General features: G+C 43.8%; 1 protein-coding gene across 7 annotated transcripts; it reads left to right on the top strand.

Annotated features, from left to right (window-relative positions):
• Positions 1-8,858: 8,858 nt before the first annotated feature.
• LOC138416656 (PAK4-inhibitor INKA2-like) lies at positions 8,859-112,242 on the top strand. 7 transcript variants are annotated; one of them, XR_011247796.1, is made up of 5 exons: positions 37,412-37,852; positions 40,792-40,894; positions 47,597-47,747; positions 49,286-49,444; positions 78,452-78,637. XR_011247796.1 is itself a non-coding variant. In XM_069546218.1 (3 exons), the coding sequence occupies exon 1, from the start codon at positions 68,579-68,581 to the stop codon at positions 69,659-69,661; it is 1,083 nt and encodes a 360-aa protein (XP_069402319.1). In that variant the 5' UTR covers positions 68,532-68,578; the 3' UTR covers positions 69,662-69,740; positions 78,452-78,966; positions 110,494-112,242. The 7 variants fall into 7 exon arrangements, 4 of the variants coding, with proteins under 4 accessions (XP_069402319.1, XP_069402318.1, XP_069402316.1 ...); XR_011247797.1 differs by lacking the exon at positions 78,452-78,637 and adding an exon at positions 102,268-106,153 and having other exon boundaries at positions 37,584-37,852; XR_011247798.1 differs by lacking the exons at positions 40,792-40,894; positions 47,597-47,747; positions 49,286-49,444; positions 78,452-78,637 and adding exons at positions 8,859-9,544; positions 35,447-35,615 and having other exon boundaries at positions 37,227-37,506.
• The last annotated feature ends 6,904 nt before the right edge of the window (positions 112,243-119,146 follow it).

Below are 119,146 nucleotides of genomic sequence, written 5' to 3'. Positions count from 1 at the left end.
CCACAGCATTCCCAGGAGAGACCCGTTTGGTTGCATTAATATTTCTGCCTGAATAATCAAGATCTGGGAGCCAGGGACATCTCCCAGGGGATAAGGTTAACATCAGTCACTTCTGGGAGCTTGAAACTATTGATATGGTCCTGCCATTTGTCTACACAACTACTGAGAAACCAATAAATACTTCTAGGGGCTACTAAGCTAGTGTGGATTATGCAGTTTTCAGTAGAAATGCTGACTTATTCCAGAGGTGGTGACAGAGCATGGAAAGAATGGAAGGTTCTCATCTCAGATCTCACATGTATCTAATCACTGAGTCTCTCTTTGCCACCACTCACTCCACCCCCACTGTCCCTGATCTCTGACCTGTCCTTCCTCTGCCTTTAAACAGACTGGAAAGCTCCAAGACCTGACTGAGTTCATCTCAAGAGAGACAGATGTCTGGTGCCCTCAGAACATGTCAGCCCTTTTCTACTTAAGTGAAAGTGAAAGTCCCTCAGTCGCGTCCTACTCTTTGCGACTCCATGGACTCTCCAGGCCAGAATACTGGAGTGGGCAGCCTTTCCCTTCTCCAGGGGATCTTCCCAACCCAGGGATCGAACCCAGGTCTCCCACATTACAAGCAGATTCTTTACCAGCTGAGCCACAAGGGAAGCCCAAGAATACTGGAGTGGGTAGGCTATCCCTTCTCCAGCTGATTTTCCCAACCCAGGAATCGAACCAGGGTCTCCTGCTTTGCAGGTGGATTCTTGCAGGAGACCCCAGGTCGATTTCTGGGTCAGGAAGGTACCGTGGAGAAAGGAAAGACTCCAGTATTCTTGCCTGGAGAATTCCATGGACAGTCTATGGGGTTGCCAAGAGTCGGGCACGACTCAGCGACTTTCACTTCCCTCTCTCTCTAGTGATTTCTGCTTATCCTCCTGGCAGAGTCCAAGAAAGCCCAGAAGCACTGAACATCGGGTGTTTTCCTTCCATCTGAGTTTCACCCAGCGCAGTGTGGCAGGCAGCATGGTTATTTTGCTTTCATGAGCCATATTATGTAACTAAAATTTTGAACAGCAATGCTGAGCTAACTGAGACATCACAACAGAAGGGGAAGGGAAGAGCAATCAAAGACGTGGAGAGATGAGACCTCCCCAGTGGTCCAGTGGTTAAGACTCCACACTCCCAAAGCAGGGTGCAGGCGTTCGACCCCTGGTTGGGGAATTAGGATCCTGCTTGGTGCCAAAGAAAAGAGAAGAAGTGGAGCAAGAATATAGAAAGAGGGTAAGAAGGAAGGAGGGGAAAAGTGGGAGAAAAAATGGAGGGTCAAGTGGAGGTGATGTTGTTTAGTCGCTAAGTCTTGTCTGATGTGGAGATAGGGAGACTATTTATTTCTCTTGCTTGTTCATATATTCTTGGTCTCCAGAGATAAAATATGCTACCTACAAAGTTCTCTTCCCCTGTTTTGAGCTGGGTTGGAGGCTTCCTTCGGGTCACCATTTTTGGAGGAGCCTGCTGAGTGCCAGCTGCCTGCAGGCATCACCCAGAACCCACTGGTGTCCTAGGAGGCTGCAGCTGCGTGGTGTAGCACAGAGTGTTCTCAGTGGCATACAAATTGGCATAACACTGCCCCCATTCACTCGGCCTCCAACACAATTCCACGCTGACTGCATGGGTCAGGGGCTGGTGAGTGGGAAAGCCCCAGAGGGTTCTGGAGACCTGAGGCCTTCTCTTCTGCCATATTTCAGAAGATTAGAGCCCAGTCTTACCTACTTCCTCACCCACTTCTAGGAACTTGAGTAGTCATCAGGGACAAGTGCCAAAGACAGGGGGAAGGGTTCTGAGTTTGTACACACAAAATGTCATTTGGTTTCATTTACTTCAGTGGAATGAAAGCCGAAGCCAAAAGCAGTGGTACTGAAGCAGGGATGACCCACTCTATGTCCCAGGACAGTGTTGCAGGAATGTGAATCCTAGAGTATCTGAACTTGGAAGTCAGCCTAGGACAGTCACCTAAACTTCCTTTTGGGTTATTCCTCTCTTGGACACTCTGGTTAAAACATACAAACAGAAGGAGTTACAGATAGTTATGGATACCCTTCTCAAATATGCTTTATTTATCATTTCAGTGTGTTCAAAGTCTTCCTGAAGCCCAACCAGGGAATCAGGTTTAAAAACTCCTCCCCAAAAGGTCATTTTGTGCAGAATTCCAAGTTCAGGAACTGTTTTTAGAGCATTCATTAAAGGCGATCATGCAATTTATACTTAAGCTCTATACGGCAGGGAGGTCATTCTATCATAAGAAAGCCCTTCCTATTTATGAAATGCTTTATGCTTTTCTTCATGATGAGGTAAAATTTACTTCTCTGCAGTTGTTGTTACCTTTTCTTTTTCTCTTTTCTTTTCATCTTTATCCTCATTCTGCCCTCTGAAATTACACAGGACTCATGTCTACATTGAGTCATTTCTTTTTCACATTGAACATTCCCAGTTATTTTTGTTCTATAATGACTTCTAGATCCTTCCCCAGCCTGTTCTCATTCCTCTAGATATTTTCTGGATCATTGATCCATTTCTAAAAGGTTGATTCTCTAGGACCATTCTAATAGGTGTAATTTTACAGTAGGTGCCTGCTTCTTCCTTCTTCTAGACATTAAATTTCTAATCAATGTAAGAAAAAATTTGCTGACTTTTTGAAAGTCTTATCACAACTGTTGCTTTGCAGTCCTCCCTTGACAGCAGGAATGCATTGCTCTTAAACCAACATATACTGTGCTCTTGATTTTCAGGTTAGGTCTCCATAAGAATATAACATTTATCCTAAGTCATAAAAACATCATATGATATCACTTACATAAAGGAATCTAAAAAGTGATACAAATGAACTTTTACAAAACAAAAACAGACTCTCAGAGGACAAACTTACGGTTAACAAAGGGGAAAGATAGGTGGAGGGAGGATAAATTGGGAGTTTAGGATTCACATGTACACGCTGCTATATTTAAAGTGGATAACCAGCAAGGACCAACTGTATAGCACAGGGACTCTGCTCAGTATTATGTAATGGCCTAAACGGAAGAAAATTCGAAAAAGAATAGATATATGTATATGTATAAATGAATCACTTTGTTTAACACCTGAAACTAGCACAATATTATAAATCAACTATAATCCAATATAAAATTAAAAAAATTTTTAAAGTTTATCCTTGTTACAAATCACCTTACTGATTTTGGTATAAAGTTTTCAAGTCACTGTGACCTTTATGAATTCATCTTGTTTCTCCTTTTTGAGTCACTGGCAAATTATGTAACTGTATTACTATAAATTCTTCAATCAAATAAATGACAAAAAAACTGAATGGAGGAAGATATAAGTAGAATATTTCGCTGCAAAACTATGAAAAATCTTCCTTTCAGGTTGGAATCAATTCATCAATTAACACTCTGAATATTCATTGTTCCACCAGATACCGATCCATCTAACTTTCATTTGTCCAGTTTACATTATTTTCATTTTGTTTAGTTTACTCACAAGAGACTTTTTTCTTACTGGAATCAAGACAAATTTTGCCCTTACCTACTAGTTTAATGACACTATTAAAAAAAAAGAAGAAGAAAATAAAGGAAGGAAGAAAGAAAGAAAAGAAAAGAAAAGCAGCCAGGTTGCCATGACTTGCTCTTAGTCTATTTGTTGTGATCAGACCTTTTGTTTCTAATTACCACATGATAATTTGCTTTCATGACTTTTCTAAAATTTTGTTAGCATTAAAAAGCTTACCAGTCTCAAGAAATTGTTTAATTCTTAGAAAGGTAGTCTCCCAAGACTGAAACAGGAAGAAAGAGAAAATATTAATAGACCAGTCACAAGCACTGAAATTGAAACTGTGATTTAAAAACTCCCAACAAACAAAAGTCCAGGACCTGATGACCTCACAGGCGAATTCTATCAAACATTTAGGGAAGAGTTAACACCTATCCTTCTGAAACTATTACAAAAAAATTGCAGAGGAAGGAAAACTTCCAAACTCAGTCTATAAGACTGTCCTCACTCTGATACCAAAACCAGACAAAGATACCACAAAAAAAGAAAATTACAGGCCAATATCACTAATGAACATAGATGTAAAAATCCTCAACAAAATACTAGCAATTCAAATCTAACAACACATTAAAAAATCATATACCATGATTAAGCCTTTCACTGTATGAATCATAACAAACCATGAAAAATTCTTAAATAGATGGAGTACCAGACCACCTTACCTGTCTCTTGAGAAACCTGTATGTGGGTCAAGAAGCAACATTTAAAATCAGACATGGAACAACGGACTGGCTCCAAATTGAGAAAGGAGTACAACAAGGTTATATATTGCCACCATGCTTATTTAACTTATATGCTGAGTACACCATGTACAATGCCAGACTGGAATCAAGATTGTCAGGAAAAATATCCAGCAATCTCAGATATGCAGATATTACCACTCTAATGGCAGAGAGTGAAGAGGAATTAAAGAGCCTCTTGATGAGGGTGAAAGAGGAGAATTAAAAAGCTGGCTTAAAACTCAACATTCAAAAAACTAAGACCATGGCGTCTGGCTCCATCATTTCTTGGCAAATAGAAGAGGAAAGAGTGGAAGCAGTGACAGATTTTATTTTCTTAGGCTCCAAAATCACTGCAGACAGTGACTGTAGTCATGAAATTAAAAGATGCTTGTTTCTTGGGAAAAAATCTATGATAAACCTAGACAGCATATTAAAAGTCAGAGATATCACTTTGCCTACAAAGGTCTGCATAGCCAAAGCTATGGTTTTTCCAGTAGTTGTATGGATGTGAGAGCTGCACCATAAAGAAGGCTGAGAACTGAAGAACTGATGCTTTTGAATTGTGGTTCTAAAGAAGACTCCTGAGCATCCCTTGACCTGCAAGATCAAACCTGCTAAGTTGCTTCAGTCGTGTCTAACTCTGTGCCACTCCAGAGACAGCAGCCCACCAGGCTCCCCCATTCCTGGGATTCTCCAGGCAAGAACACTGGAGTGGGTTGCCATTTCCTTCTCCAATGCATGAAAGGGAAAAGTGAAAGTGAAGTCGCTCAGTCGTGTCTGACTCCTAACAACCCCATGGACTGCAGCCCACCAGGCTCCTCTGTCCATGGGATTTGCCATGCAAGAGTATTGGAGTGGGGTGCCATTGCCTTCTCTGAAGATAAAACCTAGAGGAAATCAATCCCAAACATTCACTGGAAGGACTGATGCTGAAGCTGAAGCTCCAATAATTTAGCCACCTGAAGCAAAAAGCTGACTCGTTGGAAAAGATCCTGATGCTGGGAAAGACTAAAGGAAAAGGAAGAGATGGTTAGATAGCATCACTGACCCAATGGACATAAATTTTCTCAAACTCCAAGAGATAGCGGAGGACAGAGCAACCTGGTGTGCTGCAGTCCATGAGGCTGCAAAGAGTTGGATCCATCTTAGAGACTGAACAACAACAACATGATCAAGTGGGATTCATCCCAGGGATGCAAGGAGTTTTCAATATCCACTAATCAACAAACATGATATACCACATCAACAAATTGAAAAGTAAAAATGATATGATCATCTCAGTAGATGCAGTAAAAGCTTTTGACACAATTTAGCATCAATTTATGATAAAAACTCTCCAGAAAGTAGGCATAGAGGGAACTTACCTCAATATAATAAAGGCCATATATGACAAACCTACAGCTAACATCCTACTCAATGGTGAAAAGCTGAAAGCACTTCCTCTAAGACCAGGAGCAAGAACAAGATGTCCACTCTTGGCACATTTATTCAGCATAGTTTTGGAAGTCCTAGCTATAGTGATCAGAGAAGAAAAAGAAGTAAAGGGAATCCTTGGAAAAGAAGTTAAACTGTCACTGTTTGTAAATGACATGATACTATATACAGAAGATTCTAAAGATATACCAGAAAAAAAAAAAAAAAGATCTACCAGAAAACTACTAGAGCTCATCAATGAAAATGGTAAAGTTGTAAGTTACAAAGTTAATACACAGAAACTTGTTGCATTTCTCTACACTAACAAAGAAAGATCATAAAGAGAAATTCAAGAAACAATTCCATTTACCATCACATCAAAAGAATAAAATACCTAGGAATAAACTTAACTAGAGAGACAAAAGACCTGTACTCCAAAAACTGTAAGATGCTGATGAAATAAATCAAAGAAGACACAAACAAATGGAAAGATATACCATGTTTGTGGACTGGAAGAATCAATATTATCAAAATGCTATATCATCCAAGGCAATCTACAGATTTAATGCAGTCCCTAAAAATTACCAATGGCATTTTTTCACAGAACTAGAACAAAAAAATCTGAAAATTTTTATGGAGATAACAAAAGACCCTGAATAGCCAAATCAATTTTGAGAAAGCAAAACAGAGCTGGAAGAATCAGGCTCCCTGACTTCAGACCATACTACAAAGTTACAGTCATCAAAACAGTATGGTACTTACTCAAAAATAGAAATATAGATCAATGGAACAGGATAGAAAACCCAGAAATAAACCCATCATACCTATGGTGAATTAAGCTATGAAAAGGAGTCAAAACTACACAATGTTGGAAAGACAGTCTCTTCAACAAATGGTGCTGGGAAAACTAGACAGGTACAAGTGAAAAAAAAAAAAAAGAAACTAGATTATTCTTTAACACAGTACAGAAAAATAAGCTCAAAATGGATTAAAGACCTAAATGTGAAACCAGACACTATAAAACTTCTAAAGGAAAACAAAGGCAGAATATTCTCTGACATAAATCACAGCAATACCTTTTTTAAAAAAAATCTGTGTCCTAGAATAATGGAAATAAAAGTAAAAATAAACAAATGGGACATGCTTAAACTCAAAAACGTTTGCAAACCAAAGGAAACAATATACAAAATGAAAAGACAACCCACAGGTTGGGAGAAAATATTTGCAAATGATGTGATGGACAAGGGATTAGTCTCCAAAATTTATTAATACAAACAGCTCATGCTTTTTGATGCTTAACAGCATCAAAACAAACAACCCACTCAAAAAACGGGCAAAGACCTAAATGGACATTTCTTTGAAGAATACATACAGATGGCCAAGAGGCACATGAAAAGATGTTCACCATGGCTAATTATTAGAGAAATGCAAAATCAAAACTACAATGAGATACTACCTCATACCAGTCAGAATGGCTATTATCAAAAAATCCACAAACAATAAATGCTAAAAAGGATGGGGAGAGAAGGGAACCTTCCTACACCACTGGTGGGAATGTAAATTGGTATAGTTCTATGGAGAACATACGAAGGTTCCTTCAAAAACTAAAAATAGAGCTACCACATGACCCTACAAGCCCACTCATGGGTATATATCTGGAGGAAAACATGATCTGAAAGGATACATGCAGCCCAATGTTCATTGGAGCACTGTTTACAACAGCCCAAACATGGAAGTAACCTAAATGTCCATCAGCAGAGAAACGGATAAAGAAGATGTGATACATACATACAATGGAATATTACTCAGCCGTTAAAAAGAATGAAATAATGCCATTTGCAGCAACATGGATGAAACTAGGGATTGTCATATTGAATGAAATTAGTCAGACAGAGAAGGAGAAATATCATATAACATCCCCTATATGTGGAATCTGCAGCCTACCATGCTCCTCTGTCCATGGATACTCTTGCCTGGAAAATCATGGGGTTACTAAGAGTTGGACACGACTGAGCGACTTCACTTTCACTTTTCCCTTTCATGCATTGGAGAAGGAACTGGCAACCCACTCCAGTGTTCTTGCCTGGAGAATCTCAGGGACGGGGGAGCCTGGTGGGCTGCTGTCTATGGGGTCGCACAGAGTCGGACATGACTGAAGCGACTTAGCAGCAGCAGTAGCAGCAGCATATGTGGAATCTAAAAAGAAATGCTACAATTGAACTTACAAAACAAAAAGAGACTCAGAGTTAGAGAATGAACTTACGGTTGTCTGTACACACTGCTATATCTAAAATGAATAACCCACCAGGACCTACTGTACGGCACATGAAACTCTGCTCAGTGTTATGTGGCAGCCTGGATGGGAAGGGAGTAGGGGAAAATGAATAAATGTGTATGTACGATTGAGTCCCTTCCCTGTTCATCTGAAACTGTCACACAACATTGTTAATCAGCTATACTCCAACATAAAATGAAAAGTTAAAAAAAAAAAAAAAAGGATTTGGGGAAAAAAAAAATGTAGCCCTCCCGGTACAGCCTCCCCACCCCACATTGCTTTATCTTCCCTCTCCACAGAAGTAATCACAGCCTGAATTTCACATTACTCAGTCCTTTGCTTCACTTTACGGCTTGGCACACGTGTAATTCTAAACAATAGAGTGTTTGATTTCTAAATTAACTTATTCAACGCCTCTCTCCCCACTTAACTCTGAGAAGAGGAATTGTGTAGTTTCTGGTCTCTGGTCTGTTCTAGCTTCAAGCATGGCCTTTAGCACATAGCAGGGACTTAGATGTTTACAGATTTTATGTCTATTCTTATTTTAAAAAAAATGCTTACCAGTCTCGTTGCTGTACGGCAGAAACCAACACAGCATTGTAAAGCAATTATCCTCCGACTGAGAATAAATTTAAAAGAAAAAAAGCTTACCAGTCTCACTACCAAAATTTGTGTCTTAAAAACTTAGGGCAGCAATCACCCAGTGTACAGTATCCTGACTTCTATCATGCTAAGGTTACTGACAGAGGTTCCAAGAGCACTTTAGCAGGTAGCCCTCCCCTCCCCCACCCCCAGCTGGCCCCACCGCTTGGCAGGTGGTGAGCTGGGATTTTTGCCTCAGGGGAAGGTTGGGTTGCTGGGTGGAAACTGAAGCTGGGTGGAAATCTGAAGCTGCTGGAAGCCTAGCAGTCCTCAAGTGAAAGCCCAAACACTTTAAATCTTGCAGGGAATGGGCACAGGGGGCTCCCCAAGGAAGGGAACGTCTGAAAAGATTTAAAGGAAGTACTCTTCAAGACAGAAGAGACATGGATATTGTTTTAGGGCCCAGGAAGGAGACAGGATTCACCTGAAGAGGCTGGGCCAGAGCAGTGAGCTGGTCATGTGCTTCCAGGGACTGCAAGCATTGACATCACCTGCATCAGCTGCTTGCAACTTTTTCCTTCTGTTCTGGGCACCAGAGGAGAAGGCAATGGCACCCCACTCCAGTACTCTTGCCTGGATAATCCCATGGACGCAGGAGCCTGGAAGGCTGCAGTCCATGGGGTCGCCGAGGGTTGGGCACGACTGAGCGAATTCACTTTCACTTTTCACTTTCATGCATTGGAGAAGGAAATGACAACCCACTCCAGTGTTCTTGCCTGGAGAATCCCAGGGATGGGGGAGCCTGGTGGGCTGCCGTCTGTGGGGTCGCACAGAGTCAGACACGACTGAAGTGACTTAGCAGCAGCAGCTGGGCACCAGGTAATTCTTCTGAATTTCTTTCCAGCTCTGGGCAGCGCCAGGGACCCAGCAACCCAGGCTTGGATTGCACCAAGGGCACCGCTGAGAGGAGGTGAGTAGGGCAGCTTTTGCGTTGTCAGTGCAGCCAGGCGACTCACCCTGGAGATGTGTCTGCAGAGCAAGGACACCTTTTACTTAGCTTGTAAATCTATTTGGAATGGCTGAGTAGAGATTCTGATGGGGAGTATGAGGTTGCTGGAGGTACCAGGGCATCTCAGTATCACTACTATTGGCTTCAGATTTCATTTAATTAAAACAGATGAAATAAAACAACATTTTATGTGTGTAAATTCAGAGTTCTCTACCCTATCTTTGGCACCTCCTGATATCTATCCAAGTTCCTAGTAGATACTCAATAAGCGTTGAATGAGTTGGTGAATTCTTAATAGAGCTGTTACTCATTTATATTCCTTTATCTTTTAGGCATGTGCTTTAAAAACAGTATAAACAAAAATCTATAATAAAAGGCTACATGTAAAGTTTTTTTAATTTTTTTAAATTCTCCTCCTGGCCTCAGTAATTACTGCAGACTAGGTGCTGTTTTTTGTTTGTTTGGGGGTTTTTTGTTTGTTTTTATTACAATAGTTATTTTACAATGCTGTGTTAGTTTTTGCTGTACAACAACGTGAATCAGCTCTATGTATACATATATCCCCTCCCTCTTGGGCCTCGCTCTGCTAGGTGCTGTTGATCCATTTAACTCCACAAGAATCCTATGAGCTACAGTTACTATTGTTATTTCCATTTTACAGACAAAGCTGAGGCACATAAAGATTAAGCCTCTTGCCAAAGGCCACACATGAGTAAAAGCAGTTAGGATCTGATCCCAGGCAGTCCAGTCCCACAGATTCCTGGAACTCTGCGGTATGTCATCCTTAAAATGGCAATGGCAGTGATAACTGTCCTGAGCCTACCACTACCGCTTCGGGGACATAGTAAATGTGAAAGCGCTTTGTAACCTGAGCAACGTGGCATTGTCGTACATTAATTTCAGTTACTTACAAGTGCAACAGACCCCTTTCTCTCGTTTTAACTTTTTGCGATGTGGCCAGTTTTATTTTGTGTCCTTGGCTCCTCCTCCTTTTGTCTTTATGTTTCAGAAACGGAACGTTTCTAACTCAGGTTAAGTTTGACTGCTCGGTTCCTCGGCGTGTTCCTCTGAAACGTCTCCTAAGTCGAAATGGCGTAAATCAAAGAAGCGATCCTCTCGCTACACATCTTGCTAATGGAGGCACAGAGTAAACTGAGATAAAGCATAAGTGCTCATAGACACAGTTCGAAACCATGGTGGCTTGTGGAGGGAAGGGATGGTTAAGAGAGTTTGGGTTAGACATGTACACATTGTTATATTTAAAATGGATAACCAGGACTTCCCTGGTGGTCCAGTGGTTAAGAATCTGCCTGCCAATGCAGGGGACATGGGTTTGATCCCTGGTAAGGGAAGATTCCGCATGCTGCAGAGTAGCTAAGCCTATGAGCCACAGCTGCTGAAGCCTGCGCACTCTGGAGCCCGTGCTCTGCCACAGGTGAGAAGCCCCAATAGAGTGTAGCCCCGGCAGCAACAGACCCCCAATGCAGCCAAAAATAAATGAATTTAAAAAAATCTAAAAATTTAAATACGTAACCAACAAGGACATACTGTTTAGCACAGGGTAATCTGCTCAATGTTATGTGGTAGCCTAGATGGGAGGGGAATCGGGGGGAGAACGGATTCATGTATATGTATGGCTGGGTCACGGTGCTGTGGACCTGAAACTATCACAGCGTGCTCCAATATAAATTAAAAAGTTTAAACAAAAATAACACAGGCAGAAGGGGTGCAGCGGCTTGATGCTGAGATGAGGAGTGTGGCTCCCTGGGAAGGAGCCTGGCACTGCCACTCAGCTTGGGTCGGGGGAGGGGGTGGGCGGCACCTGCTGTTTCTACAAAGTCTCCTGCAAAACAAACACTGAACGTACTCTCAATTTTTGACTTTTTTTGTAAAAGCAAAAATCCTCTTTGGATTTGTTACCAAAACAAGTACTAGGTCTTTAGGTCTTTCCTGAAATCAAAGGGGCATAAAGGAACCCAGAATAAGGTGAAATTCTGAAAAGCGGGGGATACCTGTATGTCAAATCCATTTGACATAATTTCCTTATCACTTTTCTTTTGTGATATGAGAAGACTAAGTGTAACGATAAGTATTCTATTATATTCTTTAAAAAAATTATATATGTACGTGTGTATGTCTCTGTGCTGAGTCTTCATCGCTGCACACGGGCTTCTCACTGCAGTGGCCTCTCTCGTTGCAGAGCACGGGTTCTAGGTGGGTGGGTTCAGTGGCTGTGACACATGCAATCCTTCTAGACCAGGGATCAAAGCCATGTCCCCTGCACTGGCCAGCATGACTCTCAACACTAGACTCGCCAGGGAAGTCCAGACTCTATCATATTCTGAAAGAACTGCCACAAGGGCTAAAATGACCAGACGAAAGAAGATGAAAAACGACCAACTTGAACTTTCCACTATGATTCTCAGTTTCCTGGGCTCTTCACACCTAAGTACGTACTAGCAACCTAAGAGGCAACCTATTTCGCCTTTGTGCTTAATTGCTCAGTCGTGTCTGACTCTTTGTGTGTCTGATTCTTTGCATGTCTGACTTTTCGCGTGTCTCAGTCGTGTCTGACTCATGGACTGTGGCCCACCAGGCTCCTCTGTCCATGGGGTTCTCCATATACTGGAGTGCATAGCCATTTCCGTCTCCAGGGGATCTTCCCAACCCAGGGATTGAACCTGGCTCTCCTGCACTGCAGGTGGATACTCTACCATCTGAGCTACCAGGGAAGCCATAGAGTTAGTGTATTTCTTGACCATATAATTTTTGCTTTTAAAATGCAATGGACTTATTTGTATGCTGTTTGTTTTTAACTGGTAGGGATATATTAGACTAAACTAGTACTAAGCTTTCACTTCCCCTCTACCTTTTCTTCAAACATCACAATCATGTATATAAAAGATGGTCCTCTACAATTCCAAACGAACCGAAGAGTTCTGTGTTCCCAGCACCATCTTCTTTCTACAACTTCGGTAATGGGGTAAATTAGAAACTTGCAGAATCAGGGATGCCCACCTCCAGAGGAGGGAGAGAATGAGTACATATTTTTAAGAACCATCCCAAGGACTTCCCTGGTGGTCCAGTGGCTAACACACTGCACTCTCAGTGCAGGAAGCCCGGGTTCTATCCCTGGTCAGGGAACTAGATCCCATATGCTGCAACTAAAGATCCCACCTGCCACAACTAAGACTCAGCACAGCAAAAAAAAAAAAAAAAAAAAGAGCCATCCCATATAATTCTGCTCAATCAAATTTAGGAAACACCTCTTAGCTTCAGAGTGTGGGCCAACTCCTGATTCTGGACTCAAAGGATCTAGCTCATTCTCCATCTGGCATCAATTTACTTAAGTTCGTCAAGAGTAAGTCAATATACTTGTAAAGTGGGACTCATAATACCCCAAGCTGCCCAAGGAGCTTGTTGCTACAAAGCCTAGTCTCCTTACTCAGGAATTAGGAATAATAATCTGGACTGCATTTTGAATGGATCACCCAATACTAATTCTATCAAGTCCCCATCCCTATTTTTCCCAATCCAGCCAGAGCTCTAAACCTCAGCCTTTATCACAGGGCCTCTCATATCCCTGCTATTCTACATATCCCCTAACGTGGACCAACTTATTCCTCCCTTCCCCACAATTGACCTCTCCACTGTTCTCTCTAGAACTCCTGGCTTGTAATCAGCAGACTTTCTTTTTTTTTTTTTTTAATTTTTTATTGGAGTATAGCTGCTTTACAATGTTGTGTTAGTTTCTGCTGTTCAGCAAAATGAATCAGTTATATATATATATACACACACACACATATCCATTTCTTTTTTAGATTTCCTTCCCATTTAGGTCACCACAGATCATTGAGCAGACTTTCCTGTGCTATACAGTAGCTTCTGATTAAGTTTATTTAGCCACACTGAGCATGTGGGATCTAGTTCCCTGACCAGGGATTGAACCTATGTCCCCTGCACTGGGAGCATCGTGTCTTAGCCACTGGACCACCAGGGAAGTCCCCTGGACCAAGTGAAAAAGCAAGGTGGGTGCACACAAAAAGCAGACACACACACTTCCAAATACATTTATATGCTTATATTCATAGACTATTCCTGGTAAAATTTACAAGTACTGATAGTGACTTACTTGAGACAGGGATAAGAGAGAATTGTTTGTGGTTGTTTTTCTCTACAGTTTGGAGTTTTTAAAAAAGTATGCGTTTATCATCTTTTCCCGGGGAAAAAAGTGCCTACATTTTTTAAGCACATGGCTCTAAGTCTACAGCACTGAGTCAGTGAAGGAGCAAGGTCTGATCTTCTTGCCTTTGGGCAAGTCATTTAATCCTGCTGAGATTTTCCATCACCTACAACACGGTTACAATGATACACAGCCCTCAGGATTAAGTAAGGTCACTCTGTGGACGTGCCAAATCACACGAGTAGGGAACACAGCCGGTATCAAACGAATGCTCAGTAGCCTCCATTTCTGTTCCTGCAACCATAGGTAGTGCCCTGGGAACATCATCTATTGCGGCTTGGGTTTCCTTTCTTATGCCAGGAAAGCTGCTGTGAATGCCACAGCTATTTAAATCAACTGGCCTTTCCAGTTAAGTTTCCGGACAGCCTCTATCTTAGGCTGGAGATGACTAAAGCTGCTGATGATGGAGGCAACTGGTGGTGTGTTGGGAGGTGTGGCAGGGGTGGGACTGAGCCTTCCTTGGACCCTATGACCTACTGGCTCTCATGCTCTACAAATTTCTCTTGTTAGAGATACCTGCCAGCTGTACACTGTAATCTCCGAGAAGACAGAAATAGCAAGGCTCATGGTTCCAACTCCCATTCTTTGGGAATGGGACTTGGGCCTGAAGTTTTTTTCTATCTTTGCCAGCATTTTAATTCCCTTTATTGCCTTGGCCGCCTCAAGCCTTCTCCTGAGGGTGATGGAGCTTTGTCAAAGCAGCAGGGTTGGGCTGGCAGGCTTTCCAGAGGACACCAACTAGAGTAACACGCAAGAACATTGTCTCCTTAAGAAGCACCATCAGGGTATCACTGTCCCACCTTGTTTGTTCAAGCCACGTGACCTCACTAGCAAAGTCATGTGCTGCAAGCACCTCCTACCCCAATTTCCATCAGCTCCACGTATTCCGGTCTTCATCATATAATCTAAATAAAAGCAATGAGCTTGCTGACTGCAGATAGTAAAATCACTCCACACACACTACCACAGCTGTTATAAAACTCTTCCTGGAATTAAGCTAAACTTGCCCAGGGTTCAACAGCTGCTATGGTTTCCACAAAGTTTTACACAAATACCTTTATAGTATGAGAAGCAGCTTATATAGAGCTTCATTCGACCCTCAGGGCTTTCACTTATAAAAAGGTTTTACAAAGGGTTAATTTTATATGTCAACTAGGCTGGCCCATGGTGCCTACCCATGGTTTCTGTTTCTGCGAAGGCATTTTTGTGTTATATCTTTTTCTTTTTTAAAATCTTGGCTGTGCTGGATCTTCAGTGGGGTGCGTGGGCTTTCTTAGAGGACGGGCTCTAGAGCTCTAGGGCTCAGTAGCCCCGAGGCATGTGGGATCTTAGTTCCTGACCAGGGATAGAACCCACATCCTCTGCATTGCAGGGCTGATTTTTAATCACTGGACCACCAAGGAAGTCCCTCTGTGAAGGTATTTTTGGATGAGGTTAACATTTAAACTGATGGACTTTGGGAATTTCCTGGCAGTTCAGCGATTGGGACTCTGTGTGGCCACTTCAAGGGACACAGATTCGATTCCTGGTTGGGGAACTAAGATCCTACAGGTCTCGGGGCATGGCCAAATAAAATTAAATAAATTGATGGACTTTGAGAAACAATGTGGATGGGCCTCATCTAATCTGTTGAAGAACTTAGTGAAAAAAAGAGTGATTCTCCCTGAGCAAGAAGGGATTCTGTTGCGACTCAAACTGCAACTCTTCTCTGAATCTCTACCTCTTTTGTATGCGCCAAGCCTCTGCAATTGCCTGAGCCAATTCCTTAAAATAAACCTCTCTCCCTCTCTTTCCCTGTCTCTTTCTCTCTCTATCTCACCTCATATATATATTTATTTATAGATAAGCATATATATATTTACAAATTTTGTCCTAGGAGAAAATAGAACCTAATTAGTTTTTACCAGCATCTTTACCACGGTTAAAAAAAAAAAAAAAAAAAAAGCACACATTGAAAAAAACTAGAAAAAATATGTTAAATGTTAAAATTAAATACTAGAACTATGGTTGATTTTCCTACATTTAAAAATGTTTAGTAAGGTGAGAATGTATTACATTATGATGAAAACGTTTAAAATTAATTTCTTAATAGGGAACTTTATGTTATAAAATGATAGAGTTTTTAAGTAAAACAAAACAAAAAGAGTGTGTTTGCTATGCAAATATAGCTTCAAATCAACTAGCCCAGGGCTCTCTTTCAACCAGATGCTGCCACTAAGGCCCTCTAGGAACTCAGCTCAGAGAGTGGGGCTGCCCATCTCCCCAGATTCAGATGTGACCAACAGTCTATGAAGGCCAGCTTCATGCAAAGCTTGATCTGGGTGCACATGCTCTCAGCGGGCATTCATCTGATTCTCACAGCTCCTCTAGGTGTGCTCAGTGGCTTCAGTTGCATCTGACTCTTTGTGACCCCATGGACTGTAGCCTGCCAGGCTCTTCTGTCCATGGGATTATCCTGGCAAGAATTCTGGAGTGGGTGGCCACTTCCTGCTCTAGGTGACAGGTACACTATTCTCACTTAGCAGATGAAGACACTGAGGTTCCAAGAAATGATGTGATTTGCTTAAGAGGCAGTTAAGAGGCAGAGCCAGGATTTGAAACCTAGTTTCCTAACTCCAGTCCCTATCATGGTTACCTTTGCTGAAATCCCAGATGATGTGAGAGAGGGCAATACCCAGAGTCTGGTTTATTCTATATCAGCTTTTGTATTGGAGCAGGTATCACATGTAAAAAAAATGCTTATGATCAAACTTTTGTGTATCAGTTCCAGGAATTGAGCCACTGCCCATTTTTTGGCCTTTTATAGTTGGCCTCAGAACTGTCATGGCACTGGTGGGTGTGCCATTTAGCTTGTTGTTCAGTCGCTAAGGGCTGTCTGACTCTTTGCAGCCCCATGGACTATATCATGCCAGGCTTCCCTGACCTTCACTATCTCCCAGAGTTTGCTCATATTCATGTCCATTGAGTTGGTGATGCTGTCTAACCATCTCATCCTCTGCTGCCCTCTTCTCCTTTTGCCTTCACTACTTCCCAGCATCAGGGTCTTTTCCAAAGAGTTGGCTTTTCAAATCAGGTGGCCAAAGTATTGGAGCTTCAGCTTTAGCATCAGTCCTTCCAGTGAATATTCAGGGTTGATTTCCTTTAGGATTGACTGGTTTGATCACCTTGCAGTTCAAGGGACTCTCAAGAGTCTTCTTCAGCACCACAAGTCAAAAACATCAATTCTTTGGCACTTAGCCTTCTTGATGGTCCAACTCTCACATTTATACATGAAAAAACAATAGCTTTGACTAGGAAGCCCTTTGTTAGCAAAGGGATATCTTTGCTTTTTAATATGCTGTCTAGATTTGCCATAGATTTTCTTTGAAGGAGCAAGCATCTTATAATTTCATGGCTGCAGTCACCATCTGCAGTGATTTTGGAGCCCAAGAATATAAAGTCTGTCACTGCTTCCTCTTTCTCCCCTTCTATTTGCCAGGAAGTGAGGGGACGATCTTGAATGTTGAGTTTTAAGTTTTAGTTTGTAAGTGTATAACAATGAACATATAATGAGCCTCAAGGTCCACTGGAAGTTGAACCTTGTGCCATCTTGGACTCAGTGTTTTATCATGTCCTATGGACACGACTGAGCGGCTTCACTTTCACTTTCCACTTTCATGCACTGGAGAAGGAACTGGCAACCCACGCCAGTGTTCTTGCCTGGAGAATCCCAGGGATGGGGGAGCCTGGTGAGCTGCCATCTCTGGGGTCGCACAGAGTCAGACATGACTGAAGTGACTTAGCAGCAGCAGCAGCAGCAGCATGGTTCTGTCATTCTTTTAAAGGTTGTGCCCTGCCCCCTTCCCTCCTGTTTCACGGAAATCCCATCAGGGGAGATTTGGCCCATCTGAAAGGACAAATATTGCCTTGGGGAACACAATCCATTTCCAGGGTGTGTGCTATTCTTTTCCCTTCTCCTAAATTCTTTTTGGGGACTCCTGAAATGTCCCCATCCCTTGCCTGCTTTTGAAATAAGTGTTCAGAGAGCTGCCCAGGCAGGTTCAAACAAACAGCTGCCAAAGCCCCAGCCCTTCCCCTGCCACCCTTGCTGCTGCTGTGGGTAGAGTGGGATCTATGGCCGTAAACACTGGAGTCAAGTTGCAGACACTCAGCTTTCTGGCAGACTGTCCTGCCCTGTGTGTTTGCTTAGGGGGATTTGAAGCCCTGTGCAAGCCCCCTCCCTCCATTCCATGTTTCTCTGAGTTTTTGAGGGCTGTGGCTCCGTCTGATTCCTGGTGTGTCTGGCACATGCTCTGGGCCTGGTGGTCCCAAGGGACCTTGGAGTGGAGGAGCAATTCTTTACATTTTCAAAGCCAGACTTGGCTAAGGCCTTTCTGGCATCTCTATTCTTTCCCCAAAATGAACCTCTCTAGAGACCTGTGTGATTGTTAGATCACATTTGTCAGGAAGGGACCTGACTGTGGACTTGACCGAAAGAGGTTTATTTTTCTCAGATAAGAAGAAGTCAGTGGTGAGACTTCCATGCTGCTCCAGTGGCTAAGACTCTGCGCCCCCAATGCCAGGAGGCCCAGGTTTGATCCTTGGTCAGGGAACTAGATCCCACATGCCACAACTAAGACCCAACACAGCCAAATAAATAAGTAATTTTTTTTTTCAAACAGAGAGAGAGAGAGAATATTCAACCTAACAAAGAAATATGTCTCTTAAAAAAAAATTTCAAAAGGAAGAAGTCAGAGGTAACTGCCCAGGCTATGCAGCAGTGCTAGGATATAATCAAGGTACCAAACTCCTCAGAAGATGTTTTTGCTCCACGATCCTTAGTATGTGGCTCTTCTCATAGTCTAAAGATGGCTTTTGCATCTCTTAGCATTACTGAGAAAGGATGCTGCCTTCTCTTTTTTGCTTGTAAGTATGGGGGTTCCCAGGTGGTGCTAATGGTAAAGAACCCACCTGCCAATGAAGGAGATGTAAGAGATGCAGTTTCGATCCCTGGATCAGTAAGATCCCCTGGAGTAGGAAAATGGCAACTCATTCCAGTACTCTTGCCTGGAGAATCCCATGGACAGAGGAGCCAGGTGGGCTATGGTCCATAGGGTTGCAAAGAGTCGGACACGACTGAAGCAACTTAGCACACACATGAAAGCAATTATTTTAATTAAATGAATGATCCATAAACTCACTGGCCTTGTAAAAAAAATTAGAACATTACAGAGAAGGCTGAAGGCATCCTTTCACCATTCCTTTTCCCAGTCCCTGGAAGTGAACATTGTTATCACTTTTTTCTTTTCCTTCAGAACTTTTCCTGCATATTTCATACATTTGTATATGCCCATGAAAAATATGAAGCTTTTAAAAAATTTCATTTGTATCATATTGTATGGATGGTCCTTCAACCTTTTTCTTCCCTTTCCAATTCAACTGTATATTTTGGCAATTTATTCTTTTATTACATGTAGCTTTCTCAAGTTGTCTTCTACTTTCTATTTCTAAACTGCTTCCTGATACTTTCTAATATGAATATATTACTCTAGCTTCTTTAGCCAGTCAATCCCCTATTAATTGACACATTGGTCATTTCCAATTTAGGATACTGAAGAAACATCCACAGATCATTCTTATACACATGCCTCTTTTATATATATAGATAGCATAAAATGAAATTTCTGGGTTTTAGGAGGCAGGCAATTTAAATCTTTACAGGTATTACCAGGTAACCCTCCCCTCGCATGCAGACATAACCATATCTAAGAATGTGGTTTGTTCATCTTTAACTCCATTCTACCTTTAGGTCTAGCACAATCTAAGCTCAATAAATGCCTGCTGAATTGCACACTTCACCAAGATTTTATATAGAAATGACCTGGTCAATTTGCTGTTTCTGAGGCCTCCCTTAGACTGGTTTTTGTTCTAAAAGTTCATCCTGTTGAGTCTAATGTTCTCTCTCTGTCTCTCTGTGAGATCTTAGTTCCCCAGCCAGGGATCCAACCCATGCCCTTGCCAGAGAAAGCAGGAAGTCCTAACCGCTGGACCACCAGGGAATTACCCTCTCTCTCTTTACCCTTATACTTTGGTTCTTTTCTATTTTGAAGATCCGGGGAGAACAAACCTAATTCCAGTTTCATGTGATCTGTGCAGCTTATATCAGACTGATGATTGCTGCTCTACCCCCATTTCCATGCCCATTTAAAAATTTTCAGGGTTTTTGTGAAGATAAATGAGATAATCTTTGTGAAAGTAGTCTGAGTTCTTTTCAAGGGTAGAATGTAATATGGCAACAACATGTCCCCAGTTTTTGAGAACAGGATTCATTTCTATCTTATGAACTCTTATTTCATGCCATTTAAAGTTTTAATTATGTAGTATTTTCATAGGGCTCGAAAATTTACAAAAGGTATATACTGAAAAGTCTTGTTCCCATTCTTATTCCCCATCCTTTTAGTTCCTGACTCCTCTTTCCAGTTCCCCACATAACAACTTTAATTCATTTTTGGGTAGCATTCCATAACTTCCTTATTTAAACACTTACAGATACTTAAATAAATTTTTGTGTTTCCTCACTCTGCCCCCCACCCCTACTCCTCACTTCTTTCTATTCACATTATATCTTTCTTTAAATTAATTTTTATTGGAATATAGTTGCTTTACCGTGTTGCATTAGTTTCTGCTATATAGCAAAGTGAACCAGCTATATGTATACATATAGTCCCTCTTTTTTGGATTTCCTTCCCATTTAGGTCCCTGCGCACATTATATCTTGATATTTCTAAATGAAAACACATAGTGCTTCCCAAAGATTACTTTTGACTTTTTCTATTAATAGAAATTTAAAACAGTATATGGAAAATTTAATCTTTCAAATAACCTCCATCAAGCCTCAACAATCAAAATACTACATAATTAAACCCTGGGATTTCTTTGGAAGGAATGATGCTAAAGCTGAAGCTCCAATACTTTGGCCACCTCATGCGAAGAGTTGACTCATTGGAGAGGACTCTGATGCTGGGAGGGATTGGGGGCAGGAGGAGAAGGGGACGACCGAGGGTGAGATGGCTGGATGGCATCACGGACTCAATGGATGTGAGTCTGAGTGAACTCTGGGAGATGGTGATGGACATGGAGGCCTGGCGTGCTGCGATTCATGGGGTTGCAAAGAGTCGGACACGACTGAGCAACTGAACTGAACTGAACTGCCAATTTTTAAACCTATTCTTCTTTTAAAATTTTTGTTGTAGAATCTTAAAGCATATCATATTTCTATATTCATCTTTCTTATTTTTAATGGATATACAAATACTCTGATATAAAGATATGTACCATAATTTATTTTAGTAGTCCTTCATCAGCGGATATATGTTTCCACAGTATAATTCTTTTTACTAAATAGAATTGTATCTATATGTGTACATATGTGTATGTGTGTGTGTGTGCTCAATTGCTCAGTTGTGTCTGACTCTTTGCAACCCTGTGGACTGTAGCCTGCCAGGCTCCTCTGTCTATGGAATTTTCCAGGCAAGAATACTTGAGCGGGTTGCCATTTCCTACTTAGGGGATCTTCTCGACCCAGAGACCAAACCCAAGTCTCCTGCCTCTCTTGCATTGGCAGGCAGATTCTTTACCACTGAGCTACCTGGGAAGCCTGTGTGTGTATGTGTGCAGATAGATACAGATAAACACAAACATACACATGTGGTATACTATTTTTTATTATTTAAAATTTTCACATAAACAAATTCACTACTTAGAAAAGGAAAATATCTACCAAACCATGGTTTCAATTTGGAGTTAATAAAATGGAATCACTGCAGAACCCGAACAGCAACTGTGGAGCTTCTGATCTGCTCTTCTCAAGATGCTGTAGAATCTTTGATATTAAGTACCTGCCCATATTAACACTCTTCTCACAATTTCATCATTAAGAAAGCTATGGACTTCCTGAATTTTATCTGTTCTTTTTTCTCTGCAAGGCCTTTCTCAACTTACCCAGACTTTGTTCAGTTTCTCAACCCCAGCACTACTGACATATCAGACTGGATCCACCCCCACCTTTTTTTTTTTTTTTTGCTTGGGGGGACTGTGCACGGCAGGGTGTTTAGCATCATCCCTGGTCTCTACCCACTAGATGCCAGTGACACTTCCCACCCCTCTCCATTCTGACAATCAAAAATGTTCCCAGACATTGCCAAATGTCCTCTGGGGAGCAATTTCCTATTGCTTCAGACTTACAGCAAAGGGGGGAAAGCTGGACAAGATGGCCAGCAGTAGACATGGAAACACTTCATGCTCTACTAGCTGATGGCCAAGTATGAACAAGCAAACTGAATTATGCTTCTGCTCATTTTCCATTCAGAGCCAATTACTTGTTTATTTAATAAAAAGTTCTAACTTACTAGTTTAAACAAGGCTTGAGAATCTTAGTAGAAGCAGAAGGCTAATAAATGAATTTGGTAATTCCCCTTTCAAGCCAATGACCTTGGTTAATATTTCTTAGCAGTGACAGGTCTTAAGTACTGTTTATTTTTTTTTACCTCTGAAAAGTCATAATTTGTGTATTTATTTTGTGATTTAATGTTGTGTTTTCTATTAAATGTCTCAAAGTGAATTCTGTGGAGTTGAAACATGTTTCATAGGTGACTTGAATTTATATCCAAGTCTTGATTAATTTCCATACCCAAAGTTCTGTGTTTTGGTCTAGGTTGGCTGACAAGGTGTGTTTTCAGTTTTAGAATTGGAAATTGATATCAGGTGAGAAAATGCAAGAGGAGTATAGAGTCTCCTTTATCTTTCTTTCTGAGAAACAACTTGTCTTCTTTACAGAGGGAAGAATGGAACCAAACTTTCCCAACCTAGGCTATAAACATCCTGTCAGGTGCTTAGGAACCTAGCTATCCAGGGTTTGTTCACGTTCCTACTCGTCTATGAGATTCTGCACCTCCTAAGCCAGAATGGTCTATCCATTCTCTTTGCTCTGACAGTGTTGTAAAACTCTGCTGAGGACTTTCCTGGTAGTACAGTGGATAGGAATCCCTCTGCCAACTCAGGGGACATGGGTTCAATCCCTGGTCTGGGAAGATCCCACATGCCACAAAGCAACCAAGCCTGAGAGCCACAACTATGGAAGCCCGAGTGCCTAGAATCTGTACTCTGAAATGAGAAGCTGCCCCAACGGGAAGCCTGCTCACAGCAACTAGAGAAACCCAGTACACACCAACAAGGATCCAGTACAGCCAAAAAAAAAAAAAAAGAACCCTGCCTGACAACATGGTGACGTGTGGACACGTTCCTTTTTTTTTTTTTTTTTTTTAAATGAAACTGTGTGACTTTATTTCTTTACTTATTTAGTGTTTGGCAGTGCTTCAAGCGGAGAAGGCAATGGCACCCCACTCCAGTACTCTTGCCTGGAAAATCCCATGGGCAGAGGAGCCTGGTAGGCTGCAGTCCATGGGGTCGCGAAGTGTCGGACACGACTGAGCGACTTCACTTTCCCTTTTCACTTTCATGCATTGGAGAAGGAAATGGCAACCCACTCCAGTGTTCTTGCCTGGAGAATCCCAGGGACGGGGGAGCCTGGTGGGATGCCGTCTATGGGGTCGCACAGAGTTGGACATGACTGAAGTGACTTAGTAGTAGCAGTAGTAGTGCTTCAAGATTAGTAGTATCTCAGTTCCCCAATCAGAGACTGAACCTGGGTCACAGCAGTGAAAGCACTGAATCCTAATTACTAGATCACCAGGGAATTCTCCACATGGCCGCTCTCTATTTATTTATTTTTAAGAGTTTATGAATTTTATATCAACACACACCTGAAGAATATGAGTGGGAATGGATCTCAAAGATGAAAGCAATTAAAAACTGCAAGAGGCCAGATAGAACAATATGGCACATGGCCCCTCCTCCATTTTACTGTGAGCAGCTTAAGGGCATGAACTCATTAATTTCTATCCCTGAAATCTCCAGTATCCATTATCTTATGTGGCAAGGGACCCTGCCAAGCTTCTCTGTCCAATTTTTCCAGGGAAGAATACTGGAGCAGGTTGCCAGTTCCTATTCCAGGGGCTTTTTCCAACCCAGGGACTGAATTCACGTCTCTTGCATTTCCTGCATTGGCAGGCAGAGTCTTTACCATGGTGCCATTTGGGAAGCATCTGAGTCTCTTATCTGCCATATATTTTATGCATAATCTTATCTGATATTTACTTTGCAAAGTGTATTCTTATATCCATTTTTCAGATGAATTAGAAAGCTGAAGCTCAAAGAGGTTGAGAAACTTACTCAAAGTTACCCAACTCAGAAGCGGGCATGCTCGAATACAAACTCAGAGGTCTGATTTCTACATATGTGCTCTTTCCATGTGTCATTTCACTACGTGATGGAGGAGAATCTCTTGGGAAGCTCCTATGTGGAGTAAAAGCTTTAGTCAAAACATTCTTATTTTTTTCTCTACAGGACATTCAAAACCTTGGTAGTGTCTCAGATTTCTCCTTTACAGGAGAGAGTCTTTTCTGTTAGAGTTGGAAGGTCATGTGTCTCCTGCCTAGAGAAGCAGTTTGTTCATAGTAAGACAGAGATCCATTGGAAGGGTCATCTGGGGTGGTAAGAACCCTCTGGCCTGTTCCAGCCTCATTTCCTCCCTGGCGCTGCACAAGGAGGGTACAAGCGGTTTTGGACAAGTGCCTCTGAGACAAAGCCTGTGGAAAAAGCTGGGGTGGGGAAGATCTTGAGAACATCAAAGCCCTAATGAGGCCTTTCCATGCCTACTGCTCAGTGACTTCTTGAACAATTCTTTTTGTAGTTTTTTCCTACTTCTTTGCTCCTGGTCTATCTTGCATAGGGTAACTAGGTAACATTGTCCAAACTAAGACAATTTTGAAAGGAGAACAATATTAATAATAACTCTAGGATAACAGAATCTCCTGGGGAAACCAGTATGCAGGATTTCTGTCTTTTTTGGCTGTGCTGCATGACTCGTGGGATCTTAGTTTCCCGGACCAGGAACCAACCTGCGTCCCCTGCACTGGAAGGCAGATTTTCAACCAATGGCCCACCAGGGAAGTCCCCCTGGTTTCTCTGTTTTAGAAGTCTTATTTCCGTAACATTTCAGAAAACTTTCAGAGGTCAATGGCCTTGACATCCTTGAACACAGGGAACACATGTGTACAGGTGAGATAGGACATATCATAAGGCAGAAAAAATAATGGGGCCTTTTCCAATCTGCATGACCTTGGATAAGCCACTCAGCCTCACTGAACTCAGTTTCCTCATGTACATAAAAGCAAATGGTATTCATTTCAGGGCAGCTTATATGGAATAAGTAAGAATATCACAGGTACTAAGTCTGCATACTAATCTCTTTCTCAGCTGGGCTGGGGACGCTTGTGGTTGTTGGGGTGGTGGTGGGAACCACTAAATATTTGGTTCCAAGGTCAGAGGATCTCTAGAAACCCTGAGAGATGATCTGAGTTTCAGGTTCCTGTGATCTGAGGATTCTTGGCCCACTATAAGTTAATGAAAGTGGGGCCCATTCATTTTTATTGGTTAAAGAATATCCGTCTACCAGTTGGGAATAAGAAGGGGAAAAAAGAAGAGAGAATAAAGCACTTCAAAACATACTTCCTGTACTGCCCTGCAAAGAGGGCAGAGAAGGGCTTGGGGGAGGATCTGACATGAGCCCACCCATGACAAAGTGGAGAGAAGATGAGAGGTCATCTTGGTTGCTGTGTTCACAGGTTAGGAACCAAATAAATATGAAGTGAAGGAAAGAGCTGAGATGCTAAGCTTAAGGCTGAAAACAACCTCAGTTTTGGCCTTTTACCTGTTTTCTTGGCCCTGGCAATAGGCTTGCAATCTCCTGACTGGACAATGATCCCTTAGGCATCCAAGCTCAGTGAGCATTTCCTAAGGCTAATTAGCATTTAGGAGAGAGTTGCTGTTAAGACAGCCTCTGCCTTAGGCTTCCTTGCTCCGAGAGGAGGTCGGTACCTGCTTGCCTGAGACCTACTAGCTTTGATTAGAAGGTAAGACTGTTGAGCTGATGCTTTCTTGGTCGGTACTGACTTCATTAGTTGTCAGCTATAAGATAGGCCAGTGATAGGCCTTGTCTATACCCTGAGACTAAGTGACAACACCCTGTAAATAACGGTCATGAATTCCATCCAGAGAGACAAGGACACAACTGACTCTAGTTACTGGGTTTCTGAACAGCACACAGCACACAGCTGGGCCTGGACTGGCATGCATTCTCATCTTCCCTACCTTTGAGCTCCTTCTCAAGGCCTGGGGCTGTCTCTGTTTTCAGGAGCCCTCCAGGCTCCTCTGCTCTTTCAGTGCAATGAGCGTCAGATATGCTCAACTGCTAGAAGGCACATGGCTGGGGTGCTGTTTCTGGCTTGGGCTGAACTCAGAAGTCCTAGAAAGAATATTTGTGACACTACTTCTCTTCTGAGAATTCATAATGCTCTGCCTGGCTGTTCCTGATACTCATTCAGACAATAGGCTTGTGGACCATGGCATCCACAGGGGGGCCAGGGCAGAAGGGTGATGGAAGTGGGGACACCAAAGCAGCTCTCTCTAGTGGCTGGTTCAGAGCAAACCACATCCTTGCCTGCTTCATTTATTTATTCATTTGTGCATTTATTTATTTTTTACTTATTTTTGGCCATGCCATGTGGCATGTGAGATCTTAGTTCCCCAACCAGGGATTGAACCCACACACTGTGCAGTGGAAGCACAGATTAAAAAAAAATTTTTTTAAGCAGGAGAAGGAATGATTTATTATTACTAGCAGCAAGTAAGGAAAACATGTTTCCAAAGTAGAGTCTCCTTAACAGCAAAACTGGGCAAATTTTAAGCTAAAGGTACATGCATATTCATGAGGGGGCTTGAACAGAGAAGAATTCAGCAGAGAATTGGGGCAAAGATTGACAGAGTCCAAGCTTTAGTTGACTGAAGTCGGGAGGGTCAACATCATCATTCCATCCTCTACCTGGTAGGGGCCTTAGTTTCTGGTCTCAGGACTTAATGAAGCTCACGTTCTTGATGTCTCATTGCAGAAAGAATTCAGCGAGACACGGTGATAGACAGGAAGTGGAGTTATTTAGAGAGAAACACCCTTCACAGACCGTGGGCCATCTCAGAAGGTGAGAGCGGCCTGAAGGGCAGATTCTTAACCATTGGGCCACTGGGGAAGTCCTGTGAATTCACTAAACAGCTGCACCTAGGAACTTCATGCACATAAGAGAACAAATCCGACTTAACATTCCTGCTTTCATGGATTTTATATTCTAGCAAGGGGGATACAGATAATAAATAATAAGCATATTAAATAAACTGTTTAATGTTAGAAGATGTTAAATGCGATGAAAAAAGAAAAGAGCAGAGCAAAGGAGACCAGGAGTGCCAGCGGGGAGGATACAGTGTTAGGGAGGTCATTTTAGATGTCATTGAGAAAGAGATTTCAAAGACTTGAAGGAAGTGGTTAACTCAGCTCTTTTCTGACGGAAGAGTGATCAAGGTAGAGGTAACTTTTAGAGGAAAGGTGCAAAGATGGCAAGAAGCCTGGCCTGTTCAAGGAGCCGCAAGGAAGCCAGAGTAGCTGAAGGGGAAAGAGCTAAGAAGAAGGCTTCAGGGAAGTGAGGAGTGTGGGGGAGGCGCTGAAACAACAGGGCCTTGTATGCCGCTGTAAAGACCTTAGCTTCCACCTTAAATGAGATTGGAAGTCACTTTCAGAATTTTTAAGAAGTGGCATGATCTGACATTCAACAGGATCATTCTGGAAAGATGGCGGCGGCAGTGGAGGCATACTTTTGGGACATTTCTGAATCTCCCTGTAACAACAGACGGAGAAATGAGAGTGAAAACTAAAAACCCTGGGACAACATTTAGCTCAAAATTAGGTGACAAAGTGTCTTCACAAAAAATAGATGGACAGAAACACATCAGCAAAAGCCATAAGACCTGCATGGTATCAGCTTCTCTGTGTCATGGTATCAGACAGGCAAATTTGGGATCATTTTGCAGGCAGGTGACTATGGGGCCTGAGGTCAGGTCCCAGGGCTGGAGCACACCAGTCCATCTGAACTTTTGAAACTGCCCATTGCAGGCTCCTTTCCTGGACACAGTGCTATAGCACTGGGGGTGGGTTCAAAATACAAAAAAATAGGACAAAAGAGATGCAGAAAGAAGCAAAAAGTAATGAAGATGACAAGGATTTGACAGAACGTGACAAATATTTCAGATTGGCAAAAATTTTATATATATTATATCTTATATAACTTATATATATTAATATATATTGAAAGAAGTGTTAGTTGCTCAGTTGTGCCCAACTCTTTGCAACCCCATGGACTGCAGCCCACCAGGCTCCTCTGTCCATGAGATTTTCCAGGCAAGGACACTGGAGTGGGTTGCTATTTCCTTCTCCAGGGGACCTTCCCAACTCAGGGATCAAACCCAGGTCTCCTGCACTGCAGGCATATTCTTTACCTACTGAGCTACAAGGGAAGCCCTATTAATATATATAATTATATATATAAGTATTAATATTAACATATTAATTATAATTATTAATATTAATATATTAATTAAGGGGAGTCCTGAAGAAGAAAACCAAAGCAAGGAAACAAAAACTAAACACTGTAGCTTAAGGAACTTTGGCTAAATTTCAAAAAGAAAAAGAAAAGAAAGATTTTAAACTATATATTGGAAGAGCATATAAAGTGCTGGAGAACAAACATGTATTAGTAAAACTTTTAGACTGTAAAGGAAGTGAAATGAGCATGTTACTTATAAGAGAAAGAAAATTCGTTTATCATCAGACTTTGTCACAGCAATACTTTATGTCAGGATCAAATGGAGTACCATTTTTAAGTTACTCAAGGAAAGTAAAGATGAACTGAGGGTTTTATTTAATGTTGGGACTTCTTTAAGAAAAAAAAAAGTATTTATTTGGATGCTTTGGGTCTTAGTTGTAGCACATGGGATCTTTACTTGCAGTATCCAGGATCTTTTTTTTTTTTTTTTTTTTAGTTGCAGCAACGTGAACTCTTAGTTGCGGCATGTGGGATAGAACCCCAGCCCACTGCTTTGGGAGGATGGTGTCTTAACTACTGGACTGCCAGGGAAGTCCTGAATTGAGGATTTTAAATCCAGCAAAATTTACCTTTAAAGTAGAAACGGCCCTGACAAATTTATCAACAAGTAAGAGCTCAAGGAATATTGTTCCATGAGCCCTTCGTAATGAATGTTGTGAAAAATGTGCTTCAGACAAGCTGAACAACTTAGGAATAATTAGTATAAAGACTGTTGTGAAAGTTGCTCAGCCATGTCTGACTCTTTGGGACCACATGTACTATATATAGTCCATGAAATTCTCCAGGCCAGAATACTGGAGTGGGTAGCTGTTGCCTTCTCCAGGAGGTCTTCCCAAGCCAGGGATCGAACCCAGGTCTCCTGCATTGCAGGCAGATTCTTTACCAGCTGAACCACCAGGGAAGTCCATAAGGACTGTTAGTGAATATTAAATACATGGCTCCTTGTAGAATTAGATTAAATGAGAGTTAGCAGTAGAGTGTCGGAGAAGGAAATGGCACCCCACTCCAGTACTCTTGCCTGGAAAAATCCCATGGATGGAGGAGCCTGATGGGCTGCTGTCTATGGGGCCATACAGAGTCGGACACGACTGAAGCGATTTAGCAGCAGCAGCAGCAGCAATAGCACTAGGGCATAGCGTATGTAATAACAGCATATGCTCTGACAATGTAAATTTAGTATAACCATTAACAGATAAAGAACAGGAATGGCATAAACAAAAGCGATCTGAAGGGCTGGGGTGGAAAAAAATACTCTTACAAAGGAAAATATGTCCTTTCGACCAGTTCTCAGGAATGCCTCCTGCCCTAGCCAGTCTATTTTCATCTACAAAGGCTCCTGACTGAAAGGAGCTTTGCAGTGAAGTTCAAACAGCCACCCACTCACATTTTTCTAGCCCACAGGCTGTTTCCCGGCCCAACAAACACCATCCCTTGTCACTGCAGGCCTATCTGTGGCACTAACAATACACTGCAGACAAGATGGTTCAGGAGTTCACATTTTTATGAAGTTCCTCTTTTGCCACCTGTGTTCTTTTTGGACTGGCTTAACATTCCCCAGCCCTGGAGAACAGGCTGCAAGGGAATCGAGCCGGACTGACTGAAAGCTGGAGGCCCTTGTTCTTGTTGTTCTCTTTAATCTGGGTCTGTAATCCCCAGGAATCCGGCCGTGGCATGTGCCTTCTCAAGGTTTCCTGGGTCCTCACTGACTTCCTGGCACGGATAGACTCGGGGTCCCCAGGAGTACCACCTCCCCAGCCCTCCCGCTGCCCTCTACCTTGCCTTTCTTTCTTTCCTGCCTGGAGCTTGAGCCTGATGCGCAAACACACACAATCAGTCTCGTTACGTAAGTTTCCTGGTCCCTGAGCTGGGTGACTCAGCTCGGGGTGGTGCCTCGCACTTTCCCAGCCTGGGGCAGCACGCTAGCAAGCTGTCATGGAACACAGGCCTGCCGATGGGGTCCAGCCCAGCAGCCTTCCTCCCCAGTGTGTCTGCTGAGCCCGTGAAATCCATGGGAACCACTTGAGGGCTTAGTGCACCGACCCATGGGGGTGGAATTCTCCATCTCCCTGACCACTTCCTGTTTCTTCCTCTCTCACCTTTGGCAGAGGGTCACTGGAGCTTTACATTTGGTTCTCCTCTGCCCTGAGGCTGCCACTTTTTGGGTCCCAGCTAACAGCTGAATGTTTGTGTCCCTCCAAAATTCATTTGGTGAAAGCCTAACCTCCCCCACCCCTAGTGGGGTGGTGTCAGGAGGTGTGCCTTTGAGAGGTGATTAATTTGCTTACTTATTTACCCGCTGGACTGGGTCTTCCTTGAGGTGTGTGGACTCTTCGGTCGGGCAGGCAGGCTTCCTCTAATTGTGCGGCACAGGGGCTTGCCCAGCTGTGGCATGCATGCCTGTCTTGTGGAATACTGGCTCTGGAGCACACAGAAGCTGCAACATGCCAGCTTCTCTACTTGCGGCATGTGGGCTTAGTTGCTCCATGCTATGTGAGATCTTGAAATTCCCTGGTAGCTCAGTTGGTAAAGAATCTGCCTGCAGAAGTGGAATCTTTGCTCCTGAACAGGGATGGAACCCATATTCCCTGCACGGGAAGGTGGATTCCAGGGAAGTCCTGAGAGGTGGTTGGTTTAGATGAGGTATTGAAGGTTGAGAGTCCCCCTCTCTCGGCCGTGTAAGGACACAGGAAGCAGGTGGCCATCTGAGAACCAGGAAGAGAGTCCTAACCAGAACTCCACCAGGCTGGCACCCTGATCTTGGACTTCTAGCCTTCCAGAACTGTGAGATTAATTTCTGTTTCACCCACAGAGTGTCTGTGGTATTTTGTTACAGCAGCCCAGCAGCCCAAGCCGTCAGTCCCACGGACCAGAGTGAGCCCTCATGTCTGGGTTCTACCGAAGCTCAGACAGGCAGCAAATTGGTGCGGGAGGATACACTCTTGGTGTGGCCAGCTGGGACTCAGACTCACTTCACTCTCTCCTCTGTCCTCAGGGCCCAAGTACAAAGGAAGTCTACTGAGAACACTGGTCACAGAGAGGACAGACTTTGGCTGGTTCTGTTAGGGGGAGCACACTGACTGAAACCGCCCACCCTGGCCAGGCACCATAGTAACCATTTGCATGAGTTGTTTTACGACGGGAGGTCCTGGTAAGGAACACAGAACTAATAAGCCACCACCAACAGGAAGAGTTCGGAAAAGGTCAAAAGGAGACACCACATGTCCGATTACCTCCCAGAACCCTTCTTTCTGGCATCCATCTTGGCTGAACAAGGCGTGCACCACCAGGAAGGACTCTGAGTCAGAATGATTGGCTAAAGGCAATCGGAAACTAATCCCATCACCATAAAACCTGAGACTGCAAGCCATGTGGCAGAAAGTTCTCCTGGGTTCCCTTAAATTCCTGCTCTCCACCCAGGTGCCCTTTCCCAATAAAATCTCTTGCTTTGTCAGCACATGTGTCTCCTCAGACAATTCATTTCCGAGTGTTAGACAAGATCCCAGTTTAAGGCCCTGGAAGGGGTCCCCCTTCCTGCAACAGCTCTGTTCTTGGGTCTGGTTCTCCTTCATTTCCCTCTTCTGCAGGCATGTTATTGAGTTTCCTTTCCTTTCCAGGACAGGGACAGGTGCTGGCATCCTGCTGATTGCTGGACTAGGAGCCAGAGACCTCAGATTCTAGTACAGGTCTTGTCACTAATCAGGTGCTCACAGTTACGCAGCTTGCTTTTTCCCTTTGTGCCCCAGGCATGCATCTGAGCAACACCTGCCTTAGAACTGTTACTCGATCATTAATAAAAACTGTGGCTGGCTCCTCCAGGGTGGCAATATGGTGCTTAACCAGACAGCTTCGATTGCTGCCCTCCTGGAGCCTGCATTCCAGAGTGAGGAGGCGACAGAAGAAACAGGTAAATAAGACAATTACTGATTGCGACAATTGCTCTGAGGGAGATTCAGAGGATGAGGAAACAGCACCTGGGAGGACGTGATATTTATTCCAAAGCCTCCACTTGCAAACTGAGAAGGGGCCAGCCCTACAACCTGGGAAGAGCATTCCAGGCAGATCTCTGAGCTAATAAAAGTAAAAATGCTCTACGAACTATATAGTGCAATGCAGTCATCAATTTTAATGGGAGTTAAATTGTCTTCAGCTTCTGTGGCTTTGCCATGCACTCCTTGATCAGAGCCTGGAGCTGGCTTCACTGGCCAGTGTCTGGAAGGCGGCGTAAGGACAATGAGAGTCCCAGGGTGTGGTGGGAAGAAGGGTGGATGAGTTCTGCTCTCTCTGAGGACGTGATGATCCAGCCTCTCTAGGCAGACCCATTTCCTCCCGGCGTTTTGGGTCTTTGTCACCGTGCTTGCAACATGCAGCTGGCATTTATGGAGCACCTGTTGACAGACAGGGACTTTCCCCTTCTCTGAACAGGAACTCAGGCCTCGGGAAGGCCCCCTCTCCCAGCCTGTCCATGTGTGGGCATGTTGTCTGCTATCCATTGGTCTGTTATTTTGCTGTCTGGCTAGGTCCCTTTGGGGAGCCAGTGGGGCTCCAAGCATGCCTGGACTGTGAACTGAGGCAGTTTACCTCAGTAAAGAGGGGCCACTCAGGGGCCAGAATGTTTCCTCGTGTCTTCTTGGACAAATATCCAGGGGCCTGTGGAGCGGTCATGCAGTGTATCTACCTTAGGAAACTCCAGCAGCCAAGTTCTCCAGTGGACCGAGTGAGCAGCCTCAGCTCAAGGGACATAGAAGGGCCGCTGCTTCATGTCCCCTCAGAGCCAGGGACACTGGACAGAGAGCCACAATGCCGGAGTCCCTGCCTGTTAAGCCTGCAGCCCACTCTATTTTATGTTCCTTCCTTTGGTGCTAACATTCTCTAGCTGTGTGACTTTAGGAAGACGGTAGTTTTCAAACTTCAACAGGCATCAGAAATCTCTGAGAGCTTGAGGAAGCACAGCTCCTTGAACTTGCTGAATCAGTAGCTCTTTGAGTTAGGGGTGCAGGAGTTTTTGTTTTTAACAGGCATTGAAGAGTGATTCTGACTGCACGTAAACCGCAGCTGGGGAAAGCTGGCTGTTTAAAGTCTTGATTCAGTTCACACCTCCCTTAAAGGACTGATGGTTCTTCAGGGAGCCCTGAAGCCAGGCAGGGTTCCTGGAGGCACCATGAGAAAAAATGCCTCCTCCAAGGTGGCCTGAAGCTTCCCAGAGTGTGGGGTCCAGGGCGTGTGCTCAGTAATGCTGACTGTATGGATGAAGGCTTGAGACTTGGAGAGATGGGAAGGGCAGTTGGGGGTGGGCTGTTAATTACATTTGTGCTGCCAGAATGCAAGTTCTAGAAAAGCAGGGGCTTATTCTTAATTATTCCCAGGACCTGATCCATAAAATGCTAAATGAATTAATGACACCACCCACTTCTCTCTCCCTTGGGAAAGACAGAATGTCTGAAAGCCCAGTGAAATAGACCTACCATGTCTGACAAAATTCCCTAATTCCTCAAATATTTGAGTTAAATGGACTCAAACAGGGTCAACGTTGTGTGATTAAAAAATAAACTCAGGACATCAAGGTATTTTTTGATACCCAGTGACAGGCAAACACATCCATTGGGTGTAGCAAAGTGAGTCATGCAATTTCTATTGTAATGAGAAGGGTGGAATAACTGATTTCCCTTTCTTCCCCTTAAATATCAGGGTCAGAGCAGTTAACCCATCAGGAAAAGTTACTAAATAACAAACTTCATTATAAGCAAAGATAAAACAAATTAAACTCATATTGGAAGACCATTTTAGACCCACCAGGTGGGCAAATATACAGTCTGACAATAGTGAGTGTTGGCCAGGATGCAGTAGAATAAAAACTCTAGTTGGCTGCAAGGGGTCAAGCACTTAGGAGAAAGAATTGGACAACCTCAAGCAAAGTTGCAAATGTGCCTGCATGTTTCATGACTCAGCATTCCCACTTCTAAGGAGTTACTCAATTCTTTCCTCCCCCCAAATCCCTCTTTATCTCTTTCGTCACTGTGCAATCTAGAAATCACTTTTAAGTGAGGAGAAAAACAGTTTCTTCTTCTATTTATACTCACTAAAAGAGAAACCTGGAGCCAGGTTTCCTAATTCCAAAATGTTAATAAACAAATAAATAAGTAAAGGAGTTCACATTTACACTTTGCTGAACACTCAGTTTGGCGGGCAAGGACGGTGGACTCGCCTCTGCTCTCAGTTGTGTGTCGTACGTGCAGTCACCCACTCCCCTGAACTCTGGAGGGCATGGGTTGCATCACAATCGGGCTAGACTTCTCCTTGCTCATGACTGCTACTGTGAGCTGTCCTTTGTGTGCATGCTCAGTTGCGACCTTTGCGACCCTGTGGTCTGTAGCCTGCCAGGCTGCTCCATCCGTGGGATTCTCCAGGCAAGAATACTGGAGTGGGGTACCATGTCCTCCTCCAAGGGATCTTCCCAACCCAGGGATTGAGCTCATGTCCCTTGCATCTCCTGCCTTGGCAGGTAGGTCCTTTACCACTAGTGTCACTTGGGAAGCCTGAGCTGTCCTTTAAGATATGCTATGCTCAAGAGATGTCCGGCCCTGATCATTGGATATGCATTTATAGTTCTGACCGTTACTTATGGTCAGAATCTCAATTCTACTTTTATTTCCTGGTGAGAACTCCTTAATCTACATTCAAGTTAGTGTACTTAGTTATATGTGGGCAGGAGCTTGGTCTGCATCCAAACAGATGCAGAAGAGAATGAACCCTGAGATCTCAACCCATCAGCAACATCGGTTATTACATATTATGTGTTCATCAGACATTACGTATGGTACTGAGTGTTTCTTTTCTTACAGTTATTAATGTGCAGCCCATGTCTTTGGAAAGGCTGTTGAAAGGTAAACGCACTGCCTGTCACCATTATCCAAGACTTTGATTCCATATAATAAAAAGGGGCTTAGTACAGAGCAGTGGTAACTTAACTTTCATGGGAAGATGAGGAAAGAACAGAGGGGAAGTTAATATGTAAAGAGAGACTCCATTCTTACACAGGTTTCCAAGTGCTGCTGATGCTGCTGGACCATAGTTTGAGACTGTACACCCCCATCTGGACCCTATTAAAATACATCTCTTGACCAGTCACAGGAGGAGCCTGGGATGGGGAGAAGTCCAAGGAGAGGAGAAGTCAAGACACGTTGACCTCATAGGTACCATGGAAAAGGTAAGGGGCTCTAAGACAATGCTCAGGTCTCTTTTTTACTCAGAGAGCCTGGGCTTCAGAGATAAAAGTCTGCTTTTCCAATGAGGAAGCCACGGTGGATAAAAGATCTCTTTCCTTAGCTGCCAGAACAAGCACAGCTACATAACAGTTCATAGTCTCCCAGATTAAACATCCATCATACCTGTGACTTGCAGTAGCGATTTGTGTTCTAAATAAATTCTACATTCAATGTTGAAAATCCCCAAAGATCTAAACCAGAGGTTAAAGGGCGGGGGGGTGGGGGCGCGGGGCGGGGAATTCTCATTTTCTTCCAAAGTCAGCTTTTCCTAAAGTGTATTCTGAAGAATATTTGTTTGATCAAGTCACGCCGTGACAAAAGCATTTCATAGTCAAATGAAACAACAGGATGCTGAAAGTCATATCCTCTTCTCAGAGATCCACAGGAACGTGTCTGAGAAGTCTTGTGGCCAAGAAATCAACTTGAGATTTTTGTTTTTTAATTGGAGTATAATTGCTTTCTGGAGAAAGGAATGGCTACCCACTCCAGTATGCTTGCCTGGAGAATCCCATGGACAGAGGAGAGCCTGGCAGGCTACAGTCCATGGGGTCACAAAGAGCCAGGCACGACTAAGCAAGTCACACATAATTGCTTCACAATATTGTATTAGTTTCTGCTGTACAACAAAATGAATCAGCTATGAACATCCATATATCCCCTTCCTCCTGAGCCTTCCTCCCACCCACCTCCCCATTAATTTAAGATTGTTAGGCTCAGTGTTTGGAAATTGGACCAAAGAACATTTGTGCTTATAACACAAGAGCTGTGGCACATATTTAGAGAAGCACCGCTTTTGAATACCTTCTTTCTTCAAAGGGAGGACTTTTGTTTGTGATGGAAACTTCATGTAGGCATGCAAGAACAAGCTGATAAACACACAGACACACAGAGAAACACCCTAGCCTGTCTCCAGCCTCAATCCCCAGATAGGCAGAAGAGGAAGTATCTGAAATGATCATTTAGGTTCTCTTCCCCTCCAGATGTGAAGCTGGCCTGAGGTATGACAGTAATTGCTGCCCACTGGGACACAGGGGCTGCTCTTTTTGTGGGGGGAGGGGGACTGCTGCTCTTTAATGAGGCAGTTAGGTGGGTGGAGGAGGAGGAAGCTCCGGGAATAGGTGATAGGCAGTCAGGAAAACGCTGGCCTAGGGAACACCAAGTGGAATTTTCCCCTGGAAATCCTTTTGAACTAAGTGGATTTGACTGTTGCACCCCTGGTTGCCTAGATCCCATGGCTAAGTGATTTTGTCTTCATTTTCCAGTAATGATTAACACCGCTGCAGTTTGGGGACAGTTTATTCAACTGTGGTGATAGAAACAAGGAGAAAGCCCTTCCTCAAACCCCTCAGCAAAATCTGCTTTCCACTTCTGACTGATGGTGGGAAGAGGAAAGACGCTGTGTTTGGAAGGACTGTCAGAATCAAATACTTCTGAAATCTTAAATACTTCTCAGTGTCTGTTTTGTGATTTTTAAAATCTTGTTTACAAAATCTTTTCTCTTTCCTCCCCCTCTCTCCTCCTCTCTCCTCCCTCCCTTCCTTCCTTCCTTTCAGTGGAAAGAGGAAAGGATAACAAAATATGGCTCATTTGGCAGAGGTAACAAAAGAAAGCCAGCAGAAACTGCAGCTGGATCCGTCTTGCAATGCAGGGGATGCGGGTTCGATCCCGGGCTGGGGACCTAAGATCCCACGTGCCAAGGAGCACCTGAACCTGCACGCTGCATCTACTGAGACTGCATGCCACAACTGGAGAGTCTGTGCGCAGCAACGAGTATCTCGAGTGCTGCAACTAAGACCTGACACAGCCACATAGACAAATAAATAATTAAAAAAAGAGAAGACTCTGCATCTGGGAGTAAGGGGAGAGCTTCCCCTTCCATGACGGAGTGGAAGCCTAGAATGTCAAAATAAGGAGGGACCTCAGGGATTGTCCTGACTCATCTTCTCAAAGAAGATGGACCCAAAGGTTGCTCTCTTGCACAGGACTCTTCATCACAGCACTGCCGCTTTCTCTGCTCCAGGCTGGAAGCACGGTGGGCAGAGCGTGTTGGGCAATGTCGTGAGTTTCGCTGCAGCTCCCTCTGAAGCAGGGGTGACGTGACACTTTTGGAACCTCTGAGCTAGAGCATCCCCTGGATCGTGCTGAGACTTGGTCAGCTTGGGTGGACAGGGTGGTTGAGGTAAGAGAGAGATGTGTTGTTGTTGTTGCTGTTGTTCAGTTGCTCAGTCGTGTCCAACTCTCATGACCCCACAGTCTATAGCCCAACAGGCTCCTCTGGCCATGGGATTTCCCAGGCAAGAATACTGGAGTAGGTTTCCATTTCCTTCTCCAGGGGATCTTCCCAACCTAGGGATCAAATTCACGTCTCCTGCACTGGCAGGTAGGTTCTTTACCACTGAGCCACCAGGGAAGCCAAGGATGAGATAACCAGCCTGCAAAGAAAGGCTCCTTATCCTAAAAACCAAAGATATTGAAAACATGCATGATGCATTTCTAAGCACTCAGCCAAAGTAAGTTTGCCAAAATCACAATGTTTAAAACGTCTATGATGGAGTAAGAGGGACACAGAGCAAGGTGTGGAATACCCCAGGCTCAGGGAAACCCACCAGAACTCTTGCATCATCTGAAACCCCTGTGTAACCCCATCTTTAATGAGGTGATGGCTGAGTTTAAACGCTAGGCCTCTCAGCCATGCTGTGAAAAGTAGTCTCCTACAAAGGATGACCACCATGTAATTCGAGTTCTGTAGCTAAAACAACCATACCTAGCTGAATCCTCCTTCAAGGGGGACTCTTCCTGTTCATAGTTTCATGTCATTCAATGCTCTGAAACCACTGGTACAGAACATGGCAGTGTTTGTTCTAGATACTTTATTCCTTATTTTTGTGACAGATGGATATTCTGTTATGTGAACTTTTTTATGGTTGGCAATATTATCAAGTACCAGTTATTTGTTAACCACATTCCTAAAGTTAATATGCAATGACAGAAATTGTTAATTATACTTGTGACTATGGTCATAAAAATCCTTTTTAAGGCAGAATATAGAGATTAAGTGATGAAGAGGCAGGGATGATGAGAGCAGGGAAAGGGGAAGAGACAGTTTTGCAGGTGACAGAGGTGGGTGGTGGGGGTCTCGAAAAATCTCGGCCAAGACCTAATCTAATCATGAATGTTCTTTTCTCTGAATCTGAAGTAATAACGTGATGTATGAGCAAGAATTAGAAAGCATGGGAACAGTGCATTTCAAAGAGTAGGGGTATTACCAGCCTCAAAATGAATTCCTACGATGGAACTGACTCACATTGGATACAACACAACTTGACACGCTCCTCAGTTACAGCCACAAAGAAGGGGGCCATCAGGAAAGGATGCTAAGATTACTAAGAACATACAGGCCACCAAATGCTAGGGTTGGGAGGACTCTGGAGGTCATCTAGTCCTTTCTCCTGCCTTATAGTTCTCAGACAATGAGTCAGCTGGTGGAAGGCAGGGAAGAGTGGGGAAACTCCTGTCTCTGATTTTGTCCTAAATATCTCAGAAATGAGAATGATGTCTTGGCCACCAAGATGCTATCAATCTGTTCTAATATTTAGTTTTAAAGGAACATAGTTGAAGGCACATAATGTTGTATCTGGCACAGTGTTGAGGATATGCAATGTATCCTACCCCATTCAGTACTCACACCAGCCCTAATAAGGCAGGTACTTTCTTATACAGATCAAGAGGTCAAAACAGAAAGAGTGGATAACTTACTCTAGATCTAGCAAGTGGCCGAGCTAGAGCCCAGAACCAAGTTTGCCTGATTTTACCCTTCAAACTCTTTAATAGTCCTATTCGACTCCCCATTGGCAAGGAAGTCTCACTGCTATGAAATGATTCTCTTTATATGCTGCAAAACTGGTTTTGATTGATGGGTCAAAAGACACTTCCCTTACAAGTAATAAGAGGTTCATTATTAGGGTTGCCAGATTTAGCAAATAAAAACATAGAATGATAAATTTGAATTTCTGATAGAGAATTTTTTAGTTTGCATATTTTTAGTATAAGTGAATCCCAAATATTACAATGGGACAGACTTCACACTAAAAGACTATTCTTCGTTTATTTGAAATTCAAAGTTACTGGGCATCCTGTGTCTTATCTGGCCTCCATATTCATAATGAATGAGAAAGTTGGTGAGTTTAGTCTCTCTGTGGGCCACTTCATGCTGCTCTCTCCCATGGCTGACCCCCTTCTACTGGGAACCTCTTCATCCAAGGCTTCTATGAAGCCCTTCAGTCCTATAGTCTCTTGGTATCTATGTTTTTGTTGTTATTTAATTACTAAGTAGGGTCTGAGTCTTTTGTGACCCCATGGACTGCAGCCCACCAGGCTCCTCTGTTCATGGGATTCTCCAGGCAAGAATACTGGAGTGGGTTGCCATGCCCTCCTCCGGGGATCTCCCCAACCCAGGGATCGAACCCGTGTCTCCTATGTTGGGAGATAGATTCTTTACCATTGAGCCACCAGGGAAGTGCTGTCTATGTACATCATAGATGAATTTATTACTTTTTAAATGTTTTTATTATTAAATGGGGAATTCCCTGGTGGCTCAGACGGTAAAGCGTCTGTCTACAATGCGGGAGACCTGGGTTCGATCCCTGGGTCAGGAAGATCCCCTGGAGAAGGAAATGGCAATCCATTCCAGTACTATTGCCTGGAAAATCCCACGGACAGAGGAGCCTGGTAGGCTACAGTCCATGGGGTCGCAAAGAGTCGGACATGACTGAGCGACTTCACTTTCACTTTCATTATTAAATGGTTACAGAAGAATATATGTAACCATCCTACTTAACAATCACTGAGTCAATGGTTATAAGGCCTGTTCAGTATTTTAAGATATGGCCAATTGTTTTCCAACATACTGGTATAACAATTATTCTTCCACACCGGTACACTGATTCCCTGTGTTTAGTAGCCTCCCTGCACATGGGATATTGTCAAACTTTTAAGTTTTGCCTTTGTAGTGGGTGTGAAGTGCCCTCTCACTGTGATTTCAATTTCCATTTCCCTGATTTCTAATGAGGTTGAGCATCTTTTCACAAATTCATTTTCTCCTCCTCTTCTTTTTTTCAGAGTTTTGCACTCCAACTATGTGCTGGGGTCTAAAAGTCCATTGTTTTATGGAAGAGACTTGGAGATAAGAACTCAGGGGAAGACCAAACAGAGAAGACTCCAGGTACGGAGTGCACATTGGCCCTCTGTGAGCAGAACGAGGGACTGTGCTTTGCACACGGCACTGCCTAAAGGCCTGGAAACACTGCTGTCGCTCCACCAGCACTTAGCTCCTCCCCACTGGCAGCCCAGTGTTGGAGAAAGTATTTCCAAGCCATACAGACCTGTTTCCTAGCTATGTAACAGAGAGTTGCTTTCTTCCTCTGAGCCTCAGTTTTTTTATCCATAAAAACATGCCTTGCAGGGTTATTCCAGGGTTAAACAAGATAGGAAGTGGAAAGGACCACCAGGTAGGGCCTCAACCCATGATGCCTTCTACCAGGCTTCTGTAAGAACCAACCAGAAGAAAAACATCTCAAGACAACCAATATCCTGTTCCAAAGAATTAGAACAGATTACCAGGAATTTTGCACTTAAGATCTTATTTGTGGCAAAGGTAAGCCTAGGGTTCTTCTTAGAATCAAGAGATTGAGTGGATTTTGGAGACAATCTGACCTGATGACTCCTTTCCATGCATTACTCAGAGGAGATCATTGGAGAGCTGAGTGTCAGCCATTATTCTGAGGCGCCTTCAGAGGGAGATTCCACCCAGGTGCCCGACTCTGTGTCTCACAGTCTCTATAGTTCAGAGTTCTTCCCAATGTCTTACTTAAAATCTCTCCTGCTTCAGCATAAATTGTTCTGTCTTCTCAGAGTGAGGGAGCTCTGCCATGAGACAGATGGCTTGAACTACAAAGAAAGTCTGCTAGCTGCTTCACTGGCCTGATTCACAAGTTACTATTATGGAATGGGCTTCCCTGGTAGCTTAGCAGTAAAGAACCCACCTGCCAATGAGGGAGACACAGGTTCAATCCCTGGGTCAAGAAGATTCTCTGGAGAAGGAAATGGCAACCCCCTCCAGTATTCTTGCCTGGGAAATCCCATGGACAGAGTAGCCTGGTGGGCTACAGTCCATGGGGTGGCAGAGAGTCAGACATGACTTAGTGACTCTGCACACTCCCATTTTATGGAATGTTGGGCCTAGGCTGCACCACTTAATTCACATGAGAAAACCAAGGCCCAGAGAGGTCTGTTACCTGGCTATGATACTATAACCAGTAAGGGGCAAGAGCTGGGTTTCAACTCCAGTTTTCAGAGTCATAAATTCAGGATTATTTTTTTCCCCATCACCAAGGGTCTGTTTTTATTGGGTGTATATCCAAAGGTGACCCAGAATCCTTGGGCCATCTGAGGACCAAGTTCAGACATTGTAGTTCAGGAGTCAGGAGACCCCAGTCCTAATCCTGGTCCTCTTCAGAACTGCTCCTCTGGAGAATGTAGTGACAAAAGAGCTTTTGTTTATGTGATCATTTGGAGGCTAGAATTCTGCACTGGGAGATATATATATATATATATATATATATATATATATACATACATACATACATACATACATACCATGCCAAGTCACTCCATTCATGTCCGACTCTGTGACGGCATGGACTGTAGCCTACCAGGCTCCTCTGTCCATGAGATTTTCCAAGGAAGATACTGGAGTAGATTGCCATGTCCTCCTCCAGGGGATCTTACCGACTCAGGGATCAAACCCTAGTCTCTTACATCTTCTGCACTGGCAGGTGGGTTCTTTACCATTAGAGCCACCTGGGAAGCCCCCACCCCCACCCTCCGCCCCCCACACACATATATACAATTTTTTAAACGGAGAGAGTTATTGTAACTTTCATCCAACTTCAAAAAAGGAATCCAGGACCTTAAAAAAGGCCAAGTAATGCATTCATTTATCACTCATTCAGCAAGTGTTTTTCAAGTGCCTACTGTGTGTGAGATATCCTAATAGGCCCAGAGAATATTGCTTTATTGACTATGCCAAAGCCTTTCACTGTGTGGATCACAATAAACTGTGGAAAATTCTGAAAGAGATGGGAATACCAGACCACCTAACCTGCCTCTTGAGAAATCTGTATGAAGGTCAGGAAGCAACAGTTAGAACTGGACATGGAACAACAGACTGGTTCCAAATAGGAAAAGGAGTATGTCAAGGCTGTATATTGTCACCCTGCTTATTTAACTTCTATGCAGAGTACATCATGAGAAACGCTGGACTGGAAGAAACACAAGCTGGAATCAAGATTGCCAGGAGAAATACCAATAACCTCAGATATGGAGATGACACCACCCTTATGGCAGAAAGTGAAGAGGAGCTAAAAAGCCTCTTGATGAAAGTGAAAGGAGAGAGTGAAAAAGTTGGCTTAAAGCTCAACATTCAGAAAACGAAGATCATGGCATCTGGTCCCATCACTTCATGGGAAATAGATGGGGAAACAGTAGAAACAGTGTCAGACTTTATTTTGGGGGGCTCCAAAATCACTGCAGATAGTGACTGCAGCCATGAAATTAAAAGATGCTTGCTCCTTGGAAGAAAAGTTATGACCAACCTAGATAGTATATTCAAAAGCAGAGACATTACTTTGCCGACTAAGGTCCGTCTAGTCAAGGCTATAGTTTTTCCTGTGGTCATGTGGATTGTGAGAGTTGGACTGTGAAGAAGGCTGAGTGCCGAAGAATTGATGCTTTTGAAGCGTGGTGTTGGAGAAGACCCTTGAGAGTCCCTGGGACTGCAAGGAGATCCAACCAGTCCATTCTGAAGGAGATCAACCCTGGGATTTCTTTGGAAGGAATGATGCTAAAGCTGAAACTCCAGTACTTTGGTCACCTCATGTGAAGAGTTGACTCATTGGAAAAGACTCTGATGCTGGGAATGATTGGGGGCAGGAGGAGAAGGGGACGACAGAGGATGAGATGGCTGGATGGCATCACGGACTCGATGGACATGAGTCTGAGTGAACTCCGGGAAATGGTGATGGACAGGGAGGCCTGGCGTGCTGTGATTCATGGGGTTGCAAAGAGTCGGACACGACTGAGTGACTGAACTGAACTGAACAATAGACGTGAGCCCCACCTCACGGCACCTGCATTCTAGTGAGAAGGGCAAATGATAAATAATAAGCAAATAATAACATGAAATACCATCAGATAGGTTCAGAACTACTGGTCCAGCTAGACTTTTCCTTCCTCTCTGGACTCAAATATGCAGTTTTCCTCTGCTAAGAAAGCCAAACCCCAGTGGAAACAGACTCAGTTTAACTTCTCAGTTGCAATTTGAAGGTATGTAGTTAAGTCCCTAAGTCTCCTGACCCTGTTCCATGTAAACAGGGTTGTCTTGTGCAGTCAGGCCGATTAGATTAACCCTTCAGTCCTCTCTGCCCCTGAGGCAGGCAGCATAATTCCAGATCTCTAGAAATGAAAGGCAAGTCTGTTTGGCCAGGATCAGCAATTCACTTTCCCCTTGCAGAATCTCCCTGTTGATTACAACTGCTGCTTGTGCAACACCAAATGATCTGAAAGCCCCAGAAAGACAAACCACCAAGAAGCATGGATGAATGTTTAAAATTTGTGGATTCTCTTAATAAGGATATTGTTCAGAATTTTTATCTCAGATCAGCCTTTTTGTGCAACTGCTGAGTGGGTTTTTCATAGGTCCACCTCTATGGCTTAATAATGCAAGTGAGCTGGACTTCCCAGGTGGTCCAGTGGTTAAGACTTTGGGTTTCCGCTGCAGGTGGCACGGGTGCTGTCCTGGTTGGGGAAATTCCTCGTGCTGTGCAGTGTAGCCAAAAAGAAAAAAAAATATGCAAGTGTGAAAGTTCCCACCCCACCCCCATCCCCTGCCCTGCCTCCATTTCCAATCCCCCACAAACTCATAGAATTGTTGCTATTTTTGATTTGGTGTTTCCCTAAATTCAGCTTTGGGGGTTGGCAGTAGAAAGAAGGAATCACCTGTTGAAAGTGACATAACTCAATGGCAAAGCTGCAGCCTGACTCTAGGACACCTGATTTCTGGGTTTCTGCTCTCCAGGCGCTAGATTAGATCCAAAGGCCTTGCTGAGATTACACAGGCACGTGCACACAATTATTATCGGAATGCAGTGCGGCTCAGTTGATTAGAATGTTTGGTCCTTACTAATTCTAGGGACAGCGTCACACCACCAACTGAAAGGCCAGTTCTGTTTTAAAGAAAAACAGACTCTCAATGAAAGTGAAGTGCATGGTTGTTACAGTTTGAAAACACAAGTAAATGAAAATTTAAAAAGAGGCTGGGGAAGGGCATGGATATCCATCACTTGGAGGGTGAGTAAGAAAAGATTAATGATGTACAATTCAAGTTACCAGGTCAGGATGGGAAACCCTGCTGGTTGTCCAAAAAGGGTGAGAATTGGTTTGAACTCCATTGATGGCTTCTCTCTTCCTTTAGCTTTCTTCCCATCTCCATTCTCCACTCCATGTCTCCCTGCCATCCATTCATATCTTGGATCTGGTGGAGAAGTGACAGTCCCTCTTCCTGAGAGTCTCTCTGGGTATGGGCATCAAGTCATGGTATTACTAGCCTTGGAAATCACCCTCCTTAATCCTCTAGTGAAAGCACGAGAGAGTGTCAGAAAAGAAAATATACCTGAACTAGACAGAAAGTCAGGCTTCCTGCCCAAGGAGCTACTGGCTATTTCTGGAGAACCAGGCCTAGGCTTTATGCCCATTGCTAAGAAGGTGTCATGGAGCAGACTGAAATAATTATGTACTGTGTCCTCCCATCTCTTAAATCCATGCAGCACTGGTTCTTGGACTGGGGTGTGTGTGTGTGCGTGTGTGTGTGTGTGTGCATGTGTGTGGTGGTGGGGTGGGATGGCAGGGAGATCCTGAAAGGTTTGTATGTGTGTGGACTATAGGCTGGCGGAGGGGGAGCCTGAAAGATAAACTGAACAGGGACTCTCTTTTTCATTGCTATTGTGACTCAGCCAATTCCAGGATTTAAGGTCAGGCTCATTATCCATTATGCCTCCAATTCATTCCTCCTGGGAAATGCCATCTGTTGGGGGTACTTATTTCTGGGCAGCACAAATGCTACTAGTTTGCTTTTGGTGTAGCTGCTCCTTGGCATGCCTCCTGCTAGTCTTGCCCCAGGTGGCAGGGAACAAGGGCAGGGCTCAGGCATTTGCTGTCATCCAGCTTGCCCTCTTTTTGTCTGTTCTGCCTATTTTCTCAGCTTGCTGTAAACACCCCTCATCCCCTTGACCCCACACATACACAGCAACACGCTCCCTTAGTTTTCAAGCCACAACACGATTTAAATACTTCTGCGCTTCTGTGAATTCCCTATCAAGTGTACTAAGGCTCAACATTTGCCTGGAGTAAATAAGGAAGTGCTGTTAGGAAATTGTTTCCTTAGGATCTTATTTATGTCTTAAGCTAGACCAGCACCTTTTGTTATTACAGCTGTTCCTCACAGCGGTACTCATAGGCTTGCCTTTCTGACTCCTTATTTTGAATGCATTGTTGGTTGACATTCACCCCAGAAGAAATCTCTACCTTTTCTCCAATTGGTAGGATAAGTTCACATGCCAGTTTAGGCTAGTTCACCTGTTCAGTACTAAGTGACCCGAATGGAGCTGCCTTCTCAGCACCTCACTGGTCCCAATGCATAGACACACTCCACTCAGGAAGGCAGTCCTGACATGGGAACTCGGGAATTCCTGGAAGATTTCAGGAGTGAAGAGCACAGTACGACAGAGAAGCAGGATGCATATGCTGGCTTGAAACTCTGGAGACAGGTTCCTGTTCAACACCCAGGGAAGCTGGTTTTCTGGCTGAAGTCTTATAGAGTTGGGAAATTTTGGGGATGTGGGTTACAGAGGGCGGAGCTAGGGATGTGTAGGGGAAGGAAGTCATGTGCTCAAGACAGTCAAAGGAGACATTCTTGATTTTTCTTTCCTTTTTACCACTCATCACCAGTCTATTAGCAACTCAGGCAGTCCCACCTTCAAAGTTTGTCCTGAAGTCACTTCTCTCTGTTAACCCTCACTGCCATCACCCTAACTGAGCCTCTGCTGTCTCTCACCAAGTCAACCAGATTACCTCCTCCAACTAGTTTTTGTGAAGCTCTCTTGCTAATTTCTCAATTTTTAGAGAGTTTTAAAAATTATTTTGGCTGCACTGGGTAGCATGTGGGATCTTACTTTCCTGACCAGAGACTGAATCTGTGCCCCCTGCATTGGAAGCATAGAGTCTTAACCACTGGAGAGCCTGGGAAGCCCAGTCTTGCTAATTTCTAGTTCATTCTCTATGTGCATTGCAGCTGGATTTTTTTTACCTACTGAGCCACCATGGCTGCTGCTAAGTCACGTGAGTCATGTCCGACTCTGTGTGACCCCGGACTGTAGCCTGTCAGGCTTCTCTGTCCATGGGATTCTTCAGGCAAGAATACTGGAGTGGATTGCTGTGCCCTCTTCCAGGGGATCTTTCCGACCCAGGGACTGAACCTGTCAGTCCCTATCTCCTGTATTGGCAGGCAGGTTCTTTAGCACTAGTGCCACCTATACTAGGTTAAATAACATGTTATAAAAATAACATTTTATAAACATTAACATAGCTATTAAAAAAATTTTTTTAATGCGGCTACTAAAATTTTTTTCATAGCATTCATGACTCACATTATATTTCTATTGGCCAGGACTAATTTGGATCTTAAAAGCATTCCTCAATGTTCATTACATTCTTGTTTACTGAATGGTTGTTTATTTGCTTCTACTCTGTCTTTGAAGTTTACCAAAGATAAGTCAAATGTTTTTCATTTTCCTCATTCCATCTGTTCCAGATTAGGAGAAAGCGAAAACAAAGCTCAACACCAACACCACCACCATCAACAGAAGAAATCTCCTTAGCCATTTTAGGCCCCAGCAGCAAGCCAAGGAAGGCAAACTGGGATTGGGGAACAAGAGGGTAACCCAGGATGGTGGCTAGATGGGGTGAGTGGCTTCAGCAGCCAGAGATCTTCCCTTAGGCCTAGGAGGTGACACAAGCAATTCTCCCAGGATCACCTTGATGAAGCAATAAATAAAGGTAACAAGGTAGAAGGTCACCGAAACCTGGTCTCAGCGAGTCCCGGGGCACTCTCTCCTGCCATGCAAACCAAGGGCCTGGCAGAGAAGTCTCCTCATTCATTCAGTTCAGTTCAGTCTCTCAGTTGTGTCCAACTCTTTGCAACCTCACGGACTGTAGCACACCAGGCTTTCCTGTCCTTCACCATCTACCAGTTTGCTCAGACTCATGTCCATCGAGTTGGTGATGCCATCCAACCATCTCATCCTCTGTCGTCCCCTTTTCCTCCTGCCTTCTATCTTTCCCAGCATTAGATTTTTCCCAATAAGTCAGTTCTTCACATCAGATGGCCAAAGTATTGGAGCTTCAGCTTCAGCAGCAGTCCTTCCAATGAATATTCAGGACTGGTTTCCTTTAGGATTGACTGGTTTGAACTCCTTGCAGTCCAAGGAACTCTAAAGAGTCTTCTCCAACACCACAGTTCAAAAGCATTGATTCTTCAGTGCTCAGCTTTCCGTATAGTCCAACTCTCACATCCATACATGACTATAGAAAAAACCATAGACTTGACTAGATGGACCTTTGTTGCAAAGTAATGTCTCTGCCTTTTAATATGCTGCCTAGGTTGGCCATAGCCTTTTTCCCAAGGAGCAATTTTCCAAGGAGCAATTAATTTCATGGCTGAAATTAATTCATGGCTGCAGTCACCATCTGCAGTGATTTTGGAGCCCAAGAAAATAAAGTCTGTCACTGTTTCCATTGTTTCCCCATCTATTTGCCATGAAGTGAAGGGACCAGATGCCATGATCTTAGTTTTTTGAATGCTGAGTTTTAAGTCATCTTTTTCACTCTCCTCTTTCACTTTCATCAAGAGGCTCTTTAGTTCTTCTTCACTTTCTGCCATAAGGGTGGTATCATCTGTGTATCTGAGGTTATTTATATTTCTCCCTGCAATCTTGATTCCAGCTTGTGCTTCATCCAGCCCAGCATTTTGCATGATGTACTCTGCATAAAAGTTCATTGGCCCACCTCAAAAATACATCCTTCTGCTTCTATGGTGGGGGGAGTTGCAGAATTTGGAGAGTCACAGTGGCATGGGGGAAGGGAAATAATTCTAGGCATAGCAAAAGCCCTAGTGATTTTTTCCAGCTCTCCTTTCAAGGGCTTCTGGAGACAAAAGAGGATTAAAATTTCAAGCTAGGGAGGAGTAAAAACTCTTAGCTAACTGATTGGCTAGGTTTATCTGATTAATCCTGGGGTGTCTGTGTAACAATTCAATGCAACAACATTTACTGAAGTATGGAAAGTTAAAAAAGCTTTGAAGTCTGCAGCCAAGGGAGAAGGTGGGAAAGAATGAGATCGAGCCAGGAACTGCCTTGTTTTGGGAAGAAAAAAGCTGAAAAAGGCCCCAGGCAAGGTGGAGTTAGACTAAAACAACTTTGTCTTTACTTTCTTTCAATTCCAGTTATTAATTCACCCCACAAATAACGAGTGCCTACAGTGTGTTAGGCCTTTGCCAGCACTATGATAGGACTTTTGGAGTTGTTGACTGTTCTTGAAGAAATCACAAATACTACCTTAAGACCTTTAAGAAAGTAATAAAATGCTTCATCTGAATGATCAGGTAGGTGGATCTTCCACATCTTCCTTTTATCCCTTCTCCCTGTTGCTGTTGTTCAGTCGCTTAGTTGTGTCCTACTCTTTGCAATGCTATGTACTGCAGCATGTCAGGCTTCCCTGTCCTACACTATATCCCAGAGTTTGCTCAAACTCATGTCTATTGAGTTGGTGATTCCATCTAACTATCTCATCCTCTGCTGTTCTCTTCTCCTTTCGCTTTTAATCTTTCCCAGCATCAGGGTCTTTTCCAATGAGTCGGCTCTTTGCATCAGGTGGCCAAAGTGTTAGAGTTTCAGCTTCAGCATCAATCCTTCCAATGAATATTCAGGGTTGATTTCCTTTAGGATTGACTGGTTTGATTTCCATGCAGTCCAAGGGACTCTCAAGATTCTTCTCCAGCAACACAATTCAAAAGCATCAATTTTTCAGGGCTCACCCTTCTTTATGGTCCAAAACTCACATCTGTACATGACTACTGGAAAAACCAAAGCTTTGGCTAGATGAACCTTTGTCAGCAAAGTAATGTCTTTGCTTTTTAATATGCTGTCTAGTTTTTCCCTTTTCCCTAGTAATCTGCAATATCAACCACTCCATCCCTCTGATATTTGCTGAAGTTGTTTCCACTAAATTTCCCAAAGACCTCCTTTTTGCCAAATCTGCATCTACTCGCATCTGTGGAGTATTGACATCTCCTGAGAGATTCTGCCTTCCTTTAGTTTTTCGTGACACATCTTCTCATTGGTTCTCCTTCTCCATTTCTGCCTGCTCATCTTTTAATCTTTTTTACCTAATTTGGTTGACTGAAAAAAAAATTTTCCTTATTTATTTGGCTGCACTGGGTCTTCGTTTAGGCAGAGAGGATCTTCGATCTAAGTCATGTGGTTTCTTTAGTTGTGCCGTGTGGAATCTAGCTTCTTGACCAGGGACTGAACCTGGGCCCCTGCCCAGGTTGGGAGAGTACAGAGTCTTAGACACTGGACCACCAAGGAAATCCCGTGGCTGACTTCTGAAATGAAAAGGAGTCCTCAGGAGTCCTCAGCCTTCTCCTTTTCTCACTTTATTCATAGTTCTTGGGCATCATTAACCAAAACCACAGCTTCAGCTATCATATAGACAGGGATTGGGGTCTCAAAACTCTATCAGGCCCTTATCACTCATCTCACATGTAGACTCCTGTCATAAATTCTCTGCTAGAACTTTACTGGATAAACTTAACCCTTAAGCCAGTTATTCTACTTTTACCCTTATCTTGGGGACTGGCATTACCAAAAACCCATGAACTATCTAGACTTATGCTCCCTGACATAACATTCATTCAGTGGATAAATCTCTTCCTTACTAGACCCAAGACACTGGGCCCTGTACCTGAAGGGTACAGAGATAAATACGACACAACTGAGCACTGGCAGACAGGTAAGCAATCAGAGAAGTATGCTGTACGACATCATCAGAGGGATAAATGCAAGAATAGAAGCACTCCTAAGATGTAAGACACAGACAAAGCACAGTGGAGGGACTGACTCGGAGGTGGAATATGAGGAAAGGCTTCCTTGAGGAGATGACACATGAGATGGATTTTGAAAGACAGATGGAAATGGAATTCCCATGACAGACAAGAGAGATGTTATTTTAGGTATTGAAAATAGTATGTAAAAGGCATGAGTATGTGAAACCTTGGGCTTCCCTAGAGGCTTAGATGGTAAAGAATCTGCCTGCAATGCAGGAGTCCCGGTTTCGATCCCTGCTTTGGAAAGATCCCCTGGAGGAGGGCATGGTAATCCACTCCAGTATTCTTGCCTGGAAAATCCCATGGACAGAGGAGCCTGGTGGGTGGAGTTCATGGGGTCACACAACTGAAGCAACTTAGCACAGCACACAGCATGTAAAATCAAATAGTATGTCAAGCAGTGTGATATTGATGGGAGCATAAAATACAGAGCAAGGGGATATTTGGCAGGAGGTTAACTTGTAGTAGTACATAGGGGCCAGATGATAAGGGATCTGAATAATAATAACAACAATAAAAGCTACAATTAATAAGGCACACTTTACCTATAAGGCCACTAGCGCTTAATCTGCCCTATGTTATTATTCACACACTACAGCAATGAAGCCAAGATATAGTTCATATCTGATATAGTTCAGCTGAAATTCACACCCAGGATTCTTTGACTCCAAAGCCTAGGCTCTTGATCATATATCCTTCTGCATATGCATGATGCTAAAATGCCTGTACCTCATGGAGCTTTTAATGCAGTGCAGGATGAAGGAGCTGGAAATGATGGGTTGAGGCAAGGATGGGATATGGCTGTTTGCAGGATCAGGAACTAGGACAAAGATACCTTAGCCACAACTGGTGGTGGGCTGGGTCTTGTTTGCTCTAGGGAGTCCATGCCACTGGGTGTACAGTTCTGAACGAAGTCAAAAGATTCTACGTGGTTAGGGTCTTCACTGGTGGTCCAGTGGCTAAGACTCCATCCTCCCAATGGAGAGGGCCCAGGTTCGAGCCCTGGTCAGAGGACTAGATCCCATATGATGAAACTAAAGATCAAAGATCCTGCATGTCACAACTAAGATCCAGAGAAGCAAAAATAATTAAATTTAAAACAAAAATCTTCCCTTTATAATAGTTCTTCCCCTTGGCTTCCCATGCCCTCCTAACCCACGGTCCTGGTGATGGCTATAATTCTTTCATTCTCAGAAAATCATCTTCAATACCATCCAAATTTAACCTTGTATGTTCCTTAGTTAAAATCCTCTTATGGACTCTCACTGCCTTTCAGTTCAGTTTAGTTGCTCAGTCATGTCCAACTCTTTGTGACCCTATGAAAAGCAGCACACCAGGCCTCCCTGTCCATCACCAACTCCCGGAGTCCACCCAAACCCATGTCCATTGAGTGGGTGGAGCCATCCAACCATCTCTTCCTCTGTTGTCCCCTTTTCCTTCTGCCCTCAATCTTTCCCAGCATCAGGGTCTTTTCAAATGAGTCAGATCTTCGCATCAGGTGGCCAAAGTACTGGAGTTTCAGCCTCAGCATCAGTCTTACCAATGAATATTCAGGACTGATTTCCTTTAGGATGGACTGGTTGGATCTCTTTGCAGTCCAAGAGACTCTCAAAGAGTCTTCTCCAACACGACAGTTCAAAAGCATAAATTCTTCTGTGCTCAGCTTTCTTTACAGTTCAACTCTCACATCCATACATGACTACTGGAAAAACCATAGCCTTGACTAGACAGACCTTTGTGGACAAAGTAATATCTCTGCTTTTCAATATGCTGTCTAGGTTGGTCATAACTTTCCTTTCAAGGAGTAAGCATCTTTTAATTTCATGGCTACAATCACCATCTGCAGTGATTTTGGAGCCCAGAAAAATAAAGTCAGCCACTGTTTCCCCATCTATTTGCCACTGCCTTCGCTGACACACAAACCCTTCCTGGTGAGGGTTCTGCCCACCCCCTTTAGCTCTGTTTCCACCTGTGACTCAGCCACACTGCAAGTCTGCTGTCCCATACTTCTGTATCTTCCCAGGTGCTATAATTGTCCCTGAATGCTTTTCCCTCACCTACCTTCCTAACCTTACACCTTCAGGATGGTGTACATATCACTTCTTCTTTGAAGCCTTGCCTGACTTCCCCTAGCTAGTTTAACTGCTCCTCTTTTGTGTTCCCAGTGTACTTTATAATGCATGCATTTGTTATTACTGCCTCCTAATTGTGTTAGATTCAACTCCTAGCCTGGCTTCTTCCTAACCACTTACTTGACCTTATGCAAGTTATTTAATGCTTTGATACCTCAGTTTACTCATCTATAAAAGGGAATGAAAAATGACATTTCTCATAAATGTGCTCTGAAGATTTATGATATTTAAAACATGAAAATGTATTATAACATATGTTAAATATATTATACATCAGAGTATTTGTTTTATGTTAAATTGATGATTTGGAGAAGGAAATGGTAATCCACTCTAGTATTCTTGCCTGGAGAATCTCATGGACAGAAGAGCCTGGCAGGCTACAGTCCATAGGGTCACAAGAGTCAGACATGACTTAGCGACTAAACCACCACCACCAAATATGATTATATATATCAAAACATATATTAAAATTCTTTGTATAGTGTAAGCACAAAATAAATGTCACTGTTATTCTAGCTGTTATTATTGTTCATCCATACTAGACTATAAGTGACTTGAGGGCAAAGATTTGTTTAATATCTAGTATACACCTTAGCATCTGGTAGGTGTTCAGTGGATATTTGGGTTTTGCATCTTTCTCCTGTTTTCAGTGTTGTGTCTGTCACTTCAGGTTCTCAATTCAATATATTTTTTTAATTGAGTAAGATGAGAAGAAAAAGGAGGAAAAAGATATTTGCATTTATTTATAGAGATTTCCTAACTCTGGCTGTAGTCCAGCCCCAAGGGACTGCAGAGATGTTATTTCTGTAGATAAGAGAACTTTGGTGCCTACCCTAGTCTTTCTCTCCATCCACCTCCCTCCTTGCAGAGATGCCTTCCTGTTTTTACTGACTTCTCTGACCATTCCTGGCACTCTGAAGATTTTCAAAGAATGTCGTGATAGTGGTAGTGGTATGGGGAGAAAGGGAGTTTGTGTATAGTTTAGGGAAAACAATACCAGGAGAGATGAAAAGGGTAAGATTGTACACGTTCCTTAAAGGCCCAAAGGCTTGGAGTGCTTTATCTGAACCTGAGCTTTTTCTGAATCTGATCCTGTAAGGCAGAGGGGCATTCATTCTTTTCCATGTTTTTGTTGACATCTGGGAGATCATTCACCAATAAGGGCTCCGGGTAGGTAAGAAACTGGACCAGATGAAGTAATCATTGTGATCAAATTTTAAAAACCAATATAATAGTATAAACTATGGCACAAAAGAATTGTTTACGTTCTGATGTGATTTTTTAAATGTAAAAGATCATGAAAAAAATAAAATAATGAGACTGCACTGAATGAACAGCCTTTATTAAAGACCATAATTATACAAAAGAAAAAGTACAGTCAAAAATATTTTAATGCTTGTAACATTTCACAGTTGCTGTTCAGTTGCTCAGTTATGTCTGACTCTTTGTGACCCCATGGACTGCAGCACGCCAGGCTTCCCTGTCCTTCATCATTTCCTGGAGTTTGCTCAAATTCTTGTCCATTGAGTCAGTGATGCCATCCAACCATCTCATCCTCTGTTATCCCCTTCTCCTCCTGCCTTCAGTCTTTCCCAGCATCAGGGTCTTTCCAATGAGTTGGCTCTTTACATCAGGTGGTCAAAGTATTTGAGCTTCAGCATCAGTCCTTCCAATGAATATTCAGGGTTGATTTCCTGTAGGATTGACTGGTTTGATCTCCTTGCAGTCCAAGGGACTCTCAAGAGTCTTCTTCAGCAGCACAGTTCAAAGGCATCAGTTCTTCGGTGCTCACCCTATTTTACTGTCCAACTCTCACATCCATACATGACTCTGGATATTTCACAATAAAGGTTTAATTCATGTCTTTTGCTCACTTTTGCTTGAGGCATGTGTTTTTTTTTTTTTTTCTTACTGATTGCCAAGAGTTCTTTAAGAATTTTGGCTATGATTGCAAATATATTTTCTCATTCAGTAACTTGCTTTTCCATGCTTTTAATAATGTCCTTTGATGAACAGAATATTTAAATTTTAAGGGAGTCTGCATTATCACTCTTTTCCTCTAGGGATAATCTTCTGTGTTTCCTATTTGAGAAGTCTTTGCCTGTCCCAAGGTCATGACAAATTATATGTCTTATTCTAGAAGTTGTATATGGAGAAGGCACTGGCATCCCACTCCACTACTCTTGCCTGGAAAATCCCATGTACGGAGGAGCCTGGTAGGCTGCAGTTCATGGGGTCACTAAAAGTTGGACACAACTAAGCAACTTCACTTTCACTTTTCACTTTCTTTCATTGGAGAAGGAAATGGCAACCCACTTCGTTGTTCTTGCCTGGAGAATCCCAGGGATGGGGGAGCCTGGTGGGCTGCCGCCTATGGGGTCACACAGAGTCAGACACGACTGAAGCGACTTAGCAGCAGCAGCAGCTATAAGCATGGCTGTAAGCATGTGAAAAGATGCTTGACATCACTATTCACCAGGGAAATACAGTTCTCTGCCCTGATGGATACCTAATATTCTAGGAGGAAAGACTGACCTGAAGCAAGCTTTGGGATGGAGATGCTAGGAAAGGGACATACAGTCTAAAGTAGGAAGTCTAACCTAGTCTTGGGGATTGCAAAGAGCTTCATGAAGCACTTTCAGACTCTAGGGAAGCTGGTGCTCGTTGCAACTATGGAAGCTGTGCCCTCTAGAGCCTGCTCACCACAAGAGAAGCCAGCTTGCTGCAACTAGAGAAAGCCCCCATGTAGCAACAAAGACCCAGTGCGGCCAAAATATATTTTAAAAATTAAAAATATAGAAAAGGGACAACTGTCTCCTTTTGGTAAGATCTGTGGATAAGAAGTAGAAGTGAAACTAGGTAGCAGCTCTCCAGGGGCCTAGTCTTTTACTATCCTATATTCTATGCTCTTTTTTGATCTCAGACTAAAGTGAAAAACAGGCCTTGTGTTAGAAGTGAAATTTAAGAGAAGAGCTGCCCTCCTTTCCGCCCTTCCTGGAACCATGCCATAAACTGGAGAAAATGGAGGGCTGACTGTGCATGGACTCGTGGCTGAGTCCTTTACAAGAACCTATCTTTGTAAGGGATGCCCTCACAACAAGACTTTTTAATCTCTTTCATTGATTTTACCTAGAAATATTTTTTGAGGCAAAAGCCAAAATCCCTCAAATAATGGGTTTCCACAAGGCCCACCAGGAATTCTGTGAAAGGATAAATGCCACCTAGGAGAGTTATAAAAGTCACTTGGTCTGTTTCCAGAACAGAGTGCCCAGAATTAGTAAATTGGAAAGCAGAGAGGTTTTCCAGGACAGACAATTGTTTTTTTGAGATGGAAAAAAAAAAAAAAACACCCCACCAAGAGTTCTAAACCTATCAGTTCTTGAAAGTCCACGCTATATTCCTTGCCCTCATTTTTCTAGATTCACTGACTCTCAGCCCACGGGAATTTGCCTTCTGTACCTACTACTCTATGGAAACTGCCCCTGTCCAGCTCATCAATGACTACTTTTTTTTTTTTTTTTTGGCAAACCCAGCAGCTTTCTTTTGGTGCTCATCCAAAACCAAGGATCTTTCCTGAAGAATACCTCTGCTTTTTAAATTACCAATCCTGGGCACTGAGCTATGGAAACAGACAGACTGATTTTCATAACTCTCTGTGGTGACACTTAGTGTTTCACAGAATTCCAAGTGGGTCTGGTGGGAAAGCATTATATGAGGATTTTTTGCTCTGTTCATTTTCATTCTATTGACCTTCCTCTCTTGCACAAGAGAAACTTCCAGAGTTCTCTTCTCCATGGCTTGGTGATGTTCCGCATTCCAGGTTCTCCTTTTATTTTCCCATGTCTAATTGGCTTCTCTTGCTTTGCATCCCATTAAACACTGAAAAATTCTTTTTTTTCCCCTTCTTTTTTAATATAAAATTTATTTTAATTGGAGGTTAATTACTTTACAATATTGTATTGGTTTTGCCATACATTAACATGAATCTGCCACAGGTATACACGTGTTCCCCATCCTGAACCCCCTTCCCTTCTCCCTCCCCGTACCATCCCTCTGGGTCATCCCAGTGCACCAGCCACAAGCATCCAGTATCATGCATCAAACCTGGACTGGAGATTTGTTTCATATATGATATTATACATGTTTCAATGCCACTCTCCCAAATCATCCCACCCTCTCCCTCTCCCACAGAGTCCAAAAGACTGTTCTATACATCTGTGTCTCTTTTGCTGTCTCGCATACAGGGTTATCGTTACCATCTTTCTAAATTCCATATATATGCGTTAGTATACTGTATTGGTGTTTTTCTTTCTGACTTACTTCACTCTGTATAATAGGCTCCAGTTTCATCCACCTCATTAGAACTGATTCAAATGTATTCCTTTTAATGGCTGAGTAATACTCCATTGTGTATATGTACCACAGCTTTCTTATCCATTCATCTGCTGATGAATGGGACATCTAGGTTGCTTCCATGTCCTGGCTATTATAAACAGTGCTGTGATGAACACTGGGGTACATGTGTCTCTTTCAATTCTGGTTTCCTCAGTGTATATGCCCAGAAGTGGGATTGCTGGCTCATAAGGCAGTTCTATTTCCAGGTTTTTAAGGAATCTCCACACTGTTCTCCATAGTGGCTGTATTAGTTTGCATTCCCACTAACAGTGTAAGAGGGTTCCCTTTTCTCCACACCCTCTCCAGCATTTGTTGCTTGTAGACTTTTGGATCACAGACATTCTGACTGGTGTGAAGTGGTACCTCACTGTGGTTTTGATTTGCATTTCTCTGATAATGAGTGGTGTTGAGCATTTTTCATGTGTTTGTTAGCCATCTGTATGTCTTCTTTGGAGAAATGTCTGTTTAGTTCTTTGGCCCACTTTTTGATTGGGTCGTTTATTTTTCTGGAATTGAGCTGCATAAGTTGCTTGTATATTTTTGAGATTAGTTGTTTGTCAGTTGCTTCATTTGCTATTATTTTCTCTCATTCTTAAGGCTGTCTTTTCACCTTGCTTATAGTTTCCTTTGTTGTGCAGAAGCTTTTAAGTTTAATTAGGTCCCATTTGTTTATTTTTGCTTTTACTTCCAATATTCTGGGGGGTGGGTCATAGAGGATCCTGCTGTGATGTATGTCGGAGAGTGTTTTGCCTATGTTCTCCTCTAGGCGTTTTATAGTTTCTGGTCTTACATTTAGATCTTTAGTCCATTTTGAGTTTATTTTTTTTAAATTATTTATATATATTCTTTTTACTTTTGAGTTTATTTGTGTGTATGGTGTTAGAAAGTGTTCCAGTTTCATTCTTTTACAAGTGGTTGACCAGTTTTCCCAGCACCACTTGTTAAAGAGATTGTCTTTAATCCATTGTATATTCTTGTCTCCTTTGTCAAAGATAAGGTGTCCATAGCTGTGTGGATTTATCCCTGGGCTTACTATTTTGTTCCATTGATCTATATTTCTGTGTTTGTGCCAGCACCATACTGTCTTGATGACTGTGGCTTTGTAGTAGAGCCTGAAGTCAGGCAGGTTGATTCCTCTAGTTCCATTCTTCTTTTTCAAGATTGCTTTGGCTATTCAAGGTTTTTTGTATTTCCATACAAATTGTGAAATTATTTGTTCTAGCTCTGAAAAATACCACTGGTAGCTTGATAGGCATTGCACTGAATCTATAGATTGCTTTGTGTAGTATACTCATTTTCACTATATTGAGTCTTCCAATCCCTGAACATGGTATATTTCTCCATCTATTAGTGTCCTCTTCGATTTCTTTCACCAGTGTTTCATAGTTTTCTATATATGTCTTTAGTTTCTTTAGGTAGATATATTCCTAAGTATTTTATTCTTTTCATTGCAATGGTGAATGGAATTGTTTCCTTAATTTCTCTATTTTCTCATTATTAGTGTATAGGAATGCAAGGGATTTCTGTGTGTTGATTTTTTACCCTGCAACTTTACTATATTCATTGATTAGCTCTAGTAATTTTCTGGTGGATTCTTCAGGGTTTTCTATGTAGAGGATCATGTCATCTACAAACAGTGAGAGTTTTACTTCTTCTTTTCCAATTTGGATTCCTTTTATTTCTTTTTCTGCTCTGATTGCTATGGCCAAAACCTCCAAAACTATGTTGAATAGTAGTGGTGAAAGTGGGCACCCTTGTCTTGTTCCTGACTTTAGGGGAAATGCTTTCAATTATTCACCATTGAGGATAATGTTTGCTGTGGATTTGTCATATATAGCTTTTATTATGGTGAGGTATGTTCCTTCTATTCCTGCTTTCTGGAGAGTTTTTATCATAAATGGATGTTGAATTTTGTCAAAAGCTTTCTCTGCATCTATTGAGATAATCATATGGTTTTTATTTTTCAACTTGTTAATGTGGTGTATTACATTGATTGGTTTGTGGATATTGAAGAATCCTTGCATCCCTGGGATAAAGCACACTTGGTCATGGTGTATGATCTTTTTAATATGTTGTTGGATTCTGATTGCTAGAATTTTGTTAAGGATTTTTGCATCTACGTTTATCAGTGATATTGGCCTGTAGTTTTCTTTTTTGTGGCATCTTTGTCAGGTTTTGGTATTAGGGTGATGGTGGCCTCATAGAATGAGTTTGGAAGTTTACCTTCCTCTGCAATTTTCTGGAAGAGTTTGAGGAGGATAGGTGTTAGTTCTTCTCTAAATTTTTGGTAGAATTCAGCTGTGAAGCCGTCTGGACCTGGGCTTTTGTTTGCTGGAAGATTTCTGAATACAGTTTCAATTTCTGTGCTTGTGATGGGTCTGTTAAGATTTTCTATTTCTTCCTGGTTCAGTTTTGGAAAGCTGTACTTTTCTAAGAATTTGTCCATTTCTTCCACGTTGACCATTTTATTGGCATATAATTGCTGATAGTAGTCTCTTATGATCCTTTGTATTTCTGTGTTGTCTGTTGTGATCTCTCCATTTCCATTTCTAATTTTATTGATTTGATTTTTCCCCCTTTGTTTCTTGATGAGTCTGGCTAATGGTTTGTCAATTTTACTTATCCTTTCAAAGAACCAACTTTTGGCTTTGTTGATTTTTGCTATGGATTTTGCTCTTTTGTTTCGTTTGCATTTATTTCTCCCCTAATTTTTAAGATTTCTTTCCTTCTACTAACCCTGGGGTTCTTCATTTCTTCCTTTTCTAGTTGCTTTAGGTATAGAGCTAGGTTATTTATTTGACTTTTTTCTTGTTTCTTGAGGTATGCCTGTATTGCTATGAGCTTTCCCCTTAGCATTGCTTTTACAGTGTCCCACAGGTTTTGGGTTATTGTGTTTTCATTTTCATTTGTTCCTATACATATTTTGATTTCCTTTTGGATTTCTTCTGTGATTTGTTGGTTATTCAGCAGCATGTTGTTCAGCCTCCATATGTTGGAATTTTTAACAGTTTTTCTCCTTTAATTGAGATCTAATCTTACTGCCTTTGGTCAGAAAAGATGCTTGGAATGATTCCAATTTTTTTGAACTTACCAAGGCTAGATTTATGGGTCAGGATGTGATCTATCCTGGAGAAGGTTCCATGTGAGCTTGAGAAAAAGGTGAAATTCATTGTTTTGGGGTGAAATATCCTATAGATATCAATTAGGTCTAACTGGTTTATTGTATCATTTAAAGTTTGTGTTTCCTTGTTAATTTTCTGTTTAGTTGATCTATCCATCGGTGTGAGTGGGGTATTAAAGTCCCCCACTATTATTGTGTTATTGTTAATTTCCCCTTTCATACTTGTTAGCATTTGTCTTACATATTGTGGTGCTCCTATGTTGGGTGCATATATATTTATAATTGTTATATCTTCTTCTTGGATTGATCCTTTGATCATTATGTAGTGTCCTTCTTTGTCTCTTTTCACAGCCTTTGTTTTAAAGTCTATTTTATCTGATATGAGTATTGCTACTCCTGCTTTCTTTTGGTCTCTATTTGCATGGAATATCTTTTTCCAGCCCTTCACTTTCAGCCTGTATGTGTCCCGTTTTGAGGTGGGTCTCTTGTAGACAACATATATAGGGGTCTTGTTTTTGTATCCATTCAGCCAGTCTTTGTCTTTGGTTGGGGCATTCAACCCATTTATGTTTAAGGTAATTATTGATAAGTATGATCCCATTGTCACTTCCTTTATTGTTTTGGGTTTGAGTTTATACCCCCTTTTTGTGTTTTCTGTCTAGAGAATATCCTTTAGCATTTGTTGGAGAGGTGGTTTGGTGGTGCTGAATTCTCTCAGCTTTTGCTTGTCTGTAAAGCTTTTGATTTCTCCTTCATATTTGAATGAGATCATTGCTGGGTACAGTTATCTGGGCTGTAGGTTATTTTCTTTCATCACTTTAAGTATGTCTTGCCATTCCCTCCTGGCCTGAAGAGTTTCTATTGAAAGATCAGCTGTTGTCCTTGTGGGAATCCCCTTGTGTGTTATTTGTTGTTTTTCCCTTGCTGCTTTTAATATTTGTTCTTTGTGTTTGATCTTTGTTAATTTGATTAATATGTGTCTTGGGGTGTTTCACCTTGGGTTTATCCTGTTTGGGACTCTCTGGGTTTCTTGGACTTGGGTGATTATTTCCTTTCCCATTTTAGGGACGTTTTCAACTATTATCTCCTCAAGTATTTTCTCATGGTCTGTCTTTCTGTCTTCTTCTTCTGGGACTCCTATGATTTGAACGTTGGAGCATTTAACACTGTCCTGGAGGTCTCTGAGATTGTCCTCATTTCTTTTAATTCATTTTTCTTTTTTCCTCTCTGATTCATTTATTTCTACCATTCTATCTTCTACCTCACTTATCCTATCTTCTGCCTCCGTTATTCTGCTATTTGTTGCCTCCAGAGTGTTTTTGATCTCATTTATTGCATTATTCATTATATATTGACTCTTTTTTATTTCTTCTAGGTCCTTGTTAAACCTTTCTTGCATCTTCTCAATCCTTGTCTCCAGGCTATTTTTCTGTGATTCCATTTTGATTTCAAGATTTTGGATCATTTTCACTATCATTATTCAGAATTCTTTATCAGGTAGATTCCCTATCTCTTCCTCTTTTGTTTGGTTTAGTGGGCATCTATCCTGTTCCTTTACCTGCTGGGTATTCCTCTGTCTCTTCATTTTGTTTATATTGCTGAATTTGGGGTGGCCTTTCTGTTTCCTGGCAGTTTGTGGGGTTCTCTTTATTGTGGAGTTTCCTCGCTGTGGGTGGGGTTGTACAGGTGGCTTGTCAAGGTTTCTTGTTAGGGAAGCTTGTGTTGGTATTCTGGTGGGTGGAGCTGGTTTTCTTCTCTCTGGAGTGCAATGAAGTGTCAAGTAATTAGTTATGAGATGTCAATGGTTTTGGAGAAAATTTGGGCAGCCTGTATATTGGAGCAAGGGGCTGTGTTCCTGTGTTATTGGAGAATTTGTATGCTATGTCTTGCTCTGGCCCTTGGGTGGTGCTTGGTTTCAGTGTAGGTATGGAGGCATTTGATGAGCTCCTGACCTGCCTCTTGAGAAATCTGTACACAGGTCAGGAAGCAACAGATAGAACTGGACATGGAACAGCAGACTGGTTCTAAATAGGAAAAGGAGTACGTCAAGGCTGTATATTGTTACCCTGCTTATTTAACTTATATGCAGAGTACATCATGAGAAATGCTGGACTGGAAGAAACACAAGCTGGAATCAAAATTGCCAGGAGAAATATCAGTAACCTCAGATATGCAGATGACACCACCCTTATGGCAGAAAGTGAAGAGGAGCTAAAAAGCCTCTTGATGGAAGTGAAAGAGGAGAGCAAAAAAGTTGGCTTAAAGCTCAACATTCAGAAAACGAAGATCATGGCATCTGGTCCCATCACTTCATGGGAAATAGATGGGGAAACAGTGGAAACAGTGTCACACTTTATTTTGAGAGTCTCAAATCACTGCAGATGGTGACTGCAGCCATGAAATTGAAAGATGCTTGCTCCTTGGAAGAAAAGTTACGACCAACCTAGATAGCATATTCAAAATCAGAGACATTACTTTGCCGACTAAGGTCCGTCTAGTCAAGGCTATGGTTTTTCCAGTGGTCATGTATGGATGTGAGAGTTGGACTGTGAAGAAAGCTGAGCACCGAAGAATTGATGCTTTTGAACTGTGGTGTTGGAGAAGACTCTTGAGAGTCCCTTGGACTGCTAGGAGATCCAACCAGTCCATTCTGAAGGAGATCAGCCCTGGGATTTCTTTGGAAGGAATGATGCTAAAGCTGAAACTCCAGTACTTTGGTCACCTCATGTGAAGAGTTGACTCATTGGAAAAGACTCTGATGCTGGGAATGGTTGGGGGCAGGAGGAGAAGGGGACGACAGAGGATGAGATGGCTGGATGGCATCACTGACTCAATGGACATGAGTCTGAGTGAATTTCAGGAGTTGGTGGTGGACAGGGAGGCTGGGCGTGCTGCAATTCATGGGGTCGCAAAAAGTCAGACAGGACTGAGAGACTGAACTGAACTGCACTGTCAATTAATGTTCCCTGGAGTCAGGAGTTCTCTGGCGTCTCAGGATTTCGACTTAAGCCTTCTGCTTCTGGTTTTCAGTCTTATTTTTACAGTAGTCTCAAGACTTCTCCTTCTATACAGCACTGTTAATAAAACATCTAGGTTAAAGATGAAAAGTTTTTCCACAGTGAGGGACACCCAGAGAGGTTCACAGAGTTACATGGAGAAGAGAAGAGGGAGAAGGGAGTTAGAGGTGACCTGAATGAGATGAGGTGGAATCAACAGAGGAGAGAGCAAGCTAGCCAGTAATCACTTCATATGTGCACTCCACAACTGGACCGCTCAGAGATGTTCATGGAGTTATACAGAGAAGAGAAGAGGGAGGAAGGAGACAGAGGTGGCCACGAGGATAAAAGGGGGGAATCAAAAGGAGAGAGACAGATTGAGCCAGTAATCAGTTCCCCCGGGAGGAGCAGCCTGAGGAGTGGTGGCTGCGCAGGCACAGGAGGGCCTAGAGGAGCTATCCCATGTTGAAGGTCAGGAACGGCAGCAGTAAAGGGGTACCCCTCGTCCAAGGTAAGGAGCAGCGACTGTGCTTTGGTGGAGCAGCCATGAAGAGATACACCATGCCCAAGGTAAGAGAAACCCAAGTAAGATGGTAGGTGTTGCAAGATGGCATCAGAGGGCAGACACACTGAAACCATAATCACAGAAAACTAGTCAAACTAATCACACTAGGACCACAGCCTTGTCTAACTCAATGAAACCAAGCCATGCCCATGGGAAACCCAAGATGGGCAGGTCACGGTGGAGAGGTCTGACAGAGCATGGTCCACTGGAGAAGGGAATGGCAAGCCACTTTAGTATTCTTGTCTTGAGAACCCCATGAACAGTATGAAAAGGCAAAGTGTTAGGATAACAAAAGAGAAACTCCCCAGGTCATTAGGTGCCCATTATGCTACTAGAGATCAGTGGAGAAATAATTCCAGAAAGAATGAAGGGATGGAGCCAAAGCAAAAACAATACCCAGTTGTGGATGTGACTGGTGATAGATGCAAGATCTGATGCTGTAAAGAGCAATACTGCATAGGAACCTGGAATATCAGGTCCATGAATCAAGGCAAATTGGAAGTGGTCAAACAAGAAATGGCAAGGGTGAACGTCGACATCTAGGAATCAGTGAACTAAAATGGACTGGAATGGGTGAATTTAACTCAGATGACCGTTATATCTACTACTGTGGGCAGGAATCCCTTAGAAGAAATGGAGTAGCCATATAGGTCAACAAAAGAGTCCAAAATGAGGTACTTGGATGCAATCTCAAAAATGACAGAATGATCTCTGTTCGTCTCCAAGGCAAACCATTCAATATCATAGTTATCCAAGTCTATGCCCCAACCAGTAATGCTAAAGAAGCTGAAGTTGAACAGTTTTATGAAGACCTACAAGACCTTGTAGAACTAACACCCAAAAAAGATGTCCTTCTCATTATAGGGGACTGGAATGCAAAAGTAGGAAGTCAAGAAACACCTGGAGTAACAGGCACATTTGGCCTTGGAATATGGAATGAAGCAGGGCAAAGACTAATAGAGTTTTGCCAAGAAAATGCATTGGTCATAGCAAACACCCTCTTCCAACAACACAAGAGAAGACTCTACACATGGACATCACCAGATGGTCAACACCGAAATCAGATTGATTATATTCTTTGCAGCCAAAGATGGAGAAGCTTCATATAGTCAAAAAAAACAAGACCGGGAGCTGACTGTGGCTCAGATCATGAACTCCTTATTACCAAATTCAGACTCAAATTGAAGAAAGTAGGGAAAACCACTAGACCATTCAGGTATGACCTAAATCAAATCCCTTATGATTATGCAGTGGAAGTGAGAAATAGATTTAAGGGCCTAGATCTGATAGATAGAGTGCCTGATGAACTATGGAATGAGGTTCGTGACATTGTACAGGAGACAGGGATCAAGACCATCCCCGTGGAAAAGAAATGCAAGAAAGCAAAATGGCTGTTTGAGTAGGCCTTACAAATAGCTGTGAAAAGAAGAGAGGTGAAAAGCCAAGGAGAAAAGGAAAGATATAAGCATCTGAATGCAGAGTTCCAAAGAATACTAAGAAGAGATAAGAAAACCTTCCTCAGCAATCAATGCAAAGAAATAGAGGAAAACAACAGAATGGGAAAGACCAGAGATCTCTTCAAGAAAATTAGAGATACCAAGGGAATATTTCATGCAAAGATGGGCTCGATAAAGGACAGAAATGGTCTGGACCTAACAGAAGCAGAAGATATTAAGAGGTGGCAAGAATACACATAAGAATTGTACAAAAAAGATCTTCACGACCCAGATAGTCATGATGATGTGATCACTAATCTAGAGCCAGACATCTTGGAAAGTGAAGTCAAGTGGGTCTTAGAAAGCATCACTACAAACAAAGCTAGTGGAGGTGATGGAATTCCAGTTGAGCTCTTTCAAATCCTGAAAGATGATGCTGTGAAAGTGCTGCACTCAACATGCCAGCAAATCTGGAAAACTCAGCAGTGGCCACAGGACTGGAAAGGTCAGTTTTCATTCCAATTCCAAAGAAAGGCAATGCCCAAGAATGCTCAAACTACCGCACAATTGCACTTATCTCACCTGCTAGTAAAGTAATGCTCAAAATTCTCCAAGCCAGGCTTCAGCAATACATGAACCGTGAACTCCCTGATGTTCAAGCTGGTTTTAGAAAAGGCAGAGGAACCAGAGATCAAATTGCCAACATCCGCTGGATCATGGAAAAAGCAAGAGAGTTCCAGAAAAACATCTATTTCTGCTTTATTGACTATGCCAAAGCCTTTGACTGTGTGGATCACAATAAACTGTGGAAAATTCTGAAAGAGATGGGAATACCAGACCACCTGACCTGCCTCTTGAGAAATCTGTATGCAGGTCAGGAAGCAACAGTTAGAACTGGACATGGAACAACAGATTGGTTCAAATTAGAAAAGGAGTACGTCAAGGCTGTATATCATCACCCTGCTTATTTAGCTTATATGCAGAGTACATCATGAGAAACGGTGGACTGGAAGAAACACAAGCTGGAATCAAGATTCCCAGGAGAAATATCAATCACCTCATATATGCAGATGACACCACCCTTATGGCAGAAAGTGAAGAGGAGCTAAAAAGCCTCTTGATGGAAGTGAAAGAGGAGAGTGAAAAAGTTGGCTTAAAGCTCAACATTCAGAAAATGAAGATCATGGCATCTGGTCCCATCACTTCATGGGAAATAGATGGGGAAACAGTGGAAACAGTGTCACACTTTATTTTGGGTGTCTCCAAAATCACTGCAGATGGTGATTGCAGCCATGAAATTGAAAGATGCTTGCTCCTTGGAAGAGAAGTTACGACCAACCTAGATATATATTCAAAAGCAGAGACATTACTTTGCCGACTAAGGTCCGTCTAGTCAAGGCTATGGTTTTTCCATTGGTCATGTATGGATATGAGAGTTGGACTGTGAAGAAGGCTGAGCGCTGAAGAATTGATGCTTTTGAAGTGTGGTGTTTGAGAAGACTCTTGAGAGTCCCTTGGACTGCAAGGAGATCCAACCAGTCCATTCTGAAGGAGATAAGCACTCGGATTTCTTTGGAAGGAATGATGCTAAAGCTGAGGCTCCAGTACTTTGGCCACCTCATGTGAAGAGTTGACTCATTGGAAAAGACTCTGATGCTGGGAATGGCTGGGGGCAGGAGGAGAAGGGGACGACAGAGGATGAGATGGCTGGATGGCATCATGGACTCAATGGACATGAGTCTGAGTGAACTCCGGGAAATGGTGATGGACAGGGAGTCCTGGCGTGCAGCGATTCATGGGGTTGCAAAGAGTCGGACAAGACTGAGCGACTGAACTGACCTGAACTGTACTAAGTGTTCTCCACCGTCTGGAAGACTCAGAGATTCATAGAGTTGGGTAGAGAAGAGAGGGGGTAGGGAGGAGACAGAGGTGACCTGGTGGAGAAAAAGGAGAGTCCAAAGGGGGAGAGAGCAGTAAAGCTAGTAATCTCACTCCCAAGGAAAAATGGGTACTGAAGACTGGGTTCTTAAAGGTGCAAAATTGATAACAAATACCAAAAAACAAAGATTAAAATGTAGAGTCAAGTCTGGAATTTCAAAAATACAATATTAAAGAAAAGAAGAGAAAAAAGAAAGAATAAAAAAAAAGTCACAATAATTATATAACATATATATATGAAGTTTGCTTTAAAAAATAGGGTCTTTTTTTTTGCAAAGTAATAGTAGGTTATAAAAGTGAAAATTAGAGGAGTAATAGAGGACTTAAAATTTTTAAAAAATTAATTTAAAAATGATCGTAAAAATAGTATAAATATATCTAGGACTTTCTCTGGTATTGTTGTGGGTATTGTGGGGTCAGTTCATTTTTGGATAGTTCCTTGGTCTGGCTTATATTTCTCAAGATCAATAGGCCCCTTCCTGTGTGGTTGGTACTAACGGCAGGGTTTTAATCTATTGCACCTGTCACTTCCAAGGCAGTTCCCTCCGTTTTAGCTTCTTCTGTTTCCTGGTCTCTTCAGTGTCTGATTTCCACCTGACACAAACGGGGCGGTGGTGGACACTTTTTTTAGGCTCACTTGCTCAGTCGTGCTGTGGGGAGGGAGGGACACTGCAAACAAATACACTGGCGTGTGCTTGCAGTGTCTCAGCCACACTGGCCCTGCCCCCATTCACCCCGTGTGTGCCCTCCCTGCCCACACTGCTCAGGCTCTACGTTGTTCCACTGGGAACCGTCCGAGGCTGGCCCTGGGCTGCATGCACCTCCCAGACCTAAGCCACTCAGGTTCAGGCACTCGGGTAGTCCTCAGAGGTGCAGACTTGGTTGGGCATGCGTTTTGTGCCCTTCCCAGGTCGGAGCAGCTCAGGTGATGAGGTGTTGAGCCGGCTCACTAAGTGCAAGGCGGCTGCCAGCCAGCCAGCCGGCTCACTAAGCGTGGCCAAGAGGAGCTACCCCAAGTCCGAGGTCACGGGCAGCGGCCTAGAGTGCCATGCTGCTACGGTGCAGGAACAGCCGAGAGGAGCTACCCTGCGTCCGAGGTCAGTGGCAGCGGCTGGGAGGAGCTACCCCGCGTCCGAGGTCAGTGACGGCGGCTGGGAGGAGCTACCCTGCCTCCGAGGTCAGTGGCAGCCGGGAGGAGACACCCAGTGTCCGAGATCAGGGCGGCAGCTGGGAGGAGCTACCCCGCGTCCGAGGTCAGGGGCAGGGGCCAGGAGGAGACACCCCGAGTCTGAGGTCAGGGACGGCGGCCGAGAGGAGCTACCCGAGTCCGAGGTCAGTGGCGGCCGGGAGGAGACACCCGGTGTCCGAGATCAGGGCGGCAGCCGGGAGGAGCTACCCGGAGTCTGAGGTCAGGGGCGGGGGCTGGCAGGAGACACCCCTAGTCCGAGGTCAGGGGCGGCAGCCGAGAGGAGCTACCCCTAGTCCAAGGTCAGGGGTGGCTGGGAATAAACACCCTGTGTCCGAGATCAGGGGCGGGGGCCGGGAGGAGGCACCGCGAGTCCGAGGTCAGGGGCGGGGGCCGAGAGGAGACACCCAGAGTGCGAAGTCAGGGGCTGCAGCCGAGAGGAGCTACCCCGCGTCCGAGGTCAGGGGCGGGGGCCGGGAGGAGGCACCCCGAGTCCGAGGTCAGGGGCGGTGGCCGAGAGGAGCTACCCCGAGTCCGAGGTCAGGTGCGGCTGGGAAGAAACACCCGTGTCGGAGATCAGGGCGGCGGCTGGGAGGAGCTACCCCGCGTCCAGGGGCGGGGGCCGGGAGGAGACACCTGGTGTCCAAGATCAGGGCGGAGGCCGGGAGGAGCTACCCCGTAAGAGGTCAGTGGCGGCGGTTGGGAGAAGCTACCCCATGTCCGGGGTCAGGGGCAGCCAGGAAAAGCCACCTCGCGCCCGAGGCCAGGGATGGTGACCTTGAGAGCCACCCTGAGCCTGAGGCCAGGGGCGGCAGCTGGGAGGAGCCACCCAGGCCCGAGGCCAGGGCCGGCAGCCAGAGGAGCAACCCGAGGAGTGGTGGCTGTGCAGCACAGGAGGGCCTAGAGGAGCTATCCCACGTTGAGGGTCAGGAATGGTGGCGATAGGGAGATACCCCTCGTCCAAGGAAAGGAGCAGCGGCTGTGCTTTGCTGGAGGAGCCGTGAAGAGATACTCCACACTCAAGGTAAGAGAAACCCAAGAAAGATGGTAGGTGTTGCAAGAGGGCATCAGAGGGCAGACACACTGAAACCATACCCACAGAAAACTAGTCAATCTAATCACACTAGGACCACAGCCTTGTCTAACTCAATGAAACCAAGCGATGCCTACGGGGCAACCCAAGACAGGCAGGTCATGGTGGAGAGGTCTGACAGAGCATGGTCCACTGGAGAAAGGAATGGCAAGCCACTTCAGTATTTTGCCTTGAGAACCCCATGAACAGTAGGAAAAGGCAAAATGATAGGATACCAAAAGAGGAACTCCCCAGGTCATTAGGTGCCCAATATGCTACTGGAGATCAGTGGAGAAATAACTCCAGAAAAAATTAAGGGATGGAGCCAAAGCAAAAATAATACCCAGTTATGGATGTGACTGGTGATAGATGCAAGATCTGATGCTGTAAAGAGCAATATTGCATAGGAACCTGGAATGTCAGGTCCATGAATCAAGGCAAATTGGAAGTGGTCAAACAAGAAATGGCAAGGGTGAACGTCGACATTCTAGGAATCAGCGAACTAAAATGGACTGGAATGGGTGAATTTTAACTCAGATGACCGTTATATCAGGAATCCCTTAGAAGAAATGGAGTAGCCGTCATGGTCAACAAAAGAGTCCAAAATGCAGTACTTAATGCAATCTCAAAAATGACAGAATGATCTCTGTTCATCTCCAAGGCAAACCATTCAATATCACAGTTATCCAAGTCTATGCCCCAACCAGTAATGCTAAAGAAGCTGAACTTGAATGGTTCTATGAAGACCTACAAGACCTTTTAGAACTAACACCCAAAAAAGATGTCCTTCTCATTATAGGGAACTGGAATGCAAAAGTAGGAAGTCAAGAAACACCTGGAGTAACAGGCACATTTGGCCTTGGAATATGGAATGAAGCAGGGCAAAGACTAATAGAGTTTTGCCAAGAAAATGCATTGGTCATAGCAAACACCCTCTTCCAACAACACAAGAGAAGACTCTACACATGGACATCACCAGATGGTCAACACCGAAATCAGATTGATTATATTCTTTGCAGCCAAAGATGGAGAAGCTTCATATAGTCAAAAAAAACAAGACTGGGAGCTGACTGTGGCTCAGATCATGAACTCCTTATTGCCAAATTCAGACTCAAATTGAAGAAAGTAGGGAAAACCACTAGACCATTCAGGTATGACCTAAATCAAATCCCTTATGATTATGCAGTGGAAGTGAGAAATAGATTTAAGGGCCTAGATCTGATAGATAGAGTGCCTGATGAACTATGGAATGAGGTTCGTGACATTGTACAGGAGACAGGGATCAAGACCATCCCCGTGGAAAAGAAATGCAAAAAAGCAAAATGGCTGTCTGGGAGGCCTTACAAATAGCTGTGAAAAGAAGAGAGGTGAAAAGCCAAGGAGAAAAGGAAAGATACAGCATCTGAATGCAGAGTTCCAAAGAATACCAAGAAGAGATAAGAAAGCCTTCCTCAGCGATCAATGCAAAGAAATAGAGGAAAAGAACAGAATGGGAAAGACTAGAGATCTCTTCAAGAAAGTTAGAGATACCAAGGGAATATTTCATGCAAAGATGGGCTCGATAAAGGACAGAAATCATCTGGACCTAACAGAAGCAGAAGATATTAAGAAGAGGTGGCAAGAATACACAGAAGAACTGTCCAAAAAATATCTTCACGACCCAGATAGTCATGATGATGTGATCACTAATCTAGAGCCAGACATCTTGGAATGTGAAGTCAAGTGGGCCTTAGAAAGCATCACTACAAACAAAGCTAGTGGAGGTGATGGAATTCCAGTTGAGCTCTTTCAAATCCAGAAAGATGATGCTGTGAAAGTGCTGCACTCAATATGCCAGCAAATCTGGAAAACTCAGCAGTGGCCACAGGACTGGAAAAGGTCAGTTTTCATTCCAATCCCAAAGAAAGGCAATGCCCAAGAATGCTCAAACTACCGCACAATTGCACTCATCTCAGATGCTAGTAAAGTAATGCTCAAAATTCTCCAAGCCAGGCTTCAGCAATACATGAACCGTGAACTCCCTGATGTTCAAGCTGGTTTTAGAAAAGGCAGAGGAACCAGAGATCAAATTGCCAACATCCGCTGGATCATGGAAAAAGCAAGAGAGTTCCATAAAAACATCTATTTCTGCTTTATTGACTATGCCATAGCCTTTGACTGTGTGGATCACAATAAACTGTGGAAAATTCTGAAAGAGATGGGAATACCAGACCACCTGACCTGCCTCTTGAGAAATCTGTATGCAGGTCAGGAAGCAACAGTTAGAACTGGACATGGAACAACAGACTGGTTCCAAATAGGAAAAGGAGTACGTCAAGGCTGTATATCGTCACCCTGCTTATTTAACTTCTATGCAGAGTACATCATGAGAAACGCGGGACTGGAAGAAACACAAGCTGGAATCAAGGTTGCCAGGAGAAATATCAATAACCTCAGATATGCAGATGACACCACCCTTCTGGCAGAAAGTGAAGAGGAACTCAAAGCCTCTTGATGAAAGTGAAAGAGGAGAGTGAAAAAGTTGGCTTAAAGCTCAACATTCAGAAAATGAAGATCATGGCATCTGGTCCCATCACTTCACGGGAAATAGATGGGGAAACAGTAGAAACAGTGTCAGACTTTATTTTTTGGGGTTCCAGTATCACTGCAGATGGTGACTGCAGCCATGAAATTAAAAGACGCTTACTCCTTGGAAGAAAAGTTATGACCATCCTAGATAGTATATTCAAAAGCAGAGACATTACTTTGCCAACTAAGGTCCGTCTAGTCAAGGCTATGGTTTTTCCAGTAGTCATATATGGATGTGAGAGTTGGACTGTGAAGAAGGCTGTGAGCGCCGAAGAATTGATGCGTTTGAACTGTGGTGTTGGAGAAGACTCTTGAGAGTCCCTTGGACTGCAAGGAGATCCAACCAGTCCATTCTGAAGGAGATCAGTCCTGTGATTTCTTTGGGAGGAATGATGCTAAAGCTGAAACTCCAGTACTTTGGCCACCTCATGCAAAGAGTTGACTCATTGGAAAAGACTCTGATGGTGGGAGGGATTGGGGGCAGGAGGAGAAGGGGACAACCCAGGATGAGATGGCTGGATGGCATCACGGACTCGATGGACGTGAGTCTGAGTGAGCTGCGGGAGTTGGTGATGGACAGGGAGGCCTGGCGTGCTGCGATTCATGAGGTCGCAAAGAGTTGGAGACGACTGAGCGACTGAACTGTATCTCTGGGGCTGCGATTGCCCCCTTCCGGCTCTGGCTGCCTGTCACCGGAGGGGAATGATCTGCAGCTGGCTAGTTCTGTTCAGTCCTTTGTTCTGTCCGCGGGTCTGGCGGTGTCTTAGGGCTTTTTGCGTGGTAGCTATCCCACAGTCTGGTTTGCTAGCCCCAGTTAGTTTGCTCAGACTGCCCTCAGGGCATTCAGGCCAGATCCTTACTCTAAGCAATGCAGCCCCTGCCTCCCTGCCCAGCCCCCGCTTGCTAGTGGTGGGTGCAGGCATCCATGCTGCTTCTCTGCTGGGGTAGTTACTGTTGGGCTCGTAATCTGTGGGGTTTAATTATTTATTTGTTTTTCCTCCCTGTTATGTTGCCCTCTGTGCTTCCAAGGCTCGCCACAGACTCGGCAGTGAGAGCGTTTCCTGGTGTTTGGAAACCTCTCTCTTTTTAAGACTCCCTTCCCAGGACAGAGCTCTGTCCCTACCTCTTTTGTCTCTTTTTTTTGTCTTTTATATTCTTTCCTACCTCCTTTCGAAGACAATGGGCTGCTTTTCTGGGTGCTTGATGTCCTCTGCCGGCATTCAGAAGTTGTTTTGTGGAATTTACTCAGCGTTTAAATGTTCTTTTGATGAATTTGTGGGGGAGAAAGTGGTCTCCCCATCCTATTACTCCACCATCTTAGGACTGCCCCCCTGAAAAATTCTTAAAGAGATGGGAATACCAGACTACCTGACCTGACTCTTGAGAAATCTGTATGCAGGTCAGGAAGCAACAGTTAGAACTGGACATGGAACAACAGACTGGTTCCAAATAGGGAAAGGAGTATGCCAAGGCTGTATATTGTCACCCTTTTTATTTAACTTATATGCAGAATACATCATGAGACACACTGGGCTGGATGAAGCACAAGCTGGAATCAAGATTGCCAGAAGAAATATCAATAACCTCAGATATGCAGATGACACCACCCTTATGGCAGAAAGTGAACAAGAACTAAAGAGCCTCTGGATCAAAGTGAAAGAACAGAGTGGAAAAGTTGGCTTAAAACTCAACATTCAGAAAACTAAGGTCATGGCATCTGGTCCCATCACTTCATGGTGAACAGATGGGGAAAGAATGGAAACAGTGACAGACTTTATTTTCTTGGGCTCCAAAATCACTGCAGACGGTGACTGCAGCCATGAAATTAAAAGATGCTTGCTCCTTGGAAGAAAAGTTATGACCAACCTAGACAGCATATTAAGACGCAGAAACATTACTTTGCCAACAAAGGTCCATCTAGCCTGAGTGAGTGAGTGAAGTTGCTCAGTCATGTCTGACTCTTTGCGACCCCATGGACTGTAGCCTAACCAGGTTCCTCTGTCCATGAGATTTTCCAGGCAAGAATACTGGAGTGGGTTGCCATTTCCTTCTCCCCATCTAGCCAAGGCTATGGTTTTTCCAGCAGTCACAGCGCCGAAGAGTTGATGCTTTTGAAGTGTGGTGTTGGAGAAGATTCTTGACAGTCCCTTGGACTCCAAGGAGATCCAACCAATCCATCCTAATGGATTCAGGAAATCAGTCCTGAATATTCACTGAAGGACTGATGCTGAAGCTGAAACTCCAATACTTTGGCCACCTGATGTGAAGAACTGACTCGTTTGAAAAGACCTTGATGCTGGGAAAGATTGAAGGTGGGAGGAGAAAGGGATGACAGAGGATGAGATGGTTGGATGGCATCACTGACTCCGTGGACATGGGTTTGAGTAGGCTCCAGGAGTTGTAGATGGACAGGGAGGCCTGGCATGCTGCAGTCTATGGGGTCTCAGAGTCGGACACGACTGAGCAACTGAACTGAACTGCACTGAACTGAAACACTAGTACTCTCCAGGGTTCTAACTGTAATTTTTTCTTTCCCTTTCATATTTGCTGAATAATGTCCTCTAATCTCATGCATCATAGACTCATGATTTTTTTTTCCTTTGGGAACATTGAAAAGCATGTGGGATCTGGTTCCCTAAATCAGGGATCGAATCCACAACCCCTGCATTGGAAGTGTGGAGTCTTAACCACTGGACCGCCAGGGAAGTCCCATTGACTGATGATTCTTAAACACCTATTTCTAAGCCCCTACATCTTCCAGGCTCTCAGCTTATAGTGTCAGTGATTGCCTACTGGATTTCTTCACCTGGATGACCTAAAACTGTGCTGTCTTCTACAAGTTAATCATGTCCAAGGATTGACACAACAGACTGGTACCAAATAGGAAAAGGAGTACATCAAGGCTGTATATTGTCACCCTGCTTATTTAACTTCTATGCAGAGTACATCATGAGAATCACTGGACTGGAAGAAACACAAGCTGGAATCAAGGTTGCTGGGAGAAATATCAATAACCTCAGATATGCAGATGATACCACCCTTATGGCAGAAAGTGAAGAGGAACTCAAAAGCCTCTTGATGAAAGTGAAAGAGGAGAGCAAAAAAGTTGGCTTAAAGCTCAATATGCAGAAAACAAAGATCGTGGCATCCGGTCCCATCACTTCATGGCAAATGGTTGGGGAAACAGTGGAAACAGTGTCAGACTTTATTTTGGGTGGCTCCAAAATCACTGCAGATGGTAATTGCAGCCATGAAATTAAAAGATGCTTACTCCTTGGAAGGAAAGCTATGACCAACCTATATAGCATATTAAAAAGCAGAGACATCACTTTGCCAACAAAGGTCCATCTAGTCAAGGCTATGGTTTTTCCAGTAGTCATGTATGGATGTGACAGTTGGACTGTGAAGAAAGCTGAGCACCAAAGAATTGATGCTTTTGAACTGTGGTGTTGGAGAAGACTCTTGAGAGTCCCTTGGACTGCAAGGAGATCCAACCAGTCCATCCTAACGGAGACCAGTCATGGGTGTTCATTGGAAGGACTGATGCTAAAGCTGAAACTCCAATACTTTGGCCACCTCATGTGAAGAGTTGACTCATTGGAAAAGACTCTGATTCTGGGAGGGATTGGGGGCAGGAGAAGAAGGGGACGACAGAGGATGAGATGGCTGGATGGCATCACCGACTCAACGGACATGAGTTTGAGTAAATTCTGGGAGTTGGTGATGGATAGGGAGGCCTGGCGTGCTGCGATTCTTGGGGTCGCAAAGAGTTGGACACGACTGAGCGACTGAACTGATGGATCACCTTCAGCCCAAGTAGAACTGCTACTTCTCTAGCATCTTCTGCTTCAGTTAGTGGCACTAATATCTATCTAAGTACCACTCCTGAATCCCTGGATTCATTCTTTAACTCTGTTCTCTCCTTCACCTAAGAACTCAACATGTCATGAAGTCCTGTTACCTCTAAATCCAAGATTTCTCTTCCTGATACACTTCTCTATCACCCAGGACTTGCTTTTAACCCAAGATTTACTCTATGCCAGCGCATCCCTCTCTGTTGCTATCAATAATCACATTTAACGCACATATCTGTGATCTCGTGCCCCTCTTTTAAGTCTATGAAGTCTCTGAAGGCTATCCATGTAGAGTAAAAGTGTTACCCACTGACTAGGGTACACAGGCTCACCCACACACTAGTGCTAGCTTATTTCCCCTTTGTCACCCATCTACTTGAACATGCCCTGGGTACCCTATCTCTACTTTTGCCCTTACTGTTCTCCTGTACTTTCACGACTTCACCCTCTATTCACATCTAACAAACTCTTCTCCACTCTTCTAAGCTGTCACCTCCCTGTGACTGTTCCTCATGCTCCTTGTCAATATCCCAGTAAACGAAGTCATTTTCTTTGCTCCCTCAGTTCTTTGTACATGCCTCAATTATAGCAGCTTTTGCACTGTTTTAGAACTATTTGCCTTACTGTTTCTCTCTTCCTCTCTCAGGGATCTTTCTTTATTCACACTCTAATCCCCAAAGTGCCTGGCATATAGCAAGCACTCAATAATGTATATGTTTTAAGGCTTTTTCTCTTTTACTTTTGGTTTCTGACTTCTTTCCAGTAAACTGATTAAAGGTATAGACAAAGCCCAACTCATATTTTCCCAGCTGAGCTAGTGCTCACGGATACAGCAGGCCTGAGAAATAGTAATAAGAGTGAAAGATCAAGGGCTGGGAGAACAAAGAACACATTGAATCTTTTCAGTAGGGGTGACTGGGACTGTACCACCCCCAAGTGCTTGCTCAGAAAATAACAGTAATGCTTTATTGCCAAGTCCTGTCTTACACTTTTCAATGTGTGGGCCAGCTGGTGTCAACAACAACATGGTGAATGAGCCAATGGTGTGTGTGGACTCTGCTGGTGGGCATTTTTGTGATGACAAAGGGCAAAGTATTATCTCTGGTAATAGGTGGGAAGCACAGCTGGAATTGGGCTACTGATGCTCTAATTCAGGGTTGACCGGGTGTTTTTTTGCAAAGGGTCAGAAAGTATTATAGTTTCTGTGGGTCCTTTGCAAAAGCAGCTATAGAAGATACAGAGCAAATGACTGTGGTTGTGTTCCATAAGGGGTTTTGTGTTCCAGAAAAAGCTTTACTCATGGGCACAGTAATGTGAGTCTCATATACTTTTCACCTGTTGTAAAATATTCTTCTTCTTGATTTTTTCCCAATCATTAAAAAACAAAAAACTATACAGTAGTTAAGAATTCACCATCCAATGCAGGAGACGAGGGTTCAATCCCTGATTGGGGAACTAAGATCCTACATGCCATGGGGCAACTAAGTTGGCTAAGTATTGAAACCCATGAGCTCTAGAGACTGTGCTCTGTAACAAGAGGAGCCATTGGAAACAAGAAGCATGGAAACCAGAAGCCCTTGAGTTGCAAGGAAGACTCAGCACAGTCAAAATTTAAAAACGAAAATAAAAGGAAAAACATTCTTAGCTCTCAGGCCAAGCAAAAGTAGGTAGGTGTCAGGTAGGATGTGGTCCACAGGCCACAGTTTGCTACCCTTTTTCTGGTGCCGAGTCTATTACTAACTACCCAGAATAGCTTTACTGGGGGCAAAGCCATATGGAGAGTGCTGACCAGATGACAGGACCATAGGAGTCTCACTGAGTGCTGGGTTCTGTGTTTCAGTGCAACACGTATGGGCTAATTTATTTCTTACAACAATCCTGTGAGGGAGGAACTAGGATCATCACTGCTTTACAGATGCTCAAACTGGTCATCCAGTTTGCCATGGTCAGAATTTGGCTTTTCAAGGTCTGTCTGGTTCTGTGGTACATGTCCTGACCACTGTGTCAGACTGTCTCCTGTGGCGAACTCTCAGTGTCGTGGAAATCATAAGTGATGGCTTATGTTTTTCAAGAACACAAGATTTTTTTTAAAAATATATATATACAAAAAAGAAGTCAGGTTTCCAAAAGATAAAACTGCGGGCAATGAGGTCTGATGGACAGATGTGAGCATATCTGGCTGTGGGAAGATTGGCTCTAAATCCCCCAAGACTGAGTGATTTTTCTGAACTTGTTATCCAGTTCCTCCCCCAGAAGTCTGGAGGAATGCAGAAGTCATCTCACTCTCCAGAGGGACCCTCCCATCATTGCCTCCCATGCTGCTGCTGCTGCTAAGTCGCTTCAGTCGTGTCCGACTCTGTGAGACCCCATAGATGGCAGCCCACCAGGCTCCCCTGTCCCTGGGACTCTCCAGGCAAGAACACTGGAGTGAGTTGCCATTTCCTTCTCCAATGCATGAAACTGAAAAGTGAAAGTGAAGTCTCTCAGTAGTGTCTGACCCTCAGCGACCCCATGGACTGCAGCCTTCCAGGCTCCTCCGTCCGTGGGATTTTCCAAGCAAGAGTACTGGAGTGGGGTGCCATTGCCTTCTCCGATGAGCCCCAACTAACCTCCCCAACACACACACACAGACACACACATATGCATGCGCGCATCTTAGGTGTGCATGTTAAACCACTGTCAAGCAATCTATTTGGTGCTGGGATGTAAAGAACAGATGTCAACCTACGGCCGCTGCTTCCAGTGGTCCTTGCCAGGTGAGTGCAAAGGTGGGCATCGCCCAGCAGTGCCTGCTCTTTCCTGCCCTCTGCTTCCATAGTTTCTTGGACACCCACCCACTGGGAAGCCAACATGGAGGGCCGCTCAAGGCTGGGCCACAGTAACTGCACGATGGGGCGGGGGTGGCGTGGAGCTGGGCGCCCTCAGCCACCCTTGCCACACTTCTGTAAAGTCCACTCGCAGCTTTTCTCCTTTGCACCCGGCCCCACCCGTCACTTCCTCCCTGACCTCACAAGCTACTTCCCTCTGCAAGCACTGGGTGTGACTATCACCCACACAGCAGGAATTGCAGGCCCTGGAGAGACCAGCTCATATGATCAGGTGGGGAAGGAATTAAGTTGGGGGTGGGAGATAGAGCTTGGGTAAGGGAGATAAGAGAAGCACAAAAGGGGATTTAAGAGAGGTGACAGTGAGTGGAGGGTGTTGGAGCCAGAGGAGGAGGTGGGGTGTCCTGGAGTTCACATGAACCTTCCTCCTGCCTCTGGTTTTTTTCAAGGCCTTCTCTTCCCACCCACCCATAGAAATCCTCAGAAACCTGCCTGCTTCTGAATAGGGTGGTTTCAATTCTTTGTTAGAAATCCCCTTCTTGGTTCCTTTGTCTCATTCCCCTCCTATATCTGATCTCCTCCCTTTTCCATTTTGCTAATGAATCTTTTTGGAGCAAGTTGGGGGTGGGGGGGAGGGTGGTGGTGGTGGGAAGCCAGGTGTGCTAGGGGTTAGAGCACAGCAGTGGAGCACTGGGTGGCCTCTTGGCCTACCTCTGAACTCGGTTCCCACAGACCTGTGTGCTGAACTACCCACTTCGTGTGGTTTCACTCACCCTCTGCCCTCAGATAAGGATGAGGGTCTTTGCTGGATGCTGTGCTGGACAACAGGAAGGTGGGCTGAGCCGTGAGGTAGGAAGATCTATAGACTTTGGACTCAGATCACTCAGCTTTCAGGGAGACTTCGTGATGAAGCTGTGTCAAGGCAAGGTGATCTATATTTGAAAAACAAATTTTAAAATGTATTCATCCCACCCACCATTACAGAGTCATATCTGTTCATGGTAAAACTAAAAACTCGGACAGCACAGAACCCTACAGAAAAAAAAGGAAGCAAAAGCACCCATAATTCACAACCCTGGGAAAACTTCCAGCATTTGATCTTTTTCTGTTTACTCCTTGCTCAGTGCGTATCTCTGTCTCTATCTCTACCTATAATAAATAATATCGACCACTTGAAAGCCTGATTTTTTTTCTATTGGCATTCTTTTTTGAGTATTTCCCCATTTAAAATTCTTCTCAAGCAATGACTGACATGTAATGAATACATATTTGCCTTCCAATACTAGACAATGTTCATATCTAGGAAATCATTTTGAATTATTATTGAGGACATTACCATTCCCACTCAATACTACACACACACACACACACACACACACACACACACACACACACACACACATCTGTCTGAGAGTTTATCAGGAAGTCAGGAGGACGAAATATTCCTCACTGTAGGGGGCAGGCTCTCGGAATGGGATCTGTGGGCCTGGAGTGGGGTGGAAGCAAGGGGTGGGGAAGTGGGGATTGGAAGGGGTGGAAGGTAAGCATGAAATGCAGGGGGATTGTTTACAGCTGTGCATTCCTTGAAAGCTCCACCCCTTGACCAGAGAACATCTGGGCTGGAGTGTGCTGGGACCAGGCAGGGCTCAGCACTATGTGGGTGTATGTTGTGAGGCTCAGGCAAGAAAAGTGATTCAGCATGAACTCTGCCAAAGTAAAACCAGATCAGACAAGGGAGTTTTATCTGTCTTCCTGGGAGTGTTGACATTCTCCACATTGTGGTTTATTTTCCTGCTTCTGTGGTCTGCCTTTAATCTGGAGATGGTGGCCAGCACAGCCCAAAGTCTCTCCGCACAGCCTGTGTTCAGTCCCCTAGCACATAGTTCTCGGTAATTTTTTGGATTTGGGGGGGAGTGAGCATAGCGTAGGAGAATGGGGGTATAAGTGGGAATTATGGCCAATGGTAGCTGTGAACCTATCTGTAAGAAACCTGACACAATCAGCCGGCAAGAGTTCCCGAGGAAGGGTTCTGAGGGCCAAGTTTCTCAGCGTGGAGGGTCAGCAGCTGCTCTAGGGTCAGTGTGGAGGGTCAGCAGGATTCGACGCTACTAGCAGTTGAAAAGAAGTGAGAGGAAATACGAGAGTAAAGGTGAAGGAATAGCAACAGGGCTTGATCACCAAGAAGCCACCTATCATGCCTGGGCATCTGAAAAACAAGGGAACCCAATATTTAATGTGTCATAAGGAATATTCATGTGTTGCCTGGAGGGAGGGTGGACAAGGGGTGATTAAGGCCTTAATACTCTCCAGTTATTAGGGCCTCAACAGGTCCTAATGGACAGAAAGGAGATGGGAAAGGAGGAAAAAGAGAAAGTCGGAGGATAAAAGAAGAGAAAGTAAGAATGGTTTCCATCTATGAATATGTATAAAGTGTCAGCCATAGTGCAGACTTTTTGCTAGAAACTAGGAGCATGTAGTGAAAAGTTTCAAGCTGTGAAACTTTTGAACAGTACCCCACAGAAGATCTGTTCCTAAACCTCTGCCGAGTGATTGCTTCCAAAGACCTTCTTGTTTGGTTTACCCAGGTGGTCCGAGGCTGGGTCACATGGAGTCAGAGGTTGTGTACACATTTCTGGGCTGCAGATACCATGCTGGTCATATTCACTGGGTTGGCTCCCTAATCAGTATCCCTTTATGGCACCTGCACTTCAGGAGGAAACCCAATTTCTATCTTGAGGTGCAGTATGTTCTAGAACCTTGGGGAAGGGCTGCGACTCTATAAGAAAGAGCAAACAAATGTCATATGTCTTCATTTAAACGGGGTCTGATATGTTCACCATTCATTCTTTCATTTGTTCATTTTTTCAAACCTAAGGGTTACACCTTATTCCTAAAGGTGACGTTAAAAAGAATACATAGAGCCATTTATTTTCCATAGCACTTTAAAACACTGAGAAGACTGCCATGACAGCCTCTCCCTGTGGCATTAACTATCTTGAAAACAAGGTGGACCTTAGAGCAGATTTAGAAGGGAGGGAGAACCATCCCTGAATCACTGAACACTGGAGACTGTATAGCCTCAAAGTGAAGGCCCTCAAGGTTGAGAGTTGGGGACAGGCTGGGAAATCTGCTTGGAACGTCTTTTTTTTTTTTAAATACTATTTTAATTTTTTTATTTGGCCACACCAGGTCTTGGTTGTGGCATACAAGATCTTTAGTTGCATCATGTGGGATCGAGTTCCCTGACCAGGGATCGAACCCTGGCTCCCTGCGCTGGGAGCTTGGAGTCTTAGCCACTGGACCACAAAGGAAGTCCCTGCTTGGAGCTTCTTATTCTTGGCTCTTTTTGGTATCCAGTGGCTCATTATCCAGGCAGAATCATTGAAGTTACAGGTGATGCCACTGAATCCATACTCAGAACCAACAACCGCCTTTACTGTCAAAGACTCTTAGGAGACCCGGCTGCTTTCATGCAAGGCCTGAGTCACAGAGATGAAGAGGACTCATTCTGTGCCCTCAGGTTAGAGCCTAGGAGAAGACACAGGAAGGTAAACAACTGACTGGAATTTAAAGCAGAATAAAGTGAGTTACAAGCTGTGGAAGAGGCAGTGGGTTGTGGGGGTTCAGATGTAAAGGCATTTAATTTTATTGTCATGTACGATTACAGAAAACTTTACAGAGATAATATTCATTTCAGGTGGATCTTCAGGATAAGCAAGATTGGACAAGTAGAAAAGATAGGAGGATGTTTTCTAGGTCAAGGGAATTACAAGGAAATATGCAAGCCTGCAATGGGTTCCAGGAAAAGCAACTCTGGGGAGGTAGCTTGAAGGGAGGGGGAAATGCGTGGAGCCATGAAGTGAAAAGCCATGGGCAGAGCACCCAAGACCCACCCAAGAATGCCAGCAACCTTCCCTTGGAATGTTTGGGGGGACGCAGGGCAGGACCGCTGGAAGAGTGTGGTATTCTAAGTCAGGCACACCACGGTTTGCTCTCAGCTCTAACTATTTTAATCCTGACCAACACTAAACAAATTATCTGATCATTTTCCTAATGTATAAATTGAAGATGACACTCTTTCCTCTCAGACTGATGGGAAGTTTAAATATGTTCAGAAAGTGCCAAACAGGTACAGATGATAGGCCCTCATTAAATGTATCCCCTTTGTTTACTTCCTCGGGTGGAATAAATTAGGAAGTATAAGCTGTGCATCAAAAAGCAATAATGTCATTCATTTTACAAATTATAGACCACCTACTATGTGTTAGGTCCTGTGCTGGGTGATGCAGGGCATCCGAGATGCAAGTTCTCAAAGGGAGAATAATACGTCTAGGGGAGATGATACACAAAGAGTCAAAAGTTAGGGACTTTCTTGGCTGTCCAGTGGTTAAGAATGCGGCTACCAACACAGGGGACACAGATTCAATCCCTGGTCCAGGAAGATTCGACATGTGGTGGGGCAACTAAGCCTTGGGCCATAACTACTGAAGCCCCATGCTCTAGAGCCCATGCTCTGAAACAAGAGAAGCCATCCCAATGAGAAGCCCGTGCATTGCACCTAGAGAGTAGACCCCACTCACCGCACCCAGAGAAAGCCCATGTACAGTAACAAAGACACAGAGCAGCAACGCCCCCAAAAAGTCAAAGGTTAGGTAATGGTCTGAGTTAACTAACTCAGAGTCATCCTAAGCTGTCCAGACAGCTGGTCAAGCATCCAGATAGTGAACACAGAGTGAAATACAGGTGGACAAAGGGCAGGGTGAGGTCACTGAGGGCTGGGGGGCTGGGGGACTGGAGTGATGTCAAGGAAGAGAAGAAATGTGAGCCAGACCTCAAACACGGTTAGTATTTGGAAAAACAGAGGGAAGGAAGACTTGTGCTAAGGGGTGAAAAACCACCCGTGGTGCAGTCAGGCTGGACGGTAAAAGAGGGGTTCTGGGAGGTAAGGCTGACTGGCAGGTGAAGGCCAGATTGTAAAGCTCTGGAGGTCAGGCTAGGGACTTCAATATCCATTACAGACAATGTATTTTCATTGTGCGCTTGAGGCCACACTATCTGATCTGCCCACCAGATGCATTCTGATGTGTCCCCAGCCACATTTTGAATTTTTTATGCCACTTATTCTCTAGTACTTATATATTGTTTTTATCTTATTTTTTCTGTTGGATACATGTGTCATACTGTGCCCTAAGCAAGACTGTCTGTTTCACAGGACAGGTCACATGTCCTAACTTGGTATGACTCAGTACAGCTTAAGCTGAGTCTAAGGGGATACCCATGGAGAAGCTGAGGTCACACTGTGGTGACAATCTGGAGGAAATGCCAGTCGCTGCACGGGCACCATAGTCAGCACATTTGTTGTCTCTTTAATGTTGATCTTAATGTTCTTGCTCCTGCCTTGATGGTTTGGTCCTCCAGTTTGAGCAGTGTTTCCGTGGACCGTATTTAATGTACTCCCCATTCATTAATACAGAATCCTCAAATATAAGGGGACACTTTCCTGATAAAGGGTCTCAGGCCTTCCAGGTTCTTTTGCGTTTTTGCCTGGTTGAGCTTCCTGACTTTCCTAGTAAAAACCAACCAATCATTTAACAAGAAAACTGCCAAGTGTCCCTAACTCTCTTAACCCTCTAGAAACCCTTGTGCTTTGAGATTCCCAGCTGCCCCAGTCTCAGCTTATTCCCGAGGAGGAGATCAACCAGGAACCTTGGGAATTGGATGCCCCAGGGCGGAAAGCAGAACTACAGAGCAAACACCAACTGCCCTGCTGTTTGCTTTGGTTTAAAGAGTTACTGGGGATAGTATACTAACCTTTTGTTTTGCAGGAGCTTTACTTTCCTGGTAAATAGCTGTTTTTTTAATAGCAATTTCTTCATGTGACCAGTTGAACAAAGTCTTAAAATAGAACTGACTCACTTATCTGTGGATCAGCCAAGATGGCAACAGTGACAGCAGGGTCACTGGTCCCATTCTCTTGCCAGAACAATGGCCAATCAGGAGTGCATGGGTTCCTCATCTACGCAGGGCACAGCTGTTCCTTCATCTCACTGTCTCTTGAAGCCATAGTCTTCCGTAGCCCTGACCATCACCAAGTGGTAGAGTCCTCAGATGAGTGTTTGCCGCCCCAGACACTACTAGAGACCCTTACCATGATGCATGCTCATGAATTTCTCTGGAGTAGATTACTTTGGTTCTACAGACACTTCTTAAACTTGGTTTTCCATGAAACAAGGGCAGCTAAACTGGGGTGTGTGTGGATATGGGACCAGAAAGAGGCCATTCTAGTTGTTCCTGTAAGGAGCAAGGACAAAATCTCCCCTTCCCAACTGGAGCTCATTTATGCCATTGGGAGGTCGGTGTGGGGTGTTGAGGGGAAGGGGTAGGGGTGGGTCTGCAGCTGGTTGGTTGAGTGGGTCAGAGCCTAGCACCCAAGGCCCAACAAATAGTGACTAACCTCAGCCCACTTTTTCTTTCTTCCTTTCCTTATATGTATTTTCACTGGACAAACACTAGCTCTTTGTGAACACCGCCGAGTCACATACACACGCGTGCCCTGCACCAGTTCTCTCCTCTGGTCTATGCTTTCTATGTTTGCACTGTGTTTCTCCCCTAACAAGTCCTCCCCTCTTCACTGTATCTATTCAAATCTTTCCCATCCTTTAAGATCCGACACAAACCTACTCAATATGATCCATGAGCTTTATTTTGGACCCTTGAAAATGAGCATGTCTAAACTAACATTATGGCCTTGGGATGCATTTCTCTTCCATTTAGTGGCAGACCAAGGGAGTCTGGGGACTTCCCTGATAGTTCAGTTGGTAAAGAATCTGCCTGCAATGCAGGAGACCCTGGTTCAATTCCTAGGTTGGGAAGATCTGCTGGAGAAGGGATAGGCTACCCACTCCAGTATTCTTTGGTTTCCCTGGCGGCTCAGCTGGTAAAAAATCTGCCTGCAATGTGCGTGACCTGGGTTCGATCCCTGGGTTGGAAAATCCCCTGGAGAAGGAAATAGCAACCCACTCCAGTACTCTGGCCTGGAAAACCCCATGGACGGATAAGCCTGGTAGGCTGCAGTCCATGGGGTCCCAAAAAGTCGGACACAACTGAGTAACTTCACTCACTCACAAGGAAGTCTGAGTTTAGCCTCTTTGGTGTTTAGTTAGAAGAAGTCAAATTAGTAAGCATTAAATGAGCATCTGCTCAGTACACTTCTCTCTGCTGGATCCTGGTAATGGGACCTGAGGTTTCTGCTTCTGGAGAAGAGAGCCAAGAAGCCTAGTTGTTTTCTCAGCCCTAATGGGAGTGACCATGATAGCTAAGAGCAGTAGCCACAGGCTGTTCAGAGCAAGAAAAAAAAACAGGGAAGGAGTTCCAAGGGGTCAGAGCAGGAATGAAGGACTTCAGCTTCTAAGAGCACAAACTGGTTGGTTCTCAAACTGGGTGCCCTGAGGTGACTCAGATGACCAATTATGCAGAACCAGATGAGATCTCCAAGTGAGGGGAGTCAGCCCCAAACTCTTTCTGGGGAGCAGTCAAACCTTTAGCAGTCATGGAACCAAGTCAGCAGAAGTTCCTGAGAAGAGCTAAATTTATCCAGGTTGCTAGAGGGGCTTGTGGGCATGAACTTCAGGGAAAGAAATACAAATGAGGAACTACTTATATGCCAGGAAGAGAGACCAGTATAGATGGTACCCATGGCTGGTGAGTCACAGCAGCAAAAGAGGGAAATCTCATCAATGCTGACCAGTAGCAGCAGCTTAGCTGTGTGAATTACAGTGTGTGTGGGGTGGGGATGGGAGAGATTCTCTTTAATTGAGGCACTTGAGCCATCCTGGGAATTTAAAGATGATAGAAAACAAGGAATCTTATCAAGCTTCCACTACCTCTAATGATAGACAGAAATGCAATGCCTTCTCAAAGGACAGAGTGAACAGCTGAAAGTTACCAAAGCATGTTGGCTCACATCCAATGACTGATGCTTGCAGTGCTCAGGATACAATAGATTGTTGACATGACGGTAGCATCCTGAGATTGTTGACTATCTGGAAAATGTGCCTAAATTGCAAGGAGTTGGAGGGAAGCCAAGATTATTAGGTGTTATCTTGCCCAATCAAGGGTAGCTTTCAAGGGGAGATGAACAGAAGGATGTAGGAGGTGAAGGAGCACTGGTTGAGTACCCACTGGTTCAGTTCAGTTCAGTTCAGTGTCTTTCTGTAACTACTATCTCACTAGATCCTTTGAGGTAAGTGCCATTCCCATTTTCAGATGAAAAAACCAAGACCCATGGAGTTTACATAAATCTCACAAGGCCACACTGATCCATTATTAAAGTCAGGGTTAAAACTTAGGCTGCAAAGCTCTAAAACCTGGGCTCTTTCTTCTCCACTGCAGTGTTTTCCAGCTCTCTCAATTCCCGTTGGGTATGAAGGCCCAGCCAGGGAGAGCCTCCAGGGAGGGCCTATGTAATTAGGACATGGGAGAGGAGATCTGGAACTTCTCGCTCAGAAAATCTCCTGGATCTTGGCCTAATCAAAAACTAACAACTAACACCCCTTAACACTTTCCTACTTAGAATCCCTATTTTTTCTAAAATGACATTTCTCTGAGAAATACACTTAACTAGGTGAAAGGTGCATGTCCAGGCCTTTTCCCCTTTGCTTTCAGCATATGATAACCTTTCTGGTCATGTCCAGTCTCCTTGGTCCTTGTCCTCATCACAGAGCAAGCACATGTTTACGCAACCTTTATACCACATGTCTCTGAGCAGCACATGCTTGGATCTGGACCAGGCCCATCTAGCCAAGGGGTGATGGCCTTCCACTGACCCTTCCAGGAAACACCTGTCCTCCCCAGGTTTCCCCGGGGCCCATGCTAGAGGCAGCAGTGTGAGGACGGGGGCAGAGTGGGCTGAAGCTTACTCCTCCATAGGAAGTCCAGAACTGTTTCCACTGACTTCTCCAGGACGAACCTGGAGAAGTCTGAATGTCTTTGTTCACTCTTAAATCCTCCCAATTCCTTCCTTCTATCATTTCAAGCCTTGGCTACACATACTTATGACACAAATTTAACACTCAGGAGGAAAACAAGGAACAAGTTAAGGCATGTAAGACATATAAGAACCTACACTCAGAGATAGGTGTAGGCTCCAGGCAATCCTTGTTTACTCCTTTACTCTTTCTGTCCTCAGGCTGGTTGTTCCATCAGATCCTGTCTTGGGCATCTTCTCTCTTCAGTGTTCTCATTCTCCTCAGGCAATCTCATTCTTCAGAGTGACAGTGATCGCCACCTAGCTTGTCGATGACTCTGAAATCTCTTACCTCAAACCCCAGCATCCACCTGTCCACTAGCCACCTCTATCTGGAAACCACTCAGGGCACAGTGAGTGCTCAATAAGTCATTGTTGAATGAATAGACTGCTTAAACCCTAAAAGCTGGCAGTTCAGGCAGAGAGATAAGCTTCTGATTTGTTGGGTTTTTATACTCCCCTTTTATTGCTGTTGCTCTGTGAGGCAGTTTGGAGTGGCAGAAAGATCACAAGCTTTAGAATTACAATCGTATTTGGATCCCGACCATGCTCTACAGTCTGTATCTATTTATCTATCTGAAGACTACAAGTCAAACTCTGAGGTAGGCAGTATGGAGTCTCATCCAGGGTTCTGGATTTTGTTCTCAAACAAGTAAGCTGGGTAGCTTTGGACAATCTCTGCCTCTCTGAGTCTCCGGGGATAGCTGAGTTGGATGATTTCTAAGTTCCTTTCTAACATTTAACTTTTCAGTGTGAAGCATTCTAATACCTCGGGTAGAGTGTTTTTTTCTGACTATCAACCTGATAGTTTTTACTCGAAAAGGATACTATAAATTTCAGCAACTTGGCATATTTCATTCTGTTTTTCTCTACCTTTGCCTGGATATCTCAGAACGAGGCCGAGAACCAGTTGTTGGCTTCAATACTGTTCAACATTCAGTCTTCTGTCATAGTAGCTGTACATGGAGCAGGCTTAAAGATGAAGGTAAAAATATCTCTTCCCACACAGACAGCTATTTTTGTCTAACTCATCCACTTTCCTTCTTCCCAAAACAAGGACTGGCAGAAGCAGCTGTTGCCTAAGCACACTGGGCAAGTGTTTGCACGGGGGACTGTACATGAAGCTGTAACTCCAGGCTGGTAACTGTTTGATAAGATACCAGATGCACAACTGATGCACCTAAGTGAGTCATTATCTTTCCAAGCACTCATCTTGGTAGGTGCACAGTCACTCTAAAACTGTCTTAGGGCTACTATTTATTTCTGATAGTAATTTAGAATTTAATCAAAGCAACATAGGCAGACCCTGAGTTGAAACAAGTCAAACATGCTAGGTACTTATCAACCCAGTAGTCTAGTGGCCTCCTGACTACCTCCCCCACATCCGGCTCCCTAGAGGCAATTGCATTCAAGTCTTTCAGCCTTTCTTATGATATGTGCTTCTTAATTTTAATATAATACGCTAATTCTGCTGTCACTTGATTAATGATTTATTTTTAAAATTTTACTGTAAATGAGGTATTAGATCTCTCATACCCTCTTTTCTTTCTCTAGTGTGTCCAATTCTTCCAACAGAGAATTAAAAACAATATTCAGGGTTTAGGTTATTATCATCACTGAAAGATTGTGCATGCCAAGCCTAAGGACTATGATTTCAACCTTTTGCTTTTTCAGGTAACTCATAATAGCCTACTTCCTCCTCCTCCTCCTCCTCTTCCTCTTTCCTCCTTCTCCACTTCCTCTTCCTCTCCTCCTTCTTCAATTATATTTGTATCTATGGCTAAATTTCCCTTACACCATTCAACATTCACTGTACATAAATTTCCACGTGGTCAAACCAGGTGTCAGTGGAGGATGGAGATAATTCCGCATTTGTCTTGAAGCCTGCCATGTGTCTAACTTCATTTTTTCCTGTAGCTTCCTCCAGGAGTCTCTGTCCTCCAGCTCCTCTTTGGGCTTGTTTCCAGACTCACTGCAAAATTGACCACAAGGGAATTCCTTCGTAGTCATTCCAAAAATTCCCTTCATCTTTCTCTTCTGTTGCACCTTCTGTTTCCTGGATCCCATCCCTTTACCCTTCTTGGTTTACACCCTCCTTTTGGTGGGGCACATTCACCAAGAATTCTTATGTATAGGAATTCTATAAGCAGTGCTTTGAAATCATGCTCATATGAAAATGTCTATTCTATGCTCACATTTAATTAAGACCTTTAGTTGGGAATAGCTGAAAATAATTTTCCTTCAAGATTTTTTTTGTCTACTAGCTTAGTCTAGTGCTGATGTTGAGAAGTTTATTGCTATTCTTATTTCCCATTTCTTTGTTTGTAACTTTTTTACATAAAAGCTTTTGTTTATTCCTCCATTTCTTATAACACATCTTTGATAATTTCTTCTCTATTATTTTTCCTTTTTTTTTTCTTTCTGGAACTATAATTGTTCAGAAAAAATAACTGCCTGTATTGATTCCCTAACTTAAAAAAAAAATCTTCTTATCCATCACTGTACACTTTTTACACTTTTTCTCTTACCTTTCAGAAGTTGGTTTTCTTTTTCTTTTTTTGTTTTTACATTTCCCAATGAGTTTACTGTATCTTTAGTTCTCAAGCACTTTTTCTTATTTTCATGATTTTTTTGTTGTTGTTTTTGCATCTTAATCTTGTTTCATGGATATAAACTTTCCCTCACCTCTCTGAAGGCACTGATTATATATTCATGGCAATTTTCTGCTTTCTGCACTGCCTCTGCTTCTCCAAGTTGCTTTATTACTGTTGTTATCTTTATCTTTCATGTCAGAGGACTTCCTTAAGCATCTGATTGTCTGCTCTTATTTAAGAGTGAGGTTTGTCAACTGGTAGGCTACGTTTTATGGTCATCAAGTGACAAGCGGGCTTTTTCACACACAGCTGGTCATATTCAGAACGCAGAAAATTCAGTGCAAAGGCCAGATCCTTGAAACAAGGGTCACTGAAGTAGCATAGTATAAGTTCAGTGCTTTTCCCTTTTATTTAGGGTGACTTTTCTTTCTTTCATTCTTAAACTTTAGAAATCACCAAAGGGATTAATAAGTGATTATCCTTTTGAGGTCATTTCAAATGCTGTCCAAAACTTGAAACTGGATGCAAGGTTGGAACTGCAGCTCACTGAGCCTGAAGAGCACCCTCTCTGGCAGTGGGCACAAACAATGGAAAAGATTAAAAGAAAGGTGATTTGGATGTCACGACTACCCAGGGAACTGAGACTGAAGCAGCTGTGCCAAGCAAGAGTGGACTATATAGATATAAAATCCTAATGTTACATGATCTTTCTGTTTAACTTTCAAGTGAACAGCACACTGCAATATCACTATAGGATCATTGCTGTTGACCAGGAAACTGTCTACAAGAAGACAGTCAAATGAGAATGGAGAAATTACAGATACCACTGTTTTCAATTAAAATTTCTTCTTCCTGCTCTGAAAATAAAGTTTTCATATTTTAAAGGAAAACTGCCAGATATGTGCCCCCTCAATTCCAGCTATGGCACGCCATGCACATGCATCAAGTCCATCCTGGAACCCAAGGGAAATGCTTTGCTCTCTTTCATTTAACCAATCATTTATTCATCCAACCATCTATTTTTATCCTACATACCTGTCAAGACCAAATCTGAGAAGCTTTGCTTAATTATTTAATTCTACTTATTTCTTCCTTTCCTGAATACCTGTAACATAGCTATTGGCCTCATGCATTCTAGCATGTAGTGATTCATGCATGACTTGGGTTGTCCTCAGGGGTAGTCACAAACACAAATGACTCCCAAAGGCTAGGCAGATAACGTAAATGAAGTCTTCTCCATGAGTCAGCTAATGAAGAGTTCTAAGCAAGAGAGGGAACTAGAGAATGGATGTTCTCAGTAAGGGGCAGTCACACCTTCACTCCAGTCAACCACTGCCTGGCAGTAATGCAGGTTAAGGGTCATATATCTTCTAGTTTTTTCAGAGAAGCCAGATATCCAGCTTTGTATGTGATCTTTTAAAATGATGGTTCGATTTTACAAAAACACTATGTAGAACAAATAGAACAGGTGCTTCACACTATAGGTTTATAGCCTCTGACATAAGTTTTCTCTCTCCAGAAGGTGATGAGCTTCTTGAGCTCATCGTTTCTGAATCCCCCACAGTAGCACATGCAGTAACTAACATGCATAATAAATGCCTGACAAATGACTGTCCAACTTTGCAAAATACCACATTCAAGCCAAGCAAAATCATTGCCTCAGCTGATGCTCTGTAGCCTATAGGTGATGAAAAGAAAAGTCTTCCCCTAAAATTCATTTATGTATTAAAGCTTCCCACTCTGCCCCTGAATCTGGTGGGCCTTGATGTATTTGTCTGGCAGGTATAAATATGGTTTTAATATGTTCTCTGCCATCTTTTCCTAAAATTCTGTTTCAACCTCAACCTTCCATTTTTCTATAGCTACCACTAATAGGGTAAACTCATTACCTCTTTTCTATCATTTCATTCACTTCTCACACATCCTTCCACATAAACAACTCCTTAAGAATCACCCTCAATAATAAGGCCAACAGTGACCTCTTTTTATTTTTATTGGAGGATAATTGCTTTACAATGTTGTGCTACTTTCTGCTGTACAACAAAGTGAATCAACTCTATGTATACATATATCCTTTCGCTCTTGGACCTCACGCCCCCCACCTATCCCACCCCCCTAGGTCATCACGGAGCACCGAGCGGAGCTCCCTATGCTATACAGCAGGTTCCCACTCGCTGTGTACTTTACACATGGTAGTGTGTACATGTCAATCCTAATCTCCCACCATCCCCTCTGTTCGCTATGTCTGCCTTGCTATTCCTGTCCTGCTAACGGGTTCATCGGTACCATTTTTCTAGATTCCACCTATATGCATTAATATACGATATTTGTTCTTCTCTTTCTTACTTCACTCTGTATGACAGACTCTAGGTCCATCCACATCTCTACAAATTACCCAATTTCACTTTCTTTCAATTTGCTTTTTTTGGCTGAGTAACGACTGCAGCCATGAAATTAAAAGACGCTTACTCCTTGGAAGAAAAGTTATGACTAAGCTAGATAGCATATGCAAAAGCAGAGACATTACTTCGCTGACTAAGGTCCATCTAGTCAAGGCTATGGTTTTTCCTGTGGTCATGTATGGATGTGAGAGTTGGACTGTGAAGAAAGCTGAGCACCGAAGAATTGATGCTTTTGAACTGTGGTGTTGGAGAAGACTCTTGAGAGTCCCTTGGACTGCAAGGAGATCCAGCCAGTCCATTCTGAAGGAGATCAGCCCTGGGGTTTCTTTGGAAGGAGTGATGCTAACGCTGAAACTCCAGTACTTTGGCCACCTCATGTGAAGAGTTGACTCATTGGAAAAGACTCTGATGCTGGGAGGGATTGGGGGCGGGAGGAGAAGGGGACGACAGAGGATGAGATGGCTGGATGGCATCACCGACTCGATGGACCTGAGTCTGAGTGAACTCCGGGAGTTGGTGATGGACAGGGAGGCCTGGTGTGCTGCGATTCATGGGGTCGCAAAGAGTCGGACACGACTGAACGACTGAACCGAACCAAACATCCCATTGTATCTATGTATCACACACAATGGTACAGTGTAGAAAGCCCAGAGATAAATCCACACATCTATGGTCACTAATTTATGACAAAGAAAGAAAGAATATACATGGAGAAAAGACAGTCTCTCCAATAAGTGGTGCTGGGATAACTGGATAGCTACACACAAAATAGTGAAATTAGAATACTATCTGACACTATACACAAAAACGAACTTTAAATGGACTAACGACCTAAATGTAAGACCACACACTATAAAATTCAGAGAGGAAAACATACGAAAAACACTCTGAAACACTCTGACATAAGTTATAACAAGATCTTTTTTGACCCACCTCCCAGATTAATGAAAATAAACAAATGGGACCTAATTAAACAGGGAGCTCTTTGATGTTACATGTAGTGATGCTAATCAGTGCTTTCATCCTCCTATCTGACTTGCAACAGGCTATAGCATTTGATGCTAGTGATTATTTCCTACTTCTTGAATCTATTTTGTTCCTTAGCATTTTGAGGCTCTACTGCCTCCTGAATTTTCTTTCGTCTTCCTAGATATTCCTCATCAGACTCCTTTTCCTGCGCAATTCCTAAAATGCCAGTTTCTTGCAGGTTTTATTCCAAGCTTTCTTCCCTCTCCGTCCACACATTCACCCTGAATGACCTTACCCTCTCCCATGACTCTGCCCCAACCTCTGGCCCATGAGTGCTGATGACGCCCAGTTCTACCATCTCCCCTCCAGACTCATCTAATCAGCTGCCTTCTGGCAGTGTCTGTCTCCATTGATACTTCATACTCACAAGTCCAAGGCTGAGCTCATCAGCCCCACTCTGCCCCTGCTTCTTCTTTTCCAGCTTCACTGTTCTTTGTGAGAGGCGTGCCATCTACCTAGTGGCCCAAACATGAATTTTGCAACTCTCTCCCGTGTTGGCTTGTCCAACAAGCATGAAAAGGTACGTGCTTGAAATACCAAGAAAACAGGGTGCCAAAGAATTATCTGGAAAGTGTTCAGTGCTTTTAAAAAAGTGTCAAGTAAGCCATTCTAGAATAAAACAAACTTCTTGAAATTCCTTACACTTACTTTAAAAACATTAATTAATTTTTATTGAAGTATAGTTGCTTTTCTGGTGGCTCAGTGGTAAAGAATCCACTGAGGATTCTCCAAAGCAGGAGACAGATGTGGGTTCTATCCCTGGGTCAGGAAGCTCCCCTGGAGAAGGGAATAGCAACCCACTCCAGTACTCTTGCCTGGAAAATCCCATGGATGGAGGAGCCTGGTGGGCTGCAGTTCATGGGATCGCGAAAAGTCAGACACGACTGGGCGACTTCACTTTCACTTTTCACTCTCATGCACTGGAGAAGGAAATGGCAACCCACTCCAGTGTTCTTGCCTGGAGAATCCCAGGGACAGAAGAGCCTGGTAGGCTGCCATCTCTGGGGTCGCACAGAGTCAGACATGACTGAAATGACTTAGCAGCAGCAGCAGTCACTAGATAACAACAGAACAGTTGCTTTCAATGTTGTGTTGCTTTACAATGCTGTCTTAGTTTCTGCTGTACAACAAAGTGAATCAGCTATATGTATACATATATTCCCTTCTTTTTTGAAATTCCTTTCCATTTAGGTTACCACAGAGCACTGAATAGGGTTCCCTGAGCTATATCAGTTCTCATTAGTTATTTATTTTATGTTGGTGGGCTGCCATCTATGGGGTCGCACAGAGTTGGACACAACTGAAGCAACTTAGCAGCAGCAGCAGCAGCAGCAGCAGCAGCAGCAGCAGCAGCAGCAGCAGCAGCAGCAGCTGTTGTTTAGTTGTTAAGTCATGTCCGACTCCCATGGACCACAGCCTGCCAATCTCCTCCATTCATGAGATTTCTCAGGCCAGAATACTGGAGTGGGTTGCCATTTCCTTCTCTGGGGGATTTTCCTGACTTAGGGATCAAACCCACATCTCCTGCATTGGCAGGTGGATTCTTTACCACTGAGCCACCTGGGAAGCCCAACTACTTTATACACAATATCAATAGTATATATATGTCAATCCCAATCTCCCAATTTATCCCAACTCTCCTTCCCCTCTTCCTTGTTGTTGTTTAGTCGCTAAGTTGTGTTCAACTCTTTGTGACCCTATGGACTATAGCCCGCCAAGCTCTGTGATGGGATTTCCCAGGCAAGAATACTGGAGTGGGTAGTCATTTCCTTCTCCATCCCACTTCCTTCCACCTACTTTATTTTGAATGATGTATACAGGAGGCTGGATGAGCATAACCTTTTCAGGGGTGAGAACCAGTACATTCTCACTATAACCACAGTCATCCTCAGCCATCCCCTCTCCTCAGCCATCCCTTCTTTACACCCAATTGGTTCCTAAGCCCTGTTGATTTCACCTCATTGACAACAGCTGAGCCAACGCTAATGGAATCTTGGGGTCTTTGCTGTCTGCTATCCAGATTCTTAGAGCAGCCTCTTAACTGGCTCTTCCTTCCCATCCATCCTTCAGAGAGGAAATATCTGCTTCCTGTACATCACTCTCTTGTCAAAAATCTGTTCATTGCCATTTAGTAACTTCAAGGAAGTTCCAACTACTTAGCCTGGTCGTCATGGCCCTGCACACCTTTTTGCCCTGCACTTGGCCTCCTCAATTCCATGCCCTGCTTCATCTCTAGCCTTGGCCCTCAATAGTCCATGTTTATTCCGCCCCTGCTCCCCACCATGTCCCTGAACCTGAGGAAATGGTCTGCAAAAGAATGAAAAAAAAAATCAGAAGACTTTAAACCTCTAGTCTCCAGAAAAGAAATGGTCCAGGTCCCTCCACCTCTTAAAAGTTTCTAAAGGAGAAATGAGCAGACACAGAGATAGACCTCAGCTAGGAAATCATTTCCTTGGGATTGTCTTTTGGGCACAGCTTTTGCTCATCAAATGCAGGTAGATGGGTTACTGGGGCTACACGTAGAAGAGGGTCATTGTCTGCTTTCTCTCAATGCCCCGCTCAGTGTGAGTATCTTCACGTCACCAGCCACGAGCCAGCCTCTCAGCTGATTGAACTCGTGTCTGCTGTAAACAGGGCCGGGCAGGACACTCCGTGCGCCTCCGGCTGGGGCTCAGCCTTGGCTGGGGAGGATGGCATTACTCACTTGGAGCCCCATCCTCACCTCCCCCCAACACTGTTTGCCCATTTTCACCAGGGAACTAAAATGGGGATGGAGGGGGTGGTGGGAGAACACAGAGGAGCGGGGCTGTTTGTTCTCTTCTTGGTGTTAACAATACAACATCTGTTCCCCAGCCTGGCAGCTGGACCAAAGTGAAATGATGGAGCATTTGTTGGCCTCTGGATCAGGGGGTGGAGTGGGAGAAGGCAGGAGGAGGGGTGCACTGAGGGCTGAAGTCTTCCTGAACAATAACAACGGCAACACTAATGAGAACATCTTCAATACTACTTGGCAGGCAGGTCGGTGGAACACACAGAGAGAAGTAACTTGTTCTGGCTGATCCACATAGTATAACTAATGCACCTAAGAGCCTTTAAAAAGGAATCACCCAATTAAAAGGATAGGGTTTAGCTGGTAAATATCTGTTTTGGCTTGTGCACTCTGATAGAAAACATCTTTGTTAGTATCTAAGAGTGAGGCTAAAGGAGGTGAGGCTGAGAGAGGTGGAAAGTGAAGATGGAGAATGAGAGTTAGAGGGAGAGAAGCAAGGGGGAATGAAAGACCCACAGCCTCCAGGCTTCTTTCCTCCTTTCCTCCTGTTCCTTCTAGTTCTCTGATGCCAAACCCTGCTCAGGCAGTGGGCCACGTCTCTCTTCCCTCCACACTCGCCCTTAGAGTCTTCATCCAGTCTAGTGACTATGGTCTTTGTAGAAAGTGAAAGTCACTCAGTCATGTTTGCCTCTTCGCGACCCCATGGACTGTAGCCCGCCAGGCTCCTCTGTCCATGGGATTCTCCAGTCAAGAATACTGGAGTGGGTAGCCATTCCCTTCTCCAGAGGATCTTCCCAACCCAGGGATTGAACCCAGGTCTCCAACATCACAGGCAGATTACTTACCATCTAAATATTGACCCATTCCCAATTTATATATCTGGCACCGACATGCTTTCCAGCCTCATATATCCGACTGCCTGCTTGTCACCTCCAATTGGATATCTAAGGCAGAGGTCCCCAACCTTTTTGGTACCGGCGATCAGCTTCCTGGAAGACAGTTTTTCCATGGAGGTTGGAGGATGATCTATGGGGTAATTCAAGTGCTCCTATGAGAATCTAATGCCACCCCTAATCTGACAGGAGGCAGAGCTCAGGCAGTAACACGAGTGATGGGGAGCAGCTGTAAATACAGATGAAACTTATCTCACTTGCCTGCCACTCACCTCCAGCTGTGTGGTCTGTTCCTAACATGCCACAGGTTTGTGGCCTGGGTGTGGGGGACCCCTGACCTAAGGCATATCCAGCCAAGTATCCCGCAGTGAGATTCTGACAGCCTCCATCTCCCAAACTTTCTCTCCCACAGCCTATCTTCCTCTCTCAGTGAATGGCAACTTCACCCTTCCTTGACACTCCTCTTCCTCTCACATCCCACAAAAAATCTATTAGAAAAACCTGTTAACTTGACCTTCAAAATGGAACCCAGAACCCAATCACTTCTCCCCATTTCAACCACTGTCCCTGGGCTCCAAGTCATCATTAGCTCTTATCCAGATCATGACAATAGTCTCCTGACTGCTCCTCTTCTGCTTATGACTTCCCTTCCCAGTTCCTCCAATCTGTTCTCAATGCAGCAGTCAAGAGTGCTCCTATTAAACTGTAGTTTAGATCGGGTCACACTTCCTCTCAAATTTCACCAGATCCTCTTCGTACTGGTAGAAGCCAAAGTTCCTACAATAGCCTGCAAGGTTCTCTGTGACTTCTCATGCTGTTAACTCTGCCTGGAACATGCCAGGCACACTTCCAGGACTCTTCCTGAACTGCTCGTCTCTCTGATCTTTGCTTATCTTACTCTCTCATTTGTAGGCCTCTATCTCAGCATCTCCTAATCTCCTGTCTTAGTTTATTTTTCTCTATAACACTTGCCTCGTCTAACAAGTTATATCTCTACATATTTATTTTGCTTGTTGCCTGTTCCGAATGATGATGCAAATGGCACAAGACTACAGACAGCTACCACCCAGAACCACAGTCAGTCCCCATTCCAGGTGTAACATGGGTTTTGGTTTTGTTGAAAAGAAGAATAATGTTCTGTATTTAGTTTCTGGTTCATGATGATGTTCAACATTTTTGCTTTTGACATTTTTTCTGGGGGGGGTGGTGGTCAGAATTAGAAAAATTCATCAGCAGACTGAACAGACACAGAATAGTGACAATGCGTAATTAATGCCTTCATCACAATCAGGATATGAAAATCAGCATCTGCAAGATTCTTTTCATTGGGTTTTATCATCATACTTTTTGTAGCCTTTTATTATTTCTTTCTTCTTAAATTTCCATCTCAACTTCATTGCAGTGTATAAGCTAATATTAAGAGGTATCAACATTAATCTTGCAGTATTAAATCCATCTTCTTTTCCATCCATAGATCAGGAAAAATAGGAAAAGTGCTGAACTCCCATCTTTGCTAGTCAAGGCAAATATAAAACTTCTTGGTTCCATGTGAAAGGCTGACAGACCTCTGAGTTATAGATCTTGTATCTTAAAAGCTCTTTTGACGGTGGCAGGAAATAATACTTGAAAGTGGAGGTAATAAAGTGGAGAGTCCTTTAAATTAGTGACAGTTTCAAATCAAACGAAATTAACAGTTAAAAGACTCAGGTAGGAGACCATTTTGATGTTCCAGATTTATTCTGCTTCCATTGTTTTAAAAAGTCAGAAATCTTAGCATGGCTAAAATGGCTTCTCTAAGTGTTCTTTAAAACTATTTCTGGCATTTTGTGAAGAGAAAGTGTGAGTTTATTGCAGCTAAGGGATGTCAAAGATTCATCTAAATTTGATTGCCAAATGACAGTCTGTCAAGTATTTGAAGATACGTGTTATGTCTCACGGAGGTCTGCAGTTTTCTTGGGTAGATAAATTAGCCTCCTTCAGCTATTTCTTATATGACAGGGCTGCCCCATTCTGGGTATTTTTGTCTAGCTGTCACCCAGTGCAGTTGTCAATCTGGCAGTGTGACACCTAGGACTGGACTTACCACTTCAGATGTGGACTGACCTGAACATGAGAGACTGGTATTTCCACAGTCCCTCTTCAGAAATGTTTTACTTCTTTTCATGCTACCTGCATCAACATTAGTTTGTCACCCACATCACAGTACTGACTCACAATACCTTGTAGTCAACTCACACCTCCAAAGTATCTATTATTATTTCTTTCTCTTGAACAAGAGTAACTTTAAAAACTTTTTATTTTGAAATAATGATTGATTTCAGGAAACTGCAAAGATAATACAAAGAGATCTCAAGTACCACTCTTCCAGTGTCTCCCACTGGTACTTCTTATTTAACTATAATATAATATCAAAACCAAGAAATGAAATTTGTGCAATGCATGGGCATGGTTCTTTGCCATTCTATTTTTTTTTTTTACTCAAAAAAATCTGAGTTTGTAAAATAACAAACTCTGTAACTACATGAGCTTCTTCAGATGCCATCCTCTTTCTTCTACATTGGAATAACTTATATTGTTAGAGTTGGATTTTTTTAGAGCTTCTCACTTCTCTTCCCTCTTTAACATTTCTTAACACCTCCCCTGACAAAAGAACAACAAACCAACCAAAGAACAAAACAATAACAACAACAATTAAAAAAAAAACAACAACCCCGAACCCTCCTCTCTCAGTATCCTACATCAGCAAAATGGTACCACCTTTCACTCAGTTACTCAAACTAAAATTCTTGGGAGACATTGTTCCTCCCCCGTTCGCTTATACCCCCACGTCCAATTCATTAGCAAATCCTATCAATTTTATTTTAAGCATTTCTTTTTGCCCCCACGTAGCCACATTGGTCTAAGCCACCATCACTCTGGCCTCCACTATGGCCTCCTAACTGACCTCTCAGGCCAATGCTTACACCTGGAGTCTACTTTCCACAGAAAGCACAGACAGATCCCTTAAAGAACTAATCTGAGTCACTAGCACTACTCTGCTCAACACTCCCATGCAAATTTGTAAAATTTTCCGCATTTATAAAAATGATTTTTGGGGGGCAGAAAATGGCAGAAAGCTCTTATCTGAATCTATTGAGGATGGCATAATGGTCTTTGGTTGCAGCAAGCGAGACTGCAGTCAGAGAGAAAGGAGAACTGGATGAAGTACAGGTAAAACTACTCCTGCTGGGTTCCCCTTGTTCCTTGCTCTGAGCTGACCCGATACTAATTAAGAGTCTGTGGAGACAGGGCTTCTCTAGCAGTCCAGTAGTTAAGAATCCACCTGCCAATTCAGGGGACATGGGTTCAATCCCTGCTCCAGGAAGATCCCACATGCTGCAGGGCAACTTAGCCTGTGTGACACGACAATTGAACCTATGCTCTAGAGCCCACGAGCCACAACTACTGAGCCCACAAACACTGACGCCTAGAGCCTGTGCTCTGCAACGAGAGAAGCCACAGCAGGGAGAAGCCCGTGCACAACGAGAGAGCAGCTCCCAGGCATCCTGTCTAGAGAAAGCCCATGTGTATCGATAAAGAGCCAGTGCAGCCACGTATAAAGTGAAACAAAAAAATAAATCTTAAAAGAAGAAAAGCGTCTGCCTTGCAGTGAGTATTGTAAGGATGCTGCTCAGAATACACCTGTTATGTTGCTCTGTGTCCCTTTTACGAGGACCCTTCAGAAAAAGCTTTCCCTAGTTTTAGTATCAACCTTCGTTCAATTATTCAGCCAGTGTTCACTGAGGCTCCTCTCAACTGCTAGACTCTCTCTTAAGGGGTACAAGCTAGGTCTTGCACTCATGACCTTCTGTAATGGGAGAGACACCCAATAACTATGTTATCAAATAAATGAGTTAAATTTTTTTATGCGGTGATTAGGCGCTATGAGAAAAAACAAGCAGAGTGAAGCAATCTCACCATAGGCTTGTAGGGAAGAGGAATCGCTTTCGAGCAGGCAGTCCGAAACCACTTCTCCAAGGATGGGGCTTTCAGCTGAGGTCCAAATGATAAGAACAAGTCAGATGTGTGAATATCTGAGGAAAGAGGAAAATGAAGCCAGAAATGACCTTGATGTTTTCAAGGAACAAAAAGGAGACAGGGTGGTGGACACATGGTGAGGAAACAGTGGGGGTGCGAGCTATGAGACCAAAGGCGCAGAAGGACCTATGCACCAGGCATGCTGGGGAAGGGAAAGCTGCTGGAGTTGAGAAACACAGCTGGCTTCTCTGCCAGACATATCTCTGGGCCCCATGAACAGATATGCTCACCTGCTTCCCCCTTTCTCATCTCCTGCTCAACAGTTCGGGGCCAGATTCACAACCTTTGCTAAGGGCCTGGGAGCCTGCATTGTGTATTAACTTCATCCCTGGCACCATCTCGTGCCCAACTCTGTGTGTCCTTTTTCTCTTTAATACTTCTTACCGTAGCTAGCTTTGATTTATATTCTCCTTCAAGTAAGTCACTTCCTGTTTTGTTTCAGATGAAGGCAGGTGGACAGTGCATACCCTCGGGGACAAGGTGAACACACAGAAGCAATGGCAGAAGAATGGGGAGAGTGACATCTCCGTCATGGAGTCTTCAGAATGGGATGGCGTGGCTTTTTATCTATCCAGCTAAACTCAGAGGCTGGCTCCGCTGTCTTTGACTTTCTGTTCCTTGGGTTCTAGCGTGAGGAAATGGATTTGGAGGGGACTACTCTTTATTATTGAGACTTTATTTTGGGGAGCTCTAAAATCACTGCAGATGGTGACTGCACCCATGAAATTAAAAGACACTTGCTCCTTGGAAGAAAAGCTATGACCAACCTAGACAGCATATTAAAAAGCAGAGACATTACTTTATCAACAAAGGTCCATCTAGCCAAAGCTATGGTTTTTTCTAGTAGTCATGTATGAATGTGAGAGTTGGATATAAAGAAAGCTGAGTGCTGATGAATTGATACTTTAGAAGTATGGTGTTGGAGAAGACTCTTGAGAGTCCCTTGGACTTCCAGAAGATCCAACTAGTCCATCCTAAAGGAAATCAGTCCTGAATATTCATTGGAAGGACTGATGCTGAACCTGAAACTCCAATACTCTGGCCACCTGATTCAAAGAACTGACTCATTGGAAAAGACCTTGATACCAGGAAAGACTGAAGGCAGGAGAAGGGGAGGATGACAGAGGATGAGATGGTTGGATGGCAGCACCAATGGGATGGACATGAGTTTGAGTACGCTCCAGGAGTTGGTGATAGACAGGGAAGCCTAGTGTGCTGCAGTCCATGGGGTCGCAAAGAGTCAGACACGAGTGAGTGACTGAAATGAAGAGGTATAAGATGGGTCCAGATGAAAATGGGGAATGTATTCCAGATCCCGGATACCTAAGACACCACAGACCATTCAAAGATCCAAGGAAGTTAATCCCATAACTCTCTGGAGTGAAGGGACAAAAAGGATTGGGAATGTCAGGTATTTCCCTCAAGAGTTATCTAGAATTCTGTGGACATCTCAGGGTGCTGTGGTCTCCACAGGCCCTTGGCTCAGGGGTGATTCCAAGTGCAGCAGAGCCATCCCAGGTTGACCACTGACCTCTGGTCATCTCTAGCTCTTGGCTGAACCAGACTTGAGGCTTTGAGAATACACATAGGCCAGGGGTCTTGTCATGTTGTGGTAACTACCCTGTTCTTCCCTGTCAATCATCTCAAAACAAAAAGGTAGGCACTCAGAGTGGGTGTGTGTTTGGGGAGAGGCAGGGGAGACTCACTCATAGGTTCTCTCCAGGATAAGGGACAAGACAAAGGCCCAAGATCATTCTACAGGCAATGAAATAGCATATCTCCTTTGCTTTAAAATACCGTGTGTGTGTGTTAGTCACACTGTCCGACTCTTTTGTGATCTCATGGACTGTAGCTCATCAAGTTTCTCTGCCCATGGAACTCTCCAGGCAAGAATATTGGAGTGGGTTGCTATTTCCTTCTCCAGGGGATCTTCCTGACTCAGGGATCAAACCAGAGCATCCCTTCTGGCTTTTGCATTGGCAGGCGGATTCTTTACCACCGAACCACCTGGGAAGACCTTACATGAGCTTACATGTAATTTTTTCAAGCCATCATCTCTTTTGCCTGTACTGCCCGCCCCGCCCCTCTTCCAACCCATGAAAAGAAGGTAGAGGGTATATTTCTTCATGATTTTGCTTTTTCACATTCCTCTTTAATCTGGCCTCTGCCACAACTGGCAGCAGAAGTGCTGATCTATCATGAGAAGGTCTTTCTCGGGCAAGCGTGGCCGAGGCAGCAGCAGGAAGTACAGGAAATCTCATGAGACAGTCTGTTCTTGAACACTTGCCTGTCTTCTGCAGACTCACGAGGTGAAGAGAAACGTCTGAGACACAGGGGAGGTGGCGGGAGCAGAGACCCAGTTCTTAACTGTTTGAGGTTCACCCACAACTGGCAAAATAACCGCAGGGCACAACTGTTAGACTGCAGTCAGGCCTGAGGCCATGGTGCTACATGTTGAGATACTTTTGTTTCTAAGGGGTTCTAAGCACCCAGGGAGCCCTGCAGTTAGAAGCAGCAGTGAAAGGCTGCTGCTTTGTCTCCAGGCGCTATAATATGCTGGCTCATGGTAAGATGCTGCTAGGGTGGTCCTGGAGTGGTCATGTGAGAGGGGAGGCATGGTGGTCTGGTCTCATGAGGCAACGAGATAGCTGCTTCCAAGGGGAAGTCTGGGTCATAGATCAGAGCCAACTTCTTTGGAAGACTCAGGCTGGGGCCCTGTGACTGCTCTTGTACTTTTGGGCAATTCAGTTAACCGATCACACACAAATGTGAGCTCTGGGATGAAGACACTGGCCCCAAGCCCCAAACTTGTGAAAGTTTCATCACTTGTTATTAAGACAAAGGGAGAAAGAGAGTGAACGAGAGAGAAAGGAAACAAGACGAGAAAGAGAGAGAAAGAAGGAAAATAAAAAGAAGAGCTTTCTCTGGCACATCTTTGGCAAGTGTTGCTTCCTGATATAGCAAGGTCCCTTCTTAGAAATGGCTGGGCTTCACTGCCAGGATTAGATGAAAACCAGTACAGGAAGACTGGCCCCAGGCTGAATGCTCTGACCCAACCCAATCCACCCAGTCACATGACCAACCTCCGTACCCTGTCTTTGGTTTTCCACCACATCTGATCCTCCAGTGCATACCTTGAGAGCTGGAAATTCTGGGGTGATTTGCCTCCACTGTATATATACCAAAACCACCAAGCCAGTCATAGCAGCTTCCTTAGAGACAGCATCTAATGAACCCAGTGGATGACTTCTTCAAGCAAGTTGGCAGGTCAACCTAATTTGGAGGAAGAAAGAGAAGCAGGTCAAAATATGGCCAGAGATCAGAGACGGACCCTGGACCAGCCATCACCAGTCTAGGATTCTAAAACCCCCTCTCTGCTACTTCTCTTGCCTGAAGGGGAACTCCTCCCTAGGCTGAAAACGTGAAGAACAGAGCTGTCAGAGTCTGAGTGGATGAATTAGAGCCTGAAACAGGGTCTGCCAGTTAGGAGACCAGGGCTGAGTTCCCACCAGTGTGGTCAGGTGAAGATTATCGTCTGACTTGTCCATTGGCTGTGCTGATAAGTCCCTGACCTGTTGTGGCCTGTCCTAATTTAAATGGAAGGCCTCTCAGGTGGTACAGCAGTAAAGAACCTGCCTGCCAATGCAGGAGATGCAAGAGGCAGAGGTTCAATCCCTGTGTTGGGAAGACCCCTGGAGAAAGAAACGGCAACCTGCTCCAGTATTCTTGTCCGGGAAATCCTGGGGGAGGATTTCCGAGGAGCCTGGTGGGCTACAGTCCATGGGATGGCAAAGAGTTGGGCAGGACCGAGCACAAACATGATCGAATAACTGATTTAGAAAATGCAATTGATGATATATAAGACCCAAACACTTGTCTTTGTAAGCTCAGATATGATTGTTTATTTTAAAACAGATATTCTCCTCCCAGTTCCCCACTGCCCACAGATAACTTGGTGATTCAACTTTCTTTTTTTTTTTTAATATCAGCAAAGCCTTTTATTTTTTATTTTTTCAAAAATTGAAATGGGATTTATTCATTTATTTTTGTTTATACTGTACTGGTTTTGCCATACATTGACATGAATCTGCCACGGGTATACATGAGTTCCGAATCCTGAACCCCCCTTTCACCTCTCTCCCCATATCATCTCTCTGGGTCATCCCAGTGCACCAGCCCCAAGCATCCTGTATCCTGTATCGAACCTAGACTGGCACTGAACTTCTGACCACAATTTTTAAATATATAATACACTCAAGCTCTAAAGGTGAACATTTCTTTAATAGACGTATAATGCTGACAGTGAAATTAAAGGTGTATTTAAATGACCTTTTCCCGAAGCCTGGGAGTGTCTCATTTATTTGAGATGAGAGGGGCTGCTGAACTCCTGCTGGGCAGGGATGGAGGATACAGGGATTTTATCACTACCTCTCTCAGAGAAAAGATGAAATACCAGCTCTCCCTGCCATCATCCCATGACCCAAAACAAAAACACACAAGAAACTTTGGCCACACAGACTGCTTCCAGGCTGACCAGATATTTTCTCAGTTCAGTTCAGTGCAGTCGCTCAGTCCTATCCGACTCTTTGCAACCCCATGAATCACAGCACGCTAGGCCTCCCTGTCCATCACCAACTCTCAGAGTCTACCCAAACTCATGTCCATTCAGTCGGTGATGCCATCCAGAAATCTCATCCTCTGTTGTCCCTTTCTCCTCCTGCCCCTAATCCTTCCCAGCATCAGGGTCTTTTCTAATGAGTCAACTCTTCTCATGAGGTGGCCAAAGTACTGGAGTTTCAGCTTCAGCATCAGTCCTTCCAATGAACACCCAGGATGGTACTCCTTTAGGATGAACTGGCTGGATCTCCTTGCAGTCCAGGGGACTCTCAAGAGTCTTCTCTAACACCACAGTTCAAAAGCATCAACTCTTCAGTGTGCAGCTTTCTTCACAGTCCAAATCTCACATCCACATATGACCACTGGAAAAACCATAGCCTTGACTAGATGGACCTTTGTCGGCAAAGTAATATCTCTGCTTTTTGAATAAGCTATCTAGCTTGGTCATAACTTTCCTTCCAAGGAGTAAGCGTCTTTTAATTTCATGGCTGCAATCACCGTCTGCAGTGAATTGGGAGCCTGACACTGTTTCCACTGTTTACCCATCTATTTCCCATGAAGTGATGGGACCAGATGCCATGATCTTCATTTTCTGAATGTTGAGCTTTAAGCTGACTTTTTCACTCTCCTCTTTCACTTTCATCAAGAGGCTTTTGAGTTCCTCTTCACTTTCTGCCATAAGGGTGGTATCATCTGCATATCTGAGGTTATTGATATTTCTCCCAGCAAGAGACTGATTCCAGCTTGTGCTTCTTCCAGCCCAGTGTTTCTCATGATGTACTCTGCATATAAGTTAAATAAGCAAGTGACATTATACAGCCTTGACATACTCCTTTTCCTATTTGGAACCATTCTGTTGTTTCATGTCCAGTTCTAACTGTTGCTTCCTGACCTGCATATAGGTTTCTCAAGAGGCAGGTCAGGTGGTCTGGTATTCCCATCTCTTTCAGAATTTTCCACAGTTTATTGTGATCCACACAGTCAAAGGCTTTGGCATAGTCAATAAAGCAGAAATAGATGTTTTTATGGAACTCTCTTGCTTTTTCCATGATCCAGTGGATGTTGGCAATTTGATCTCTGGTTCCTCTGCCTTTTCTAAAACCAGCTTGAACATCTGGAAGTTCACGGTTCACGTATTGCTGAAGCCTGGCTTGGAGAATTTTGAGCATTACTTTACTAGCGTGTGAGATGAGTGCAATTGTGTGGTAGTTTGAGCATTCTTTGGCATTGCTTTTTTTTGGGATTGGAATGAAAACTGACCTTTTCCAGTCCTGTGGCCACTGCTGAGTTTTCCAGATTTGCTGGCATATTGAGTGTAGCACTTTCACAGCATCATCTTTCAGGATTTGAAAGAGCTCAACTGGAATCCCATCACCTCCACTAGCTCTATTTGTAGTGATGCTTTCTAAGGCCCACTTGACTTCACATTCCAAGATGTCTGGCTCTAGGTGAGTGATCACATCATTGTGATTATCTTGGTCATGAAGATCTTTTTTGTACAGTTCTTCTGTGTGTTCTTGCCACCTCTTAGATCTCTAGTCTTTCCCATTCTGTTGTTTTCCTCTATTTCTGTGCATTGATCGCTGAGGAAGGCTTTCTTCTCTCTCCTTGCTATTCTTTGGAACTCTGCATTCAGATGCCTATATATTTCCTTTCTTCCTTTGCTTTTTGCTTCTCTTCTTTTCAAGAAGAGACAGGCCTCCTCAGACAGCCATTTGGCTTTTTTGTATTTCTTTTCCATGGGGATGGTCTTGATCCCTGTCTCCTGTACAACGTCACAAAGCTCCATCCATAGTTCATCAGGCACTCTGTCTATCAGATCTAGTCCCTTAAATCTATTTCTCACTTCCACTGTATAATCATAAGGGATTTGATTTAGGTCAAACCTGACTGATCTAGTGGTTTTCCCTGTTGCTGCTAAGTGATGTCAGTCATGTCTGACTCTACGACTGCATAGACAGCAGCCCACCAGGGTCCCCCATCCCTGGGATTCTCCAGGCAAGAATACTGGAGTGGGTTGCCATTTCCTTCTCCAATGCATGAAAGTGAAAAGTGAAAGTGAAGTGAAGTCGCTCAGTCATGTCCGACTCTTAGCGACCCCATGGACTGCAGCCTACCAGGCTCCTCCATCCATGGGATTTTCCAGGCAAGAGTACTGGAGTGGGGTGCCATTGCCTTCTCCGAGTGGTTTTCCCTACTTTCTTCAATTTAAGTCTGAATTTGGCAATAAGGAGTTCATGATCTGAGCCACAGTCAGCTCTTGGTCTTGTTTTTGCTGACTGTATAGAGCTTCTCCATCTTTGGCTGCAAAGAATATAATCAATCAGATTTCAGTGTTGACCATCTGGTGATGTCCACATGTAGAGTCTTCTCTTGTGTTGTTGGAAGAGGGTGTTTGCTATGACCAGTGCATTTTCTTGGCAAAACTCTATTAGTCTTTGCCATGCTTCATTCCATACTCCAAGGCCAAATTTGCCTGTTATTCCAGGTGTTTCTTGACTTCCTACTTTTGCATTCCAGTCCCCTATAATGAGAAGGACATCTTTTTTGGGTGTTAGTTCTAAAAGGTCTTGTAGGTCTTCATAGAACCGTTCAACTTCAGCTTCTTCAGTGTTAGTGGTTGGGACATAGGCTTGGATTACCGTGATATTGAATGGTTTGCCTTGGAAACGAACAGAGATCATTCTGTCATTTTTGAGATTGCATCCAAGTACTGCATTTCGGACTCTTTTGTTGACCGTGATGGCTACTCCATTTCTTCTAAGGGATTCCTGCCCACAGTAGTAGATATAATGGTCATCTGAGTTAAATTCACCCATTCCAGTCCATTTTAGTTCGCTGCTTCCTAGAATGTCGACGTTCACTCTTGCCATCTCCTATTTGACCACTTCCAATCTGCCTTGATTCATGGACCTGACATTCCAGGTTCCTATGCAATATTGCTCTTTACAGCATCGGACTTTGCTTCCATCACCAGTCACATCCACAGCTGGGTATTGTTTTTGCTTTGGCTCCATCCCTTCATTCTTTCTGGAGTTATTTCTCCACTGATCTCCAGCAGCATATTGGGCACCTACTGACCTGGGGAGTTCCTCTTTCAGCATCCTATCATTTTGCCTTTTCATACTGTTCAAGGGGTTCTCAAGGCAAGAATACTGAAGTGGTTTGCCATTCCCTTCTCCAGTGGACCACATTGTGTCAGACCTCTCCACCATGACCCGCCCATCTTGGATGGCCCCACATGGCATGGCTTAGCTTCATTGAGTTAAACAAGGCTGTGGTCCGTGTGACGTGATTTGCTAGTTTTCTGTGATTAAGGTTTCAGTGTGTCTGCTCACTGATGCCCCCTTGCAACACCTACTGTCTTACTTGGGTTTCTCTTACCTTGGACGTGGGGTATCTCTTCATGGCTGCTCCAACAAAGTGCAGCCACTACTCCTTACCTTGGATGAGGTCGCCCCTCCTGACCTTGAACGTGGAGTAGCTCCTCTCAGCCCTCCTGCGCCCACGCAGCTGCTGCTCCTTGGATGTGGATTGCTCCTCCTGGACGTGGGATTGCTCCTCGTGGATGTGGGATTACTTATCTTCTCGCTCAATGGGTCAGCCCAATGTGACAATGTCAGTCACGCTGATCTACCAAGGGTCCTTCCCTGAGATTTTTGAACATGGGCAGGGAATGTGTCCATCCAAGGATGACCATTGTGAGAAGTGAGGCTCTGGACCTGCTGGCGGCCTGCTGTTTGGAAATGCTGCTCTGCTGGGTGCAACGATAATCCTGCTCAGAGTCACACAGCAGTGAGGTAGAGCTGGGCTTTGGCTGGTCTGTCTGCTTCCAGAGCTCTTAGTCTTCAGTCACTCTGTGGTTCAAGCCTTTGTCTTCACTGGGAAGTAACTGGGAAATGGGTCTGCAGGAACCCCCAGGCCACTACCTAGGGAAGAGCTTTGGTTTCTGGAAATGGTGAAGAAAGAAAAGGGGGCCAGTATTACTAGTCTCTCAAACCTTGGCTCAGACAGATATTTTCTAATCAGCATCTATTAATATTATCACTAGGGATCACAGAAAACACAAGAGAATTCCAGAAAAATATCTCCTGCTTCATTGACTATGCTAAAGCCTTTGACTGTGTGGATCATAACAAACTGTGGAAAATTCTTCAAGATTTGGGAATACCAGACCACCTTACTGCCTCTGGAGAAATCTGTATGCAGGTCAAGAAGCAATAGTTAGAAATGGATATGGAACAACAGACTGGTTCCAAATTGGGAAAGGACTATGTCAAGGCTGTCTATTATCACTTTGCTTATTTAACTCAGATGCAGAGCACATCATGTGAAATGCCGGGTTGGATGAAGCACAAGCTGGAATCAAAACTGCCAGGAAAAATATCAATAACCTCACATATGTAGACGACACCATCCTTATGGCAGAAAGAAAAGAGGAACTAAAGAGCATCTTGACGAAAGTGAAAGAGGAGAGTGAAAAAGCTGGCTTAAAACTCAACAGTCAAAAAACGAAGATCCTAGGGTCTCGTCCCATCACTTCATGGCAAATAGATGGGGAAACAGTGGAAACAGTGACAGACTTTATTTTTGGGGGATCCAAAATCACTGCAGATGGTGACTGCAGCCATGAAATTAAAAGAAGCTTGCTCCTTGGAAGAAAAGCTATGACAAACTTAGACAGCATATTAAAAAGCAGAGACATTACTTTGCTGACAAAGGTTGGTCTAGTCAAAACTATGGTTTTTCCAGTAGTCGTGTATGGATGTAAGAGTTGGATATAAAGAATGCTGAGTGCTGAAGAATTGATGCTTTTGACCTGTGGTGTTGGAGAAGACTCTTGTGAGTCCCTTGGACTGCAAGGAGATCCAATCAGGTCCTGAGTATTCATTGCAAGTACTGATGCTGAAGCTGAAGCTCCAATACTTTGACTACCATATGTGAAGAACTGGCTCATTAGAAAAGACCCTGATGCTGGGAAAGATTGAAGGCAGGAAGGAAAGATTGAAGGCAGGAGGAAAAGAGGACAACAGAAGATGAGATGGTTGGATGGCATCACCGACTCAATGGACATGAGTTTTAGCAAACTTCAGGAGTTGGTGATGGACAGGGAAGTCTGGTGTGCTACAGTCAATGGGGTTGCAAAGAGTCGGACATGACTGAGCAACTGAACTGAACTGAGGATTTTATTAAAAGTTGCTTTTTTATTTTAAAGTAATATCTCTTATAAGTAACATCATCATCATAAAAGATCAGAGTAAGATGGTAGGGATAGATTGGGAGTTTGAGATTGACATGTACACACTGCTATATTTAAAATAGATAGCCAACAAGGATTTATTGTATAGCACAGGGAATGATGCTCAATACATTATAATTTAGATGGGAAAAGAATTTGAAAAGTAATAGATCTATGTATATGTACGACTGAATCACTATGATGTACACCTGGAACTAACACAACACTGTTAATCAACTATATACCACTGTAAAATAAAGTGAAAGCAAAGTCGCTCAGTTGTGCCCAATTCTTTGCGACCCCATGAACTGTAGCCTACCAGGCTCCTCCATCCATGGGGTTTTCCAGGCAAGAGTACTGGAGTGGGTTGCCATTTCCTTCTCCAGGGGATCTTCCCAACCCAGGGATCGAACCCTAGTCTCCCACATTGCAGGCAGATGCTTTAACCTTAAGAGCTACCAGGGAAGCCCAGCCCACGTGTAAGTAGTACCATACAGTATTATTTGTAAAATAAAAATTGTTTTTAAAAGGTGAGAATAAAATTGAAAGTTTCAACTCCCTGCTGATAGCCAATCTATTTCTTTTTTTTCAATTTTAATGGTATTTCTTTAATGAATGCATATCATTTTTTAAAGATGTAACTGACATATAGTCTGTGTGAGTTTAAGGTATACAATATGTATATATTACAATATGATTTCCACTATAGCTTTAGCTAACATCGTCATTATGTCACATAATTATCATTTCTTTCTGTGGTGAGATTTATGACCTAGTCTTCTAGAAATTTTGAAGTACATGATACAGTTATTAACTATAATCACAACTCTGTGCTTTTGATCTCCAGAGCTTATTCATCTTCCAGCTGCAAGTTCTATCCTTCGATCAGCATGTCCTAGTTCCCCCAATCACCAGCCCCTGGCAACCACCACTCTACTCTTGTTTCTATAAGTTCAGCTTTTTTACAGTCCACGTGTAAGTGGTGTCATACAGTATTTCTGTCTTTCTCTGTCTAATTTAACTCAGCATAATGACCTCGGGGTCCATTCACATTGTTGCAAAGGCCAATACATTTCTAAGTAACATCCAAAGTAACGATATTCCTACCAAAATTTTGGCATTGTATAATACTTTCACCTGCCTTATCTTATCTGCCCCTTATGATCATGTGAGTAAATTGGCCCAACTTTACAGTCCTCTCTTTACACCATGGAGAAGTGGTGGACTTGAAGACTCATCTCTCAGGCCCTTCCCACCAGCCGAGGGGCGTGCGGCCAGTCAGCAGACAGCCTCTCATTGTCAGCTCCTTCAGGGTTGCCCCACCCCACCTGAGTCACACCCTTTTCAGGGCTGACTTAACGAGGAGGGGTAGAAAGGCCCAGCACTTCAGCTGATGGCACGATGACCACAGTGGGCACCGCTCACTCTAGATCTCCCCACAGTTTGGTCAGGTCTGCATTGCAAGTTGACTGCTTCCTTTGCCCAGTCCTATTTCTGCCCCTCATCCTTTCACAGGTATTCATCTCTAAAAAATATCTGCACCCTAAACTCCACCTTAACATCTTCCAAAGAACCCAGCCTTTGAGCATAGATGTATGCCAAAAAAGCAAGGGGGTGAAATGGGATTTCGCTGGCTGGACCCCTCGCTGCCAGGCTGGGAGACAGGTACCCATCCTGGTGGTGGCTAAAGCAGACAGCCCTTGGCATCAAGTGGTTATTTAGCTTGTTTGAACTCTCACTTCTGTGACCTGGGAGGGTGTGTTGGTGGCAGGGGATGCACCAGCCTGTGTAAATACCCCAGGTGTTTGCTGTGTGTGGAGGGAAGGATGACGGTGTTGGATGGCTATTACTAACTGCCGCTGGTGCTCCACATGAAGATGAGGATTGGGTGAAAGTCACAGGCAATTAGAAGCCAGGTGTGGAAGCCAGAGGGCCTCTTTGGTTGCTCTGCAGAGGAAGAATGGAGAAAGCCTAGGACCAAGCTCATGACTTAAGAGTCACTGAACTTCAAACACAGTTACAGTTAAACGCTAAGTGTGCAGACCTACCTGTGTGACTTCCTTGACCTTGGAGTGGAAAATCAGAATTGATATATTTGCTCCAACTCCCATACTGGGTCCTTAGCTTATGGGGTAAGAGTTATGATAGTGAGAGGGCCAAAAGGGAGCATCTGAAACTGCCTCTCCCTCCTCCCCAGGCGGAGGATGGTGGAGGTTAGTGTCATCCTTAAGTGTCCAAAGGATTCAGGAGTAGTGGTTCCTGTAATATCTCCACGTGAGTCACCAATCTGGCCACTGAAAAAACTAGATGAATCCTGGAGGATGACTGCAGGTTATTACAAGCTCAAATAAGGAGAAGGCAGATTACAGGTGCCATTCCAGATCAGGTATTTCTGCAAGAATAGGTTAATATGGCCTCAGGTTCATGGTACATCATCATTAATCTGGTGAATGCTTTCTTTTTAAATCCGATTTAAAAAGAGGATCAGAAGCAGTCTTCATGTTGTTCCAGGGCTATGGTAACACTCCTGACAGAGAGTCTGAACAAAGTCCACAGAGGGCTAGGCTGTCTGGACATTCTATAGTATCAATCCATCATATTGATATTGATGGTATTATGTTAACTGGGCTGGATGAGCAACTGATGGCTAGCCCATGGGCACTCCAGAGAGTGGAAAAATAAACCCTGCGTAGATTCAGGGGCCTGCCATTTCTGTACAATTTTTAGAGGTTTACTAGTTAGGAGCATGCTGGGAAAACCCTTAAAAAAAAACCCCATAAATTATTACACTGCTTGCTTCCATGCGTGCTCAGTCATGTCCAACTCTTTTCGACCCCATGGACTATAGCCCACCAGGCTCCTCTGTCTATGGGATTTTCCAGGCAAGAATACTGGAGTGGATTGTTATTTCCTATACCAGGGGATCTTCCCAGCCCAGAAGTTGTCTCCTGTGTCTCCTGCACTGACAGATGGATTCTTGACTGTAGAGCTACCAAGGAAGCCCAATTATTGCATTACATATTTCCTAGTGCAAAAAAGGAAGCACAACACCCGGGGGCCTTTGGGGGTCTGGAGACAGCATATGCTACTCCTAGGAATGGAGGACATGAAAGACTGCCAGGTCTGAGTGAGGCTCAGAGCAGACAAAAGCCCTGTGGCAGGTCCAGTCAGCAATACAGGTATTCCTGCTACTTGGACCATATGATCCAACAGACCCAATGGTGTCAGAGGCATCAGTGATAAGAAAAGGTGCTATGTGGAATGTGTGGAAAGTCCTAGAAGGAGAGTCCCATGGATCTAGGCCATGCAGTTGGCAAGCGGATGAATAATGTGCCTTTTGAAAAAACAACTCCAGCTATGGTACTGGGCCCTGAAAGAAACAGAATGCTTGACCATGTGAGACCAAGTGACCATGAGTCCAGGACTATTCATCTTGAGCTGACTCCTCTTATATCCACGAAGTCGTAAGGCCAAACGGGCCCCCAAATAATTCATTACGAAAAAGAAGTGGCGCCTCTGGGATTGAGCACAAGCAGGCTGCATAACAGAACCCCCCTCTCCCATATACACACACTCATCATTACTGCATCCATGCCCATCCCTCAGCTCACACCCAGGGAGGTGAGGGGGACTGTTAACAACTAACTGAAGGAGGATCAAAAATCGCAAGCTTGCATATGAATGGATCGACTTGGTATTTGTGTGAAAGTTGAATGGCTGAATGTTGATGACAGCTGCAGGACAGTGTCTCTCAGACCCAGCCCTGAAAATGGCAGGGACAAGAGAAGGTCCTCCCAATGAACAGAGCTCTGGACGGTCCTATGGTCATTCACTTTGTGGCAGAGAAGGGGTCTGAGGCTAGAATACACATGGATTAGTGTGCTGCTGCTGCTAAGCTGCTTCAGTTGTGTCCGACTCTGTGTGACCCCATAGACGGCAACCCACCAGGCTCCCCTGTCCCTGGGATTCTCCAAGGAAGAACACTGGAGTGGGTTGCCATTTCCTTCTCCAATCCATGAAAGTGAAAAGTGAAAGTGAAGTCGCTCAGTCGTGTCCAACCCTTAGCGACCCCATGGACTGCAGCCTACCAGGCTCCTCCGTCCATGGGAGTTTCCAGGCAAGAGTACTGGAGTGGGGTGCCATGGACTACCGTACTGGAGTGTAATTCTAGTGGGAATGATCCCTTATGGCTCACCCAGCCTCACAAGTGAGAGGATGGCATTTTATTTTCCAAAGATCAGCTTCCTTCTTTTGGGGGGAGCCTTCCTGTGTCCCAAGACTGACCTGGCTCCTTTTCAGAACCTTCCCCAAACTCAGAGAGTTCCTCGTAGGTTTTGGAGGCCCACTGTTTCCTTTTAAAGTGTTGCTGGTCCCGCATGGCAGAGAGTGCATAGCACACATAGAGAACATGTCAAAAACAAATAGCTCCTGAAACTCTATCCCCAGCTTTGGGTTAGGGCCCCTCCTGGCACAGACTTCTGAGACCTGAACAGGGCTGTGTGATTTTCTGTACCAGGATTAGCTAAGAATAACACATATCTAATGTAAACATACTTAGGGATATGTGGAAAGTACACTTAAATTTGCATTTATAGCAGCCCAGTCAACTTTTGGGAGGACAGAGGGGGAAGGATGATTTTTTCTTTCAATTAGCCACTTGTTTGTTGATTAACTTTTGTATTTTAGATTGTGATTCGTCCACAAGCAAATAGAGGAAAATGAAAAACTAGGCAGAGATTTTTCCAAGAAACTTATTTAACCAGCAAATACCATTCCTTTATCATAGAAAGAAAGACTGGTCTACAGAAGCTTTGGCCCTCATCCTCTTCAGTTCTGCAGCTATCACAAAATCCCCCCAAATCCTGGAAAACAGTCAGAAAGGACTCAGGGACCCAGAAGAGAATGCCTCTGTTGCACACATTCTTATAAAATTAAGCTGGCTTGTAAATATGCAAGAATAATAATGAGAACATAGTGACAATATTTAAAATAATAAAGTAAAACTGTTATCCTCAACCTTTACTTTAGATGAGAAACACTTGTGAAGGAGGTCTTTAAAAGACATGTGGGGTCTATTCCCTGAGGCTCCGATGCAGTTGTTCTGGGTCGGGAGGCAAAAGCTTTCCGGAGATCAAATGTGCAGCTTGGGTGAGTAAACACCAAACTAGACCTTGATCTAACCTAGCATCAGGTGATTTCTATCCCCACAGAAGAATATATGTTTGGCATGGGTAAGGGTGGTGAGAGGAAAACTTATTAACAAAAGAAAAGAGCTCATTGAAAAGAGCTCTACAAAAACCAGTAAACCAAAGTGCATTTTAAAATGATAACTCATGAACCTACTGTATTCCACAAGGATCCAGTGGCCCTTTTAAAACGTACTATTTTTCCTCATTTTTTCTTTTTAAATTGGAATATAGGGGCTTTACACTGCTATGTCAGCTTCTGCTGTACAGCAAAGTGAATCAGCCATACAAATACATATATCCCCTCTTTTTGGATTTCCTTCTCATTTAGGTCACAACAGAGCATTGAGTGAGTTCCCTGTGCTATGCAGTAGTTATATTCTCCTTAGTTATCTGTTTTATAGATGGTAGTGTATATGTGGTACAGTGCATGCCTGCTCAGCCATGTCTCTTTGCCAAACCCATGGACTGTAGCCTGCCAGGCTCCTCTGTTCATGGAATTTTCCAGGTAAGAATACTGGAGTGGGCTGCCATTTCCTCCTCCAGGGGATCTTCCTGACCCAGGGATCAAACCCATGTCTCTGGCATCTACTACACTGGCAGGCGAATTCTTTACCACTGAGCCACCTGGGAAGCCCAGTAGTGTGTATATGTCAATCCCAATCTCCTAATTCATCCCATCAACCCCATCACGTTCAGTCCCTATGTCTGTGTCTCTATTTCTGCTTTGCAATTAAACATGCTATTACATTGAATCCACATTTCATGCATTAAAACCAAATCATTTGCTAATAATTAGAGACAATAAAAAGTAACATTATTATTTTATAATGTCTTTGATTTGAATTCTGTAAGTGGGAAGCAAATCCCTACTGAGTGTGCCAATCAGAAAAAGCAGTCTATTGATCTATTGATTGATTCCCTCCTGGGGGGCTTCTGAGAAAGCCCAGGCTGCCAATGGGGAACTACACCTTAGCAGCCCAGTACAGGTATGTGTGTTAGTCCAAGAGCTAGGTGACCTGGATCTTTGTCCATTTCTGATACCAAGTTAGTGAGCTATTTAACTAAGATCCTTTTTCATCTGTAAAATGGAGATAGTAATGATTATTCCATGTTCAAGGTTGGGAGGGGTGGCAGTGAAGAGATACTCCTCGTCCAAGGTAAGGAGCAGCGGCTGTGTTTTGATGGAGCAGATGTGAAGAGATACCCCACGTCCAAGGTAAGAGAAACCCAAATAAGACGGTAGGTGTTGCAAGAGGGCAGACACACTGAAACCATAATCACAGAAAACTAGTCAATCTAATCACACTAGGACCACAGCCTTGTCTAACTCAATGAAACCAAGCCATGCCTGAGGGGCAACCCAAGACGGGCAGGTCATGGTGGATAGGCCTGACAGAATGTGGTCCACTGGAGAAGGGAATGGCAAACCACTTCAGTATTCTTGCCTTGAGAACCCCATGAACAGTAGGAAAAGGCAAAATGATAGGATACTGAAAGAGGAACTCCCAAGGTCAATAGGTCCCCAATATGCTGCTGGAGATCAGTGGAGAAATAACTCCAGAAAGAATGAAGGGATGGAGCCAAAGCAAAAACAATACCCAGTTGGGGATGTGACTGGTGATAGAAGCAAGGTCCGATGCTGTAAAGAGCAATATTGCATAGGAACCTGGAATGTCAGGTCCATGAATCAAGGCAAATTGGAAGTGGTCAAACAGGAGATGGCAAGAGTGAATGTCGACATTCTAGGAAGCAGCGAACTAAAATGGACTGGAATGGGTGAATTTAATTCAGATGACCATTATATCTACTACTGCGGGCAGGAAATCCCTTAGAAGAAATGGAGTACCCATCATGGTCAACAAAAGAGTCCAAAGTGCAGTACTTGGATGCAGTCTCAAAAACGGCAGGATGATCTCTGTTCATTTCCAAGGCAAACCATTCAATATCACAGTAATCCAAGTCTATGCCCCAACCAGTAATGCTGAGAAGCTGAACTTGAATGGTTCTATGAAGACCTACAAGACCTTGTAGAACTAACACCCCAAAAAGATGTCCTTCTCATTATAGGGGACTGGAATGCAAAAGTAGGAAGTCAAGAAACACCTGGAGTAATAGGAAAATTTGGCCTTGGAATACGGAATTAAAAGGGCAAAGACTAATAGAGTTTTGCCAAGAGAACATACTAGTCATAGCAAACACCCTCTTCCAACAACACAAGAGAAGACTCTACACATGGACATCACCAGATGGTCAACACCGAAATCAGATTGATGATA

Source organism: Ovis canadensis, chromosome 12 (assembly GCF_042477335.2).
Source record: "Ovis canadensis isolate MfBH-ARS-UI-01 breed Bighorn chromosome 12, ARS-UI_OviCan_v2, whole genome shotgun sequence".
NCBI lineage: Eukaryota > Metazoa > Chordata > Mammalia > Artiodactyla > Bovidae > Ovis > Ovis canadensis.
Note: the sequence above shows the minus strand (reverse complement) of the source record. Positions and strands in the feature narration are given on the sequence as shown.

Bases quoted from the DNA above. Each gene is read 5' to 3' on its own strand.
- LOC138416656 (XM_069546218.1), top strand. From the start codon at position 68,579: ATGCTGCTACGGTGCAGGAACAGCCGAGAGGAGCTACCCTGCGTCCGA.